The 144,179-nt window shown below is 41.9% G+C and overlaps 4 protein-coding genes and 1 pseudogene across 8 annotated transcripts in view; 4 read left to right on the forward strand and 1 right to left on the reverse strand.

Annotated features, from left to right (window-relative positions):
* The first annotated feature begins 1,086 nt into the window (after nt 1-1,086).
* POGLUT1 (protein O-glucosyltransferase 1) lies at nt 1,087-29,610 on the forward strand. Its single transcript, XM_049877164.1, has 11 exons — nt 1,087-1,238; nt 1,937-2,027; nt 6,401-6,544; nt 16,350-16,485; nt 18,645-18,766; nt 20,990-21,049; nt 22,446-22,545; nt 25,363-25,421; nt 26,773-26,940; nt 27,586-27,642; nt 28,076-29,610. Exons 1-11 carry the CDS (start codon nt 1,154-1,156, stop codon nt 28,230-28,232), a joined length of 1,179 nt encoding a protein of 392 aa, XP_049733121.1. The 5' UTR covers nt 1,087-1,153; the 3' UTR covers nt 28,233-29,610.
* Nucleotides 7,175-12,553, forward strand: LOC126057169 (E3 ubiquitin-protein ligase RING2-like; annotated as a pseudogene).
* A 4,713-nt stretch (nt 29,611-34,323) lies between the features above and the next one.
* On the forward strand, nt 34,324-65,405 carry TIMMDC1 (translocase of inner mitochondrial membrane domain containing 1). The gene is made up of 7 exons (XM_049877177.1): nt 34,324-34,670; nt 37,045-37,207; nt 41,213-41,301; nt 41,810-41,877; nt 53,816-53,894; nt 57,471-57,581; nt 64,784-65,405. Exons 1-7 carry the CDS (start codon nt 34,480-34,482, stop codon nt 64,932-64,934), a joined length of 852 nt encoding a protein of 283 aa, XP_049733134.1. The 5' UTR covers nt 34,324-34,479; the 3' UTR covers nt 64,935-65,405.
* A 2,028-nt stretch (nt 65,406-67,433) lies between these two features.
* On the reverse strand, nt 67,434-112,440 carry CD80 (CD80 molecule). 4 transcript variants are annotated; one of them, XM_049877202.1, is made up of 7 exons: nt 112,175-112,440; nt 110,513-110,623; nt 78,670-78,987; nt 72,766-73,047; nt 72,367-72,474; nt 70,941-70,992; nt 67,434-68,804 (listed from the first exon to the last, which is right to left on the reverse strand). In XM_049877202.1, the coding sequence occupies exons 2-6, from the start codon at nt 110,610-110,612 to the stop codon at nt 70,943-70,945; spliced, it is 858 nt and encodes a 285-aa protein (XP_049733159.1). In that variant the 5' UTR covers nt 110,613-110,623; nt 112,175-112,440; the 3' UTR covers nt 67,434-68,804; nt 70,941-70,942. The 4 variants fall into 4 exon arrangements, with proteins under 4 accessions (XP_049733159.1, XP_049733168.1, XP_049733148.1 ...); XM_049877211.1 differs by lacking the exon at nt 70,941-70,992; XM_049877191.1 differs by lacking the exons at nt 67,434-68,804; nt 70,941-70,992 and having other exon boundaries at nt 71,021-72,474.
* Nucleotides 112,441-139,198: 26,758 nt separating this feature from the next.
* ADPRH (ADP-ribosylarginine hydrolase) overlaps nt 139,199-144,179 on the forward strand; it is a 14,561-nt gene continuing 9,580 nt past the window's right edge. The window contains exons 1-3 of one of the 2 annotated variants that reach the window (XM_049877260.1): nt 139,199-139,965; nt 140,766-140,859; nt 142,869-143,214. In XM_049877260.1, the coding sequence (XP_049733217.1) occupies nt 142,902-143,214 (313 nt within the window). In that variant the 5' untranslated portion in view covers nt 139,199-139,965; nt 140,766-140,859; nt 142,869-142,901. The other variant, XM_049877270.1, reaches the window with a different exon arrangement.

Consider the following 144,179-nt stretch of genomic DNA (forward strand, 5'->3'; position numbering starts at 1 on the left):
TTGACAACTTCAGTATTTTCTCTGTCATGAAAACCTTATGGATATGGTATATGCTATATCATACTAGGTACCTATACTGTCCAGCATTATGTTGTCACCTCAACTATTACCAATTCTTATTACCAGTAGGCCTGTGCTATATGCTTCTTTGCAGCCTCCTCGGGGTATACCAGTGTTGTATGCATCGAAGTGCTCAACAAATCTATGGTACCTACTAAGCTGTTTGATGCTGTGGAAAGAATAATCTAACCTACCCTCTCTATCCCAAGCCTTGGTTGTGCCACTAACTGTGAAATTGTGGGGAAGCTTCATTTTTTCTGGCTGCAGAAAATAGTGTGTTTTTAATAATAACAACTACTAGACGTATTTTCCCAGGGATGCCAAGAAGATAGCGAGCTGCTCCATTTCTTCATTCCCTCCTGTACTCGAATTTTATGTCACTCCACCAAAGAGAGGAGAGGAGACAGTTTGAACCCCTCAAACTGCACTTCGACATGAAGTAATTTACCATATTAAAAAAAAAAAAAAACGTTGCCGTGGAGTCGATTTACTCATAGCAATCCTATAGGACAGAGTAGAACTGCCCCATGGAGTTTCCATGGAGCGCCTGGTGGATTCGAACTGCGGACCTTTTGGTTAGCAACTGTAGCACTTAACAACTACACCACAATTGCTTCCAATTTACCATCTAGCCTGGCTTTAAACAAGCACAAGTACCGGCTCCCCGCCTGCACGAAGCTCGCTTTCTTTTCGCTACCGCAGAGCCCCAGCCGCTCTGCGCTGGGTTCCCCGGAAAACTCCTACGCAGACCGGAAGGCGGGGAGGGAGACGCAGCGCGCGACGACGCCATCTTTGTGCGGGGCGGCCGGCGGCCCATCCGTGCGGCGTCCACGGCCATCTTTGTGCGGGGCGGCCGGCTGTCCACTCTGTGCGGCGCCCACGGCCATTTTTGTGCGGGGCGGCCGGATGCCCACTCCGTGCGGCTCCAGCGGCCATCTTTGTGCGGGCGGCCGGGGGCCCATCGGTGCGGCGCCTACGGCCATCTTTGTGCGGGGCGGCCGGCTGCCCACTCCTGCGGCGCCTACGGCCATCTTTGTGCGGGGCCGCGTTTCCGCCGGCGCCGCTGCGGGGAGTCTGCAGCGGGTCTACAGCCATGGGACCCTGGAGGCGCGCACCGTTCTCCGTGTGGCTGCCCTTGCTGCTCTTGTCCCCAGCGGTGGGCCGCCAGAAGGAGTCAGGTGGGCTCCGGGCAGGGCCGGGTCGGCCGCTCGGCTGTAGGTCTGGCTGGGCTCCGCGGTTGCTCTGCGGCTCTCTGTCCCCGGTGTGGCCGGCGCCTGGCTGGATGCTGTGGCTGCGGTAGCGCAGAGCTGGGCGGAAGGCACCGGGCGCCTTGGCGCGGGGAGCGAGGGCGTCGGGCATCTGGCGCTGTCTCCCCTGTCCAGAAGCCTGGAGAGTAACCCATCCTCTGGTTATGGGGCGGTGGCTGGAGAGGAGAGAGAATTCCCCTGCTCACGAGCTGCAGGGGATATTGCCCTGCTTGGTTGCTCTGTTGTCTCCTTAAAACGCACTGGGGACTTATTTTGTGTGCGTGTGGTTTTTAAGGTATCGCCAGAAGAGGGGAAAGGAGGGTTAATGTCTGTGGCTGTTAACTGATACTCTTTATGGGCCTCTGTTTGATTAATAGAAGGTGAGAATCCGTCATCTGTCTGGTTACTCTATAGCTTTCTGAGTGCCAGGTATTCATCCTGGGAATTTTCCTTGGTCACCCGATGCCTCCGCTGAGGAGCCAGCTTGACATAAGGGCTAGAGAGGGGAAGAATCCTTCCTGGTGTTTCGTTTCCATCAGTGGGATAGGAAGGGGGGTGTCTGTCTACTGCTATCAAGTAGGAACGTTTATGGGTATTTTGTTGACTCTCATTTACCTCACTTTTTGCAGGTTCAAAATGGAGAGTACTTATTGACCAGATTAACAGGTCTTTGGAGAATTACGAACCATGTTCAAGTCAAAACTGCAGCTGCTACCATGGGTGAGTTTTTCCTTTGATGAAACCAAAAACAAATCTGTTGCCGTCGAGTTGATTCTGACTCATAATGGCCCTATACGACAGAGGAGAACTGACCCACAAGGTTTCCAGGGAACACCTGGTGGACTCGAACTGCCGACCTTTTGGGTAGCAGCCTAGCATAAATGCCGTTGCCATCAGGGTTTCCTTCCTTTGATTGTTGTTGTTAGGTACCATCAAGTAGGTTCCGACTCATAGTGACCTTATGTACCACAGAACAAAACACTGCCTGGTCCTGTGCCATGCTCACAATTGTTATGCTTGAGCCCATTGTTGCAGCCACTAGGTCAGTCCGCCTCACTGAAGGTCTTCCTCTCTTTTGCTGACCCTCTACTTTACCAAGCATGATGTCCTTCTCTAGGGACTGATCCTTCCTGACAAAATGTCCAAAGTATGTGAGACTCAGTCTCACCGTCCATGCTTCTAAGAAGCATTCTATTTGTACTTCTTCCAAGACAGATTTGTTTGTTCTTTTGGCAGTCCATGGTATATTCAGTATTCTTCACCAACACCACAATTCAAAGACATCAGTTCTTCTTCGGTCTTCCTTATTTTTTGTCCGGTTTTTGCATGCATATGATGCAATTGAAAATACCATGGCTAAGATCAGGCGCACCTTAGTCTTCAAGGTGACATCTTCACTCTTCAACACTTTAAAGAGATCTTTTGCAGAAGATTTACCTAATGCAGTGCATCTTTTGATTTCTTGACTGCTGCTTCCATGGCTGTTGATTGTGGGTCCAAGTAAAATGAAATCCTTGACAACTTCAGTCTTTCCCGCATTTATCATGATGTTGCTTACTGGTCCAGTTGTGAGGATTTTTGCCATCTTTGTGTTGAGGTGCCGTCCGTACTGAAGGCTGGGGTCTTTGATCTTCATCAGTAAGTGCTTCAAGTCCTCTTCACTTTCAGCAAGCAAGGTTGTGTCATCTGCATAACACAGGTTGTTAATGAGTCTTCCTCCAGTCCTGATGCCCCATTCTTCTTCATATAGTCCGGCTTCTCGGACTATTTGCTCAGCATACAGGTTGAATAGGTACGGTGAGATATACAACCCTGACACACACCTTTCCTGACTTTAAACCACGTGGTATCTCCTTGTTGTGTCTGCACAACTGCCTCTCGATCTATGTACAGGTTCCTCATGAGCACAATAAAGTGTTCTGAATTCCCATTCTTCAAAATGTTACCCATTATTTGTTTTGATCCACATAGTCGAATCCTTTGCGTGGTCAGTAAAACACAGATAAACAACTTTCTGGTATTCTCTGCTTTCAGCCATCAGTGACATCAGTGATATCCCTGGTTCCACCTCCTCTTTTGAATTGAGCCTGAATTTCTGGTAGTTGCCTGTTGATTTACTGTTGCAACCACTTTTGAGTGATCTTCAGCAAAATTTTACTTGCGTGTGATATTAATGATGATGTTCAATAATTTCCACATTCGGTTGGATCACCTTTCTTGGGAATAGGCATAAATACGCATCTCTTCCAGTAGGTTGGCCAGGTAGCTGTCGTCCAGATTTCTTGGCATAGACAAGTGAGCACCTCCAGCGCTGCATCCATTTGTTGAAACATCTCAATTGATAGTCCATCGATTTCTGAAGCCTTGTTTTTCACCAATGCCTTCAGTGCACCTTGGACTTCTTCCTTCAGTACCATCAGTTCCTGATCATATGCCACCCCTTGAGATGGTTAAACGTCCACCAATTCTTTTTGGTATAATGATTCCGTGTATTCCTTCCATCTTCTTCTCATGTTTCTTGCATCGTTTAATATGTTCCCCATAGAATCCTTCACTATTGCAACTGAGGCTTGAATATTCTTTTCATTTCTTCCAGCTTGAGAAATGCCGAGTGTGTTCTTTTGATTTTCTATCTCCAGCTCTTTGCACATGTCATTATAATACTTTACTTTGTCTTCTTGAGCCACCCTTTGAAATTTTTTGTTCAGGTCTTTTACTTTATCATTTTTCCCTTTTGCTTGAGGTGCTTGACATTCAAGAGCAAGTTTCAGAGTCTCTTCTGACATCCATTTTGGTCTTTTCTTTCTGTCTTTTTAATGACCTCTTGCTTTCTTCGGGTACGATGTCCTTGATGCCTTTCCACAACTCATCTAGTGTTCGGTTATTAGTGTTCAACACATCAAATCTATTCTTGAGATGGCCTCTAAATTCAGGTGGGATATATTCAGGGTCATACTTTGGCTCAACTTGAACTTCAATTTTAACTTGAACTTCTATATGAGCAATTGATGGTCTGTCCCACAGTCAGCCCCTGGCCTTGTTCTAACTGATGATATTGAGTTTTTCCATCATCTCTTTCCACAAATGTAGTCAATATGATTCCTGTGTATTCCATCTGGTGAGGTCCATGTGTGTAGTTGCCATTCGTGTTGGTGAAAAAGGTATTTGCAATGAAGCAGTCATTGGTCTTCCAAAATTCTGTCATTTGATTTCTGTCATCGTTTCTATCACCAACGCCTTATATTCCAACTACCAATCCTTTTTTGTTTCCATCTTTCGCATTCCAATCACCGGTAATTATCAATGCATCCTGATCGCATGTTCTGTCAGTTTTAGACTGCAGAAGCTGGCCTTAGTGGTTGGTGCGTAAATTTGAATAATAATCGTATTAACTGGTTTTCCTTGTAGGCATGTGGATATTATCCTACCGCTGACATTGCCATACATCAGGATAAGTACTGAGATGTTCTTTTTGACGGTGAAGGCAATGCCGTTCCTCTTCAAGTTGTCATTCCCGGCATAGTAGAGCATGTCATATGATTGTCTGATTCAAAATGGCCAACACCAGTCCATTTCAGCTCACTAATGCCTAGAATATCAATGTTTATGTGTCCCATTTCATTTTTGACGATTTCCGATTTTCCTAGGTTCATACACTGTATATTCCACGTTCCAATTATTGATGGATGTCTTCAGCTGTTCCTTCTCGTTTTGAGTCGTGCCACATCAGCAAATGAAGGTCTTGAAAGCTTTACTCCCTCCACGTCATTAGGGTCGACTCTACTTTGAGGAGGCAGCTCTTCCCCAGTCATCTTTTGAGTGCCTTCCAACCTGGGAGGCTCATCTTCCAGCACTATATCAGATAATGTTCCGCTGCTATTCATAAGGTTTTCACTGGCTAACGCTTTTCAGAAGTAGACTGCTGGGTGCTTCTTCCTAGTCTGTCTTAGTCTGGAAGCTCAGCTGAAACCTGTCCACCATGGCTGACCCTGCTGGTATTTGAATACTGGTGGCGTAGCTTCCAGCATTATAGCAACGCACAAGCTCCCACAGTACGACAAACCGACAGACAACGTGGGGGATTCCTTTGATTAGTCTTTGAGAATTTAGTTCTTGTCAGGAGGAAGTAGCTTAAGATCCAGGAGAGACCTTATTTACAGTGGTGAGAGAGCCAAGCATCTTTTGAGAGCAGAAAAACATGCTTGAGGTGGTTGTCCTATTTTTAAGGAACAAAAATGCCATGGGAGAGGGAAGGCCGAGGTGGTCTCAGCATTTATGCTAACTCCTAGTAGGATTGAGTTCATTTAGTTGTCTCTTTTCCCTACTAGACTGAAAGCTTCTTGAGGTCAGGGTCTGCATCGTATTCACTGTTGTATTCCCCAGTACTAGCCCTCAGTAAGTACTCAGTAGATATTGCCGAATGAACATATTCATAAATGAATATAATAATAAATTTCTGTTGGTTATTTTTGAAGTGTGCAAACTAGGGAGGCAGCCTTAGGGAGGGAGCGTGGTGTGGTAGAAAGATATCTTTACAGGCTGTCAGGAGGCTTGGGTTGTAGTCCCAGGTCTCCCAATGGTTAGCCCTGTGGCAAGCCACTTAACTTACTACATACTGAGCATTAAAAGTCATATGGAAGAGTTAAGTTCTGGTTGTTGCTCTCAGCCTGATAGAGTACACGGGGATGGGTGTGGGCCAGACAGACCAGAACAAGTGAGTCAGACAGCGTTAGACCGTATGGCATAAACCATATCTTCTGTGGGATTCAGAGAAGGGGAGGCCAGTGGGGACGGCAGTGACTGGGCAGACGTGGGTGTGGCATGGGTGGCATGGAGGAGGAGTATGGATCAGGTAAGGAAGGGGTAATCCAGATGGAGGGAGGGAGAAGAGAAAGTGACTTTTTACTTCTTGTGGCTTTGCTGTCGATGTTTTAGATCACCTATGGTGCTCCTGGGAAAAAGTGATCATTCTTGCCTTCTTCGTCTCCACTTACTGTGCTGTCTAATACTAAACCAAAATGCACAGATAGGAAGATGGTGAACGGTATCACTCCCTTGGCCTGCTTTCCTTGATGATCTCCTTTCTTTGCCAGCGTCATAGAACAGGATCTGACTCCTTTCCGAGGAGGCATCTCCAAGAAGATGATGGCAGAGGTGGTCGGTCGGAAGCTAGGGACTCACTATCAGATCATTAAGAACAGATTATACAGGGAAAACGATTGCATGTTTCCTTCAAGGTAAGAATAATGAGGAACGTATGTCTTCTGACCTTATTATATATGGGTTTACTTGATACTGTTCTCACAGAGAGACCATTTCGGGGACTGACAAGTGAATCCTCCCTCATATTTCAGAGGTACTATAAAATAATGACAAGCTCTTCTCGCCCTGGTATTTTTCTTGTGAACCTCTGCCGCCTTTCTCCTCTGTCACTGCCTTAGTTTGCTATACCCAGCACAGACTTTTTGAGATTTGTTCGCTGACCTGGCTGAGAGAATCTTTTGTGTTGTATGAGGGAAATGGTCCTAAGCTCTTCCCTCGGGCTCATCTTTAGCGAGGTCATCCCATGCAGCTGAGGGAACGCCTGTTTCCTCTCCTGGTGAGGCTTGGGCACATCACTCTGGGTGACGGCTGGGGTTCTGCCCCTTCTCTTCCCCTCCTGGATATAGTGGCTCTGCCCCTTCTCTTCCTCACCCGGGTGTAGTTGCTGCAGAACACAGGCTGACGAGACTCGGCGGGAGCGAGCTGAGCTGAAGGAGGAGATGAAGCATAGGTCTTTATTGGGTGCCTGTCGTGGTCTTAGTATTGTTGTACACACTAGTTGAGGAAAGGTGGCAGAGAGTTGAGTGGAGGCGCTGAGGCTACAGATGGCACAGGTGCCACTAGCCACAACTTCAGGGGTGAGACGTGAGGCAACACGTCCATGGACTGGGGGCCGAGGAGGGGGAGCAAGGAGGGTCACAGGCTGAGCCTACAATTGGGGTTTAGGCAGCATTACATACAACAAATGATAAACCCCTTTTAGGAGTTTTTTTTTTTTTTTGACTCAAATTTTTATTAAATTAACCCAAAAAAGCTTGTTGCCTTCAAGTCAATTCTGACTCATATCAACTCTATAGAACTGCCCCATAGGGTTTCCAAGGCTGTAATCTTTAGGGAAGCAAACGGCCACATGTTTCTCCCACGGAGTGGCTGTGGGTTCAAACTGCTGACCTTTTGGTTAGCAGCCGAGCACTTAACCACCGTGCCACCAGAGCTCATCTTTATAAATTAAAAAAAAAAAATTAGAAGATATAAAATCCAGAGGGCATGGTATTTTCTTACCTAAGAGCCTCTTTCTTTTCTAAATGATTCCTATTCTGTCATTAAAAGTAAAGTAAGCGTATATTGTGTGGCGGCGATCGCAGCCGCAGAGGCTTGTACCCGAGTCTCGCTCAGGCCGCAGCCTGCGGAGCCCCAGGCCGGGGCAGGAGCCGCAACGTCTCAGGTTGTGCAGACGGATGGAGCTCAACCGTTAAGCAAAACGTGGGGACTTAGTTTGTGTGAATTACAGCAAACACCTCAGAAGGCAATGACAGATGGTCTGGAAACCGTGGTTCCACCTCGAAGTCTACGCGGTGAACTGGTGGGCCCAGTTCGTTGGGATATGTCGAAGAACGCCATGACGACAAGGGAGTGTTTACATCGTTTTTGTGTAGACTTCATTATCACAGAAGTTGCCACAAAGTGGCAACAAAGAATGTCCTACCTGTCGGGAAAAGTTAGTTTCCAAAAGATCACTAAGGCCAGACCCGAACTTTGATGCCCTCATCCGCAAAATTTATCCAAGTCGGTGATGAGTACGAAGGGCACCAGGAGATAGTATCAGCCAGGATCAGCAAACACAACAATCAGCAAGCACTCAGTCACAGCACTGAGGAAGGACTGAAGTTACAGGCCATGAACAGACTACAGCCAGGCAAGAAACAGCAGATTGAAAATGGCGGTGGAGCCGGAGATAGCGGTGACACTTGACACCGTAGCAACGCGTGCACACGGCAATCAGGAAGCAGGACCTGGTAACAGTCGGCCCGAAACATCTGATGATCCTGGGCTTCAGCTTGACAATGACAACGCAGCAGTGGCAATCGGTCCAGTCATGGCTGGTGCTGGTGAAACTGAGTTAGGATTCAGGCCTCATCCCACGCTTACGGAAGAAAGACGACAGTGCACGGACAAGGCGCGTAATGGCTTCAGGTAATGCCGCTGTAGATCACTTATCCCAGTATCTGGCTGTGAGGCCAGCGTTAGAGGAGCTTCAAAGCAGAGGGGAATCAAACCAGGTGAACCTTGATACAGCTCGTGAGAAGCAGCATACCATTTATACAGCAGCAGCTTTTGGCTGGTTCATCGTATTAAATGGCTCTTTTTCTTTGACATTGGTCAGTGAGAAATACTGGAAGGTGAACAAACCCATGGAACTTTATTATGCACCCACAAAAGAGCACAAATGAGCTTTTACTAAAAACAATTCTGAGAATGAACTTTTTAGCAGCCTAGTTCTTTAATAGTAAACATGTACCATCTTTACATTTATAGACAGACTCTTGGTTACGCTGTTCAATTTTCTTTCTGAGCCAGACCAGTTTACACTATTAGAATCTTTCCCCCTTAGTTTAAGATTTCCTATTTGAAAGGGACTGCAGTTATTCAGTACTTTTTCTTTACTTTAAAAAATCTGAGTTGTTTTTTTTTCCCACAAAGTGTGGTTCCATTTCAAGGACTCTTTTGACCCAGGAATTTTTCATAGTTGCGTATTCTAAAGTGGTAATTCAGTTGGCCATCCTTCTCCTTCTGCCCCAGAGGTCTACAGGATGTTAAATAATATGTATTCTGACTTTTTTTTCCCTCCCCAGAGTCTTGTATATTTATACTTTTTTATATATAGTATTTTCACGAAGACCAAGACTCAAATTTACTGTGCTTAAAAAACAATTCTCATAGGATTATTATTTTCATGGTATTTCCTTCCATAATATCTTATTTTAAAAAGAGGTTCTTTATGAACTTAGTGTCCATTGTCATGTGATGTTGTTTTTTTTCCATTTTATCTTGTAATAATTTTGGAACCTCTGATCCTGGGAAAATGAATCAAACAAAATCTCAGGTTCTGTGAGAACTTGACTCACACAGATTTCACTGAAGAAAGGAAAATTAGATTGGTCATACGTAGTCTTCAAATGTATATTTAAAAAGGTCTTTTTTTTTTTTTGTATTAGTTCTCTTGTCACTTGAATTTCTTTATTATGTGTGTTTGATATTTTTGCCTCTTGAGATACCAGAGAGATAGGGAGCTATTTTGCACTTTAGCCTGATGAAAAGTACAAGATACGTTCAAAGTTTCCCTAGTTCTTTTCTTACTGGTAGCCACATAAGTTCCAAGAATAACATGGCACGTAGAACTAACAATGGAAAAAAAAAGTTTGCTTCTGTATGAAAAATGTGTTTAACATTTTGGGTTACTATGTCAGTTTATAAATTTGGTACTCTACTAATTACACACTAGAGAAGGAGGTTCACAGAGCTTGAGCCCTGCCTTGGTGTGTAGTGAAAAATGATGTTGTAGAAGAATGCCCGCTAGTAACGTTGCTCTCCTCCTGTTGATTTACTTTAATATTGGGGGACAGTGTTAGGTGTTTGGGAGCTAGAAGGCTTTATGTGGACAGGTCACAAATAAGATGGACTTGTATATTATTTTTCATCCCTGTCCTGATTATCTGTATGTTTCCAAGTTTGTGTTCTCACAGTATTTACAAAGACATGGTTGCACTGAGAAATTAACCCCCAAAGCGTTTTTTGATAGGAGGAAGTAGTCCTCCAGTACCATTGTAACCAAAGCCTGTCTAGTCCTTGTAAATATTTATCTGTCAATTTTGACACATCGGGGCCAGCTTGATGTTTTAAATCTTTAGCCCCAGTGTGAAAACTTCAAAGGCTTATTCAGTTTTTTACCATTTTATTGAAGATATTTAAAATCCGTTTTTACAGTTTTTTTGGTAATCTATACCGTGAAATTTCAAAATCATGGGAAATTTTGTATTCGGTTCCTTTTTTGGTGTAATGTTAAATTGTATAGATTATTAATGCATGTCCACTGACTATAATCCTGGTTTTGTGATATAACTGCTTACATTTTATTGGTGACATATTAGACTAGTGATTGCATTAAATAACAAATTCCCATTGTGGTTATTAATTGAAGTTTTGTCTTTAAACAAAAAATTATTTGTGGATATAAGCTTTGTGCTTAGAGCGTATATGTGTGCTTATCTCTCAGTATGGGAGGATAAAAACTCTTTGTATCATTAGTGAATTCATTGGATACGTACTCCTTTGCAAAGTATAATTATAGGTATTTCATAGAAAAAAAAGTAAAATAAGCAAACAGTGTTACAGAAAATATTCCTCCTTTTTAATATCAGGATTTATATTATTTATTTTTAATAACGTTTGTCATAAATTAATACATATTCCCTGCAAAAATATGTAAAAACAACAAAAAAAGAAAATGAAGATCACTGTTAGGGATTGAATTGTGCCCTCCAAAAATATGTGTTGTAAAACTTAACCTACAGGGTCATTATAAATTGGAATTGACTCAATGGCAACGGGTTTGGTTTTTTTTTGTTGTTTTATGTCTGTAATGATCCCATTTGGGAGTGGGCCGTCTCTGTTACGTTAATGAGGCAGGATTAGTGTAGGGTGTATTTTGAGTCAATCTCTTTTGAGATATAAAAGAGATTAAACAAGCAAGCGAGTAAGCACAGATGGGGAAGAGAGATGCTAAGCCATATGAAGGTCTTCCATGAGCAGAAGCTCAGGGAGACAAGGACCTTCCTCCAGAGCTGACAGAGAGAGAAAGCCTTCCCCTAGAGCCGGCACCCTGAATTCAGACTTCTAGTCTCCTAAACTGTGAGAAAATAAATTTCTGTTTGTTAAAGCCACCCACTTGTGGTATTTCTGTTATAGCTAACTAAGACAATCACTTAATACGCTTCTACCCTGAGGAAATCAGTTAGATTTTGATTATCAAGTATCAACGGGAAATAAAGTGGTAGTGGAGAAAATCACTGAGGTATTTTAAATAGACACTTGTTTCATTATTTGGGAGAATAATAGAGAATTTAAGTACAAAGTATGAGCATAGGGAGATTTTTAATTTCCACAAATGAGAGAAAATACAAATATAGACACTGTTGGATTTTGAAAGCTTACTCCGTGTTCAGTAGCTAGCTGAACAATTTCCAGGTGAAATTTATTACTTTCAGAGTTTCTCAAAGGCATGTATCTGCATATTCCGTTCCTCAGAGCGTTTTGGTCAGAATCACAAGGTCCTAGAAATGTCCTAAGGAAGTACAGTCCTTTATTCCGTTGACAGTAATCTAGTCTATGGTATTTCTACTATTACACCGCCTACTTTGTGTTACTAATGACACTGACGTTACCTACCCCAGCTACATACGGAAGTAAGGAAAACAGAGGCTATAATTGAAATAGAAGGAAATATTCAGAACCAGAGTCCTTAATGAAGTGGGCACAGTTATATAATTCCCATCTGGCTACAGATAGTATCTTTCTAGATCTAGATACTTTTAGTTTCCCAATTTCAGAAATTTGTATGACATTTTAAAAATTCATCGTTTTGAGCACATTAGAATATGAACTTCGCATTTTAAGGAAGAACTGAGAGGTTTTGCTGAGGAACCAAAGGACTATCTAACTAACATAAAGAAATTTCAGATATGGAGAGTAATGGTGTTTTTTATGACAGCTTTATTGAGGTATGACTGACATAAAATGGACTGGAAACATTTAAGGTGTACGATTTGGTAAATTTTGACATAACAAAACAAACAAAACCAAACTTGATGCTGTCAAGTTGACCTTGACTAATAGTAATCTATTGAACAGAGTGGAAGTGTCCCTATAGGGTTTCCAAGGCTGCAAATCTTTATGGAAGCAGACTGCTGCATCTTTCTCCCACAGAGCGGCTGGTGAGTTCTAACCACCGACCTTTCGATGAGCAGCTGAGTGCTTAAGCACTGTGCCACCCGGGCTGCTTGTTTTGACATACACCAAAATGGTGAAAATACTCATCGCTCCCAAAAGCTTCCTTGTGCCTCTTGTGCCTGTATAATCCCTCCCTCTCACCTTTCCCTTCTCCCCTCTGGCATCCATTGGTCTATGTTCTCTCATTATAGATTATTTTCTAGGCTTTTATATAAATGAAATCATACAATATATTTAAAAGCCAAAGGTGAGAGAGAATAAGTATTTTAGCTGTCACGTTAAAGTGTACTGCAACAATAATTTAAAAAAAACTCTAAGTCAGGTTTTATTTTCATATCAAAAGATTATTATATAAACATGGAAAATAGTTGGACAACTCAAAAAGATACACAGTGCTAAGGAAGCTTCTCTACCCCCTTAGACTCCAAACCTCTAGCCTCTGAGTTCTCTTCTCAAGAGACCACCATGATTATAAGTTTCTTGTATATCCTTCCGGAAATAGCTTTTCTCTCTCTATATACAAGCATCTAGACTCATCGACAAATTAGAACATCTGTATCTTCTGCAAGTTCCTCTTCTTTTGCGTTTAACAGTGGATTAGAGGTTGTTTCATGAGTACACATAGAGCCATGTCACTCTTTCATGGGTGCATAGTCATTGTATGGACTTCTTTATTCAGGCCTCTTATCAATGAACATTTGAATAATTCTGAACCATTCTCCTTTCTTTTTCGGTTAATACAAATGATTTAGCAGTGATCATCCTTATACTACACCTTTGAGCATAAATGTACTTGCAGATTAAATTCTTAGAGGTGGAATAACTAGGCCAATTAGTGTGTTTTCTAAATCTTGATAAGTAGAAGCAAATTGCCCTCCAAAGCGGTTGCACCTCTTTACACTTCCCCCGGCCTTATACTGCGTGCTCAGAAGAGATCACACACCCTCACCAGCACTGTGTATTTTCGGACTTTTTGTTTTCTGCCAGTCTCATTGGCAATAACCAGCGTCTCGCTTCCATTGGCATTTCTTTATCATTAACACAGTTGAGCATATTTCCCTATGCTTAAACCATTTTTTTTTTTTAATCTCTCTATATTTAAAACAAGATTTTAAATCAGTCATCTCCATGCTGCCAGAAAATTCTGGTCATGTGTTGGAATGCTGCCCTGATGTAGTGGGGGTCAGGACCTCAAAGAATGGGCCAGAAGCAAGCTAAGCTGTTAGTGTCGTCTCTCTTTCTTTCAAGAAACCCCCTGAGGTTTCCTGGGGAGGCTAGTCAGAAAGCTCTCTTTTTCTGGCTGCCAAAAGTGATTTTGATAGGGTTTTGTATTCAAGTTAAACGTGATGAGAGGTTTTCTATCCTTCCCCATAAATTATAAGACAATTATGGCGAGAATAAAAATGGTGCCTTTCCAATGGAACAGAATTGAGAATTCAGACATAAATCCATCCACATATGAGCAGTTGATATTTGACAAAGGTCCCAAAACAGTTAAATGGGGAAAAGACAGTCTTTTTAACAAATGGTGCTGGCATAACTGGATATCCATTTGCAAAAAACTGAAATAAGACCCCTACCTCACTCCATGCACAAAAACGAGCTCAAAATGGATCAAAGACCTAAATATAAAATCTAAAATGATAAAGATTATGGAAGAAAAAATAGGGACAACGTTAGGAGTTCTAACACATGGCATAAACACTACACAAAACATTATTAAGAATGCAGAAGAAAAACTAGATAATTGGGAGCTCCTAAAAATCAAACACCTAAGGTCATCCAAAGACTTCACCAAAAACGTAAAAAGACTACCTACAGACCGGGAAAAAGTTTTTAGCTATGACATTTCCGATCAGCACCTGATCTCTAAAATCTACATGATACTGCAAAAACTCAACTACAAAAAGACAAATAACCCAATTAAAAAATGGACAAAAGATATGAACAGACACTGCACTAAAGAAGACATTCAGGCAGCTAACAGATACATGAGGAAATGTTCACGATCATTAGCCATTAGAGAACTGCAAATCAAAACTACACTGAGATTTCATCTCACTCTAACAAGGCCGGCATTAATCCAAAAAACACAAAATAATGTTGGAGAGGCTGTGGAGAGATTGGAACACTTATACACTGCTGGTGGGAATGTCAAATGATAGAACCACTTTGGAAATCGATTTGGTGCTTCCTTAAAAAGCTAGAAATAGAACTATCATACGACCCAGCAATCCCACTCCTCAGAATATATCATAGAGAAATAAGAGTCTTTACACGAACAGATATATATACACCCATGTTCATTGCAGCACTGTTTGCAATAGCAAAAAGATGGAAGCAACCAAGGTTCCCATCAGTGGATGAATGGATAAATAAATTATGGTATATTCACACAGTGGAATACTACGCATCGATAAAGAACAGTGAGGAATCTGTGAAACATTTTATAACATGGAGGATCCTGGAAAGCATTAAGCTGAGTGAAATTAGTTGCAAAAGGACAAATATTGTATAAGACCACTATTATAAGAACTTGAGAAATAGTTTAAACTGAGAAGAAAACACCCTTTGTGGTTAGGAGAGGGGGGAGGGAGGGAGGGTGGGAAAGGGGTATTCGCTAATTAGATAGTAGATAAGAACTACTTTAGGTGAAGGGAAGGACAACACACAATACAGAGGAGGTCAGCACAACGGGACTAAACCGAAAGCAAAGAAGTTTCCTGAAGAAACTGAATGTTTTGAAGGCCAGCGTAGCAGGGGCAGGGGTTTGGGGACCATGGTTTCAGGGGACATCTAAGTCAATTGGCATAATAAAATCTGTTAACAAAACATTCTGCATCCCACTTTGAAGAGCGGTGTCTGGGGTCTTAAATGCTAGCAAGCAGCCGTCTAAGATGCATCAATGAGTCTGAACCCACCTGGATTAAAGGAGAATGAAGAACACCAAGGACACAAGACGATTATGAGCCCAAGAGATAGAAAAGGCCACATGAACCAGAGACTACATCATCCTGAGACCAGAAGAACTAGATGGTGCCCGGCTACAACTGATGACTGCCCTGACAGGGAACACGACAGAGAACCCCTGAGGGAGCAGGAGAGCAGTGGGATGCAGACCCCAAATTCTCATAAAAAGACCAGACTTAATGGTCTGACTGAGACTAGAAGGACCCTGGTAGTCATGGCCCCCAGACCTTCTGTTGGCCCAGGACAGAAACCATTTCTGAAGCCAACTCTTCAGACATGGATTGGACTGGACAATGGGTTGGAGAGGGATGCTGGTGAGGAGTGAGCTTCTTGAATCAGATGGACACTTGAGACTGTGTTGGTATCTCCTGCCTGGAGGGGAGATGAGAGGGTAGAGGGGGTTAGGAGCTGACAAATTGGATATGAAAAGAGAGAGTGGAGGGAGGGAGCGGGCTGTATCATTTGGGGGAGAGTAATTGGGAGTATGTAGCAAGGTGTATATAAGTTTTTGTGTGGGAGACTGACTTGATTTGTAAACTTTTTTCACTTAAAGCACAATAAAAATTATTTAAAAAAAAAAAAAAACTGTCTTTGTGAGAAACAAAGCCCAAGGGACACAATTCGAAATTATCTTTTCCAGTTCCTATCAGAATTTGTATTTTGCTTACTAAAAAAAACCTTCTGTAAAAGTGAAATAAAAACAGAATGGAGGAGAAGGAGTGGTAGGAGTAGCAATGATACCCCCTTCAAACCTATGATAAATTATGTGGAAAATCTTACCAAGTGTTGTAAGCTGCAACATCTTAGCTAGGAAAGATAAAAAAAAAAAAATTTTTTTTTTTTTATAGCTTGCGCAAAATAAAAAAGTGGGACAGCCCCTTTAGAGACATTGCTTTCGGGAAACTTTGCAGTTTGCTGATGATCTGAACATTGGCTTGCCTTACTTTAAACGAGTGGGTGGGATCCTGTCTTGTCATGGAGAAGGCAGTGCTGTGGTGACTATGCGGCCTTTCTGGTTGGCAGGTGTAGTGGTGTTGAACACTTTATTTTGGAGGTGATTGGGCGCCTCCCTGACATGGAGATGGTGATCAATGTACGAGATTACCCTCAGGTTCCTAAGTGGATGGAGCCTGCCATTCCAGTCTTCTCCTTCAGTAAGGTAAGAACAGGAAGAGCCTACATGAAGGGGTGGTGGGGCGGCGGGGGTGGTCTTCCAGGGTATTAGCAGGAGGTCCCGTGGCAGAATCTAATCTATAACGGGGAGGCCCGGGAGTGGGTCCGTGTCCCTGTTAGTCTCACAGTGATGGAGCATTAAGACTGAGGAGTTGGAGCTGAGGACCTGTGAGGAGTGTAAGATTGCTTGAGTGTCTGTAGGGCTGGGAACGGGGTAGCGAGTGAAGAGCCAGAGGAACTTAGAGGAGATTGGCAGTGGGGCTCAGAGACGCTATAGAGCGTTGAAGAGAGGGCCTCAAGAAAGTTCACGGGCTTGGAGTTAGAGAACACTTTGTCAAAAAATATTTGTTGAGCTCCTACAAGGTATGTGTATATCAGCCATAGTGTTGGGTATCATCTGTCCTGTCTCTCACTGTACCCCAGAAGCCCAGATGACTGATAGTGAACCCAAAAATATCAGATAGCTCCACACAGTTTGTGTCCAAGCAATAGACTGAGTGCGATAGGCCTGGGTATTGAAGAGGGAAATGTGAGGGGGTGATGTCGAGATGTGGGCTAGCTGGGACAGACGTGAGGGCTTGGAGAACCCGGGGCAGTTGGTATCTTCTCACTGCTCAGGTTCATGTCAATGATGCGCTGACAGGAGTGAGACTGGGTTCCCTAGAGACTAGGCATGAAACATTTGGTGCAGGGGTGCGGAAGGGCAGAGAGGCTAGATGACAGTGGAATAGAAGAGGCTATGCCAGAAAACCGCACGGACTTTGGGAAAAGAACACCATCTCTTATCTCCTTTCTCTAACACAGAGGGACCATTTATCCCCACTTACCCTTTATCACAGTTTACTTTCTCTATAGACTTGTTTATTTCCTGTATTTGGAAGTGGGCTGAGGCCACATTTGTGTTGCATTTCCCATGATTTAGCCTCATTTCTCAAAAGTGCTTGGTCTCGTTGTTTGTAGTGAAACTCTCACAGAAGAACAGATAACGCTCCCATGTAAGTCAGTAAGGGCATTTATGTTCGTTACGTGTTTGTGTTGATAATCAAGTATGAACATCAGTGTACTAACTTTCTTTTCATCTTCCTATTGTGTATTAAAATCAGTGACTCCTAGTTTCCAAGGGAGGGATTTTAGTCTGACAGCTTTGTAGTTAACTGTGCAGCTGTCATGTACGAGGTGCTTGATGAATCTGTCGTTTTTCAAGGACTTGAGAGAAGGCAAACAGCATATTGTATGTGTGATTCCAATGGAAGAAACAGTAGAAGCAGAGGTTTGTAAGTGTGCAAAGTTTTAACAGGAGTAACTATAAAAAGAGAATAAACTGGTTTTAAACCATTTTTAAAACATGTGGGGTAACACCCCTACCCCTCATTCTGCCCATGGGTCCTTCTGACCCTGATCAGTGAATAACCAAGAATTTATCAACCAACTAATGTGAGCATAACAGTGCCAGAGTGACCAAGAGCGGATAATACGAGCTAACACTTACTGAGTACTTACTATTTGCCAGGCACTGTACTTGGTGTTTTATATCTGTTAACTCATTTAATAGTCAAACCAAACCCATTAGGTAGGTATTATTGTTGGTGTTTTTATTTCCACCATTACAAAGATAAGGAGACTGAGGTACAGAAAATTTTAGAAACTACCCAGATTGGGAAGAGAGAATCGGCATTCAAATTCATATGATCTGTTTCCAGAGCCCGTGCTCTTAACTACTAGTTCTTTCTCTCATGAGACCATCTAGGAAATAACTAAGAAACTGGGTAAGGCAGTATGAACTCCAAGTGTAATAGGAGTTAAAAAATGAGTGAGTTATTTCATCATTTGGAATTGGGTATATTATTCCCTTAAACAAAAAACCCTAATTGTGTGTGTATCCTCTAGAAAAGTAGAACTTCGGAGAACTGAAAAGGTTGACATTTACCATGATTTATTTTGGGATTTAGTGAGCCCGTGCATTCTAACCCATGGTCACTTTTACCTTTTAATGTTCAGTCTAGACTTTACAGACTAGGGAAAATAGATCTTTGGCAAGATGAAACTAGAACAAGGCCTTTGTCCAGATCTGGTGGCATGAATGCACTTGATTATTCTCGCCCCGTTCCAAGACTGATTTCAGTTGACCTTTTGTTTCTGTTGAAGACATCAGAGTATCATGACATCATGTATCCTGCTTGGACATTTTGGGAAGGGGGACCGGCTGTTTGGCCAATTTATCCTACAGGTCTTGGACGGTGGGATCTCTTCAGAGAAGATCTGGCAAGGTAAGTCCTCTAGAGAATTTTGTTTTTCCCTCCTTGTAGGTTTTCTTGAAATAAGCAGTAGAATAATAAAAAAAAAAAACTTAAAAATGATTAACTTTCAAATTTAAAAAAGGCTGTTTATAGTGTAAGCAGTTTCATATGTGTGTAAAAATATTTACATATCCATAGACAAAAAGCAGAAGAACCTACCGTAGAGTATCAGCAGTACCTTTGTGGGCAGAAGTATTGGAGCCTTTTGTTTGCTTCCTTAACTTTTTCTGTGCTTTTATGATTCTCTAAATAAGAATGAATTACTTTCATAATTAGAAAACATGAATGACCATGTTGTGGGAGGGTAGAAAATTACCTGGAAGAACATAAATGTACTTGATAAATTAGAGCTGAGTTCATTGGGAGGAGATGTTGTTGTTGTTGTTACGTGCTGTTGAGTTGATTCCGACTCATAGCGACCCCATGTGACAGTAGAAGTACCCCATAGGGTTTTCTTGGCTGTAATCATCACAGAAGCAGATTGCCAGGTCTTTCTCCCACAGAGCTGCTGGGTAGGTGCCAACCACCAGTTTTTCAGTTAGCAGCTGAGTGCTTGACTGTTGCAACACCAGGGCTCCTTTGGGTGGGGATACCAAACCAAAACCAAACCCCCTGCCGTTGAGTCGATTCCGATTCATAGCAACCTTATAGGTCAGAGTAGACCTGCCCCATGAGGTTTCCAAGTCTGTAAATCTTCACGGAAGCAGATTGTCACACCTTTCTCCTGTGGAGCCCCTGGGGGGTTCAAACCACTGACCTTTTGGTTAGCAGCTGAGTGCTTTGACCACTGTACCACCAGGGCTCCTTTGGGCAGGGATAACCCAGTGCCGTCGATTCACAGGGGATAGGAGCACATAAATGTCCTCTTAGCTATCTCAAGTACAGAGCTTTTTCCAGATCCTCACAGGACTGGATATACCTTCACCTCTTGACTCCATCCTGCCATTATATGAGATTTCACGTTGTCTAGGTCATCCCTGGTGGCGCAGTGGTTCTTAACTACAATTGCTAACCAAAATGTCGGCAGTTCAGATCCACCAGCTGCTCCTTGGAAACCCCATGGGGCATTTCTGTTCTGTCCTATAGGGTCACTATGAGCTGGGATTGACTCGACGGCAACGGGTTTTTCTTTAGGCCATCCAAGCCGTAGGTGTTTCTTAACCTAGTTACATTTTACATTAACCTAGTTACATTTTACATTAATGATTCAAACGACATTGACATTTACTTAGAGAACTTCTAGAAACACAATCTTTATAGGTCTTCTCTCAGATACAAGGAAAGCAGTAATTTAATTCCACTTGTATTGCCACAAATATATATCACCGGCAATCCAGATTATTGGCTAGCACCTCTAGCGGGATAAAGTGATAACAAAAGGGAACAGAATCTAAGGCACAACAATTGTTCTGTACGTACCTGGAGCAACAGAGGAAGGAGGAGAGTCAGGAACAGGAGGAGATGGATGTGTGGCTCATTGCCTCCGTGAATAGCTGCCTCCTTTGCCGTGAGACAAGAGAAACTGGATGATGCCTGGCTACCATTATTGATTATTTTGATCCATGAGTCTATAAAAGTATCCTGATCAAAAGGGGGAAAATGCAGAACAGAATTTCAAATTCTCATAGACTTCAGACTTCCTGGAGCCATGGAAACTGGATGAACTCCTGAAACTATTGCCCTGAGATAATCTGTAAACCTTAAACCCAAAATGTCCCCTGAAGTCTTATAAAACTAAATAATAATTTAGCTTAACTAGTAAAAAAAGTCTCCCTTGATCATTATGCTCTTTTACGAACTATCTACATGGGATCAAATTGACAACAGTAACTCAGAAGATTAGATAGGACACTTAGGGGACAGTGAGTTTACGTTAGTGGAGGAGGAAAAATTCAGAAAAGGAGGGTGAGAATGGTCGCACAGTTTGAAGAATAATCAACGTCACTGAATTGTACATGTAGAAATTGTTAAATTGGTGTATGTTTTGTATATTCTCAACAACAACAAAATAAATAGAATTAAAAAGCAGGGGGGCCATAATATCATTCAGACCTTTTTCTTTTGAGTAGAAAAGTAGCCTTCACCAGCTTATTATGAAATGTAAAGTTCTGGCCTCAGAAATGGTTAAAACACATCCCATATAGTTAACAGCAACAACAAAACATAGAAACTAATCAAAATCCATTGTTTTAGGTCAGCAGCCCAGTGGCCATGGAAAAAGAAAAATTCTACAGCGTATTTCCGAGGATCAAGGTAATTATATTTTCTGACATTTTTACAAAGATATTGTTGCACTTAATGTGTAAAATATACGCAACTGTGAGGGTGTGAAGAACTGTGTGGCTCAAAAAGAAGCTAAGTAATAGACATAGAATCACAGAATTCTCGATTAGAGGAGAACTCAAATTATTTGCCTGTATCACTCTATTTGAACTTAAGTTCAAAGAAGTAAAGTCCATCCATTCAGTCATTCAGCAAACACAGAGTGCCACGAGTGTGTTGAGCGTTGACTGTACAACATGGAACGGAACAGATGGGTTGTCTGCTTGCCTGAGAGCTGACGGTTGCCTAGGAGTAACTTACGATGTTGTTCATTATCATCTTGCCGGTTAGTAGCAGAGCAGGTATCATCTAGATCTCCTCGTTGCCTTTTTCATCAGACCATGTGACAAGCAAATCATGGCTACCACAGAGTGAGACTGGTGAAAATGGAGAGGGAAGGGGGCAGGGGGCAGAGAGAAAGAGGAAAATGGAAAAGATTAGGGATGGGGAAGGACCCTGTCTGTTTTGTTGAGTTCTATACCTCCAGCACCTAGAACAACCCCTAGCATGTAGATACACAATAAGTATTTGTTGAACAGATGAATAGAAAAGAGACTGTGAAGGTATGAGAGTTTTGTAGTTTTTGCGTCAAATCCACGTCTGAGGTTACACCCTCTATTTGCCCTCTGATTTACGTAGACGATGGACTTCAAGAAGCAGATGGGCTGCCCAGCCACAACTTATCAACTTCTCTGATTCTCAAATCTTGAGATCACAGATTCTTAACTTGGGGTCCATGTCTGGGCTCCCTGAGTTTTAGAACTTCCTTGAAATGCTTTGGGGTATGTACATTTTTCTAGGGAAAGGGTCCACAGTTCTCATCAGATCCACAGAAGGTCCATGACCCCCGCAAAAGTCAAGACTAGGATTTTTTCCACATATGGTGTTCAGGTTTCTAAGCCCTGTAGGTTTTTTAAACTGTGTGTGCAGGGCGTGCACAACAGAGGTCCTGTAGCTATTTCAGTGAGCGGTGATGACCTAGTCACACAGCTGGAAGTACCAGTGATTTTAGACCCCATATGAACCCTCCTAAAGAGGAAATGATTCCCTGGCTATTGTGACCAGAACAACATACCCTTAAAGACCAGACAAAAGCAAAGAAGGACCAAACACTGTCATCCCTGATGGGTAAAGGGGGGAACAGCAGAGGACCATCTAGATGCTACAGTTCCCGGTATCCTCCACCTCTGCTGTTAATATAACCAGTGAATGGTCCATCTCTGTGTGCAGTCATTGCAGTGGGTCCTAGTACCGCTTGCCTTTCAGCGACTGGGAATGGTATTGTGGTGTAGACCACATAGATTTATGTCATGTGTTTTTTTTATAGGACAAGTCCAGAACGAGATCCTCTCATTCTTCTCTCTCGGAAAAATCCAAAACTTGTTGATGCAGAATACACCAAAAACCAAGCCTGGAAATCTATGAAAGTAATCACCAGTCATCTGAGTAGAACTACAGCAGTGAACATTCTCACTCAAAGAACACTGCCACTTGGGAGAATTTCTTACTAAGTTTCCTTTCAGTGGTGGGATGAATTTTAGAGAAAGTTCTGTGGATCAGTATTAGCACATACGTAAATTCTTCTTTTTCAAACTCATCTTGCTTCTCTGGCCCATGTCATGACTAGAGTATTATGCTACTTTGAAGGTTTAAACCAGAGGTCAGCAGACTTTTTCTGGAAAGGGCCAGATAGAGGTATGTCTTAGTCATGTAGTGCTGCTATAACAGAAATACCACAAGTGGGTGGCTTTAACAAAGAGATTTTCTTACAGTCTTGTGGGCTAGAAGTCCAAATTCAGGGTGTCAGCTTCAGAGGAAGGCTTTCTCTCTCTGTTGGCTCTGGAGAAAAGTCCTTGTCATCCATCTTCCCTTGGTCTGGGAGTATCTGAGCACAGAAACCTCAGGTCCAAACGATGCGCTCTGCTCCAGGCGCTGTTTTCTTGGTGGTATGAGGTCCCCAAATCTCTGCTTGCTTCCCTTTCCTTTTATCTCTTGTAAGATAAAAGGTGGTACAGGCCATACCCCAGGGAAACTGCCTTTACGTTGGATCAGGGATGTGACCTGAGCCAGAGTGTTACATCCCACCCTAAGCCTTTTTACTCACAGGCAGAAATTATAATTTATAACACATAGGAAAATCAAAAAATGGAGGACAACCACACGTGGCCTAACCAAGTTGACACCTATTTTGGGGGGACACGATTCAACCCATTACAAGGAATAAATATTTTAAGATTTGTGGGTCATATGAACTCATTGCAGTTCCTCAGCTCTGCCGTCACAGTGCGAAAGCAGCCAGAGGCAACATGTCAGCAAACGGGCCTGGCTGTGATCTAACAAAATTTCATTTCTGGGCACTGAAATTTTAATTTCATATAATTCTCACATGTCACGACATTTTCTTCTTTTGATTTTTTTTTTCAAACTTGTAAAAATATTCTTAGTTCAGAGGCTATGCAAAAACAGGCAGAGGGCCAGATTTGGCCCGTAGGCTGTAGTTCGCCAACCCCTGGCTTAAACCCCTGGTTCTCAACCTTGGCTGCACAATACAACCAGAGAGCTTAAAAAAAAAAATGAATTAAATGAATCATAATCTTTGGGAATGGGGCCCAGGTATCTTCATTTATTTAAAGCTCCCCAAATGACTAAAGTGGAGGCGTAAACGAGGACCTTGGGTTTAGATTCCATCTCAGTCCTCTTAACTCTAAGACTTCTTGCCCTAATCAAAGAACTTTAAGGCCTAACTTTCCTCATCTGAAATTTCCATATATCATATTAAGAATGCTGTGAGAAAAAGCTCTGAATTCTTGGGGGAAAAACCTAAGTATATCTGAGATGCATGAATTATTTGATACGGTTTTAATAAAACATGCGCAGGTGAAGTTTAAGAGACTTCATAAGTTTAATGAAAATACGGAAAAATATAAAATACTTTTGTATTTCATATTTTAATGAAAATATTTTAAAATATAAAATTAAGAATATTCAACAGACAAGTTGTTTACGTTTGCAACTGGAGGCTACAAAGGCAACCAAATTCATTTTTTTTCAGGGCTTCAAACCAGTTCTTCTAGTTCAGTGATGGCCAAGGAAGCGACCCAAGAACAGACATGAATTTTTAAATTTGGGTGAACTGGAAGCATAACTGAAATGGGAAAAAACTACAGGTCAAAGCCCTGGTAGAAACTGAATCTCCCTGTTGGAAAACAAGGGCAGTATATGCGTTGCATAGCAACCAAATGTCTTGCACATTGGATTCTGCGTAGAGTCGGAAACAGCGGTGTCCAGCTCAAAGATGGTAGCCGACCATGCCGCTTTGAATGCGTGTTGCTCTCCTCAGTCCTGACAAAAACCCAGTCTCACTTATCAGGCTCCTGAAAGGGTTCACTATGCCTCTTCTGAGTCTCCTGTCCTACAGCTCCGAGCCATAATTTTTCCCATTCTGGTTATGGTTCTGGATCACCCAAATTTTAAAAATCCAGGTCTCTTCCAGTTTTGCATCCTTGGCCATGACCTAACTGCTTCGAATCGGTTCAAAGCCCTGTTTTTTTTTAGGGCTTGTTTCTCTCATTGGGGAGTTTACCGGATGAATGGATGAAATGTATATGGGGGTCTCAAACTCAGGTGCCCCAGGGACTAGCAGTTGATGTAAAGCAGTGAGCAGAACCCTCTCGAGGGCACTAAGAGTTCCAGTGGATTGCTGCCAGGTGGGAATGGGAGCCCAGTTTGGCAGATCTTCCATTTTTTCAAGGAAAGTTGGAAATCTGGATTTTTGCAAGAAATCTCCTGCCACTTAAGATGTTGGCAGTGGTTTGAATATTTCGTTTTAAGTACTTTGCATGTCCAACCAAATTTGTGTAGGGGCTACTCCTCTAAGCCCGCCAGCCACCACTTGTAGCCTCCTGTGTAAATAATTGATGTAGAATGGAATGCTCAGTAAACCATAGCTTTGGATTCAAAAGAGGGCCACATGGCCTTATAGATCATGGCCTTAGGGGACCTTAAACTTTAAAGTTGGACAGATCCAGGTCAAAACCCTATTTCTTCTGCTTGGGGCCATATAACCCTGGGCAAGTGTCCCAACTTCTTGTAGCTTTGGCTTCCTCGTCTGTAAAATGGGGATAGTAATGCCTTCTGAGTATGTTTACTGTGAGGCTTAAATGTGGTAATGCTGGTGAAATGTTTAACACAATGTTTGCTTTTATTACTAATACTACTGATAAAAACATCCTTTTCATTTAAAGGATACCTTGGGCAAGCCGGCTGCTAAGGATGTCCATCTTGTGGATCACTGCAAATACAAGTAAGGGTTCTAGGACTCCTGACTCCCTTGATTTCCATATCGCTTTTGAGTTAGCTTCATTTGGGGTGAGAGCTTTAATGCTGGGGCCAAGCTGGAGTTATGAAAACCAAACCAAACCTGTTGCTGTCGAGTTGATTCTGACTCATAGCGACCCTATAGGACAGAGTAGAACTGCCCCATAGGGTTTCCAAGGAGTGACTGGTGGATTTGAACTGCCGACCTTTTGGTTAGCAGCTGAGTTCTTAACCACTGTACCGCTAGTCACTTTAATTCACTTAGCTGTAATTTACTGAGGGCCTACTGTGCACGAGGCTGGAACCTGAGCTCTGTGGGGGCTGCAGAGATAGATGAACTTGGTCTCTGCTTCCAGAGAGCTTGTGTGTTGATAATCAAAGTGATGGCATTGCTTCTCTCCACACTCTTTCCACCCAGCAGTTGAAGCTACATTACATATTTATCAGGTTAATAAAATAGCTCATGGCTCACCATGAATAAATGATAAATTATTATAAAAAAAGTTGCAGTTGAGCCAATTCTGAATCACAGTGATGGTGCAAGTGGTTTGTGATTGGCTGCTAACCTAAAGGTTGGCATTTCAAACCCATCCAGCCAATTCATGGAAGACAGACCTGGTGAGCTGCTTTTGTAAAGACTATAGCCAAGAAAATCCTATGGAGCAGTTGAGTAAAGTGTATATGCTTAAAATGTTATAATTAAATGGCAGGACCAAGAAGTAGATAAACAAGTAAAACCAGGTCAGGAGGTAGGCAGTGGGAGAATTCATAGAGGTGAACGCTGATTACCCTGGACAGTGTGAGGGGCCATTGGGTAAAAGTGACCCTGGAGGCAAGAGTGCATACCTGTTAACACAAATGCTGAGAAGAAGATCTTGTTCTTTTCCAGGGCATTTCTTTGGAGATTGCTCAGACGTGCCAGGTCCTGTCCTGACCTTAGGAGATGTGCGGGGAGCAGGGGGATGCATTTGACCAGATGGGATGCCCTAGAAAAGAAAGGCTTTGGGTGGCCATAGAAAAGCTTGTAGAAAACGAGATCCATCTGAGCCTTGTATCCTCTCTCCCAGCACCAGCTCCTGACCCCGTCAGTTCTGCCTGAAGAAAGTACCCCTTTCCCTCTCACCCTGACTTTCCTTTCTGAGAATAACCTGTAGTCCCAGCCTGGGAAAGCAAGGAGTTTGTGGAAACCCCAAAGGGGCATACCGATGTGTTCTTCAAGGCTGAAAATGGAAAGAGAGGGGAGAGGAGGCATAAAACAGAAGGGAGGGGGGAATAAAAAGGCCATACCTGTGGCAACAGGCATGTATTTCAAGTGCGTTTTGTTCTTTCATTCCCAGGTATCTGTTTAATTTTCGGGGTGTAGCTGCCAGTTTCCGGTTCAAACACCTCTTCCTGTGTGGTTCACTTGTTTTCCATGTTGGTGAAGAGTGGCTAGAATTCTTCTATCCACAACTGAAGCCGTGGGTTCACTACATCCCAGTCAAAACGGACCTCTCCAACGTCCAGTAAGCAGCTCTACCCTGTGCTGCTACATCCCCAGACGTTTAAGTCATTTAGTCCTGATGAGTTTTTTTCATTGAAAGCTTTTCTTGTCTTTTTGCTTCAAATATGTAGCGTTGCGTTATTATTCACGTAGACTCTCAAGTGAGATTTAATTTGAAGAAGTGCTCAATGTTGGTACCAAACGTAATGTTCAGACTGCGTGAGTTGAGAAAGCTCTCGTCCCTCAAAGAGTAAACATAGGTGTATTTGATCTAGTCACGTTGTCAAGGAGACTTTCAGATCTAGCATCAGCACTCATCACAGTGAGGCAGAGCACATTTCCTCTCATAGTGGGGGATCCAGAGAAGAGGTGCGGGAGAGGCCCAGGTTTCCTCTTCTGTGGGCCACTGCAGGAATCTGGAGAGGAGGGACATTTTTTTCTTCCCTCCCCTTCGCTGTTGATGCCTGTCCTTGAACATTTCTGGCAAATCTGCAGCAGATTGCTTCAGTCTGTGCGTGGAACTTGTTGTCTTGGTCCTGTGAGGACCCTGGTAGTGCACCATCTGCACAGCTGGAGATTAACTGTAGACTTCAACCTGTGGTCTTTCTGCTCTAGTATTAACGAGCTTGGTCCATAGTTCAGAGACTCAGAGCTCTTTCCATTTTAGGGAGCTGCTGCAGTTTGTAAAAGCAAACGATGATGTAGCCCAAGAAATTGCCGAGAGGTAAGTGCTGTTCCCTTTTCCTTTTCCGCTTTCTCATCCTTGTTTTGCCTCAGCTAAAGTTACCTTAATGTTATTACCATGGTGATATCCAGATTTCACCCTCATTATACAAAGATCATTCTGGAAGAGGAAAAATGTATGCATATATTCGCATATGCCCCATGTTCACCCTTTATAGAAGTACATCGAAATCTTTGAGGTAACTGAACAACCACCTTTTCTGAGCATTGGCTGTTTGTTTTTAAGAAAAAAAAAAAGTTCTGTTGCTAAATGCATGTGTGTGAATATGATGGCTGTAGGGTCAGTTGTGAGGATCAAATGAATTAATTCATATAAAGTACTCTGGATAGTGCTTGATGCAAGGTGAGCACTCAGATATAGGCTGTTAATATTAAATGCTGTTGTAAAATGTCTGTGTTTACCTTGCTTCTAGGGGAAACCAGTTTATTATCAACCACTTGCAGATGGATGATGTCACCTGTTACTGGGAGAACCTGTTGACTGAATACTCAAAATTCTTGTCTTACAATGTCACAAGAAGAAAAGGCTATGATCAGATTATCCCCAAAGTTTTGAAAACTGAACTCTAGTCGGCATCTTAGGTCTGTAGTCTTTGCTACGGCAGCAGGACCTCACGTACGCTGTGGTGGGGAGCTTGCCACGAACATGGTACCTGTACCTTGAATACCTTGTAACAAACCATGCTGCACCCAGAGCAACTCTCCAGAAAGGTCCAAAACATGTGTAATACAGATAAGAAGCAGCTCAACTCAGGGGGAATAAGAACCAGAAGTCAGAAGATGGGGGTTTGGAACCCAGTTCTACTTTTCATTCTCTTAGGACCAATCACAGCTTGTGCCTCAGATCATCCACACGTGTATGTCTATCACTGTGAAACTGACTGTCCACCTGATGATGGCCTTTGTCCCATGATTCGGAGCAGAAAAATTCAGCACTTGGGACTCACAGAACTCATTCCCACAATTCTGCAGTTATTCTAGGTTTGATCTCCGTTGCTACATTTTAATGTAGGAAGCCCATGGGGTTTGTGAAAAGTACTTGGAGGTGGTTTCCTGAAAGGTCTAAGGAAGCAGTGGCAGTGCCACGCAGTGATCTAGTTCTCTTTTGTAAAAGCGTGAGCTCTCAGTCTCAGGAGGTTTCTATAATGCCACATAGGAAGGGGCCAGTTGCATGAGTAATTATTGCAGTTGGATTTCAAGATTCCTTTTTGTGCCTTCATACCCTTCTTTTTATTGCCTCTCTAAAGAGGAAAAAAAAACTCTGTAAATTCAGGAAGCAGTCTTTACCCTTTAAGGAACCGTGAGTACGACAACAGTTCTTCCCCATCCTTTGTGCGCCCTTAGTACTTTTCCTTCTTAAATTGGCAGCAGTAGGTTGTCCACACACTCAGTGTCTTGCAGAGACTTTAAGGAATCCTCAGATGCGAACTTGTCATTAAGTTGGGAACTTAGAGTGTTCAACTTCAGCACTGACTGGCAGAGGAGATACTTGTTTTCACGCAAATCCGAGTTGGAGCGCCTCCTATTTTTACCCTTTAAAAGAAAGACATTTGGGTAGTAATTCTGTCTTTCACTATGCCTCTCCTTAACATAGTCAAAATGAAGGAAAATGTTTAGGTTAAAACCCATGTAGTGGTCTGATGACTTAGAACCATCCTTGTCTGTTAGGCCCAATGTTTCCACAGAGAAATCAACTGTTTCCTTTGCCTCTTAAGATTTGGTACGAACTGGTTTCTAAATTTGTAAATTAAGTAGAAATTTACTCAATTAGTAGCAATTTATTGAATGAATAGATTCAGTCACCTAAAATCAGGGATTTGATTCCATTTGTCAGAAATGTATGTGGACTTTTTATCTGCTTTCCACAAAATCTTAAGTTTAAGGACGTTCTTAGAGGGGTTGAATGTCCTAGGCAAGGTCAGTGTATGGAATAAAGCAGATGTTTAAAGTTGGATTTTTTTTTTTTCAGTATTAAAAATTCACAGGGATTGTGTCCTTAGGTGCTATAAGTCTGTGGATAGGCACTGTGTATTTCTGAGCTGTACTGTACTGTGGTTTTGCCTTGTCGCTATGAGGCCCTAGTAGGTGTTCTCATTGTCTCTGTATTTTCAGTTTCCTCTCGCTAAAATAGTAGCAAAGTTTGCCGTTCTTTGGATTAGGAGTGAAACAGCATTGCTCTGGAGGTATTTCCCATTTTGCTTCAAGTTCCAGCCCAAACAACACTTCCTCTCTAAAGCCCTTCTTTTACTCCTCTAGGCAGTTAGGGATTACCAGAATATTTAGCTCATGCCTATATAATATGATATCACATTGTGCTATAGTTACTTGACTTCTTGATGCATAGGAATCATGTTGTAGTTATCTTGATGTCTCCATTGTCCAGCACAATGCCTCACACAGTAGATACTAAAGAACCTTTGGATGGGTAGAGGGATGGATGGATGCATGGAGATGGCTGGCTTAACTAGATCCCTGTTTACTAATTGCCCGGCCATTGGCTCTAGGGGGGGTTGGACAACACTGTAAGAATTGGATCAATGCAAATCCTGACCTTCCCTATGACGAGTCAGTAAGGGTGTCTTTGTATTTAAATGCAGAAAATATTATTCATATTTTTTACTTGTTTATCTGTTTACCTCAGTGTAGATGGTATAAGGATGGTGTGTAAAATACGTAAAATACATGTTTTTGGAAATAATTTGTATCCCCATAACTCTTGAGAGCTTTTTTGTTGTTGTCGTTAATACTAGCTGTGTCCCAGACATACCCTTTCTTCCCCAAAGAGCTGAAGGCCACATTTTTCTTTGAAGAAAGAATAATTTGGTGTATTTGAATGAAGTGGGATGCTTGGGTAACACAGTTAATGCTTTTCCTTTATTTTGGGGGCATCGTTTCTGTGATGTTGTCTACTGTGTTAGGTCAGGTCCTCCTAGTTGCCAAGAACAGAAGCTGCCTCCAGCTAGTTTAAGCAAAGAACTTACTAGAAGGATATGAAGGCATCTTGGAGACTCTAAATACATTTCATGCCATCGAAAGGGTAGATGAGGGCAATCCAGGAATCGCAACAAGAGTCTTGGACAGTCTCTCGAGGGCTGTTCTACTGAAGTTTCATAGAGCGCCGGGCTCTGTCACTCAGCCCAAAATTCCCAAGACAAAAAAAAGCTAACAGACTAACTTACTCTGCCCCAGGCTGATTATAAACAAGAGCACACACAAATACATAAAATCTATCTTCCTATGCATCTGAAGATGCCTTCACCTAAAATAATCCTACTACATTGAGAGGTAAGGTGATCGGGGTGGGGCAGAGGGGTACAATTACAAATCACTCATTCAATAGTTGTCAGAGAATTCATGAACTTCTACTGTGCACCAACAGTGGGATATAAGAAGTTTATAACAAGCTCTCTAACCTCAAGGGACTCTGTAGTTGAGGTAGAGTAAATAACAATGTGAGAGTATCATAAGCTGAATGTGATTAAGGGGACATGAGGACCAATGATTTATAAATACAATACGGATTTGAAGTTTAGAGGAAATTTCCAACTGGGGCAGATGGGAAACTTCATGGAGGTAAAAATTGAGTTACACTTTGAAGGATGGGTAAATGAAGTGTCCGTGGAACCCTCAAAGTTCATTCTCTCTACCTGTGGATATAATTTATATCACATACAATACAAGAAAATATGTACAGCAAGGCCTGTACCTGGAGAACCTGGCAGAGAAAGGGGAAATGCTAGCCCCTGGGAGAAAATTTACTATGGAGAAGCCGTTGACAGTTCTCTGAGTAGGACTGAGCAACAGGTGCTGAGGATAAAAAAAACAGCAGTGGTTCCAGGTACAGTGTGGTGTATTAAAAACAAAAAGTTTCTGTAAAATAAGAGTTACTCAGACTCAAAGATTTGCAAATAGAGAAGGGCCAAAATGAAATTTCAAAACGGCGTTTCCGAAAAGTGAGCACAAGTACAGGTTCTTCATACTCAATTTTGCAGAACTCTGTACAGAGTTGGGAAAGGGTACGGTGTACATTAGACTGGTTGACATTAAACATACTCCATGAGACTAATTTACCAAGAGTTCCTATTGGCTGGGGTACTCAGCCTCTGTTTCCTGCACTCCAGAGCTGGTTCCTGCAACAATCTGGGGGGGTGGGGGGAGGGACCTCAGAACGTTGCAGAGCAAATTATCTTGGTCAAGAGTGTGGTCATGCGTCAGGGCACTCTAAAAAGCAGATGCACGGGCTAGGGCAAAATGGAGTCTGATTCAGACCTGTGTCAGCCATTTTAGTGACGTCAAGTGCCTCCGTTTTAGAGTCCTCTTTCACGGGTGACTGTACTGAAATTCTTCCCTGTCGCAGTTTCTCTGCTGGTAAATGCACACCCTGCGAAAGAGAGAGCTGTATGTGAAACACAGAATGGCCCGGCTAAACCCCATAGTACCTTTTGGCTTAAATAGTTTTGCCGTGATACCCTTCAAAGGAGTCCTGGTAGTGCAGTGGTTCAGAACTGGGCTGCAAACCAAATGTTGGCAGTTCAAATCCACCAGTCGCTCCTTGGAAACTCTACGGGGCAGTTGTACTCTGGCCTATTGAGTCACTATGAGTTGCAATTGGCTTAACAGCAATGGGTACCCTTCAGAAAGAGCAGACCACGGAGGAAAGGTAGTATTTCCCTAGTGGTAGAAGCCGCTTCCCTAGAGGCTTAGAGAAGCTGGAGAGTTGGAAAGTGATAAAGTGATAAGCCTTTGCATGGCCACCCGGCAGAGCTAAGCTGCCATTTCCCCGTCCATCAGGGCCCCAGGGCAGCGTCTCCGACTTGATGACTAGGCATCATTACAGGAGCTGTCCACCAATCTTGATGGACCACGCCCCTGAACACACCCTGAAGAAAAGCCTACCCCTGATGTGTTTCCTCCCCATATATACAACCCCCCCCCCCTCCCCGTGCATGCTCATCAGGGAGTCATCTTGGCAACACAGGTCCTGGTGAGCTCCTTTGCTTGGCCAACCAAATGAGGTTCTTTTTCCTTCGCTATTGTCTTACTCATGCCTCAGTGTTGTGACGAGGAGACCTGGAGGTCCTGTAACGGTGACGAGGAAGTGACAGTCAAAGTGCTGAGGTGGAACAGCAACAGTGTGAGCAGTAGCCAAGAGCCCGGGGACTTTCTTGAGGTACAAAATGGCAAAGAGAACCTTTGAAGTAAGTCTCCAGTCACTAACTCCAGAAGGCAGCGATGGCGTTAGTGAAATTTGCCTGTTACCACGGCCTCACCTACAGGCTAGTGAATACCGGGGAATTTTATAACTTATTTCATTAGTGTCTGCTCTGCTCTTCCCCCTTCCCCAATTCAGGTCCTCCCTCACCCCCGAGTGATTCTGAGGTCATCTTAAGCATACGTTTTTCTGCATGTAGGCTAGAAAGATTGCACAGCCATTTTGGGGGGCTTTCAGGCCTTGGGATTTATCCTTGTGCCTACCCCTGCAGCATCCTGGAGCCAGGGCCACGAGTAGGGGATCTGAATTCTTCACTGAACCTCCACGTGCCAGACACCGTGCTAGGTAGGTCCTGGAGAGACCGAGATGAATAAACGTGTCTCTGACCTAAAAATAAGTCTACTAAGATCAGGAAATAAACGTGATGCAGTGTAGTAAGCGCTATGATGGGTACTGAGTCTAATCCTGTCTCCCTGACACCAGAGAAATCTTGGTGGCTCTGGCACTCATTTAGCCCCATAATCCTGAATCATCACGTCTCTGGGCCTCATCTATAGAATTTCCGGTTATCAAGTTCCAGAATTTGATTTACTGCAGTTCTACTCTGTCCTATACGGTCGCTATGAGTCGGAATCGACTCGACGGCAGTGGGTTTGGTTTTTTTTTTGTTTGTTTTACTAAGGAACGGGGCAATTTATCCACTCTGGTGGCACGTGTTTGCATCCTATCTAAAAAAGAGTATGTTTGATGCCAAGCAAGGATTCAATGAAATTACACAAACCAGTTTGAGATTATTTTAAATGCATGCATATGGATAAAAACGATACTTTGAAACCTAAGTTAGCAGAGACTGTAGTGACAGGCAGTTACTGCTGGGCTATGAAACGCCTGATAGGAACTCCAGAGAACATGCTGCCTTTGGAAAAGCGGCAAGCAGATAAACTAAGGGAAGTGAAATCCACCCTGTGAAGAATTGCCAAAAACTGATTCTTCAAAAGAAAAACGTGTTTTGGAAATGCCGGTGTAACGGCCACCGTGAGCCGCCTTCGATGCCGCCCCCGTTTCCGGAAACCGGAACTGACAGAACACAGACGGACGGGCCCGCCTCCCGGAAGGATTCCCGCGTTGTACCAGCGTCCTTCTCTCCCCGTACTGCACTTGCATTGCCTATTGCACTTCTTAACCTTCCTGAGATTTCTGGCGTTTTAAGTACGCTGAACTACTTCAGCCTATGGTCACGCCTCGCCGACTAGAACCCGCCCTAGACCCGGTTTCCGCAGGCCCAGGCGGGGCCTGACGGCGTGGGCGCTCCAGCTGGCACCGCCCATTCACTTCCGGGGGAGAGCCTGGGAAGGCTACGAGCCCCGCCCGCCTCCACCAGGAGGTGCTTTCAATTCGGGCTCCGCCTTTGCCCCGCCCCTTGACCTTTGCCATGGTGGGGGCAGGACTTCCTGTCTCGTGTTCCAAGGACTTCCGAAGTCAGGTCGGGCTTTTGAGCACCGAGCCGTGGAGCTCTGTGGCGGTTCGCCCTCCTCCCGAGGCGCCTGCGGGCGACCTTGGGGTCCTGAAACCCCGGTGTGTCTGTCCGCCGGTCCGGAGAGGGCTATGGAGGAGCCTCCGATGGCGCCACAGAGCTGTCTCTGCAGGGCGTTCGGTCTTTTCCCCCGGGTCTTTGCTGCCGGAGCTGGGGTCCCCGACTCCGAGGCTCCCGCAGAGGGACAGCTGTCTCCTTACTTCCCAGAACCCCATGGCCCGGAATCTGGATGGGACCGCCTCCGGAAGCTGTTTGTTAAAGAGTAAAAGTGCCTAGGGTCTGTGGGGAGGGGACGCGAAGGAGGCGTGTTTTAGCCTGGGTAACCCCGGGACAGGGACCCCCGGGTAACCCTGGGACAGGGACCCCCGGGTGGTGTGGTTTGTATTATTGAATGGGTTTGAGGTTCTGATATTTGAACCCTGAGCGTGTGTTCTGACATTGCCATTCGGAGGTGGACAAACAGACCGATTTTCAAATAGTAAGGGTCAGACGCGTTAAAAGTAAGACCTTTTGGTGTAGTCTCCTCCTTTTACAGACTGGAAAAGTTGTGCCAAGCTAGTTAGTGGCAGAGTTGACCCTGGAACCCGCCCCTTCCAGTATTATTTCTTGCATTTCAGTTGATCGCAAACTGAGGTTATTTATTGACCTGTAACCGCTCCCCCCCCCCAAAATGAATGTTGGGAAGGGAACAGAGAGGGTGTCAAATTTTTATTTTGCAAATAAGGAATAAAAAATAGTGGCAACTATTCTCGTCATTTTATTAAAAAAAAATTAACTGAATTAAAAAATAAGGATATGATTTAAAAATAAAAGATAACCCAATAAATTGAATTAATTCATTTTATCTAATAAAAAACTCAGAATAGTTCATTCATTCATTCATTCATGTATTCATTCATTACTTACTGGTGAGAACTGTGCTCTGGACCAGCGTTCATAAAGTACTTTACCGTACTACTCAGTTTTCTCAATTGACTAGATTAAAACTGAAGCTTTATTAACGTTGCTGAGATAGTTGAGGACAGGGAAGCTGGTGGTGTTTCGTTCAATTACTTTAGGTATTTAAGTTTCATCTTTATTTTAAACATAACGAGGCAGCATTTCTCTGGTCTTTCCAATATCTGCGATGCTTGCGAAAGACCTTGTGTAGTATGTAACCAATGACAGTTATTTTGATCATATGTATAAACCACGGAAGTTGGAGCTTAAAGAAACAAAAGATAATCTAGTGTACCTTCATGCTTTCCTCTATATCGTAGATTAGGAAACCAGGGTCCAGAGAGATTCTGATCCTGGCTGCATGTCACTTAGCAGTGGAGTGACAGAACCAGGGCTACCACCTTATTTTATAGTCTAGATTGTAGCCTAGACTCCATTGCTATGCTGCCTTTTTTTTTCTCCACCATTCACTAGTTGTTTGGACCAACCATGTAACTTCTTAAAGCCTCTTTCTTCATCTGTAAAGTGGAGGTAAATAATTGTTCAGAGGGTGAAAAAGAGGCAAAGTACATACATCTTCTGGTCTATTAAATCTTAAACTTTACATTTGTGAGCCCTACCATCGGTAACAGTTTTAATGTAAATATACTGTCTTATTCATTATATAAAATAGTTCAAATTATAGCTGTTTTTCCTATTGATGTAACTATAAAAATTAGTTTTCTAAGAGATTTTATTTAAATTTCTCTTGTTGCAGAAACTGTACAGACTGATTCTTGTTTCAGAGGTTTTGTGGTTATTGACAATGAGACATAAATAAGCACTTGTACAGTTCTCTGAAGAAAGCAAATTAGTAATTACAAGTAACATTTAGTACTTTACTTACCTAGGAAAGCCATGATTTATAGTAACTTAACACTTAAAATGTAGTGATTTTTTTTTTTTAGAGCAATTCTAAGGATATCTTCGGTTCTATTTTCTTATGCTTTTGGGAGCAATAAATTGAATTCAGATTTTTAAACAGCAGCGTTTCCTTGTTTTAAATTGCTCTGTGTTGCCCACTGCGTAGTGAGATTTCTTAATGCTTTTTTACTGCAAACGCTTTTTTTTAAATACCAGGTTTTTATTCTTGCAGACATTGTCCTAAAATCCCATGAATCTGTGGAATTTCTAAAAGTTAGTTTGACATTCAAGAAGGAAAATATTGGTCTCTACATCCAACTCACAAATTCTTCCTGTTTCTAGGGGTGTGGTCTAGGGGTAATAGTCAACAAAGAAGAGCAACTTTTCAAAAATGTTTTTGTTGGAATGTAGTATGCATTTAGAAAAATGTACATACCAGTACTAATCAATGAATTTTCACAGACTGAAAATCGTGTATAGCCAATACCCAGAAACAAATAAGACTATTACTGGCCTACCAGAAGCTCCCCTTTTCACCCTCCCAGTCACTACCTACCCAAGACTAACCACTCTCCTAGTTTCTAACAGCATAGACTAGTTTTGCCTTAAATTTGAGCTACCTTTAATATAACTGCACTATTGAATTCATCAGAGGGTTTAATAAATTCAACCCGTGATAAAAAAGATATTTATGTGGTGGTGTTAGCATTCGGGATAACAACTGATCATTGTGTGTTTTGGAGAGGAATATCCATAAACTAACCCCAAACAACATTGTCTTTTTGGTGTTTTAGTGAATGGCGGAGAGCTGAAGAACTTCAGAGTATTTATAGGGCAGCGATTTCAGCAGGCATCATTGGCTTTGCATATGGGGGAATTCCAGGTTTTATTCATGCTAGACGACGCTACGTTGAGCAGAGCCAAGCAGAAATTTATCATAACCAGCTTGATGCTGTGGTATGTACTGGTAGTTTAATAGTATTTTGGGAACACGGTAATTTAGTTAGCACTTAGCATTTAGTTAGGTCATGGGGTTGAGAGGGCTTGTGTCAGAGTAATAACAATGCAAGTACTAATGCTAAAATGTGTACCTGTGGCTGGGATCCTTTCCATGTCTTTAGAATGGGGCATGTTTGGGATCACCACTATGTCTCTTCTGTGAAATCTATTTCTACTCCCCTCAAAAATCATCAGGGCTCAGCTGTAGCATATTTACCTCGTTCACAAAGCATCCATGGACTATGCTAAACCAAACAAACCAAACCTATTGTTGTTGAGTCGATTTCAACTCATGGCGACCCCCTGTGTTACAGAGTAGAACTGCTCCATTGGGTTTTCTTGGCTGTAATCATTACAGGTCTTTCTTTTTCAGTGCCACTGGGTGGGTTTGAACCACCAACTTTTTGGTTAGTCCAAAAACCCAAAACCAAACCCAGTGCCGTCGAGTTGATTCTGACTCATAGCGACCCTATAGGACAGGGTAGAACTGCCCTGTAGAGTTTCCAAGGAGAGTGCCTGGTGAATTCGGACTGCTGACCTGTTGATTAGCAGCGGTAGCACTTAACAACCATGCCACCAGGGTTTCCTTTTGGTTAGTAGTAGAGGACAAACTTTGTGTCACCCTAGCTCTCACTAAAACACTAGTTAGCGTTTATGTAAAAATCAGTCTTAAATACAACTGGAGTGCTCCTTAGAAGTGCGAACAGTGAGACTATTTTGCTTACTCTGAACATGTTATCAAGAAAGATGAGTCACTAGGGGAGGACATTGTGTTTGGTAATGTAGAGGGTCAGTGAAAATGAGGAAAACTTTCAATGAGATGTATTGACACAGTAGCCTCAACAGTGGGCTCAAACTTATCAAAGATCACGGAGATGGCGAGGGACTGGGTAACTTCATTCTGTTATACATCAGGTCACCGTAAGTCGGAGCTGACTCAGTGGTAACTAATAACAACAACAAGTAGAACTTTATAGTTTATAGATTGCTAACTCATTTGTTATCCAGTCAGACCTGCACATCAACTGTGTTGTATAGGTGAGAAAATCAAAGCTCAGAAGTTGTTTTTTTAATTTTTTCTTTTGAAATTATTTCAAACTTACAGAAAAGTTGCAAGAACAGTAGAAAGAATTCCTATATACCTTTCACTCAAATGATGTGCCGCCAGCTCCCTTGCCTCCAACTATCTCAGCAATATAATAAAGTTTCAATTTTAGGTCTTCGGGTTTAACCACTTGATAACGTTTTACCACGTCTGCTTCATCATTCTCCCTCTGTATAATATACACTTATTTTTTCTGAACTGCTCAAGAGTAAGTTGATGCAATATTTCAATGTGTATTTCTTAAAACTAGGACATTCGCTTACATAAGCCCAATATAATTGTTAAAAGCAGGAAATTAAACTGATATAGTACTATTAGCTATAGACCTTATGTAAATTTTGCTAGTTGTCCTACTAATATCATTTATAAAAGAGAAAAATAACTTTTTTTCTGGTCTAGGATCTACTGGACCCCACATTGCATTTGGCTGCTACGACTCCTTAAGCTTAATCTGAAACTGTTGCTATCTCTTTTTTGTCTTTATGACCTTGATATTTTTGAAGAGTGTGGGCCATTTACTTTGTAGAATGTTCTTTAATTTGGGTTTCTCTGATGTTTCTTCATGATTAGTTTCATGTTATTTATTTGGCAGCAGTATGATAGAATTGCCGTTGGGTCCTTCTGAGGTCATCATGTCAGGAAACACGTCCTTTTATTGGTGATATTTACTTTAATCACTTGGCTAAGATGGTCTCTGCCAGGTTTATCTGCTGTAAAGTTATTATTTTCTTCCTTTGTAGTTAATCTTACAGGGAGATACTTTGAAAGTATGTAAATATCCTGTTTTTTCCACCAGATTTCTTTCATCTAGTTTTGGCATTCAGTAATGATTCTTGCTTGAAACAGTTATTACCGTAATGTTGTCAAATGTTCATTTTCTAATTCTGTCATTCTTTCTACAGTTGTTGGTTGTATTTACTGTAAAACCAAAACCAAACCCGTTACTGTCAAGTCAATTCCAACTCATAGTGACCCGGTAGGACAGAGTAGAACTGCCCCACAGGGTTTCGAAGAAGCAACTGGTGGATTCGACTTGCCAGTCCTTTGGCTAGCAGCCGAATTCTTAACCACCATGCCACCAGGGCTTCTTATTCTGCTATAAGGAAGAATTTTTCCTTTTCATTTATTTAATATTAGTATGGACTCGTGGATTCTTATTTTATTTTGAGAGTTATAATCCTTTACTATCATTGTTTATTTTGATACTGAAATTGTTCTACATTTGGACGGTTGAAGCCCCTTCAAGTTAGCACCTGTGTCCTTTTGATATGTCCTCATTAATTCTTTGAGCATGTCTTTACTTTCTGGCCCAGCAAGATGTTCCTGGCAAATCTTTTACTTTTCCAGCCTCAGTCCTGAAATTAGCCATTCCTCCAGGGAGCTCTAGTTTTTTAGTGGAGAATGGTATTTGGAAACTAAGACCTGGGTGCTAGACATGCTTATTGCTCCTGAAGTATCCCTGCTTCCAGGACCGAGGCAGACATAGTTAGGAAATGTGTGTGTGTGATGTGTTCATTCATACACATGTCTGTTTATATATCTATCTATTAAAAACCGTGAGTCCATACTGATTCCTCTCAGAGAAGTTTTAACTTGCCCAAGATGCCTAGGTATTCTCTTAGATTCTTTAAAAATCCAGAATTTGCCTTATAATATACCAAACTTGCCTCATGATGGTCTAGTGAAAATGGGCTGTGGAGGCAAACAGACCTACCTTTCAATTCTGACTTTATTCCTTACTGGTTGGGTAATGGTGGTTAGAAATGTCCTCTCTAAGCTTTGGTTAAAACCTGCCTTAAGAGAATGTTGTAAAATTAGATGACATAGTATATAGAGGAGCCTGGTGGTACAGTGGTTAAGAGCTTTTCTGCAAACCAAAAAGTCGGCGGTTCAAATCTAGCAGTTGCTCTTTGGAAACCCTATGGGGCAGTTCTGCTATAAGTCAGTGTCAGCTCAGTGGCAGTGGTTTTTTTGCTTGTTTGTTTTAGTATATCAAAATGCCTTTAAAGTAGAAGTTACCAAAAAAATACCAAACCTGTTGCCATTGAGTTGATTCTGACTCATTGTGACCATGTAGGGCAGAGTAGAACTGCCCCATAGGGTTTCCAAGGCTGTAATCTTTATGGAAGCAGACTGCCACATCTTTTCTCTCTTGGAATGGCTGATGGGTTTGAATCACCAACCTTTTGGTTAGTGACCAAGCACTTAATCACTGTGTCACCAAGGCTCCTTCAGTAAACATTAGTTCCTTTTTCTCAGTTCCTTTCCTGCACATCTATATCACTTTAATCCTTAGCTTTTAATTTAGTACTTAACTAGTTGTTCGTCTTTATTTTATGTTGTTCTCTCTTCCTTCAGTAAATATTAGTTCCTTTTTCTCGGTTCCTTTCCTGCACACCTGTATCCCTTTAATCCTTAGCTTTTAGTTTAGTACTTAACTAGTTGTTTGTCTTTATTTTATGTTGTTCTCTCTTCCCCAGGATTTCTTGGCTATAGAAGGCATGTCTGATACTGGTTTTATATCTGTAATGGTGGTTGGCACATAGATTCTTAATAAATACTTATGAGAATTCTCATAAATTCTCAATAAATACTTTAATTGATGGTTACTTGGTTCCTTTTCTAGCTCCTGGTAGAATTGGATGCACATGGTACTACTGGCTGAGCCTCAATTCTTAAAGAAGGCTATTTCTAGGGATTTCTTTAGTATGCTTGTTATTTCTATCTGTTCGGGTATACCTGCCTAATCCATAGCTGACATTCTGCCTAATCCATAACCGACATTTCTCCACCACAGTTTAAGAATAAGAAAACTGTCATGCTGTGGTGGAATCTCACAGTCTTTTTATTTCCTTTAGCAATCTGCCCATCGTGCTGCCACACGAGGCTTCATTCGGTATGGCTGGCGCTGGAGTTGGAGAACTACAATGTTTGTGACTATATTCAAGTGAGTTTTCTTTGACTCCTGAGAGAGGGTCCTCATTTTCTTTTAGGAGCACATCTTTTGAGCAAGTGGGATTATAAAAATTGAGCACCCACATTAAAGTGATTCATAACGCCTCTTTCACAGGAACTTTTGTCTATCTATATGGAAGACTATTCAGTTGTAGTTTGGCATCTATTATGGTGATTTACCAGTTAGTCGTTTTTTTGATACAAGGCGTCTAAGTAAGAAAAATTTTGCGAAACTCTTCTTTGCATTTCTATTTCTAAGTGGATATTTATTCCAGAAATTTTATTATTCTTTGGTCCATTCTTCAGCAGAAGGTCTGCCTAGAAAACCCAGAGGCGTATTAGCAATCTGGAGCACATTGAAGGGGCTTAGACTTAGACCAGAGGTTGACCTAGTAGGCTGTTCTAAATTAGTACCTATCACTTTCATGAAAACAGCAGTCAGGAAGATAAGTAGGTTATGCTTTAAATCTTATGGTCTCCTCCTTCTCCCTTCTTCCCAGCGCAGTGAACACTGGTCTAAACGTCTACCGAAATAAAAATGCCCTAAGCCATTTTGTCGTTGCAGGAGGTAAGATTGATTTGTTCCTGTTTACATTTTTAATGTTTTTAAGTAGAGTTTAGTAAATACATAAGGACTTATAAATCAGAGCAACTAAACTCTTTGGTTGGTTTCTCATTACCCTTTATTCAACATTCTTGTAAAATGTATGTATGGAGAGTATTGTGCTTGGCCCTGGGTGTTCATGGTGAGCAAAATAGAGATGGCCCCTGCCTTCGTAGAATTTTATGGGCAGGGTGAATGGGAAAAACAGGTTACTGTGGTAGAAAGTAACAAATAGATGGGGCAATGGGATCTAAAGTAGACAGAGTGGTCAGTGAAGGCTTTCCTAGGAAGTAACATTTAAGCTGATACCTGAAGGATGGGAAGGTACCTGAAATCTTGCAAAGACTGGCCCAGACAGAGGGAACATCAAGGATGAAGACACTAAGGCAACAAAGTCCCTCCAAAGCAGATTAGTATGACTGGAACATAGTGAGTGAGGGGAAGGGTGGCTTGAGATGAGACTGATGAGGTGAGGTAGGAAGGAGCCAGATTTTTCTTTGTTAAGAGTTTGGATTTTTTTTTTTAAAGTTACCTGCCTCTGGTAGATATGTCGTCTTTAAAATGAGCATTGAATTATTTCTGAAAATGTAAATGAAGTTAACGGCCGTAGACACTCAGTCACTCTCTTAACTCATGTATATTCTCTCACGCACAAAAGCACACATACACATGCCAAACATAACATTTTTTAAAACTTTTTATTTGGAAATAATTTCAACCTTACAAAACGTTGCAAAAATAAAAATAATGCAAGGAGCACCATTTGCCCTTTATATACGAAGACTCAGCTGTTAATACTTTACCCCGTTTGCATTAGCACTCGTGCAGTCTTGTTCTTTGGTACGCTCTCTATTTCTCTACGCATATGCATACACACGCAGGCAAACACATACATGTACATAGTTGGAACTTAACATTTTAATAAAAACATTAAAAAATATAAACTACAAATAGGCAATAACAGCCTTGGGGGGGAAGAAAACCAGTTGCTGTCGAGTCAATTTCAACTCATGGTGACCCGACGTATTTCAGGGTAGAACTGCCCGCCGTAGGGTTTTCGTAGCTGTGACCTTTTGGAAACATTACCAAGTCTTTCTTCCATGATGACTCTGGGTGGGTTTGAACTACCAACCTTTTACTAGTAGCCCAACACTTAACCGTTTGTGCCAGCCACCCAAGGAGCCTCTGATTTTTAACAGCATTGGAGCAGCTAGAATTTGCCTTTTTCTAATTTGCAAACATTTTTACATGGGTATTTCATAGGCTCGGCTGCCTTTATCCAAACCAAACTTTTGTCTGCTTTCTCCTGTCTCCATACTGTCTCCTGCTGTTACGTTCTCAATCAGCTACCTTGCTAAGTGCTAAAACCACAAACTGGGGAATGATATGGCTCTTTCCAAATTCCTAGTCCTATCAATTCTACTTCTTAAATATACATGGAATCTCCTGTCTCCTCGTGATTCCTACTGCGACCACCAGGTCATCCCTGCGTCTACCCTTGGCCTGCTCCATCTCCACTGTTGCCTTAGTTGCTTCTTTGAAAAATGGATATGATTATACCACTTCTCTGCTTGAAATTCTTTAGTAGGTACCCGTCCCTCCGAAGTCAGGTTTTTTTGTGCTTTAGGTGGAAGTTTCAGTTCATGTTAGTTTCTCATGCAAAAATTAATACACACATTGTTATTTGACCCTAGTTGCTCTGCCTAAGATGTGACAGCCCATGCCTCCTTTCCACCCTGTATTTCCCGTGTCCCTTCAGCCAGCTCCTGTCCCTCCCTGCCTTCTCATCTCGCCTCCAGACAGGAGCTGCCCATTTAGTCTCACGTTATTTATTTGAGCTAAGAAGCACACTCTCCCCAAGTATCTTTTAATGTCTTATAGTCTAGTCTGGTCTTTGTCTGAAGAGTTGGCTTCAGGAATGGTTTTAGTTTTGGGTTAACAGAGAGCCCGGGGGCCATGTCTTCAGGCATCCTTCCGGTCCCAGTCAGACCGTTAAGTCTGGTCTTTTTACTAGAATTTGAGTTCTGCACACCACTTTTCTCCTGTTCCAGCAGGGACTCTGTTGTAATCCCTTACAGGGCGGACATTGGTGGTAACCAGGCACCATCTAGTTCTTCTGGTCTTAGGCTGATAAAGTCTCTGGTTTATGTGGCCCTTTCTGTCTCCTGGGCTCATATGTTCCTTGTATCTTTGGTGTTCTTCATTCTCCTTTGCTCCAGGTAGGTAGGGACCGGTTGATGCATCTTAGATGGCCACTTGCTAGCTTTTAAGACCCCAGGTGCCACTCACCAAAGTGGGATGCAGAACATTTTCTTAATACACTTTGTTATGCCAGTTGACCTAGATGTCCCCTGAAACCATGGTCCCCGCCTCTGCTACTCTATTCCTCTAAGTGTTTGATTGTATTCAGGAAACTTCTTAGCTTTTGTTTTAGTCCAGTTGTGCTGACCTCCCCTGTATTGTGTGTTGTTCTTCCCTTCACCTAAGATAATTCTTGTCTATTATCTAGGTAGTAAATTCCCCTCTCCCTCCCTCCTCACCCTCTTAACCATCAAAGAATGTTTTTTACTGTGTTTAAACCTTAACTTGAATTCTTATAACAGTGGTCTCATAGAATATTTGTCCTTTTGCAACTGACCAATTTCACTCAGCATAATGCCTTCCACATTCATCCATGTTATGAGATGTTGTGCGGATTCATTGTTGTTCTTTATCGTTGCATAGTATTCCATTGTGTGAATATACCATAATTTGTTTATCCATTCATCTGTTGATGGGCACCTAGGTTGTTTCTGTCTTTATGCTATTGTGAACAGTGTTGCAGTGAACATGGGCCTGCATATATGTATTCGTCTGAGGGCTCTTATTTCTCTAGGATATATTTCAAGGAGTGGAATTGCTGGAACGTATGGTACTTCTATTTCTAGCTTTTTAAGGAGGCACCAAATTGATTTCCAAAGTGGTTGTGCCATTTTGCATTCCTACCAGCAGTGCATAAGTGTTCCAGGCTCTCCACAACCTCTCCAACGTTTATCATTTTGTGTTTTTTGGATTAATGCTAGCCTTGTTGGGGTGAGATGGTATCTCGTTGTAGTTTTGATTTTCACTGCTCTAATGGCTAATGGTCGTGAGCATTTCCTCATGTATCTTAGTGACCTGGATGTCTTCTTTGGTGAAATGCCTGTTTATATTCTTTGCCCATTTTTTAATTGGGTTGTCTTTTTGTTGTTGAGGTTTTGCAGTATCTTGTAGATTTTAGAGATTAGACACTGATTGGATTTGTAGTAGCCAAAAATTTTTTCCCAGTTTGTAGGTTGTCTTTTTACTCTTTTGGTTATCTAGTTTCTCTTCTGGTATTTGTGCATTGTTATTTATGGTTTGTATTCTGTTTATGCCAAGTATTAGGACTCCTAGCATTGTCCCTATTTTTTCTTCCAGGATCTTTAATTGTTTTAGATTTTATATTTAGGTCTTTGATCCATTTTATTTATTATGGTTATATCCTCCTGGTATATTGTCCCTTTAATCATTAGTGTGCTTCCTTATCCTTTGTGGTGGATTTTCCTTTAAAATCTATTTTGTCAGAAATTAATATTGCTGCTCCTGTTCTTTTTTGATTGTTGTTTGCACAATATATATTTTTTCCATCCTTTGAGTTTTTGTGTTTTTAAGCCTAACGTGTGTCTCCTGTAGGCAGCATATAGAGAGATTGTGTTTTTTAATCCATTCTTCCACTCTCTGTCTCTTTACTGGTGCATTTACTCCACTTACATTCAACGTAATATGTACAGGTATGAGTTTAGTGCTGTCATTTTTATGTCTTTTTTTGTGTGTTATTGACAGTTTCTTTGTTCCACTTCATTTTCTGTGCTGAGTCGTTATTCTTTTTGTATTTCCTTTTCATCATTTTCATTCTTGTTGATTTTGTATATGCTGAGTCTTTATGTTTTTTGTGTTTTTTATTTTGGTGTATAGGATTGTTAGTTTCTTTTGTGGTTACCTTAATATTTACCCCTGTTTTTCTAAGTTTAAAAAATCTTTTATTTCTTTGTATCACCTTGACTTCGTCTCCATATGAAAGATCTGTGACTACATTTTTTATTCCCTGTTTTTTGTTTTAATGTTGTCATCTTTTACATAATGACATCTCTGTTTCCCTATTTTCAGTGTTTTAAGCTTTGATTTATTTTTGCAACTTCCCTATGTGGGTTGCTATCTGGTTGCTCTGTACTGTGTTCTAGTCTTGGGTTGTTATCTGATATTAATGGATTTTCTAACCAGAGGACTCCCTTTAGTATTTCTTAAAATTTTAGTTTGGTTTTTGCAAATTCCCTAAACTTCTCTTTATCTAGAAATGCCCTAATTTCACCATCATATTTGAGAGACAGTTTTGCTGGATATATAAGTTTTGGCTGGCATTATTTTCCTTCAAGGCTTTATATATATGTCATCCATTGCCTTCTTGCCTGCATGGTTCCTGCTGAGTAGTCTGAGTTGAGTCTTATTGACTTTCTTTTGTAGGTGATGTTTCGTTTATCCCTAGCTGCTCTTAAAATTCTCTCTTTATCTTTGGTTTTGGCAAGTTTATCATACTATGTCTTAGTGACTTTCTTTTGAGATCTACCTTATATGGAGTTCGATGAGTGTCTTAGGTAGATATCTTCTTATCTTTCACGATATCAGGGAAGTTTTCTGCCAACAAATCTTCAACAATTCTCACTGTATTTTCTATTATCCCCCCTGTTCTGGTACTTCAGTCACTTGTAGGTTATTCCTCTTGATAGAGTCCCACATAATTTTTAGGGTTTCATCACTTTTTAAAATTCTTTGACCTGATTTTTTCCTCAAATAAGTTGGTATCAAATGCTTTATCTTCAGTCTCAGTAATTCTGACTTCCATTGCTTTGGTTCTGCTCCTGTGACTTTCTATTGAGTTGTCTAATTCTGAAATTTTATTGTTAATCTTCTGGATTTCTGTTTGCTGTCTCTCTATGGATTCTTGCAGTCTGCTAAATTTGTCATTGTGCTCTTCTGTAATCTTCTTAAGTTCCTCTGCTGCTTTGTCTGTGTGTTGCTTGGCTCGTTCTGCATTTTGCCTAATCTCCTTCCCGAGCTCTTGAAGAGTTCTGTATATTAATCTTTTGTATTCTACCGTTGGCAATTCCAGGAAATTTTCTTCCTCTGGAAGATTTCTTGATTCTGTGTTCTGGGAGCCTCCTGAAGCCGTCATGGTCTGCCTCTTTATGTGATTTATTATTGGCTGTTGTCTCCAAGCCATCAATAAGTTATATTTATTTATTTCATGTTTGCTTACTGTGTCCTAGTTTCTTGTTTTGTTTTGATATGCCCAAATAGGCTGCTCATGAGAGCTAGTTTGATTACGGGCACCTTTGAAGCTCTAACGTCCTATCACCTGGTGGTTAGACCTGTTACTAGGTATGTGAACCCAGGAGTCCATTTGCTTTTCTAGTATGGTTGCAGCTCAGGTACCCAGACTGTCGGTCACTAAGTGTGTGGTACAGGCTGTCACCTACAGCCCTAGATGAGCAAGGGTGTTTGGTGTAGGCACAGGTATGGGGCTGCAGTAGAGGGTCACGTGTTGAGCAAGGCAGGGGGCTGACAGCAGCCCCTGAGTGTCTGGGAGGAAAGCGTGTCCCTGTTCCCTACGGTGCGTAGGTGGGTGGGTTTTGCAGCCAGACTATGGGCACCCAACGCTGTTGGCTGTAAGGACTGGGAGGCACCACTTATTCTTGGACCCATGTCATGGGTGGCTAGGTGTCATACGTGGAGCCACCAGTCCTCAGCCCCCTGATGTTGGTAGGTGAGGACTCTTCTTAATAGGCAGAGCAGTGTCAAATATCATGAACTTGCCTCTCTGCCATATAGGTGATACAGTTGAAGTCAGGCTTCAGGTATATACCATGTTGTACTGTGCTAAAGAGGGCCTACGCTGTTGAAATGGGCCCACACAGGTCTATGCAGGGGTGAAAGGCATTCAACGTCCATGAACCCCTTTTGCCTGTGCCTAGGCAAAGGAGCTGTGCCTGCCCTGAGTTCCTGGCTTAGGGGAGCCGGCAGATTATTTTTTCCTGTTTGTTAATTTGTTCTCTCTCTAAGGCTGGGAGAGTGGCTCAGGATGTGTGATAAGTCCTACTTCCGGCCCAGGGGACACAGCAATCTGTGGAGCTGGCTCGAGACCCAGTGTAGAGTGGGGAGGGGTCAGGTAAATGGGAAAGAGGTTTTTCTGAAAGGGGTGTGTTTTGATCTGCATGGTAGGTTAGACACATGTGCTTTTGCTGATTGGGCACTGCTTTTCACTGGTTCTGGAGGCGCGAGGAGACTGTACCACTCAGTCTCCTCTGACGTGGAAAACTCGCCCCAAGCACCACTGCTTGCCTCACCGCACACAGCTGATCTGGCCTACAGGGCGCTGCTTGTTGCTTCTGAACCGTCTCTCCGTCCGCCTGCCGCTCAGTCCAGTTCTTCAACTTTGCCTTTGATGTTCAGGGATCCTAGATTGTCAAATGTAATCGGTTCGCTTGTTTTTTTGGGTCTTTGTTGTAAGAGGGACCGCAGGAAGTGTCTGATTACTCTGCCATCTTGGCCCTGCCTCTGAAGTCAGTTGCTGATCTGGCCCCAGTGTACCTCTCTTTCACTCCAGCCTTAGGAGTCTGCTTGTATTTCCTAAAGTCATCATATTCTTGCTTCCTGTATACTGGTCCCTCTTATTGGACCCACCGTCCCACTCGTGCAAGTAGTTTTGTTTAACTCCGTCTTTATCATTCAAGGTTCAGATCATTTGTCAGCCTCAGCTTCTGCAAGGGGTCCTCCTTAGCCTCCATTTTCCTATCTTTAGGTCTGCTTAAGTGTCTCTCCCCTGTGTTTCCATAAAGGACTATAGTTTTACCAAAACATTCGTAACACTGTATCGCAGTTGTTCACCTGTTTTACTTCCCCACTAGATGACTTTTCTGAATTCAGAAAAAAATGTTTGTTGTTTATATCCCAGGCACTTGGTACATAATAGAGTAGAATAAATGTTTCTTGGTAGAATGTAAAAATAATTAGTAAAATAAGAATAAAAAATATATTGATGCATTATAATTTTTAACTTGAATCCACATCACTTAATGGCGTAACACTAATTTCCCCTGAAGTCAGAATCAGGTCAAGATGTCACCCCTTACCATTATCATTTGGCATTGGTCCGACATTCGTAAAAATATATTCAGTGCCTGAAATGGCTGAATGAAGAGCTTGACAAGTTCTCCCCCGCCCCCTCAAAAAAAAAACTGGACAGAGTTATCAGTAACAACTGTCTAAAGATGCTGGAAATTGACCAGAAGCATACACCAAATTGAGAAGCATTTATTCAGGAGTATCTGCTGAATCTTGGTGAGAGCAGTGGTAGTCTGTGGAGTTTTGGCCTGGGGCTTTTCTTACCCTCTAGCCCCCAGGTCCATGGTGCAAAGTGCCACAAGGGCAGGGCAGGCCAGGAGGGCCAGCAGTTCTGCTACTGGAGTGGACTTTATTTAGAGCAAAGCACAGAAAATTCCACGTCTAGAGGTGTTACTGGAAGCAGCTAACCTGAGGTTTTAGATGCACAGTGCTTAAGAGGTATGGCTGCTAACCAAAAGGTTGACAGTTTGAATGCACCAGCCACTCCTTGGAAAGCCTGTGGGGCAGTTCTGCCCCGTTTCATAGGGTTGCTCTGAGTCAGAATCAACACAATGGCAATGGGATTTTGGGGGCAAGTAATAAACCGACAGACAAAGCAGAAATGTATCAGGGTATCCAGGTAAGAAAACAGCCAGAGGGGACTTTAATAAGATCCTACCTATCCCTGGCGCTCTGGAAGGCTGTGACATGTGTAAGTATTCACACACACTCAAAAAAGACTGGTGAGGGCCTTAGTGAGCTACTTGTCTTTGGCTGAATGTGAGACCTTGCCAGTGCAGAAAATAAAAGCAAGGGAAGACTTGTAAACTGCATGAACTTTGAATGCATTCCCTGAGCCACAGACAGATACACTGGCAAAGGGTGGGAAACCTTACTGGCTTAAGATGTTTAAGCACAATCTCTGATGAATCATTGGCTGATTACTAAGCTAGGACAGTTCTGGGAAGCCAAACATAAAAATAAAAACTGAGTAGAGAGGATTTGCCCGGGCAAATCACTACATAAACAAAACCACAACCACACTGCTGAGGGTTGCAGGGAGGTTGCAACGTCAAAGTTGCTACAGTGTACTATCTAAAACATCCAGTTTTTAACAACAACGGTAACAAAAATTACAAGACATGCAAAAACAGAAAAAAAGCAGTCAGTGGGAACTGTCTTGGAGGGGGCCCATCTATTGGACATAGCAGACAAAAGACTTCCGAACAGGAAACGATGTGTAAAGATGACAATGACTAAATAGAGAATATTGATATCTTTTTTTTTTTAGTTGTACTTTAAATGAAAACTTACAGTTCAAGTTAGTTTCTCATACAAAAATTTATACACACATTGTTATGTGACCATAGTTGCTCTCCCTGTAATGTGACAGCGTGCTTCTCCTTTCCACCCTGGATTTCTCATGTCCCACCTGGGATTCAACCAGCTCCTGTCCCTTTTTGCCTTCTCATTTCATTTCCAGATAGGAGTTGCCCACTTAGTCTCATGTATCTATTTGAGCTAAGAAGCACTGTCTTCATGAATATCAGTTTATGTCTTATGGTCCACTCTAATCTTTGAAGAATTGACTTTGGGAATGGTTTCAGTTCTGGGGCAACACAGTCCAGGGGCCATGCCTTCTGGGGCCCCTCCAGGCTGAGTCAGACCATTAAGTCTGGGCTTTTTATGTGAATTTGAGCTCTGCACCCCACTTTTCTCCTGCTCAGTTAGGGACTCACTGTTGTGTTCCACGTCAGGGTAGTCATTGGTGGTAGCTGGGCACTATCTAGTTCTTCTGGTCTCAGGCTGATGAAGTCTCTGGTTTATGTGGCCCTTTCTGTCTCTTGGGTTAATATTTTCATTTTGTCTTTGGTGTTCTTCATTCTTCTTTGCTCCAGGTGGGCTGGGACCAATTGATGCATCTTAGATATCCGCTCCCTAGGTTTTAAGACCCCAGACACCACTCACCAAAGTGGGATGCAGAACGTTTTCTTAATTAACTTCGTTATGGCCGTTGACCCAGATGTCGCCTGAAACCATGGTCCCCACCCCTGCTACTCTGTCCCTCTAAGTGTTTGGTTGTATTCAGGAAACTTCTTAACTTTTCTTTTAGTCCAGTTGGGCTGACTTCCCCTGTATTGTGTGTTGTCCTTCCCCTCATCTAAAATAGTTCTTGTGTCTACTATCTAGTTAGTGAGTTCCCCTACCCTCGTAACCATCGAAGAATGTTTTCTTCTGTTAGACGACACATTTCTAAATAACCCATAAGTCGAAGAAGAAATCACAAGGAAAACTAGAAAAGTTTTGAGTTGAATTAATATGAAAGCACAGCATATCCAGATTTATAAATGCAGCCAAAGCAGTACTTCCAAAACAAAAAAACACAAACCCACTGCCATCATGTCAAATCCAGCTCAAAATGACGCTACACGACAGAGTAGAACTGCCCCATGGGGCTTCCGAGACTGTAAATCTTCATGGAGGCAGACTGCCACATCTTTCTCCCTGGAGCAGCTGGTGGACTTGAACATGTCAACCTTCTGGTTAGCAGCTGAGGGCTCAGCTACTGCACCACCAGAGCCCCTTAATCAGTACTTGGAAATTATGGTAAATTATGGTTATAAACCCTTAGAAAAGAAGAAAGATCTCAAACGAGTAATGCACACTTCCACCTTAACAAACTAGACAGTGAAGAGTAAACTAAACCCAAAGCTAGCAGAAGGAAGGAGGTAATAAAATTAGAGTGGAAAGAGACCATGAAGAGGGCACTTGTTCATAGTATGAGACCTGCAGTGTCCCTTTATGAGACCAGAGTGTCCCTGTAGTCAGCCTCAGCTGGGAATGTGTACATCAGGCGACTCGAATTTTTCGCTGCTCTGTGCGTGTCTACGAGTGACGAGGGAAGTGCGCCAAGTATTGATTGTGGGGTTACAGATTTTGGGGAGCAAGTGAGTTCACGAATAATGAGTCTGAATAATGGGACCTACTGTAAGTGAACGCGTAAGTGATCTCTGGGTAGAAAGATATAAATAGATAATATTTTTAAAGTATAAAACTAAACCATAGAGGAAATGGTTAACAGACTTGACTGCATGAAATTTTTAAACTTATCCACGTCATGAATACCATGTCGTTGTTGTTGTTCGTTGCCCTTGAGTTGATTATGACTCTACACCATTGGAGACACTAAACAATAAGCAACAGAGAAGTAATAATGTGTGCAGGTAACGTGTAAAGTTCCTCACACGTTAGAAAGAGAGGACCCCTCACCTGAACAGTGGACAAAGGACATGAGTTTGTAACTCACAGAAGTGACACAGCTGAGGCTTAAACCTAAAAAACTGCATTTCTGTGCTGATTTAGAGAAATGAAAGTTAAAACTTGATCCCATTTTTGGCCTCTCTAAACAGGAGAGAGAAAATGAGAGGATACAGAAGAACAGGCACTCACATGCTCTCCACGGGCAGCGAGATTTGTCCGCCCTTTTTGGATAGCAGTTCAGTAACAAGTCAAAAGCCTTAAGAGTGTTTATATCCTTTGACCTAGAAATTCCACTTTTATGAGTTCGTCCTAAGGAAACACATTTATAAAAAGATTATATACAGGAATTACCATCACACCCTTACTGAAAACAACCTCAAATACAAAAACCTAAGTGTTGGTCAAAAATTGTGATATATGCATGCAGTGGATCTGTAGGAAAAAGTTTTATGATATGGAATTTAATAACGTGTTTGGTTAAGATAAAAATTCATTATTTACAGCATGGCCCTGATTTGATTTTTAAAAATAATACGTTTGGAAAAAGATGAGATATATCCTCAAAATATATTCCTATCTCTAGGTAATGGGATTAAAGATGATTTTTATTGTGATTTTAGAAAGTTAAAAAAATTAATATATGGTATTTTTCATAATAAAAAAACGCAGGCATTATTTTAGAAGATGTTTCCACCTGAGACGGCATTGGTTGCCTTGTATTTGGGTGTAGGAGAAGAGGGTAACTAATGAACGTGAATGCGTGCCCAGTCCCAGTGGGAAGAAAAGAGGGTCTGTGCACCGGCCGCCAGGTGGCAGTGTAGGCCACATGGTACCAGCTGCAGGCCTGCCTGAGAGGTGTAGCGTTGAGCAGTACAGAAAGTGAGAGGCTGGGGGAAGGCCTCGTGAAGATTTTCTTTTTTCATTTAGGGAAAGGCTTTCCTGAAGGAAAGAAAGAGGCGGAAGGGAAGAAATTGCAGATTTTTAAGGAACGTGAGCAAAAACGAAGCCAGATGAGAAGATACTGGATCCATAGAATGTACTGAGGATTTAGCTTTGTAAAAAGGAGCCCTGGTAGCACAGTAGTTAAACACTTGACTGCTAACCGAAAGGTCGGAGCCTGGAACCCGCCAGCTGCTCTGCAGGAGAAAGATGTGGCAGCCTGCCTCCATAAAGAGTACAGCCTGGTAACTGGATGGGGCAGTTCCACTCTGTCCTGTAGGGTCCCTGTGCACAGGAATGAACACGATGACAGTGGGTAGCTTCGTAAAGGAGTGTTTCTTCGTTTAAGCCTGCAGAGTGAAGGAGAAGCTGGCTGTATGGGCATTTTAGATTCAGGAAATTCAGGTCGTGCTGGCGTGTTAATATCAGGTCCAGAAAGCTGACTTAAGGGTTTTGTCCTTTTTTAGAAGGAATTTTTAAAAATGGAATGCTAGTATTTAAAGATGACTTAATAAGTTAGCTTTTTTGGTTTGTTTTTAAATAGCTGTCACAGGAAGTCTTTTCAGAATAAACTTAGGCCTGCGTGGCCTGGTGGCTGGTGGTATAATTGGAGCCTTGCTGGGGTAAGTATTAACGTGGTTTGATTCTAAATTGACACAACTTCCTTAGAGTCTACAAAAATTCTCTAGGCTGGGAAACCCTACGGGGCAGTTCTACTCTGTCCTGTAGGGTCGCTGTAAGTTGGGCTCGACTAGATGGCAACGGTTTTTGTTTTTTTTAAGCCTGGGGTGGCTGTAGCTTTGATTGTCCAATTCTAATTCTACCGCAGTTGTTTATTTTACTTCCAGTTTTCACTGGGTAAAAACTGTTTAAATATCATTAATACCAGGAGCTATTCATAGTGTGAACAAAGGTGTTTAAAGGGAGTAGGGAAAAGGAATAAGAAACAGTTAACAAGCACATTCTGCTAAAAAAACTTTTAAATGAGATTTTGTTTATCTCATTAGCTTTTTAAATTTTTTGTTTTTGTGTTTAGTTTCCCAACTTTTTATTTTGAAAAAATTCAAGCCTACAGAAAAGTTGAGTGAATTAGTACATTGAACACCCACACGCCCGTCAACTAGGTTCACCGGTTGCTACCGTTTTGCCGTGCTTGTTGTAGATCTTTCTGTACATGTGTGTTATGTGTATATAAAGCCCCAGTGCCCTTCTTCCTTTTCCTTTTCCTTTCGGCTGAACCACTTAAGAACTTCTAACACTACCTCTAGATGCATCGGCGTGAATCTCTCTGGATGAAGAACGTTCTCCAGTGAAATCACACTGCAGTTACCATGATAAATAATTCAACAGTGATTCAGTACAGCTGTCTGATATACAGAAGCCCTGGTGGTACAGTGGTTAAAGCACTCGGCTGCTAACCAAAAGGCCAGCAGTTCGGACCCACCAGCCACTCTGTGGTAGAAAGATGAGGCAGTCAGCTTGCTAAAGATTTAAGCCATTACCCCGTTGCTGTCAAGTCGATTCTGACTCACAGTGACCCTATAGGACAGAGTAGAACTGCCGCATACCGTTTCCAAGGAGCTCCTGGTGGATTCGAACTGCCGACCTCTTGGTTAGCAGCTGTAGCTCTTAACCACTACACCACCAGGGTTTACCATAAAGATTGACAGCCTGGGAAACCCTATGCATCAGTTCTACTCTGTCCTGTACGGTTGCTAGAAGTCGGAATTGACTCTACAGCAGTTAGTTTTTGGTTTATGTAATATATGGTCCATGGTGAAATTTCCTCAGTTATCATGATACTGCCCTTTATCGCATTTTTTTCCTTTATCCAGGATCCAATCGAGTATTTTACGTTGCAATTCGTTGTGATATTTCTTAAGATTCATTTAAGCTAATTAGCCTTTTTCCCCCCAGAATGTTCCTCAGTTTTGTCTGATTATCCCTTCATGATTAGTTTCAGGTTAAATGTTTTTGGCAAGAATACAACACCAGTGAAGTTATAGTTCTTCTCCGTGTACAGCATCAAGAGACATGTCACCCATTCTAAGTGATGTTAAGTTTGATTAGTTGGTGTTTTTGTTTCCATGGCTGTGTGAGGAATTACTGAAGATTTAGCAGCGTAAAGCAACACTCAGTTATTACCTCACAGTTCTCTGTAGATTTGAAGTCCAGGTGGACTCAGATGGGTTCTCTGCTCAGGGTTTCACAAGACCAAAAGCAGGATGTTGGCCAGACTGGGATCTTCTCTAAAGGATCTGGGGAAGAATCTGCTTCCAGCTTTATTCAGGTTATTGACAAAATCCAGTTCTTTGAGGCCGTAGATCTGAGGTCCCATTTCCTTACTGGTGTCGGCCAGGGACCACGCTTTGGTCCTGGAGGCCACTTGCGTTCCTCCCTGTCCACTTCCATCTTCAGATGAGCAACGGCACATCAACTCCTTCTCATACTTCGAATTTCTCTGGCTTCCCTGCTGCCACTGGCTACAGAAAACTCTGTTGATAAAGGTCTTACCCAGATAATCTCTTCTTTGATTAACTCAAATTCAGCTGATTGGTAACTTTAATTATATCTGCAGTATCCTTTTTGCTTGTAACATAATCACAGGCATAGTAGCCCATCATATTCATAGTTGGAAGGTTAGGGCAGGAAATTTTAGGGGGCCATTTTAGAATTATGTGCTTGTCATGGATTGAATTACATCCCCCAAAAATACGTATATCACTTGGCTAGGCCATGATTCCCCATATTGTGTGATTGTCCACCATTTTGTCCTCTGATGTGGTTTTCCCATATGTTGTAAATCCTATCACTGTGATGTAATGAGGTGGATTAGTGGCAGCTCTGTTGATGACATCTGCAAGATTAGATTGTGTCTTAAGCCAATCTCTTTTGAGATATAAAAGAGAGAAGTGAGCAGAGAGACAGAGGGACCTCATACCACCAAGAAAGCAGTGCCGGGAGCAGAGCGTGTCCTTTGGATGTGGGGTTCCTGCGCTAAGAAGCTCCCTGTCCAGGGAAAGGTTGAGGACAAGGACCTTCCTCCAGAATTGACAGAGAAGGCCTTCTCCTGGAGCTGACACCCTGAATTTGGACTTGTGGTATTTGTTATAGCAGCACTAGATGACCAACACATGCCAATTACACTTGATGAAGGTAGTGTTTATCCAGTTTCTCCATTACAAAGATATCTTTTCCCCATTTTAATTAACAAGTAATCTGTACAGCAGGTGTGCAAATATCCTGCTCCGCAGCTATCTTTCACCTAGTAATTTTAGCATTCATCGATGACCCATGCTGCAGGTAGTTTTTAAAAGGTGGTTGTAAAATGTTGATTTGCTCCTTCTGTCTTTCCTTCTGTTTTTATCAATTGTCAATGTTTTAAGTAGAAGAGCTTTCCTCTCCCCTCCAACTACCCACCCCCCCCTTTTTTTTTGGCGGGGCACCTATGTATAGCCTTACAGATTCTCTCTCTTTTTTTTAATTCAGCAGGTCATATCCATTGCTGACATTATTTTTGTTGTCATATACCAGCAGGATTTGAAGAGAAAAGCTGAAGTTAGCAGCAAAAGTAATCTTTAAAATGAGGCTGCTTTAGTTGTAGCTGAGGGAATTGACATTATATCAGATTCAGGAGTTTGTTCCCTTTGAGAAAACACTGACCAAATCCTCTGCAACACTATAACAACTGTAATCTAAATGAATGTCTCAGTGGGTGACTATTGGCATTTTGGGCACCAGACTGTTGAATTTTAATATTTTGGTGGCCCCACTCCCCAAAATCAGTAGTATCCCTTCCTCGCAAATTAAAAATGCCCTCTACCTTTCCAGCTCCTACCATTCTAAACCATTAATCTCATTTCTGAGAAACCTGCAGTATAGAGCTACTCACTAGAACTTGACATAAATATACGTATTTCCCTTCTCGTCCTTATTTATTTATCATTCATGACTTAAAAAAAAAAAAAAGAGGCCAATTTATAGATCTGTTGTTTATACCAGTTAACTTTAGAGATTTGCAGTGATTGTTGTTCAGACCAGGAGAGAAATTGCCTCAGCGTTTTTTCTTTATTTGACAAGGACGCTTTAATTGTCAAATGTTGGCGTAGCTGTTTATGAACAAGTGGCTCAGTGGAGTTGATTGTGCCTTAGCTGGTCTCGTGGCTTTTTTCCTAAGCTTTCCCCTGCGTTCCCCTCAGCACTCCCATAGGAAGCCTGTTGATGGCATTTCAGAAGCACCATGGAGAGAGTGTTCAGGAGAGAAGACAGAAGGACCGACAGGCACTCCACACGCTGAAACTGGATGAGTGGTAAGGGGCATGCTAAGCCTGGGGAATCTGACTGTTTTGGCCTCATATGGTGATGGTCTGTTAACCACAAGTACTTTTAACTGCCACTCATTCAAAGAAGAGTTTATTTTCACCAAGACCTTAAACGGACTTTTTTTGTTGTTTTTAATTGTGCTTTACGTAAAAGTTTACAGCTCAAGTTAATTTTTCATACAAAAATTTACACACACATTGTTATGTGGCACTAGTTGCAATCCCTGTAATGTAACAACACACTCCCCCTTGCCACCCCGGGTTTCCCATGTGCATCCAACCAGCTCCTGTCCCTTCTTGCCTTCTCATCCTGCCCCCTGACGTGAGCTGCCCATTTGGTCTCGTGTATCTGCATGAACTAAGATGCATACTCTTAACGAGTATTATTTTATGTTTTATAATCTAGTCTAATCTTTGACTGAAGAGTGGGCTTCGGGAATGGTTTTAGTTCTAGGTTAACAGAGCATCCAGCCATGCCTTCTGGGGTTCCTCCAATCTCAGTCAGACCATTAAGTCTGGTCTTTTTACATGAATTTGAGTTCTGCACCCCACATTTCTCCTGCTCCATCAGGGTCTCTCTGTGTGTTCCCTGTCAGGGCGGTCATCGGTTGTAGCCAGGCACCATCTAGTTCTTCTGGTCTCAGGATGACGTAGTCTCTGATTTGTGTGGCCCTTTCTGTCTCTTGGGCTCGTAATCACCTTGTGTCCTTGGTGTTCTTCATTCTCCTTTGCTCCAGGTGTGTTGAGAACAATCGATGCAGCTTAGATGGCTGCTTGCTAGCGTTTAAGACCCCAGATGCACTGGCAAGCTTTTAAGCCCCCAAATGCCACTCACTAGAGTGGGATGCAGAACATTTTCTTAATAAACTTTATTATGCCAATTGACCTAGATGTCCTCCATTTTTTTTTTTAATAGACTTTATTTTTTAGAGCAGTTTTACAGAGTTCCTCCCACACACAGTTTCTCCTATTACCAACATATTATCGTGGTACATTTATTATAATTGATGAGCCAGTATTGAGACACTGTTACTGTTGATTCAACTTCTTTAATAGATAACAGACCTATAAAACCAAAAAACAAAACCCATTGCCGTCGAGTGAATTCTGACTCATAGCGACCGTATACGACAGAGTAGAACTGCCCCATAGAGTTTCCAAGGAGCACCTGGTGGATTTGATCTGCTGACCTCTTGGTTAGCAGCCGTAGCACTTAACCACTATGTCACCAGGGTTTCCATAGACCTATAGGTTTTTTTTTTATATATATAGATTATGTATTTATACTTGTATGAATTTTGTAAGATAGGTCCATTTCATCTAAGTTATCAAATTTGTGGGCATGTTGTTGTTAGGTGCTGTTGAGTCAGTTCTGACTCAGTTTGTGGGCATAGAGTTGTTCATAATATTCCTTAATTTTCCTTTTAACATTCATGGGATCAATTGTGATAGCCCCTCTTTCATTTCTGATGTTAATAAATTGTGTCTTCTCTCTTATTTTCCTTGGTTAAATTTTATCGATCTTTTCAAAGAGCCAGTTTTGGTTTTGTTGATTTTCTCTATTAATTTCTCGTTTTCAGTTTAATTGATTTCTCCTCTAGTGTTTTTTTTTTTTTTAAACTCCGCTTTGTTTGAATTTAATTTGCTCTTCTTTTTCTAGTTTCCTAAGGTAGAAGCTTAGATTATTGGTTTTAGATCTTTCTTTTTTTCTGATATGTGCATTTAATGCTATAAATTTCCCTCTAAGCATTGCTTTTGCTGCTTCTTACAAATTTTTGTAAGTTGTATTTTTGTTTTCATTTAGTTCAAAATGGTTTTTAGTCTCTAGAATTCTTCTTTGACCTGTAAGTTATCTAGAAGTATGTTTAGTCTCTAAATGCTTGGGGATTTCTATATTTCTGTTATTGATTTCTAGTTTAATTCTATTGTGTTTTGAGAGCATACTTTGTAAGATTTTATTCTTTTACATTTGTTAAGGTTTGTATTATGGCTCAGGACGCAGTCTGTCTTAGTGAATGTTCCCTGTGAGCTTGAGGAGAGTGTGTATCCTGCTGCTGTTGGACGCAGTATTCTGTATGTGTCAGTTAGATCACATTCATTGATGGTGCTCTTCAGTCCAGCTGTATCCTCACTGGTTTCTACCTGCTCTATCTGTCAAGTGCTGACAGACAGAGGGGTGCTGACGACTCCAGCCATAGTGGTGGACTTATCTGTTTCTTCTTGCGATTCTTTCAGTTTTTACCTCATGTATTTTGATGCTCTGTTGTTGTTAGGTGTGGAAACTCTGGTGGCGTAGTGGTTAAGTGCTACGGCTGCTAACCAAGAGGCCAGCGGTTCGAATCTGCCAGGCGCTCCTTGGAAACTCTGTGGTGCAGTTCTACTCTGTCCCACAGAGTTGCTATGAGTCGGAATCGACTTGATGGCAGTGGGTTTCATTTTTTTTTTTGGTCGTTAGGTGTATGCACATTCAGGATTGTTATGTCTTTTTGGAGAATTGACCCTATAATCATTATTCGTTCTCCCCCTTTTTCTCTGATGATTTTCCTTGCTTTGAAACCTGCTTTGTCTGAAATTAAAATAGTTATTCCTGCTTTCTTTTGATTAGTGTTAGCATAGTGTATCTTTCTTCGTTCCTTTATTTTCAGTTTATCAGTGTCTATATTTAAAGTGGGTTTCTTGTAGACAACATGTAGTCAGGTTTTATTTTTTATCCACTCTGATAGTCTCTGTTCTGTAATTGATATATTTCGGCCATTCAGATTTAAAGTGATTGTTGATACAGCTGCATTAACATCTACTGTATTTCTCAAAGGGCCCTGGTGCTGCAGTGGTTAGTGTTTGGCTGCTAATCAAAAGGTCAGCAGTTCGAATCCACCAGCCACTCCTTCAAGACCCTATGGGGCAGTTCTACTCTGTCAGACAGAATCGACTCTACAGCAGTGGGTTTCTATTTTTAACTGTTTTCTGTTTGTTGCACTTGTTCTTTCTTTTCATTTGGCTTTCACTCTTTTCTGCCTTCTCTGGTTTTAACTGAGCCTTTTATATGATTCTGGGAACCCTGGTGGCACAGTGCTTAAGAGCTGTGGCTGCTGACTGAAAAGGCCATCAGTTTGAATCTGACAGGTGCTCCTTGGAAGCCACGTGGGGCATTTCTGCTCTGTTCTGTAGGGTCACTATGAGTCAGAATTGACTCGATGGCAACGAGTTTGTTTTTTTTTTTCCTTTATGTAGACCCAGCGTTTAAGCGCTAGGCTACAAACCAGGAGGTTACCGGTTTGAACCTACCAGCTGCTCCCCAAGAGACAGATGTGGCAATCTGCTCCTGTAAAGATTTACAGCCTTGGAAACCCCGTGAGGCAGTTGTAGTCTCTGACCTATATTACTTTCCTTCTTTCTGAGGAACTTCTTTTAACAATTCTTGAAGGGCAAGTCTGCTGGCAACGAATTTCTTCAACTTTTATTTGTCTGAGACGGTGTTTCACTTTCATTTTGAAGGATAATTTTGTTGGATACAGAATAGGCTGGTGGGTATTTTCCTGCAGCACTTTAAATATTTTGCTTCACTCTCTTCTTCTTGCTCTTCTATAGGTATGGTGTTTTTTTCCTTCTGATATGTTAGAAGATTTTCTATTTTTGATTTTCCACAGTTTGAATATGATTTGCCTACATGTAGATTTTTAAAAATATGTGTCTTGCTTGGTGTCTTCTGAGCTTCCTGGATCTATGGTTTCGTATCTGTCAACAGTTCTGGAAAATTCTCAGTCATTCTTACTTCAAATATTTTTGCTGTTCCTTTCTTCTTTCTTACAGTATTTCTATTATGCATAGGTCACACGTTTTGTAATTGCCCCGTGGTTCTTGGCTATTCTCTTTAGCTTTTTCATTGTTTTTTTTTTCCTTTTCAGTTGGGGAAGTTTCTATTGACATATCTTCAAGTTCACTGATTCTTCTCTGGGCAGTGTCCAATCTAGTGATGGGCCCATTAAAGGCATTCATCATTTCTGCTGCAGTGTTTTTGATTTCTGACTTTTTCTTTTGATTCTTTCTTAGAGTTTCCTTCTCTTTGTTTACATTACTTGTCTGTTCTTGCATGTTGTTTACTTTTTTTAATTCGAACCCTTAGCATAATTAATAATAGTTATTTTAAATTCCTAGCCTGGAAATTCATTTATCTCCATCATACCTGAGTCTGGTTCTAGTGCTTGCCTTCTTGTCACACTGTATTTTTTTGCCCTTTAGTATGCCTTGTAATTTTTTTTCTTGAAAGCAGGGCATGTTTTTTACTTGTCGCTTTTTTTTTTTTTTTGCCTGAGCTAAATAGGCCTCTGGTGTGAAGTTTTATGTTTATCTACCTAGAAGTTAGGTTGTATCTTTTGTTTGCTGTAGCCATCAGAGGCTAAAGTTTCCTCTGGTATTCTTGTTTTTGTCTCCCCTGTTGTCCTGTAGAGCCCTGGTGGCACAGAGGTTAGGAGCTTGATTGCTAACCAAAAAGTCGGCCATTCGACTGGTGGCAGCCATTCCTTGGAAACCTTATGGTAGCAGTTCTACTGTGTCCTGTAGGGTCACTATGAGTCAGAATCGACTTGATGGCAGTGGGTTTGGTGGTTTTTTTTATTGTCTTTGGGTTTCCCCAGGGATGACTTTTTAAGTAAGACCTGAATCTCACAGTTCTCTCAGTTGTAATCCTGTTATGCAGGATCCCTGTTGATGTGGGAGTAAGGCATGGAGGGTCGGAAGACTATAATCCTGTGACGAGGGTTCAGCTCTTGGCGAGCCGCAGTCCCTGGGGTGTGGTCTTCATAGTGCTTCTAAGCTTTTATTTAATCACTCCTTAGGTGTGAGACAAAGGCTGGAGAGGACAGGAATCGGTATTTCCCTTCCCTCGCATTAATGGGTAGATGGGACTGAGCTGGGTATTTCCCTTCCCCCATTCCCCCATGTCAGTTTGGTTCTGGTAAAACCCAGGTTGATCAGACTCTGGTAAAATAGCCATTGTTAAGGAGAACAGAGTGGTCTGGGCATTTCAAAATGATTACTTTTCCCCTCTCATTGCCGAAATAAGGGGATTTTTCTCAGATCTTCAGAGCCTGGTGGGGTGCCAGCAGATGACATCTGCTGCCGCCTTGGTAGTTAAATTGATGAGCAGTCATTTTTTCCAGCGTTTTTATCTGAAATGTCCACTTGTGCTAAACACACACACACACACTCTCTCTCAGGAAATTCCTTAGTGTCTGTAGGCCTGCTGTCCAAGGACCCAAGGTCTACAGGAGAAAGAGCATTGATTTTGGAGCAAATGACGCCTTAAAATTTGGCTTTAAATCCCAGCTATGCTATTAATTCTCTGACCTTAGATATTTTCCTTAACTTTAAACTTTCCGTTTTCTTAGCCACTCTAAGGGAAACACTGGTGGTGTAGTGGCTAAGTGCTATGGCTGTTAGCCAAAGGTTTGGCAGTTCGAGTCCGCCAGGCACTCCTTGGAACTCTATGGTGCAGTTCTACTCTGTCCTACAGGGTCGCTATGAGTTGGAATCGACTCGATGACAATGGGTTTGGTTTGTTTTTGTTTGCCACTCTAAGGGCAGAATGGTACCGCAGCACTCAATGTATGCTTGTTTCATTCTTCATCTTCTGCATGGTCAGAGGGTAAGTGGGGTATGCAGATATCTAGATTGTAGGATGAAGCACTTAAAACTCTTAATGCCAGCATAAATTTGTTATTATGGAGAATTCAGTGCATGAAGGCATTAGCATATTCCTGGTTCTCCGGGTGACGTAAGAGACTTTTTTAAAAAGGAAGTTTTGAGAAAGGGCTTGGAAGAATACAGAAAACATACTGGATATTTGAATGTGATGTAGGAAGTAAAGGAAGAATTAGCATTTGGGAAAATACAAGTAATAACTGTATTTCAGTTAAAAAGAATAGGAAGTCAGAAAAACTAAAAAAGCTGATCAGTTATTTAGAAATGGAAAACCTTGAGAATGGGCAAGAACAATAACTTGAATTATAATAATGAAAGAATACTTTGGTTGGCAGAAGGAAATAGTGTCGGGAATGTAATATGTGTGTGTGTGTCTGTGTGATATTGCTGAGGTTAGTTAATTCAATAATTAGTAATTCTATGTCTGCTTCTTTGCTTAGGAATAACTAAGGAAATCAAACAAAACGAGAGTCTTAAAAATTGCCTCATTGAGTAGAAAATATAGAGAACTAGCAGTAGAGATATAGAAGAAGAAACGTCAAATCTAGTTGTGAGGAATTGAGAAGAAAGTTATATATGACCCCTTTTAAAGAAACCAAACCCGTTGCCGTTGAGTTGATTACGATTCTTCGTGACCCTATAGGATAGAGTAGAACTGCCCCATGGGTTTTCCAAGGAGCAGCTGGTGGATTCCAACTGTCGACCTTTTGGTTAGTACCTTTAGCTCTTAACCACTGTGCCACAAATGCTAATACTGTAGAAAAAGAACCGATCTATTATTTGGAGGGACCAGTCCCTGGAAAAGGACATCATGCTTGGTGACATAAAGCATCTGCGAAAAAGAGGAAGACCCTCAACGAGATGGATTGACATAGTGGCTGCAACAATATGATCAAACATAGCAATGATTATGAGGACAACGTAGGACTAGGCAGTGTTTCATTCTGTTGCACGTAGGGTCACTATGAGTCAGAGCCGACTTGACCGCACCTAACAACATTAGGTTGTCAGCAACATTATTTGGAATTATATTTTAACTCTTCATTAATACAGTATACATCTGTACTGCTGTCCTGTTTATCTCTTTCCTACCTATATTACCATTTTTATAGCCTTTGTCCAGTTCCTACAAGGACTGGCAACAGAAAGTTTTACAGAGAGGCAGTGTGGTCACATTCCCCTGGCTCTGAGGCAAGAGAAAACCAGGCAGTGAGGCTCACACCTCAGTGCAGGGTGCTTTAGCTCCCTCACATCACTCATAACTCTAGGACCCAGCATTCTGGGGTATCTTAGGGATCAGAGCTAGAACAGGTTAGGAGAGAGAAGAAAGTCAAGTTTTTAAAGTACAGATAGCAGTGTTTACTTCTGAGTTCTCCTACCGAAGCAGGGAGAGTAACAGTACTGTTTTTTTGTTTCTTTTTTTAAATCTCTGTGGGAACTAAAGAAATGGAATGGTACTTGATAATATCCTTTTTATCCTTTGATTACAGGAAAACCAGACTACAAATGACTGAGTTCATCCCTGAAGAGATTGAAAGTAGCTTACAGAAAAATCGATCTGAGGATGATGCTAAGAAAATTGAAGCACTGTTAAACCTTCCTAGAAACCCTTCATCAACAGATAGAGAAGACAAGGCCTAAAAACGTTCTGGACTTGAAAGCCACTGGAGAGTTGAAGGGAACTGTGTTCTCCTGTCCGCTGGCACCAGTGGTCGGGCCGCGACCCTGTCTAGTAAACGCTGGTACCTGTAGCAGCAGTGACTTAACTTTTTTTTTTCAACCAAGAATTGGGCTGTTGTACCCTCACTTTACTTAGCCTTAAATTTAAATACATATTTATATCTAACCAATAGGGATGTAAATATGTATCTAAATTTAAGGCTAAATAAAGTGAGGGTAATATATATTAATACGTATGTTAGTGTATGCCTCTTTTCAGTGGATTTTACAAAAGTAAATAAAACATTTCCCAAAATATCCAAGTTGAATTGTGCATGAATATATTTATCCATGTTGCCCTTTAAATGGTGCTCTGGGAGTCCCTAGGAGGAGGAGAGGAAAGAGGCAGGTAAGGCAAACGACCTGCGAAACCCTTTTGACCTTGAGACCTGAAAACAGTGTACGCTAAATGTATAACAGTGTTCAATTTCGTTTTATTAGAAATCGAAGATGCTTCCTGTGCCATTTGAAATAAAATACAAAGTTAACAAAAAGGAGGTAGATAAGCATTATTAAAGAAACAGCAGGACTTTGTTTCCTCTTAGTTAATTTATTATTAATATGGCTGACCAGCCATCTACCCTGTAGTATGCAGGAGTTACTTAGAAGAGATACACAGCCTCTACACTCCAGGAGCTTGCTGCATAAGAAGGAAGCTGTCCTGCAGATTGTAACTTTTACTAAAAGGGAAGAAAAAAAATTATCGAACTAAAATAAGTGTATCGAGTAGGAGAAAACTGCTAGTATTTTGTTTTGGTGTTAGAGTCTGTGGTGGTTAAGGTTGTGTGTCAATTTGGCTGGGCCATGATCTTTAGTGGCTTGGCAGTTATGATGTGGTTCGTCAGCTTTTTAATGACGTAATTAATCACCTCCATGATGAAATCTGTTGTGAACAGCCAATCAGTCGGAAGGGAGCTTCCTTGGGGATGTGGCATGCATCCGATATAGGTGGACTTTCCACCAAGGCTAGCTGGCTTTTGCTTGCTCTGGATCGTGCAGCTGGCTCCTGTTCATTTGACCTCCAGTTCTTGGAACTTGAGCTAACAGCTTACCTGCGTCTTACTGCCGATCTTGGGATTCATCGGCCTACACTGCCTGTGAGCCAGAGACCTCTTGTCTGACCTTCTGATCTTGGATTCATCAGCCCCTGTGGCTACATGAGTCAAGAAAAACCTCCAGCCTGACCCAGGAGCTTGGGACTTTCCAGCCACTACAACTGCGTGAGCCATTTCCTTGATACAAATCTCTCTCTATATGTATTTATACACTGCATTGCTTTTGCTTCCCTGGAGAACCCAGCCTGAGACAGACCCCTTTGTTCCTACTCAGAGGATACCGTTGTTCCACAGCAGCAAGATTTGTGAAGCAGCGTAGTGTAATGGCTAAAACTAGGGCTCTGGAGATAAACTAGGGGCTGTAGTTGCAGCCGTGTGGCTTAGTCACCATGTGACCTATGGCAAAGCCATTTTCCTTTAAGTGTCAGTTTTCTCACCTGTGAAGTGAAGTAGTACCTGCCTCTGAGTGGGTATTAAATGAAATGATGTATTTAAAGCCTTGAGCACAATGCCCTGGCACACAGGAAAACAGTTAATAAATATTGGTGGTTATAAGGATTTGGGAACCTCTGCACTAGGATATTGTCATGATTTGCACGTTACCACCACACTGCATAGGTATGTTTTTCTTAATTATAGTATTCAATTCATAAATTGCTGACAAATTAGCCTGCTCATTGTTTTATTTACACCCATATGTAGCTTAAATCCTTCAATTAGAAATAAAATTAGATGGTTACTTTTCAGAATTGTTTTCATAAAAACAGTTTATCAGAAAATAAAAGTAAAATATAACTTTTTAGAAAAGTAGTATTAACACATTTATCAAATATGATAAGCAGTAATTTCATGTAAGCCACCTAAAATTTGAGACGTGATTAGGTTGTTCCCTAAGTTTGTCCTCTTTGGTGGCGATTTACTTGGTGAAGTCTTTTTTGGATCATGTCTTGAGGATTATGAATCTTAACTAAATGCATCAATTCCTATTATCTTGTTTGTTTATTTAGGGCTTTAGAGCCCGCTACTGTTATTATTTCCAGTGGGTTTAGTGCTGGGGACAACTGTTCACGACCATGTTTCTGCTCCTCAGACTGTATGGCTGAATCTGCCCTTTTACAGCAGCCAAAATTAAACATTTTAAATTGAGCCACATTGGAGAAACTTGGTCAGCTCTTGATGTCTAACTCTAAATTTTCAGATGAAAATGTCTGATCGGCCCAGCTTAAGTCAGATCAACTCCTGTTCCAATGAAGTGTGAAGAGCAGCTTCAGAGAGGGAGGAGTCATGAGGAACATTGTAGGAACAACGGTTGGCCACTTCTTTCTTTTTAATTCTCTGCCGATGTCAGAAGGATTCAGAAATGCCAAAGAAGAAAAGCACTTTGGGGATGAAAGGAAGCCATATGGAATCCTATTGTCAGTTTTCTATAAACAGAGTTGTCTTAGTTATCTAACAGTGCTATAATAGAAATACTACAAGTGGAGGGCTTTAAAAAAACAGAAATTTATTCCCTCACAGTTTAGGAGGCTAGAAGTCTGAATTCAGGGTACAGCTCTAGGGGAAGATTTTCTCCCTCTGTCAGCCCTGGAGGAAGGTCCTCATCTCTTCTGAGCTTCTGCTCCCGGACAGTGACGTGGCTTGGCATGTCTCTTCCCCTATCTTGGCTTCCTAGCTTACTTACTTAATCTTTTTATATCTCAAAAGAGGTTGACTCAGGATACACCCTGCACTAATGCTGCCTCAATACCAGAACAAAGGCAGCCCATTGCCAAATAAGGTTATAGCCACTGGCATAGAAGTTAAGAATGACTTATTTTGGGGGAAACTGTTCAATCTATAGGAATAGTTTACTGTTTAGTACCTACACAGTAAAAACAGTCTCATTTTAAATGAGAACTTTCTCATAAAAATATTTTAAAAATAAGTTTAAACTAGCATAAAGCTATTCAAAGAGATTATCAGTCCAATATGAACCAGTAGAGTGTGAATCTTTAAACCAAACTATCCCTCTCCAACCTACTGCTTTGAGATGCATATATAAGTTGTTCACTGTACGTGTCAGAGGAAATCAGGTTTGGATAGCTCTACTTTCTTATGAACCTAATGGAGAAGTGGGAGAGCAAAGAGGGGAACACGATGAAAAAATGAAATATGGCTAAATGCCAGTAATATTCCATTATCCTCTTATATAGGTGTACATACCAACACACTTCCCATACATTAGGCTCATTTTAAAGGCAACACGACATATCTTTCCAGCATCGTATCAGGAAATCAAATCAAGTCTCTAAAGTTGACCTGATACTGGACAAATTCTATTTCCAGAAGCACGCAGAAAGTTTGGCGGTTCAAACTCAACCAATGGCTTCTCGGGAGAAGACTTGGTGATCTGCTCCCATAAGGATTACAGCCTTGAACACCAGAGCCAGGAGATCTGGGCTCTGACTCTGGCTCTGGCCTTCACAAGTCAGGTCACCTCCCTAGGCCTTGGTGTCCTCGTTATTAATGAGACTAGTATTCGCTAATATCCCTCCCAGGACTGAATAACTATATTCCTAAACCCATTTGATCAAGGTCACCAGAGCTACTTCTGTTCCTCCCGTACTCCTCTAGTCACTTCCTGAAATACTGCTGAAGTGAAGAGACTTCTAGAGAGCAGTTATATGAAAGGCCAGGTGGGCAGTCCTGCCATTTGAGGAAGCTCCAAGAAGAGGTCAATCACAGATGCAGGTGGGACCTGAGGAAACAAACAAGTACTTCAAAACCCTAAATTCACAAGGGAGGACAACATTTAAAAATTTTATATTTTCTATCTCAAGATCAAGAGTTTCCCCAATTTGAGGTAACATTGTAGATGTTAATCTTGATGACTAAAGAATATAAAAACCCACTGCCATTGAGCCGATTCTGACTGAGAAGGAGCCCTCGTCGTGCAGTGGTTAAGCACTCAGCTGCTAACTGAAAGGTTGGCGGTTGGAACCCACCAGCCACCCTGTGGGAGAAAGATGTGGCAGTTTGTTTACGTAAAGATTACAGCTTTGGGAACCCTATTGGGCAATTCTACTCTGTCCTACGGGGCCACTAGGGTCAAAATCAACTCGAGGGCAATGGGTTTTTTTTTTTTTTAAATTATGGGAGAACTTGGAACTACCCACATAGTTTTTACTAGATGAAATCTCTATCAAACAAAGTTTATTAAGGATGTGCTCTCAGAAAATAATCAAACATTATTTATTCAGGCACTCTTCGACATGTGTGAGACAAACAATAACGTATAAGGCACGGTTGCTCTTCCCAATAAGCCTGCCATATCATAAAGAATGTAAGACATGACACATGAAAATAAACTCAGGGTGGTATGTGGTGTGGTAGAGAGAGTATATGCTACTGAAACGAGGAGGTCAAAGTGCTTGAACTGGATAAGATGGCCACAGAGGCTTCATGTAGAAGGCTGGAGATGTGGCTTCATTGTGTAGTATCGGCAGAATGAACAGAAGAACTTTTGGAGGGAAATTCCAGGTAATCACAGAACTCAGGGAGACATCCTAGGAAGGGAGTGCTGAGGAGTAATAAAGTTGAAATGAAAAAAGCAGGACAGGAAGTTGGGAGATTGTTTCGAGGAACATATGTATAGGCTGCTGTGGTGGAACGAGTGGGTGTCCTGAGCTTGATGTCCAGCTTGAGTCCTGTTTGGCTCCTTATCTGCATGACCTCAAGCAAATCCCTCAACCTCTGGGAGCCTCAGGTTTCTCTCCTATAAAATGGAGATAGGAAGATCTTGCTCATAGATTATAAGATTAAAATAGATAATGCTTTTGTAAAATGTAAACTGTTGCGTAAATCTTAGGTATTATTTTTTTCCTTTTCCTTCGTATTTAAAGGCAGCTATGCTCGTTCTGGTGTCACCCCAACCTTCAAAAGTCAGAACTGAACCCTTTATGGAGGCGACAACCACCCTGGGCCTCTCATCAGTTTCTTGGATTCCAATGTTTCAGTGCTTCTCTTATGTGGAAGCACCTGGTGATTTTAGAACACAAAGTTGATATAAGTTAACAGTATGGTTATGACGAAAGCTAATGCTATGTAAGGCTGCTTTAACAGAAAGAACATTCTAGATCCCAGGAAGTAGTTATGCCTTTGTTTGCTGAGTCAGACCAAATCTAAAGCCTTGGACTCCAGTTTGTTGACATCTAGTGTGTTTATATGTGACATCTGGCAACCAGGCCATGTGAAGAACAATTAAAGAACTGAGGATGTTTAGACTGAAGAGATGAGCTGGAATGTGGAAAGTTACAGCTTGAAAAATTTTCCTGTAGGCATTACAGTCCCTTCTGAGTTTTTGAGTGGAAAAATGACATGACAAATGTAATACTCTGTGAAATTTGACTCTGGGTTTGGGATGGTAGGATGACTCTGTGGGCAGGAAGTAGAGAGACTGAGAAGGATGTTACAGTGTTAGTACCCAGTGACCCATAAGCAACCATAATCTGTCCCCATCAGTCCCGGGGGATACACAGAAAAAGAAACGATTGGATAAGGAGTTAGCCTTGGAAGATTCCTTCAAGATGAACTCAGAGTTTTATGGATAATGAAAGACACTGAACTGGCTGACAAGAGGAGAACATTTCAAGATGGCAGAATGGCACAGCAAAGGAAGAGATTGCAATAAGCAAATTGTATGTGGGGAGAAAGGAGAGGAATACCAAGCACCGTGTATCTGTTTGGAGTAATCTGAACGAGGTTTTTTGAGAAGGTGGGGTAGGGGGTCAAAGTTTTAAATTTGGTACTGAAAGGAAGAGAAGATTGTGCCTCAGGCTCCACACAATCCCACTTATCTTTCACATTGATAGACAAGGAGGCGGGAGGAGACTACCTTCAGATGCTCCCTCTACGTCTTGTGGCAGGTCTTCTGAGATAAACGCAAACTAAAATAAAAATGATAGGTGAGTTTTCTTTAAATCATGCCCATATATTTCAGCAAGCCTTTAGACTGGCTTAGAATAGGTTAAAATCTAGAATTAGAGGTTTAATTCGGGGCGATTTACCCCCAGGGAACATTTAACAATAGGGCCCTAGTGGCGCAGTGGCTAAGCTGTTGGCTGCTGACCAAAAGGTTGGCAGTTCGAATCCACCAACTGCTCCTTGGAAACCCTATGGGGCAGTTCTACTCTGTCCTATAGGGTCGCTATGAGTCCAAGTTGACTCGACAGCAACAAGTTTGGTTTTTTGATTTGGTTTGGAGAGACATTTTCGATTATCACAACTGGGACAGGGTGCTACTGACATTCAGTGGGTAGAAGCTAAAAAAAAAAAAATTTTTTTTTTTTTTTTGCTGCAAAACATCCTACAATGCACAGAACAGCTCCCTAAAATGAAGAGTTACTCTGCTCAAAATGTCAATAGTGCTAAGGTTGAGAAACCCAGAACTAGAGGGTCAAGGCTGGACAGTCCGAATTAGAAACATCTTTGAGCCCACCAAACCCCTTCATCCTACCACGAAGGTGAATTGTTCACAGCAAAGTGTCTCTAGTGCCTTCACTGAGCTTTGATTTTTTGTTTGCTGAAGGTTGAGGAGTTACAGATGTTGGTCTCCCATTTTCATTTGCTCAGTGTATGTGATTTCTACTCCAAGAAGGGTTGGTGTACCTTCACAGCGATTTTGGCCTTACCTCTGGCCTAGCAGTTCTACTTCCACTTTAATTGCAGAAATCGAAGTTAGCATACGTCCGAGTCCACGGATTTAAATTCATAAGGAAAGACATCCTACAAATCTCTCCTCTCCTCAACCACTGCTGATCTCTCATTCAAAGAAATGAGAAAACCATGTAGTTTCTCAACTTCATTAGTGCATCTTAGTCCCTTCAAATAAAATCATTCTTGCTCTCCATACCTTGTCATTCTATCTTTTTTCCAACCCCAAATCAAAGGTTAGAATATCTCTTAGCATCGGAAATGTCTTCAAATCAGTTAGTAATGCTCAGTGTCTCCAGGAAAATATTATAAAGCTAGGGGAATATAAATCGACGAAACTAGAATGTGTCTCGAGGGTAGTGATGCCCCATCTTTGCGACTCCAGTGCCTAGTAGAGGGCCAGGCACGTAGCAGGTGTCCAAGAAAGGTTTGTTCAGTGAACGAACAGAGCCTGCTGAGACGAGTGAAGGGAGACACTAAAGTTTCCATAGACGTTGCTTCAAACATGAGAACAGAATCGGCTAAAACTGCAGAGAGAGGCTGAACTATAGTGATAGGAGTTTGGCTTCCAGAACGTGAGATTGTGGTCATAGCACAATAGTACTTACTGTGGTTCCGGCAGCACATGATTGATACAATGATCCCACAAATCCCAATGATTGTGATGAGGATAATGACCCAGAGTGGGAATGGTTCAACAGGAGGAGAAGGCGTGGCTGTGGAGGGAAAAGAATAGTGTCAGCTCTCATGTGTTTCCGACTGCCTGATACCCATTCTGTGCTGTAGCTCTTAACCACTATGCCACCAAGGTTTCCACAGTAAAGTTAGTCTAGTAATATTATAGCCACGCCTTTGTACAGTGACCTTAATAAGACTCAACAGCACTTTAGTATCATTTTATTTGGGGGTCTAAAAATGCTATCAGAGTCAATGCACACAAGTCTAAAATCTATCTGGCTAAGTTAGTTTCTTCTTAGATTCTATACAGTAGAAACTTTGTCACTTACGTATTATCCAGGGGAAGGTCTGTGATACTTCTTGGTCTCCATACTTGATAAGACAAACAAAGGTATGGTTTCTTGTCAGATTGAAATGAAGTTCACTGCTGATAGCATAGAGTTCAGTTTCGGGATCTTGGGAAACTGTAAGGTTGATCCCATTTAATTCTTCTCCATTTTCTAACCAGCAGAGGTGAGGCTCTGGAAAACCTCCAGAGGTTGAACAAAGTATCTTTTTAATGCCAGCAGATGGGCTTCCCAAGTCAGTTATAATAGGATCGTGGAAGTCGGCTGAAGAAAGAACAAGAATATTTAACAAGAATATAATTATGAACGTATAGTTGCATATCTGTGTGTACATATACCTACTCCTCACTTATCAACTATCTCATTATCAGACATTTTGCATTTATGACAATAACAAAAAAACTACTATCCAACTATTTTGCACATTAACAATGTACGTCTGGCAGTAACAAATGCCAAGGTTCAAGGCAAGAGTAACGCTGGCTGTGGTGGTTAAGGTTATGTGTTGACGTGGCTGGGCCATGTTTCTCAGTGGTTTGGCAGTTATATAATGATGTTATTTGGTAGTTATGTAATGGTGTAATTTGGTGGTTATGTAATGATGTAGTCATCCTCTGTTTTGTGATCTGATGTGGTCATCCACTATTTCCTTATAACACTGATTTTCGTATAATGACCTGGTCTTTGGAATCCAGCCATGTTGCTAAGTGAGGAGTGGGTGTACACACATCTAAACACACACACACATATTTGGGTTCATATTTGTAATAACTTATCTGATAAGAATGATAAAACGAGATATAATTTTCATTTCCCCAGAAGTCATTAGTGTTGTTGTTGTTAGGTACCATCAAATTGGTTCCAACTCATAGCGACCCTGTGTACAACAGAACGAAACACTGCCTGGTCCTGTGCTATCCTCACAGTTGTTGCTATGTTTGAGTTCCTTGTTGCAGCCACTGTGTGAATCCATCTCGTTGAGAGACTTCCTCTTTTTGATTCTCCTTTACCAAGCATGATGTCCTTCTCCAGAGACTGTCCTTCCTGATAATGTGTCCAGAGTACATGAGACGGAGTTTTGCCATCCTCCCTTCTAAGGAGCATTCTAGCTGTACTTCTTCCAAGACAGATTTGTTCTTCTTGCAGTCCATGGTACGTTCAGTATTCTTTACCAACATCGTAATACAAGTGCATCAATTCTTCTTTGGTCTTCCTTACTCATTGTCCAGCTTTTGTATGCATATGAGATGATTGAAAATACCATGGCTTGGGTCAGGCACACCTTAGTCCTTGTCTTAGTTATCTAGTGCTGCTATAACAGAAATACCACAAGTAGATGGCTTTAACAGACAGAAATTTATTCTCTCACAGTTTAGGACCCTAGAGTCCAAATTCAGGGTGCCAGCTCTAGGGAAAGGCTTTCTCTCTCTGTAGGCTCTGGGGGAAAGCGCTTGTCTCTTTTCTTCATCTGTGGGCCCGGCATTCCTTGGAGATCTCCATATGTCTTGGCATCAGTTTTCCCCAGGGTCTAGAAGGGTTTCAGCTCAGGACACGAAGTACGCTCCAGGCTATTTCTTCCCTGGTGGTAGGAGATCCCTCCATCTTTGCTTGATTTTCTCTCCATTTATCTCTTGTAAGATAAAAGGCGATGCAGGCCACATTCCAGGGGAACTCCCCTTACACCAGATTAGGACTGTGACTTGAATAAGGGTGGTGACTTAAGTAAGGTCGATGCATCCCACCCTAATGCTGCTTCATTAGCATAACAAACATAACCTGATCCTCTCTAAGTACCTCATCCTGCCTCATTGAAGGGCAGAGGTTAGGGTTTACAGCACATCACAAGATGGAGGATAATCACACAATACTGGAAATCTTGGCCATGACGCATATTTTGGGGAGACACGATTCGATCCATGACAATCCTCAAGGTGATATCTTTGCTTTTTAACACTTTAAAGAGGTCTTTTGCAGTAGATCTGCCAAATGCAATAGTCGTTTGATTTCTTGACTGCTGCTTCCAGGGGTGTTGATTGTGGATCCAAGTAAAATGAAATCCGTGACAACTTCAATATTTTCTCCATTTATCATGATGTTGCTTATTGGTCTAGTTGGGAGGATTTTTGTTTTCTTTCTGTTGAGGTGTAATCCGTACTGAAGGCTATAGTCTCTGATTTTCATCAGTAAGTCCTTTAAGTCCTCTTCACTTTCAGCAAGCAAGATTGTATCATCTGCATATTGCAGGTTGTTAATGAGTCTTCCTCTAATCTTGATGCTACCTTCTTCATATAGTCCAGCTTCTCAAATTATTTGCTCAGCATACAGATTGAAGAAGTATGGTGAAAGGATACAACCCTCATACACACCTTTCTTGATTTTAAGCCATGCAGTATCCCCTTGTTTCTTGTTCTGTTTGAACGACTGTCTCTTGGTCTATGTGCAGGTTCCACATGAGCACAATTTAGTGTTCTGGAATTTCCATTCTTCACAATGTTATCCGTAATTTCTTATGATCCACACAGTTGAATGCCTTTGCATGGTCAATAAAACATAGGTAAGCATCTTTCTGGTATTGTCTGCTTTCAGCCAGGAATCACCTGACGTCAGCAATGATATCCCTCATTCCATGTCTTCTTCTGAATCCAACTTGAATTTCTGGCAGTTCTCTGTTGATATACAGCTGCAACCATTTTTCAATTATCTTCGGCATACTTTTACTTGCATGTGATATTAATGATATTGTTTGACAATTTCTGCATTCTGTTGGATCGCCTTTCTTTGGTATAGGCACATGTATGGATCTCTTCCAGCCAGTTAGCCAGGTAGCTTTCTTCCAAATTTCTTAGCATAGATGAGTGAACACTTCTAGCATTTCATCAATTTGTTGAAACATCTCAAGTGGTATTACATCATTCCTGAAGGCTTATTTTTCGTCAGTGCCTTCAGTGCAGCTTGATCAATTTCAGACTGCAGAAGTTGGTAAAAATCTTCAATTTCTTCATCTTCATTGGCCCTTGAGCACATGCTACCTCCTAAAATGGCTGAACATCGACCAGTTCTTTTCTGTACAGTGACTCTGTGTACTCCTTACATCTTGTATCTTCTTTTGATGCTTCCTACATCATTCTATTTTTTGCCCGTAGAATCCTTCAGTATTTCAACTGAAAGCTTGAATTTTTTCTTCAGTTCTTTTAGCTTGAGAAATGCTGAGCATTTTCTTCCCTTTTGGTTTTCTAACTCCAGGTCTTTGCACATTTCATTATGGTACTTTGTCTTCTCAAGCTACCCTTTGAAATCTCCTGTTCAGCTTTTACTTCATCAGTTCTCCCTTTTGCTTGGCTACTCTAAGTTCAAGGGCAAATTTCAGAGTCTCTTCTGACATTTGTTTTGGTACTTTTTTTTCTTTTCTGTCTTTCTAATGACCGTTTGCTTTCTTCATGTATGGCGTCCTTAATGCCATCCCACAACTCGTCTGCTCTTCTGTCTTTAGTGTTAAATGTATCAAATCTATTCTTAAGATGGTCTCTAAATCCACGTGGAATATACTCAAGGTCGTACTTTGGCTCTCATGGACTTGTTTTAATTTTCTTCAGCTTCTGCTTGAACTTGCATATGAGCAATTGATGGACTGTTCTTTGGTTTTCTCCTGGCCTTGTTCTGACTGATGATATACCCACTCTTCACTTATCAATATGGTTAATTTCCAAAAACCAGGTCGTTATGAGAAAATCAGCATTATGAGGAAATAGAGGGTGACCACATCAGATCACAAAATGGAAGATGACTATACTATTACACAACTGCCGAATTCCATCGGTATATAACAGCCAAACCACTGAGAATCATGGCCCAGTCAGTTGACACATAACCTTAACCATCACAGCCAGCGTTACTCTCACCTTGCACCTTGGTGTTCGTTACTGCCAGACGTGTGTTTTTAACCAGCAAAAGAGTTGGATAGTGGATTTTTTACTATTGTCTTAAATATGAAATGTTGGATAACCAGAGAGTTGATAAGTGAGGGCTAGGTATATTGAGCTTCTCCAATTTCCATAGATTTAGTCAATTTGATTCCTGTGTATTCCATCCAGTGGGGTCCACGTGTACAGTCACTGTTTATGTTATTGAAAAATGGTATTTCCAATGAAGAAGTCGTTGGTATTGCACAATTCTATCATGCAATCTCCCGTGTCATTTCTATCGCCAAGGCCCTGTTTTCCAACTACTGATTCTTCTTTTTTGTTCCCAACTTTCCCGTTCCAATCACCAATGCTGTATTTTTATGCAAGTAATGCACCCCTTCTACATTTGTTTGCCAACTTCACCCTCTCCCTTCAAAGTATTTTCATAAGCGTGCTGTGCTAAATTTTTTTTACACCAACATGTAAAAAAAAAAAAATGGCATAGTGGCTCTTACAAAAATACCTCACGTGGGAGGGTGCAGTTGGCAAACAAACATAGAAGGCACGTGTTATTTTTGTAAAAATATGGTAATAATCAATGCTCCCTGATTGCATGTTTGATCAATTTCAGACTGCAGAAACTGGTAAAAATCTTCAATTTCTTCATCTTTGGCATTAGTGGTTGGTGTGTAAATTTGAATAATAGTTATATTCAGTGGTATTCCTCGTAGGCGTATGGATATTATCCTATCACTGACAGTGTTATACTTAAGGATAGATCTCGAAATGTTCTTTTTAACAATGAATGTGATGCCGTTCATCTTCAATTTATCTTTCTTGGTACGGTAGACCATATGATTGTTTGATTCAAAATGGCTGGTACCAGTCCATTTCAGCTCACTAATGCCTAGGATATCCATCTTCAAGTGTTCCGTTTCATTTTTGACAACTAACAGTTTTCCTTGGTTCATACTTCATACCTTCCACATTCTGATTATTAATGGATGTTTGCAGCTGTATTCTACTCTGTCCTATAGGGTCCTTATGAGTCAGAATCGACTCGACGGCACTGGGTTTGTTTTTTTTTTACAGCTATATTTCTTATTAATACTAATTTACAGTACAGAGACTAACGAATTTACAGTACAAAGACTAAATGTAAATGGGTTATGTAAATCTCTTCCCACTTTTGATGGAGATAAGAGGGCCACCTTTTACAGAAAGCTGAAGAAGTAGGTTCATGAGAATAAATGTTGGCATATACTTGCATTTGTAAGTGGTAGAAAGAAAAATAATAGGTAACATTTATTGAGCTCTTTCTATCTGTTAGGCCTGGATGTTACCTCATTTATCTTCACAGCAATCCTAGGAGGTAGGCTGTGGATCGAAAAAGGTCAAATATCCTTCCTACCTACAGTTAGAAAGACTTGCCCAAATGGGGCTTTGAGTCATGAATTTTTTTTCTTCCTTGGGGCAGGCATAAATTATGCAGCCAGTTCTGACAGGTGAAAGCTGCAAATATACAATAAATTATCAATTTGAAAATATCAGAATATAGTAATACAGTAGCCATAGTAACAGGCAGTCAAATACTATTTGGGAAGTATTTATGCCTGCATTTCTCTTATCCCTTTCAACCTACTTTCACAGGAATCTATTACTAGATCATATGTAGTTGATAGTCCAGCTGCATCAAGTCAGATGTGTCCTCTTGTGATTCAGAAGGCACTTCAGGGCATTACAGCGCCTCAGCATGATCATCACGGACTTGGACTGTCAAAGTGCAAGAAATGTGCAATAACATACTTCCAGGGTATTTGGAGAAATCAATTCGGGCTTACGTGAAACTAGAATCTTACTCACCCTAGAAAATGAATTGCAATACGTTGCTCTTTGGTAAAATTTCCACCCAATTCAATGGGAACATGTCTTTAAGGGCATTAAGAGTCTGCCAACCTAGAATAAATCAAAACGCTTCACCAACCTCTGATGGATAACTTCACCAAAGCTAGATGTTCCCGCCTGTAAACGCCATTGTCAGTCTTCTGAACGATGCAGGTGTACGTGCCCTTGTCCGACAGGCGCAGAGCCAGGATGACGACGGAAAGGTTATTGGAGATGTCCACCAAGGTCCGGTTCTTGTACTTGGGCCACACCGATACCTTCCCGGATATGATAGTAAGTACCACTTCATTATTCTTTTGCCAGTAAATTCGAAAATTCGTCAGCTGAGGAGTGGGAATGTTGTAATCACAAGACAGCACTGCCATTTCCTTCACTGCCTTGGTCACCTGGCTGTCACCTAAGGGGAGGCAAATAGGACAAGGTTTCATACAGAACTCAGAACCTTGTGCCTAGGGACTACACATGATAAGAGCATCCAGTCTTCTCAGTTCCTAGTGCTTTTTAAATGTTTTAGAAGTCATCTTTTAGAAAACTGAATATGATTGCTGAAAAGTAAATTTGCTTTCTCAAATAATTAAGACACATTGCTAAAAACACACTCATGGACCAATAAGTATACTGTAACCCATGTACTTCCTTTTTCTTGAGGATTTTCCAAAGACATACGGGATTTGGAATCAGTATGAGCCCCCCTCACACAAGGTAATTTTTAGGCCTATTACTTCATATTCGACTCGACGGCACTGGGTTTATTACTCCATATTTCCTTTACCCAATATAACACCACCTCCAAGAGAAGTCAGCTCTGACCAGGATGCTGGGGAGCGTTATGGTGGAGGAGAAGGCATTCCTGCCCATCTCTGTCAGGAACTCCTATGTTGAATCACCCTTCATACTGTCTGTTCATCACTTGCTTCGTTTTTCTTCCTCTGTGTCTCTTCTCGGGATTCCAGAGTGTCACATATTGTTAAGTGCTTGACTACTAGCCAAAAGGTTGGTGATTTGAACCCACCCAGGGGCACCATGAAAGACAGGCCTGGCAATCTGCTTCTGAAAGATCGCAGCCTTGAAAACCCAACGGAGCAGTTCTGCTGTGCACACATGGGGTTGCCATGAGTCAAAATCGACTCGATGGCAACTAACAACAACAACATGGCTCCTCTACGGAGGAGAACAGTACTATTTCATTTAATCTCCCTTTAATAGCCGTATGAGATACATATAAGCATCCCATTTTACAGATGAGGCAACCGAGGCTCTGAGAGGTTCAGGAAGCCTAGGACAGGGCAGGTAAGTCTAAGATTACTTGTGCCTGTGAACAGGTTCATTTTAAATGCACAACTGCCTTTAACTGTGGGAGAAGCTGGGGGTAGATTTTTGGTGGAGTAAACCAAAACCGAACTCTTCGCTGTTATGTTGATTCTGACTCATAGTGGCTCCACCTGTTACAGACTAGAACTGCTCCACAGGGTTTTCTTGGCTGTAATACTAACAGAAGCAGATTGCCAGGCCTTTCTTCTGTGACACTGCTGGGTGGGTTCAAACTGCCAACCTTTAGGTTCGTAGTTGGGTGTAAACTGTTTGCTAAAAACACTCAGCCTCATGCGACTTCAATGGCTTGGCACAGGAGTAAAGTCTGACCTGTTTCGTTAACATACACCCTGATTCACCCTCCTTTCACTTGTCTGACGTAGAATTTGTAAGTTCTGAGGACTGGGTAATATCTTCTTTTTCTTTTTACTGTGCTTTAGGTGAAAGTTTACACCTCAAGTTAATGTCTCATTCAAAAATTTATACGCATATCATTTTGTGACATTGGTAGCAGTTCTCACCATGTGACAGCACACTCCTTTCCACCCAAGGTTCCCTGTTTCCATTCAACCAGTTCCTGTCCCTTCCTGCCTTCTCATCCTGCTTTTAGACGGGAGGTGCCCATTTGGTCTCAGATATACTGATTGAACTAAGAAGCACACTCCTCACGTGTATTATTTTTTATTTTGTAGTCCTGTCTAATCTTTGTCTGAAGGGAACGGTTTCAGTTCTTGGTTAACAGTGCATCTGGGAGTCCTAGTTTCCTGGGAACCTCCAGTCTCTGTCAGGCCATTAAGCCTGGTCTTTTTACGTGAACTTGACTTCTGTTCTACATTTTTATCCTGTTCTGCCCGGACTGTCTGTTGTGTTCCCTGTTAGGGAGGTCATTGGTGGTAGCAGGGCACCATCTTTCTTCTGGTCTCAGGCTGGTGGAGTCTCTGGTTCACTTGGTTCTTTTGTCCTTTGGGCTAGTATTTTCCTTGTGTCTTTGTTTTTTTTTCATTCTCCTTTGCTCCAACTTGGATGGGACCAGTTGATGTATCTTAGATGGACACTTTTTTTTTTTTTTTTAAGGTGGCCACTTGCATGCTTCTGAGGCCACAGGCCAAAGTGAGATCAGAACATTTTCTTTATAAGCTATATTATGCCAGTTGACCTAGATGTCCCCTGAAACTATGGTCCCCAGGCCCCAGCCTCAGCTACTTTGTCCCTCAAAGTGTTTGGATGTGTCCAGGAAATTTCTTAGCTTTTGCTTTGGTCCATTGTGCTGACTTCCCCTGTATTGTGTGTCGTCCTTCCCTTCACGGAAGTTGATCCTTGGCTACTATCTAGTTGGTGATTTCCTGTCCCTCTCCCTGCATTGAAGAATGTTTTTTTCTGTGTTTAACCCTTTTCTTGAGTTCTTATAATAGCAGTCTCATACAATATTTGTCCCTTTGTGACTGACTTATTTCACTCAGCATAATGCCCTCCAGATTCATCCATGTTGTGAGACGTTTTGCAGATTCAGCGTTGTTCTTTATAATTGCATAGTGTTCCATTGTGTGTAGGTACCATAATTTGTTTATCCATCTGTGATGATGGGCATTTAGGTTGTTTTCATCTTTTTGCTATAGTGCTGCAATGAACATGGGTGTGCGTATTTATTCTTGTGACGGCTCTTATTTCTCTCAGGGTTGTTCCTAGGAGCGGGAATTCTGTATTGTACAGTACTTCTATTTCTAGCTTTTTAAAGAAGTGCCATATCGTTTTCCAAAGTCATTTTTACAATCCCACCAGGAGTCCTTAAGAATTCCAGTCTCTCCACAACCTCTCCAACATTTGTTATTTTGTGTTTTTTGGATTAGTGCCAGCCTTGCTGGGGTGAGATGGTATCTCAATGTAGTTTTGACGTGGCATTTCTCTGATGGCTAATGATCATAGGCATTTCCTCATGTATCTATTAGCCACCTGAATGTCTCCTTTGTTGAAGTGCCTGTTCATATCCTTTGTCCATTTTTTAAACTGGATTATTTGTCTTTTTGTTTTTGAAGTGTTGCAGCATTTGTAGATTTTAGAGATTAGACCCTTATCGATGTATCGTAGCCAAAATTTTTTTCCTGGACTGTAGTCTCTCTTTTCACTTTTTTGGTGAAGTCTTTTGATGAACGTAAGTGTTCGATTTTTAGAAGCTCCCAGTTACCTAGTTTCCCTTCTGGTATTTGTGCATTGTCAGTTATGGTTTGAATATTGTTTATGCCATGTATTAGGGCCCCTAGTTTTTTTTTTTTAGTGTTATACCTATTTTTTTTAATAATCTTTATCATTTTAGATTTTATATTTAGGTCTTTGATCCAATTTGAGTTAGTTTTTGAGTATTGTGTGAGATATGGGTCCTGTTTCATTTTTTTACAGATGGATATCCACCATTTGTTAAAGAGACTGTCTTTTCCCCATATAATGAACTTTGGGCCTTTGTCAAATATCAGCTGCTAGTAGATTTACACCTGGGTTCTCTATTCTGTCCCATTAGTCTATGAGTCTGTTGTTGTACTAGTACCACACTTTTTTGACTACTGTGGAGGTATAATAGGTTCTAAAATCAGGTAGTGTGAGGCCTCCCACTTTGTTCTTCTTCAGTAATGCTTTACTTACCTGGGGCCTCTTCCTTTTCCATATGAAGTTGGTGATTTGTTTCTCCATCTTGTTAAAAAATGCCTTTGGGATTTGAATCAGGGTTGCATTTAGATTGCTTTGGGTATAATTCACATTTTCACAATGTTGAGGCTTCCTATCCATGAGCATGATATGTTTTTCCACCGATGTAGGTCTCTTGGTTTCTTGCAGTAGTATTTTGTAGTTTTCTTTGTGTAGGTCTTTTACGTCTCTGGTTAGATTTATTTCTAAGTACTTTATCTTCTTGGGGGCTGTTGTAAAGAGTATTGCTTTGGCGATTTCCTTTTCAAAGTTCTCTTTGTTGGCGTAGAGGAATCCAACTGATTTTTGTATGTTTTTCTGATACCCTGATACTCTGCTGAACTCTTCTATTAGTTTCAGTAGTTTTCTTGAGGATTCTTTAGGGTTTTCTGTGTATAAGATCATGCCGTCTGCAAATAGAGATACTTTTACTTCTTCCTTACCAATCTGGATGCACTTTATTTCTTTTTCTTGCCTTATTGCTCTGGCTAGGACCTCCTGCACATGTTGAATAAGAGTGGTGATAAAGGGCATCCTTGTCTGGTTCCCGTTCTCCAGGGGAATACTTTCAGTCTCTCTCCACTTAGAATGATGTTGGCTATTGGCTTTGTATAAATGCCCTTTATTATGTCGAGGAATTTCCACTCTATTGCTATTTTGCTGAGAGTTTTTATCATGAATGGGTGTTGGACTTTGTCAAATGCCTTTTTTGCATTGATTAATAGGATCATGTGGTTCTTATATTTGCTTTATTTATGTGATGGATTATGTTGATTGAATTTCTAATGTTAAACCATCCCTGCATACCTGGTGTGAATTCCAGTTGGTCGTGATGAATTATTTTTTTGATATGCTGTTGAATTCTACTGGCTACAATTTTGTCAAGGGTTTTTGTGTTCATGTTCATGAGGAATATTGGTCAGCAATTTTCTTTTTTTGTGGTGTCTTTGCCTGGTTTTGATATCAGGGTTATGCTGGCTTCATAGAATGAGCTTGGGAGTACTGCTTCCTTTTCTAAGCTCTGAAATATATTTAGTAGTACTGGTGTTAACTCTTCTCTGAAAGTTTGGTTGAATTCTCTAGTGAAGCCGTCTGGGCCAGGGCTTTTTTTGTTGGGAGTTTTTTTTTTTTTATCACCTCTTCAATCTCTTCCTTTGTTATGGCCTTATTTAGTTGTCCTACCTCAGTTTGCATTAGTCTAGGTAGGTAGTGTGTTTCTAGAAAATTTTCCATTTCCTCTAGGTTTTCAAATTTGTTGGAGAACAATTTTTCGTAGTATTCTGTTATGATCCCTTTTATTTCAGTTGGGTCTGTTGTGATATCACCCGTTTCATTTCATATTGGGGTTATTTGCTTCCTCTCCTGTTTTTCATTTGTCAGTTTGGCCAGTGGTTTGTCGATTTTATCGTTTCAAGGAAACAACTTTTGGTCTTGTTGACTCTATTAATTGTTTTCTATTCTCTATTTCATTTATTTCTGCTCTAATCTTTATTATTTCCTTTCTTCTGTTGTCTAAGGGCTTCTTTTGCAGTTCTCTTCCTATTTGTTCCGGTTGTAAGGTTAATGTTTTGATTTTGGCCCTTTCTTCTTTTTGGATATATGCATTTATTGCTTTAAATTGACCTCTAAGCACTGCTTTTGCTGTGTCCCAAAGGTTTTGTAAGATGTGTTTTCATTTGCATTTGATTCTATGAATTTCTTTATTCCATCCTTGATTTCTTCCATAACCTGTTAGCTTTTGAGCAAGGCATTGCTCAGTTTCTGTGTATTTGATTTTTCTTCCTTGCTGTTTATGTTATTGATTTCTATCTTTATGACTTTACAGTCAGAAAAGATGCTTTGTAATATTTCTATGTTTTGGAGTCCGTTAAGGCTTGCTTTGTGGCCTAAAATGTGGTCTGTTCTGAAGAATGTTCCATGTGCTTTGGAAAAGCAAGTATACTTTTCTGCTGTTGGGTGGAGTGTTCTGTATATGTCTTTGAGGTCAGGTTGATTCATTGTGGCATTTAGATTTTCCGTATCTTTATTGAGTTTCTTTCTAGATGTTTGGTACTTAACCGAAAATGGTGTGTTGAAGTCTCCTACTATTATTGTGGAGCTATTTCTCTTTTCAGTGCTGTTAGAGTTTTTTTTTTTTTTTTAATGTATTTTGGAGTCCTGTCATTGGGTGTGTATATATTTATTATGGTTATGTCCTCCTGGTGTGTTGACCCTTTAATCATTATATAGTGTCTCCTTATCCTTTTTTGTGGATTTTGCTTTAAAGTCTGTTTTATCAGAGATTGATATTGCTACTCCTGCTCTTTTTTTGATTGCTGTTTGCTTGATATATTTTTTTCCATCCTTTGAGTTTTAGTTTGTTAGTGTTTTTATGTCTAAGGTGTGTCTCTCGTAGACAGCATATAGATGGATTGTGGTTTTTTTTACCCATTCTGCCACTCTCTGTCTCTTTTTTGGTTAATTCAGTCCATTTACCTTCAGTCTAATTATTGGTAGGTATGAATTTACTGCTGTCATTTTGAGTTTTTTTTTTTAGTGGTGGTGACAGTTTTTGTTCCACTTAATTTTCTGTGCTGAATCCTTCTTCTTTTCATCTTTTTCATTATTGTTGATTTTGTGTTTGCTGAGTCTTCATGTTTTTCTTCTTTTTTACTTTGATGGGTAGGTTTGTTAACTTCCTTTGCGGTTACCTTGAAATTTATCTCTATTTTTCTAAGTTTAAACCAATCTTTTATTTCTTGATATCCCCTTAGCTTCCTCTCTGTATGGAAGTTCTATGAATACACTGTTTATTCTTTCTTCTTTGTTTTGATATTGTCATCTTTTACATATTGAAGTCTCTGGTTCTCTGTTTTCAGTCTTTTAGTTTTGATTCGTTTTTGTGAATCTTCTATCTGGGTTGATAACTGGTTGATCTGTCCTGTTCTAGTGTTGGATTGTTGTCTGATATTGTTGGTTCTTTAGCCAGAGGACTCCCTTTAATATTTCTTGTAATTTTAGCTTGGTTTCTACAAATTTCCTTAACTTCTTTTTACCTGGGAATGACCTAATTTCTCCATCGTATTTGAGAAACAGTTTTGCTGGATGTATAATTCTTGGCTGGCAATTTTTTTTTCCTTCAAGCCTTTTTATGTATCATCCCATTGCCTTCTTGCCTCATTGTTTCTGCTGAGGAGTGAGAGCTTAATCTTATTGGTTCTCCTTTGTAGGTGACTTTTTGTTTATCCTTAGCCACTCTCAGGATTCTTTGTCTTTGGTTTCGTCAAGTCTGGTTATGATATATCTTGGTGACTTTCTTTTGTGGTCTGCCTTGTACAGGCTTCGTTGAGCTTCTTGCGTAGATATCGTCTCACCTTTCATGATCTCAGGGAAGTTTTCTGCCTTGAAATCTTGAACAATTCTCTCTGTGTTTTCTGTTACCCCCTCATGTTTTGGTACTCCAGTCACACTTAAGTTTTTTCTCTTGGTAGTGCCCTATATAATTCTTAGGCTCTCTTCATTTTTTTAATTCTTTTTTTCTGATTTTTCCTCAAATAAATTGGTGTCAAAGGATTTATCATCAGTCTCACTAATTCTGACTTCCATTTTCTCAATTCTGCTCCTATGACCTTCTATTTCTGAAATTTTATTGTTAATCTTTTGGATTTCTAGTTGCTTTCTCTGTGTGGTTTTTATCAGCCTGTAAATTTTTTTTTACTGTGCTTTAGTTGAAAGTTTACAGCGCAAGTTAATTTCTCATAGAAAACTTTATGCACATGTTGTTATGTGACATTAGTTGCATTCCCTACAATGTGACAGCACACTCCCCTTTTCTACCCCAGATTTGTTGTATCCATTCAACCAGTTCCTGTCCCTTCCTGTGTTCTCATTCTGCCTTTGGACAGGAGCCACCCATTTGGTTTCATGTATCTGATTGAACTAAGAAGCACAATCCTCACATGTATTTTGTTTTATAGTTCTGGGTTATCAGAGCATCTGGGTGCCATCGTCTTGGAGGTTCCTCCAGTCTCTGAAAGACCCTTAAGCCTGGTCTTTTTATGTGAATTTGAGTTCTGCTCTGTACTTTTCTCCTGTTTCATCTGGGATGCCCTTTTATGTTCTCTATCGGGGTGATCATTGGTGCTAGTCAGGCACCATCTAGTTCTTCTGGCCTCAGGCTGGTGGAGTCTCTGGTTTATGTGGACCTTTTATCTCTTGGGCTAATATTTTCCTCGTGTCTTTGGTTTTCTTTAACCTCCTTTGCTCCAAGTGGGTTGAGACCAATTGATACATCTTAGATGGCTGCTCGCAAGCTTTTAATACCCCAGATGCTACTCACCGAAGTGGAATGTAGAACATTTTCTTAATAGACTTTGTCACGCCAGTTGACCTAGCTGTCCCCTGAAACTATGGTCCGCAGGCCCCAACCCGGTTACTCTGTCCCTTAAACTGTTTGGGTGTATTCAGGAAACTTCTTAGCTTTTGCTTTAGTCCAGTTGTGCTGACTTACCCTGTGTTGTGTGTTGTCCTTCCTTTCATCAGCCTGTTAATTTTGTCATTCTCATACTGTTTTCATGAATTCCTCTATTGCTTTTCCTGTGTGTTCCTTGGCTTGGTCTGAATTTTCCCTGATCTCTTGGAGGAATCCATGGCTTGGTCTGAATTTTCCCTGATCTCTTGGAGGAATCCATATATTAGTTTCTTTAATTCTTTCTCAGGTAGTTCCATTACCTTATCTTCTTCTGGAAGGCTTCCTGGTTCTTTATTTTGGTCGCTTACTACTTCTTTATGTGATTTGATACTGTTGTTTCCCAGGCTTCAATGTTGTTGTTGTTGTTAGGGGCCTTCGAGTCAGTTCTGAGTCATAGTGACCCTATGTACCACAGGATGAAACACTACCCAGCCCTGTGCCATCCTCACAATCATCATTATGCTTAAGCCCATTGTTGCAGCCACTGTGTCAATCCATCTTGTTGAGCAGGTCTTCCTCTTTTTGGCTGACCCTCTACTTTACCAAGCGTGATGTCCTTCTGCAGGGACTGATCCCTCCTGATAACATGTCCAAAGTATTTGAGACATAGTCTCACCATCCTTGCTTCTAAGGAGCATTCTGGTCATACTTCTTCTGAGACAGATTTGTTTGTTCTTCTGGCAGTCCACGGTATATTCAACATTATTTGTCAACACCACAATTCAAAGGCACCAATTCTTCTTCAGCCTTCCTTATTCATCATCCAGCTTTCACATGCATAGGAGGCAATCGAAAACACCATGGCTTGGGTCAGACGCACCATAGTTTTCAAACTAACATCTTTGCCTTTCAACACTTTAAAGAAGCCTTTTGCAGCAGATTTGCCCAATGCATTGTGTCTTGATTTCTTGACTGCTCCTTCCATGGGTGTTAATTATGGATCCAGGTAAAATGAAATCCTGACAACTTCAATATTTTCCCCATTTATCATGGTGTTGCTTCTTGGTCCAGTTGTGAGGATTTTTGTTTTCTTTATGTTGAGGTGTAATCCATACTGGAGGATATGGTTTTTGATCTTCATCAGTAAGTGCTTCAAGTCCTTTTCACTTCCAGTAAGTGGGGTTGTGTCATCTGCATAACGCAGGTTGTTAATGAGTCTTCCTCCAATCCTGATGCTCCATTCTTCTTCAGTAGTTCAGTTTAGCAGATTATTTGCTCAGCATACAGATCAAATAGGTATGGTGAAAGGATACAACCCTGACGTATATCTTTCCCGACTTTAAACCACACAGTCTCCCCTTGTTCTGTTTGAACCACTGCCTCTTGATCTATGTACAGGTTCATCATGCATACAATTAAGTGTTCTGAATTTCCCATTCTTCACAATGTTATCCATAATTTGTTATGATCCACACAGTTAGTTGCCTTCACATAGTCAAAACACAGGTAAACATCTTTCTGGTATTCCCTGCTTTCAGCCAGGATCCATCTGACATCAGCGATGATATCCCTCGTTCCACATCCTCTTCTGAATCCAGCTTGAATTTCTGGCAGCTCCCTCTTGTTATACTGCTGCAACCACTTTTTAATTATCTTCAGCAAAATTTTACTTGCATGTGATATTAATAATATTGTTCGATAATTTCCGCATTCTGTTGGATCACCTTTCTTGGGAATAGGCATGAATATGGATCTCTTCCAGTTGGTTGGCCTGGTAGTTGTATTCAAATTTCCTGACGTAGATGAGTGAGCACTTCCAGCATTTCATCCATTTCTTGAAACATCCCAATTGATATTCTGTCAATTCCTGGAGCCTAGTTTTTTGCCAGCATCTCAATGCAGCTTGGATTTCTTCCTTCAGTACCATCAGTTCCTGATCGTATGCTACCTCCTGAAATGGCTGAACATCAACCAATTCTTTTTGGTATAGTAACTCTGTGTATTCCTTCTATCTTCTTTTGATGCTTCCTGTGTCATTTAATTTTTTCCTCGTAGAATCCTTCGATATTGTAGCTCTAGGCTTGAATTTTTTCTTCAGCTGTTTCAGCTTGAGAAATGCTGAGAGTGTTCTTGCCTTCTGGTTTTCTATCTCCAGGTCTTTGCACATGTCATTATAATACTTTACTTTGTTTTCTCAAGCCACCCTTTGAAATCTTCTGTTCAGACCTTTTATCATTTCTTCCTTTTGCTTTTGCCACTTGATGTTGAAAAACAAGTTCCAGAGTCTCTTCTGACATCCATTTTTGTCCTTTCTTTCCTGTCTTTTTATGACCTCTTGTTTTCATCACATATGATGTCCTTGATGTCATTCCACAGCTTGCCTGCTCTTCGGTCATGAGTGCCCAGTGTGTCAAACCTATTCTTAAGATGGTTCTAAATTCAGGTGGAATATACTCAAAGTTGTACTTTGGCTCCCATGGACTTGTTCTAATTTTCTTCAATTTCAACTTGAACATGCACGTCCATGCATCTGTCAGTTTCTTATACTGTGGGGGCTTTTGTGCTGTTGTGATGCTAGAAGCCATGCCACCAGTATTCAAACACCAGCAGGGTCACCCAGACTAAGACAGACTAGGACGAAGGACCAGGCAGTCTACTTCTGAAAAGAATTAGCCAGTGAAAACCTTATGGACAGCAGCGGAACATTGTCTGATATAGTGCTGGAAGATGAGCCCCTCAGGTTGGAAGGCACTCAGAATATGACTGGGCAAGAGCTGCCTCCTCAGAGTAGAGTCGACCTTAATGATGTGGATGGAGTCAAGCTTCTGGGACCTTCATTTGTTGCTGTGGCACGACTCAAAATGAGAAAAACAGCTGCAAATACACATTAATAACCAGAACATGGAAGGTACAAAGAATGAATCTAGGAAAATTGGAAATTGTCAAAAATGCAATGGAATGCATAAACATCGATATCCTAGGCGTTAGTGAGCTGAAATGAACGGTTATTGGCCATTTTGAATTGGATAATCATGTGGTCTACTATGTCAGGAATGACAAATTGAAGACGAGTGGTGTTACGTTTATCATCAAAAAGAACATTTCAAGGTCTATCCTGAAGTATAACGCTGTCAGCAATAGGATAATATCCATACGCCTACAAGGAAGATCAGCTAATACAACTATTTTTCAAATTTACACACCAACCACTAATGCCACAGATGAAGAAATTGAAGATTTTTACCAACTTCTGTAGTCTGAAATTGGTCAAACATGCAATCAAGAAGCATTGAATTACTTTGGTTGTTGGCATCTTTGAAGCTCTCACTTCTTGTTTCCAGGTGGACCGAGCAGCTAGTAGGATTGTGAGCCCAGGAGTCTGTTCATCTTTCTTGTAGGGGTGCGGCACAGGTGTCCAGGTTGTTGGTCACTGAGTATGTGGTGTAGACTCTCACCTACAGTCCTAGATGGACAAGGCTGCACAGGGGTGTTCGGAGCAGGCACAGGTATTTGGCTGCGGTAGGGGGCTATGTGTGGGGCAAGGCCAGGGGCTGATGGCTGCCCCTCGGTGCTTGCGTGGAGGAGGCGTCCCTGTCCCCTAGAGTGTGTAGTGGTGGGAGGTATTACAGCTGGCCCTTGGACACCCAGTGCTGTTGGCTGGAGGGACTGGGAGGCACCACCTATTCCCAGCCCCCTGTCATAGGCGACTAGATGGAGTAGGTGGGTGGGTGAAGCCCCTGTTTTAGGGGCAGGGTGGTGTCAAATGTCACAAATATGCAGCTCCCCCTTGGCTGCTGCAGTTGAAAATGGGCTTCAGGTGTATGTCCTGCTGTCTTATGCTAATGAGGCCCTGCGGCATTAGACTGGCCTGCACAGGCCTGTGCAGGGATGAAGGGCACTGCAAGTTCGTGGACCCCTTATGCCAGTGGTAAGTGAAGTGGCCGTGAGACTGATGTGGAAGCAGAGAGCCCTGAGTTCAGGAATGGGTAATAAAGAGAATAAGGAGTGAGTGCCCTCTGCTAACACCCTTGCCTAGAGGGCACTTGTTGGTGTGGAAAGAACATGGGCTTTTTAAAGTTTAGTAAACTTCACAGTAGCTGTGTGACCTTAAGCAAATTGCTTAACTTCTCTGAACCCCAGTCTTCTCACTGGTTCTTAATGAAGATTGAATGAGAGGATTTATGGCAAGCATGTAATTCAGTACCTAGGCACTCACCAAATATGAGTCCCATTCACCTTTCTCCAAGGGAGGAGGAATTCACTAACTTCTAAGGCTGTGAATTCCATCTTTGGACTGTTTGATTTAAGAAGCTTGGCTTTGAGTTGAAGTCTGTTTTCCTCTGGCTTCTACATGCGAGGGCCTTTTAGAACACATTGTGTCCTTTTTACATAGCAAGACCTGCAGACACTTGAGGACAGTGATATCCTCACTCAGATTGCTCTCGTGTAGTTTCCACCACCTGTCCCTAACTGACTGGCCTTTGAGTACTCTCATTTTCTTAGTCACACAATTTAGTTTGTGTATATTCCTTCGAGGTCCACGGGTGGCACAGACAGTTTACATGCAACTGCTAACCTAAAGGTTGGCGATTCGAACCCACCCAGTCGTGCTGCGGAAGAAAGACCTGGTGATCTGCTTTCATTAAGATTACAGCCAAGGAAACCCTAGGGAGCAGTTTGACTCTAACATACGGGGTCGCCATGAGTTGGAATTAATGTGATGGCAACTAACAACAACAACATATCACTTTGCAAGAGCAAAGCCAACTAAATCTAACATTCCAGACATGTGACTGGCTCAGAGCAGAGCTGGGTTGTCACCTCCTCCTTTATCTAAAGCTGCTATATACGCAGCCTGAAGTCGAATTCAATGCTTCAGCAGCCACCTTACACCTTTGATACCTTTTAACTGTGTTAACAACTGAAACCCTTTATTTTTCTACCCATACATGCCACTAAACCCTACCCCCATGTCCAGTCCAACACGCCACTGAATGGCTGAATCGTTCCCCGTGATGTCACCTACAAAGAATTATCCAGCCTCTTTCTCTTCCCTGCAGTTCCATGTGATGGCACGTCTGAGCATTCAGGAATATAGAAAGGCACTTGTCTTATTTACGTAGCCAGAAACCTATGGGCCAGAAGTCAGGGGCAGAGACAGGGATACCCAGTGAGGGAGAAGGTCCACTAGTCCCACAAGAAGGTAGACGATGGATTAAACAGAAAACTCAAGGGACATGAAGTGGCAGTTAAAGAATGTGAAATCTGGAAGGAACCTCCATGATCATTCATTTTGGTGGCCTAATTTTACAGGTGAGGAACCTGGGCTGAGGAAAGTAACCTGCCCACATTTTGCAGTTTTTCTTTCTGACCCAGGCTTTTAGGGCCACTTTTCTTGTTTTCTAAAGCCCCGCTACCCCACCAAAAAAAAAAAAAAAAGTCCACACCCATTGCCACCGAGTCAGTTTCCATCTATGGCAACCCCACATGTGATAGAGTATAATTGCTCCATAGGGTCTTCTCGGCTGTAATCTTTAAGGAAGCAGGTAGCCAGGCCTTTCTTCTGTGGAGTGGCTGAGTAGGTTTCAACCACCAACTTTTTGGTTGTCAAGCACAAACTATTTGTGCCGTCCAGGAATCTCCTTGTTTACTAGTTCCTCCAATTTTAGGCCACTTCTGTAGACTGGGATCCCTGGTTTGGCAGTGTTGTTAAGAGCTTGGCCTCTAACCAAAAGATCGGCACTGCGAATCCACCAGCTACCCCTTGAAAACCCTATGGGGTAGTCCTACTCTGTCCTATAGGGTCACTGTGAGTTGGAATTGACTCAATGGCAACAGGTTATTTATTTTCCAGGTTATGGATTGAATTGTGTCTCCCAAAAATGTGTGTCAAGGCTAGGCCATGATTCCTAGTGTTGTGTGGCTGTCTTCCATTTTGTGATCTGATGTAATTTTCCTATGTGTTGTAAATCCTAACCTCTATAATACTAATAAGGCAGGATTAGAGACAGTGATATTAACAAGGCAGGGCACTATCTAGAGGATTAGGTATCTTGAGTCAATCTCTTTTGAGATATAAAAGACAGAAGCAGGCAGAGAGAGAGAGGGACCTCATTACAACCAAGAAAGAAGAGCTAGGAGCAGAGTGCATCCTTTGGACCCAGGGTCCCTGTGCTGAGCAGCTCCTACTTAGACCAGGGGAAGACTGATGGTAAAGACTTTCCCCCAGAGCCGATAGAGAGAGAGAAAGGCTTCCCCTAGAGGTGGCACCCTCAATTTGGACTTCTAGCCTACTAAACTGTGAGAGGATAAATTTCCGTTTGTTGAAGCCATCTACTTGCGGTATTTCTGCTATAGCAGTGCTAGATAACTAAGACAGAATTGAATTTGGTGCTGAGAGTGGGGTGCTGTTCTAACAGATACCTACAACATGGAAATGGTTTTGGAATTGAATAATGGGTAGAGGCTGGAAGTTTTTTTTTTTTTTAATTGTCGTTTAAGTGAAAGTTTACAGCTCAAGTTAGTTTCTCATACAAAAATTTATACACACGTTATTACATGACCCAGTTGCTATCTCTGCAATGTGACAGCACACTCCTCCTTTCCACCCCGGATTTCCTGTGTCCATTCAACCAGCTCCCATCCCTTTCTACTTTCTCATCTTGCCTCCAGACAGGAGCTGCACATTTAATCTCATATATCTAATTGATCTAAGAAGCACACTCTTCATGAGTATTATTTTATGTCTTATAGTACCATCTAATCTTTGTCTGAGGAGTTGGTTTTGGGAACGGTTTTAGTTTTGGGTTAACAGAGTCCAGGGGCCATGTCTTCTGGGGTCCCTCCAGTCTCAGTCAGACCATTAACTCTGGTCTTTTTATGTGAATTTGAGTTCGGCACCCCACTTTTCTCCTGCTCTGTCAGGGACTCTCTGTTGTGTTCCCTGTCAGGGCCGTCATGTCATTGGTGGTAGCCAGGCACCATATAGTTCTTCTGGTCTCAGGCTGATGGAGTCTCTGGTTTATGTGGCCCTTTTTGTCTCTTGGGCTAATATTTCCTTGTGTCTTTGGTGTTCTTCATTCTCATTTACTTCAGAGGCTGGAAGTGTTAAAATGCCTAATAGTAAAAGCCTAGATTGCCTTGAAGAGACTGTTGGTAGAATTATGGACATCGAAGGGAATTCTGGTGAGGGTTCAGACTGAAGTAAGGAGAGCTGTTACACTGGCACGCAGACAGAAGCAGCAGCAGAGAAACAACAGCAGCAGAACCAGAAGAGTGCAGGAGCTGACCGACAGAGCAAGAGAGCTGAGTGCCTTCAGGAAGGAGGTTTCCTTGTGAACTGGGGTACCTCTGTGCACTTATCGGTGGATCTAGGCTTGCTGACCCACAGATCAAGAAAGCTGAGTGCCTTCCAGGCGAGGTTTACTGGCAGAGTAGGGTGCCTCCATGCACTCATCAGTGGAGCTAAAGAGCTTTGTAACACTTGCTAGAGCAGGGCATACACTGCTCCGGCCTGGGTGGAACCAGGAAGCAGAAGCTGAAGAGACAATGAGCACAGAAAGCAGAGCTGCCTTGGTTTCAAAGAGTAGGCCCATGACCTCTGGGGCCTCAAAGGGTGGGTGGAACCACGGTGTGCTGGGTCTCAGAGAGTAGGGCCATGGCCTCCTAGGTTTCAAAGAGTCCAATCTTTACCAACTCAGTTCTGGAGTGTAGGGCTGCCATTCACAAGTGCCAGTGGGATGGGGCCAGATCCACTGCCCAAAGCTAAGGGGATGGGTCTTCTCTGCCCCAGGGACAGAAGAACAGGGCCTGCCTGGGCAGAGGGTGTAGGGTCACCATTCGGATTAGAAGAATAGGGCCATCCAAACACGAAGGAGCAGAGTTGCCATCCCAGTAGGCCTGGAAGACTGAGCTGAAGCCCAGGGCTGAGAGGCCTCCACCCAGAATCTGGAGAATGTGGCCAACACACAGAGTCTAGAGGGCAGGGGCATTGCCTAAATAGTTTCAGAGAACAGAGGATTGTTTTCAAGGCTTTAGAGCTAATGTAATGTGTTCTGCTGACTTGCTCGGTGCCTGTTATCCCTTTTCCTCTAATTTCTCCCATTTATAATGAGAATGTTCGCCTTGTGTCTGTTCCACCATTGTACTTTGGAAGCTTGTATTCTAGATTTTGCAACTTGTATTCTAGATTTCACGGATGAGAAGAAATTTTGCCCCAGGATGGAATTTGAACTCGGACTTGATTTAGGACTTTTGGGATGATATGATGGAGTGGCTGTGTTTTACATGTGGCAAAGACATGAATTTTGGGGGGCCAAAGGGTGGAATGTTATGGATTGAATTGTGTCCCCCAAAATGTTTGTTAACTTGGTTAGGCTATGATTCCCAGTATTGTGTGGTTGTCCTCCATCTTGTAATCTGGTGTAATTTTTCTATGTGTTGTAAATCCTAACCTCTATGATGGAACCCTGTGACATAGTGGTTAAGAGTTTGGCTGCTAACCAAAAGGCCAGCAGTTTGAATCTACCAGCTATTCCTTGGAAACCCTATGGGAGAGTTCTGCTCTGTCCAATAGGGCAGCTATGAGTAGGAATTGACTCCACAGCAACAGGTTTGGTTTTGGCTTTCGATATGATGTTAATGAGGCAGGATTACAGGCAGTTTTATTAATGAGGCAGACACAATCTGCAAGATTAGGTATCTGGAGTCAATCTCTTTGGAGATATAAAAGAGAAAAGTGAGCAGAGAGAGAGAGTGGGAACTCATTACCACAAGAAAGAAGAGCCCGGAGCGGAGTGTGTCCTTTGGACCTGGAGTCCTTGTGCTGAGTTGTTCCTAGGCCAGGGGAAGACTGATGACAAGGACCTTCCCCCAGAGCTGACAGAAAAAGTCTTCCCCTAGAGGTGGCAACCTGAATTTGGACTTCTAGCTTCCTAAACTGTGAGAGAATAAATTTCTTTTTGTTAAAGTCATCCACTTGTGGTATCTCTGTTATAGCAGCACTAGATGGCTAAGACATCCACTCTTCTAGGATAAGTACCCCAACACTGACCCTACCCCATTCCAGCCCCACTTCTGAACTCCTTTGCTTTGAGAAATAGAGTCCTTTTCTGTCCAGGCCTGGATTAACTCCATGGCTTCAGGCTGAAATGACTGTCCTTACTTCCACCCAGACAAGGCCTTGGTAGCATCCCTGGACTACCCAGCTACCCAAATGGATCCTACATCCCAGCTTCTGTATCTTTCCTGTCCACCTGTAATCCAAGCACACAGTTGCCCTATAGCCTGGGTTTGCTAAGAGGGACCCCATTTAGAACATTCTGCCAATTTGCCATCAGCACATCCTAGGAATATCAACATTCCAGCTTCCAAACTCCATCTCCTTGTTAGGGTCTAGCACCCATAAATAGCACCACCATCCCTTGTCAGACTCTGTTTTCTGATTTTTTTTTTTGTCCAGAAGGCACTCTTCCTATGCAGTGCTAGACCTAAAAACTGTGTCTCTCTAAGACCCAAGCTCTTTCACAACTGGGTACCCCTCACTGAGTGCTACCAACTTGAGTCCTTCACACCCTGTATCCTGGAGCCACACAGACCCTCTTGGGGAGGCCCATGTCTAGGGATCTCATTTCTGGATCCTCACTCTTCATGGATGACAGGATTATGGGGCACTAGCATTTCTCCATTCTCACAGGCCATTCTTCAGGACTCAATCAGACTGAATAAAGCCCCATAAGAGAACTTAGGAAGAGGGTTTTGTGATGGTTGATCTTTTCATAGCAGGGTGAGGTGACTCACAACAATCGTAGGAACCCCTTTTGGCAATTGTGCTGAACATTGCCAGTCTCTACTTTAGGGAATATGACTGAAAAGGGGGAAGAAATGAAAAGATAGACTGGACCTGATCTGAACTTCCTTTAAAAAGAGATACAACAAAAGCCAAGTTATATGTGAAAGGATCATGGATGATAGATTCCCACTGACTTGGATTCTAGTCCCAGCTTGGCCACTTGCTGATCAATTTCAGTTTGCTTATCTGTAAAATGGGTATGTTACCTACTCCTCAGGATTATTGTGAAATTAAAATTGATTAAATGATAAAAATAGAAAAACTCTCTAGTATACAGCAGGTCTTCTGTAAAAGTTTCCTTTTCTCTTCTCCCTCCTCCTGCCCCACCGCTACCTCCCTGGGGCCTTCCATTTCACTCAGGGGGTTTGTTGGGTATATAGGACTGTGGTCTTGCTATGAGCCAAACAGATAATATGAGAGAAAATAGCTCAGTCATCCAGGATTTCTAATTGATTTTGACATGTGGTGCCATGTCAAAAAGAAATCATAACTGAAAGTTAAGCAATCTAATTTCAGTGATGATTCCTAAGGAGTTTTTGTCCAGACATCTAGGGAGAAGTGTAGGTGTCTCTCTAAAGGTCAGTTGTGACACACGATTCAATGGGCTGCTTGAGGCTTCTGTCTGAGGCCGCCTCACAAATATGCTGATGGTGAGGAAGAACCAAACTGAAAAGAGGAACCAAAAATCTTCTAGTTGATTTGGAAATTCCCACTGGGACTCAGCTTCCATACTCAGGGACCCCATAACATGCAGACAGTAATAAAAATAACAGTTGAAAATCTTCAGAAGACTATTGTTCGCTTCAGTGACTTTGGGGAAGAGGGGGGCAGTTGGATTCATGAAATCTCAGCATTACCACTTAAGACCACTACCTGCCTATCAGTTTGTTATACTGTGGTGGCTTGCATGTTGCTATGATGCTGGAATCTATACCACCAGCATTGCAAATGCCTGCAGGGTCATCCATGGTAGACAGGTTCAGTGGAGCTTCCAGACTCAGATAGACTACAAAGAAAGGCCTTTTCAGACTCTCCCTGAACAGCACCATCCTCCATGATCCCATCCTTCCTTCTACTCTTTATTCCCATATTCTAATATATTTCTCTTCAAGACACTTGTCTCTAGCTGATGTATATTTATATATCTAGTTACTTATTGAGCCCTAAGAGCAGGGGCTTTGTCTATTTTCTTCACTGCCATAACCACAGTATCTAGAAGAGTACCTGGCCCGTAGTAGGTGCTCAATAAATACTTGCTGAATACAAGTTTGTGTATATTCACAGCAGGCAAAGGACTTGAATAGGTAGTTCACCAGAGAGGATATACAAATGGCCGGTGAGCACATGAAAAGATGCTCAGTATCATTAGCCATTAGGGAAATGCATGGTTAGACATTAGGAAGTGAGGTCTGGTCCTACCCACAGCATTTTAGAAGCACAAACTTGAACCAGTTGGTTAACCTCTTTGGGCCTCAGGTTCTGTTTCTGTAATGGATATGATAAGACATCCCCTGCTTACTTCACATAATTACCATGGGAAACTCAGATGGGAAAGTGCTTTCTTAACTGAAATGCTATTCAGATTAAGGTGTTATTTTTAAACAAGGCTGTTCCTGTCATTCTCAGCAGCCTGACTTGTTGAACCACGCCCTGGATGGCATGGGCATACGCACAGTAACTGGTGGACGTTTGGACTGAGTTGAGTGCCCACAAGTGGGTGAAATGCCCATCAGCCACCTCTACCCAGCAGCAGTCAGGAAGGGACAGAGGCTATGAGAGGGGAGAAGGAGGGAAGACAAGATAGATAGGGAAGGCAACTCTGCTCACCTCTCGTGGTGGAGGTCTGTGATCTGCCCCACTGGTATGGTACATTGGGGACCCCCAACAGTGCTAACCCCCAGCCCTGCCTTTCCTCACTGTTTTGCCACCTTGCTGCCCAGACCACTTCAATTCCCCAACACAGCTCATTAGGAGGAGAAGCTATTTGCCAACAAGTGTGGAGGCCACTATTTTTACACAAACGATGCACCTCTCATGAACTCAATCTGCATCATAAATATTCCATAAGAAAGAATGAAGTACTGATACATGCTACAACATGGATGAAATCTGAAAACATGCTAAGTGAAAGAACCCAAATACAAAAGGCCATATATTGTGTTAATCCATTTATTTGAAAAGTCCAGAATAGGCAAATCCATAGATACAGAAAGTAGATTTGTGGTTGCCAGGGACTGTGGAGGGGAGAGAATAGGGTGTGGCTGCTAATGAATATGGGGTTTCTTTTTGAGGTGATAGAAATTTTCTGTAATTAGACAGTTGTGATGGTTGTGCAACACTGTGAATATACTAAAAACCACTGAAGTGTCCACTTAAAATGGTGAATTTTATGTATTGCAAACAATGCAGAGAAAATTGGGAGGTATAGATAAGTAAATAATAAAATTTCATGAATAACTTAAAACTCAGACTAGAAAGATGAGTTGTCGTTGTTGTTATCTGCCATTAAGTCGATTCCAACTCACGGCAACTCAATGTGTGCAGAGTAGAGCTGCTCCATCGAGTTTTCAAGGCTGTGATCCTTCAGAAGCAGACATGTCTACCAAGGCACCTCTGTTGCTATTGTTAGGTCCCATCAAGTCATTTCTGACTCATAGTGACCGTATGTACAACAGAATGAAACACTCTTGATTGTGCACCGTCCTTACAATCCTTGTCATGCTTGAGCCCATTGTTGCAGCCACTGTGTCAATCCATCTTGAGAAGGATCTTTCTTTTTTTTCACTGACCTTCTACTTTACCAAACATGATGTCATTATCCAGGGACTGATCCCTCCTGATAACATGCCGGAAGTGTGTGAGACAAAGTCTCACCATCCTTACTTATAAGGAGCGCTCTGGCTGTACTTCTTCCAAGACAGGTTTGTTCGTTCTCCTGGCAGTCCATGGTATATTCAGTACTCTTTTCCAACACCATAATTCAAAGGCATAGATTTTTCTTTGGTCTTCCTTATTCATTGTCCAGCTTTCACATGATCACGAGGCGATTGAAAATACCATGGCGTGGGTTGGGCATACTTTAGTCCTCAAAGTGACATCTTTTCTTTTGAACACATTAAAGAAGAGGTCTTTTGCAGCAAATTTGCCCAATGCAGTATGTCATTTGATTTCTTGACTACTGCTTTCATGGGCATTGATTGTGAATCCAAGTAAAATGAAAGCCTTGACAACCTCAATCTTTTCTTCATTTATCAGGATGTTGCTTATTGGTCCAGTTGTGCGGATTTTTGTTTTATGTTAAGGCATACACCATACTGAAGGCTGTAGTCTTTGATGTTCATCGTTAAGTGCTTCAAGTCCTCTTTACTTTCAGCATGCAAGGTTGAGTTATCTGCATATCACAGGTTGTTAATGAGTCTTCCTCCAATCCTGATGCTGTATTCTTCATACAGTCAAGCTTCTCAGGTTATTTGCTCAGCATACAGATTGAATAAGTATGGTGAAAGAGTATGATCCAAAAGCACACCTTTCCTGATTTTAAACCACACGATGTCCCTTTGTTCTGTCCAAATGATTGCCTCTTGGTCTATGTACATGTTCTCCGTGAGCACAGTTACGTGTTCTGGAATTCCCATTCTTCCCAATGTTATTCATAATTTGCTATGATCCACACAGTCAAATGCCTTTACATAGTCAATAAAACACAGGTAAACATCTTTCTGGTATTCCATGCTTTCAGCTAAGGTCCATCTGACATCAACAATGATATCCCTTGTTCCACGTCCTCTTCTGAATCTGGCTTGAATTTCTGGCAGTTCTCTGTCAATGTACTGCTGCAGCTCTTTTTTTCATTATCTTCAGCAAAGTTTTACTTGCATGTGATATTAATGGTATCGTTCAATAATTTCCACATTCTGTTGGATCACCTTTCTTTGCACTGGGCATGAATACGGATCTCTTCCAGTCAGTTGGCCAGGTAGCTCTCTTCCAAACTTCTTAGCATAGATGATTAAGTGCTTCCAGTGTTGTATCCGTTGGTTGCAACATCTCAATTGATATTCCATCAGTTCCTGGAGCCTAGTTTTTCACCAATGCCTTCAGTGCAGCTGGGACTTCTTCCTTCAGTACCATTGGTTCTTGATCATGTGCTACCTCCTGAGATGGTTGAATGTCAACAAATTCTTTTTGATTCAGTGACTCTGTGTATCCCCTCCATCTTCTTTTGATGCTTCCTGAATCGTTCAATATTCTACTCATAGAGTCCTACAAAATTGCATCTTGAGGCTTGAATTTTTTCTTCAGTTCTTTCAGCTTGAGAAGTGCTGAGTGTGTTCTTCCTTTTTGGTTTTCTAACTCTTTGCACATTTCATTATAATACTTTACTTTGTCTTCTAGAGCTACCCTTTGAAATCTTCTGTTCATCTATTTTACTTCATCATTTCTTCCATTCACTTTGGCTGCTCTATGTTCAAGAGAAAGTTTTAGAGTCTCTTCTGACATCCATTTTTGTTTTTTTCTTTCTTGTCTTTTTAATGACCTTTTGCTTTCTTCATGTATGATGTCCTTGATGTCATCCCACAACTCAACTGGTCTTTGGTCATTACTGTTCAGTCTGTCAACTCTATTCTTGAGATGGTCTCTAAATTCAGGTGGAATATACTCAAGGTTGTACTTTGGCTCTTGTGGATGTGTTTTAATTTTCTTCAGCTTAAACTTGAACTTGCATATGAGCAACTGATGGTCTGTACTGCAGTCGGCTCCAGGCCTGTTCTGAGTGATGATATGGGGCTTCTCTATCATATCTTCAGAAACTCTAGTGGTGTAGTGGTTACGTGCTACAGCTGCTAACTACAAGTATGCCAGTTCAGATCCACCAGGCGGTCCTTGGAAACTCTATGGGGCAGTTCTACTCTGACCTATAGGATCGCTATGAGTCAACATCGACTCGACGGCAACAGGTTTGGTTTGTCTTGTTTATCATATCTTTTCACAGATGTAGTATGTTTGATTCCTGTGTATCCCATCCAGTGAGGTCCACGTGTATAGTTGCTGTTTATGTTGAAAAAGTTATTTCCAGTGGCTAGTTCGTTGGTCTTGTAAAGTTCTATTATGTGATCTCTGGCATTGTTTCTTTCACTAAGGCCATATTTTCCAAATACTTATCCTTCTTTTTTGTTTCCAAATTTGCATTCCAGTTATCAGTAATTATCAGCATATCTTGATTGCATATTTGATCAATTTCAGATTGCAGGAATCAGTAAAAGTCTTTAATTTTTTCGTCTTTGGCAGTAGTGGTTGATGGGTAAATTTGAATAATAGTTGTATTAACTAGTCTTCCGTGTGGTCATGTGGTTATTATCCTATCACTGACAGTGTTATATTTCAGGATAGATCTTGAAATGTTCATTTTGACAGTGAATGTGACGCCATTCCTCTTCAAGTTGTCATTCCCGGCATGGTAGACCATATGATTGTTTGATTCAAAATGGCCAATACCAGTCCATTTCACCTCACTAATGCCTAGGATATCAATCTTCAAGTGTTCCATTTCATTCTTGACAACGTCTAATTTTTCTTGATTCTTACTCTGTAGATGCCATGTTCCTGTTATTAATGGATGTTTTTAGCTGTTTCTTTTCATTTTGAGTCATGCCACATCAGCAAATGAAGGTCCCATAAATTTTACTCCATCCACATCATTAAGTTTGACTCTACTTTGAGGAGGCAGCTCTTCCGCAGTCATATTTTAAGTGCCTTCCAACCTGAGGGGCTCATTTTCAGGTGGTATATCAGACAATGTTTCACTGCCATCCAGAAGGTTTTCACTGACCAATTTTTTCAAAAGTAGATCCCTAGGTCCTCTTCCAAGTCTGCCTTAGTCTGGAAACTCTGCTGAAGTCTGTCCACCATGGGTGACCCTGCTGGTATCTGAATACCAGTGGCATAGCTTCCAGCATCACAGCAACATGTAAGCTGCCACAGTAGGAAAAATTGATAGATGAGTGGTAGAAGGCACCTTTAGATAGGTTCAGACCTCCAACCTTTCAGCTAGCAGTTGAGCGCTTAACTGTTTCACCATGCAGGAATTCTTTGGGAAGATGAAAATTTTCCCTAACCCATCCATGCAAGAGAGATTCCACGTGGCCCAGCAGCCTGGCCACCAGTTTCCTTTCAGTGAGTTTAGCCAGAGAAGCTGCTCTGACAGCAAAGGTCCTCAGGGGCAGATGTGGACACTGCGTCACCACTTCTCCTAATGGAAAAGAGAAGGAAGTAGCTGGGCACTGCATTTTAAAATGCGTGCAGCGCCGTGACGTACATTATCTTGCTTAGCGCTTAAGTGTGCTTTTGAAATACTTTTCCTGACTTTAAGCCACATTCATTTTAGAAAGAGTGGAAAATACAGAAAAGCATAAAAAGGCACCTATAATCTCACCGTCCAGAGATTTTGCTGTTAGTGGTTTGCACATGTCCTTTCAACGGAAGTGTCTTTTTCGGACACCTTTCTAAGTGCCTTTGATGTAGTGAGGAGGCCTTGGGTAGTGCAAACAGTTAATGTGCTCTGCCTCAGACCTAAAGGTTAGCAGTTCGAGTCCACACAGAGATACCTCAGAAAAACGCCTGGCGATCTACTTCCAAAAAATCAACCATTAAAAACTCTAAGCAGCATAGTTCTACTCTGACACACATGGAATCGCCATGAGTCAGCATTGATTTGATGGCAACTAGTGGTTTTTTTTTGTTTTGTTTTATTTTCCAATTGTGCTTTAGGTGAAAGTTTATAGTGAAAATTAGTTTCTCATTAAACAATACACAGATTGTTTTATGATATTGGTTGCCAACCCCACAATGTGTCAACACTCTTTCTTTATTGACCTAGGATTCCCCATTTCCATTTGTCCAGTTTTCCCATCCCTTCCTGCCTTCTCCTCTTTGCTTTTGGTCTGGTGTGTCCATTTAGTCTCCTATCCGTGGTTGAATTATGTATGTTATTGTTTGTTTTATGGGCCTGTGTAATCTTTGGCTGAAAGGTGAACTTCACGTGTGACTTCAGTACTGAGTTAAAAGGGCATCTGGGGGCCATACTCTTGGGGTTTCTTATGGTTTTTTGGGTCTTGATGCAATGAACTAGCATTGAGAGGACATGTGCCGGAGCTGGGCTGGGTGCTGGGAACATGAAAGGATGAGACATCCGCCCTTCAGCAGCTCAGACTTGTCTCCTGAGGAAGTCAGACCCGTTTTTACATTGCTCCTGACTTTCTTTCCCTTGAGACCCAGCCTGTACACTCTGTAAATCTGACCCTTACGTTGTGTATGTGTGTGTCTCTAAACAGTGTTTATACCTTAAAAATGCTTATGGACTTGAAGAGTTGATGTCAGGGTGGTAATAACAAAACCGTCACTCATGGGACCCCTTGGCTAACAGCCTTCTGGCAGTCACACTGGGGCTTCTGGTGGTGGCCCTGTTAATGGTGGCACTTTGGGGGTGTTTACTTTTTTCCTAGTTCAGTGGCCCTTATGCCATAGTCTTATTTACCAGTCAAGTCGATTCCTATTCATAGTGACCCCACTTGTGTCAGAGTAGAACTGTGCTCCATAGGGTTTTCAGTGGCTAATTTTTCAGAAGCAGATTGTTAGGCCTTTCTTTTGAGGTGCCTCTGGGTAAACGTGAACCTCCAATCTTTTGGTTAGCAACCAAGCACATTAATTAACCTTTTTTTTTTTTTTCTTTTTTTTGCCATATAGGCCAATACTTTTCCTGCATCCCTGGCCCACTCCTGCAATAGGCCTATCCCCTCCCTTACCGCTGTACCTTCCTCAAAGAACCCCAGCTCTGAAGGAGCTGCCCATCTTGGCCCCTCTAGGAGCTGCCCTGTTAGACCCCCTAGCCTTACAGCCACAAGTTTCTGAAGAACCCAAGTCAGGTATTTCTGCCTCCATGGAGAGTGCCTACCAAACCAGGGGTGGAGAGAAGCTCAGCTGGTCCCCCGGTCCAAGAAGAGAGGGGTCACCTGCCCTGGGCAGCAATGGCTGGGGAGGTGGAGAGGGTGAGCACTTCTGCCAAAGGTTCAAGGCTTCCTGACCCAGGCAGAAGAAGAAGGTCTAATATGTAAATCCTCTGCTGTGAATGAAAACCAAAACCAAAACCCAAACCCACTGCCGTTGAGTCGTAGTGCATTTTAGTATGTTCATAGCGTTGTCCTACCATCGTCACTATCTAATTTCAGAAAATTCTGACTCACAGTGACCCTACTGGACAGGGTAGAACTGCCCCATATGGTCTCTAAGACTGTAGTCTTTACAGAAGCAGATTGCCATGTCTTTCTCCCGCAGAGCAGCTGGTGGGTTCAAACTGCTGAACTGTTGGTTTGCGGCTGAATTCTTAACCACTGCACCACCAGGGCTTCTCCCCTGAATCAAAAGCCAAAAAAAAAAAAAAACAAAACCCCAAAACAAACAAACAAAACCAACCAAACCCATTGCTGTTAAGTCAATTCCTACTCATAGCGACCCTGTAGGACACAGTAGAACTGCATCATAGGGTTTCCAAGAAGAAGTTGGTGGATTTGAACTGCTGACCTCTTGGTTAGGAGCCGAGCTCTTAAGCACTGTGCCACCAGGGCTCCTACTCCTCTCTATTCACTCAGGCTTGTCTCCCACTGAGACAATGTGGTAGCAACTCACATCTTCGCTCCACACTGGCAAAGCCACACCATCATACACATCCATCCAGTCTATCCATTTCCCTCCAGCTCCATTCTTTTAATCAAAGCTGCCTCATGTACAGTCCCTGGGTGGTGAAAATGGTTAACATGCTTGGCTGCTAACTGAAGTGTCAGCAGTTTGAGTCCACTCACAAGAAACTTAGAAGAAAGGCCTGGTGATTGACTTGCAAAAAATCAGCCATTGAAAAACTTATGGGGAGTCACCCACCAGGAGACGGAATTGACTCCACAGCTATTGGGTGTTTTGTTTTGTTTTATCCTCCTGTCATGTAAGCTACTCAAATTGCCTCCTATAGGTTTTGACAACCACCCTGGCTGCCATAAAAGCCACTCTTTACACTTCAGCAACACCGGGTCTTTTAAATTGTCCTTTAGAGCTTTACTATTCAAGGAAAAGCATGGGCATCACCTGGGAGCTTGTTAAAAAGGCAGACTCTTAGCCCACATCCCAGACCCACCCAAGCGGAATCTGGATTTTTAATGGGACCCCCAGGTGATTCATATGTATAATGAAAGTGTGAGGAGCACCGCTGGAGTTTCTGTCACTGCCTTCTCCCGGTGGTTTCCAGGGCTCTCTGAATAAAACCCAAACCCTAGCTGTGGCCCAGAAGCCCTGTGGGATCTGGTTCCTGCCTCCCTCTGCAGTCTCAACCTGGCCGGCCTCCGTTTCTGGATCACTCTGTGTCTCCTTGCATGTTGTCCCTTCCACTCCTCTCCTGTTCACTCTCATCCTTTCCTCCTGCCTCCTCACAGAGCCCAGGTACCTTTCCTTCCAAGCATTTCCCTCTGTTTCTTGAGCATACATTCATTTGAGTGATTATTTGATTAATTTTCATGACTATAAATCCCATAAAAAAAAAAATTTTTTTTTTTTTTTTATAAATCCCATGAGGGCAAAAACCATGACAATTTTGCTCACAATTTGTCCCTAGGATCTAGAAAAGTACCTTGTATGTGGGAGATGCCCAGTGTTTGCTGAATTAGTAAATGATTAACCAAATGAATGAATGTTTGAGCCGGACTCACCCCCATCTCTGTGGCTTTGTCCATGCTGAGCCGTGCCCAGTTCTCTCTCTCCCACCTGTCCTCTGCCAAAGGGGCTGCTCCAGCCCACTAAGGAGGGTCCTTCCCCCCCAGATCCTGGACTCCTATGGTCAGACCCAGGCACTTCACCATTCTTCCTTGTTTCGTGTGAGTTGGTTTTACCTTCCCCAACTAGCATACTCAAACCTCGCTGAAGGCAGGAATCAGCCGTTATGGCCCACCCAGCGCATAGTAGGTGCTCAGACATAAGAAACCTGTGAATTGGTTTGTTGACTCAGTGATGAAAACAAACAAACAAAAACAAATGGTTGCCATTGAGTCAATTCTGACTCATACCGACCCCATAGGACAGATTAGAACTGCCCCCAGGGTTTCCAAGGAGGGGCTGGTGGATTCGAACTGCTGACCGTTTCTGTATGTAGCTGTAGACCGAGGTGCTTTCCTGAACCTCCTTTCTTTAGCTGAAAGGTCACCTCCTTCCACATACCTCTGATTCTTATTTTCTTGGTGCAATTGCTGAAGACTTGGTTTTATTTTTTGTTTTCTCCTTTTCTCTCTCTCTCGTTTTGTTTCATTTCTAGGAAGCCTGTATACATTTCCTTCTAAATATTTTTAACTTATTCACATTCCCCAGAGAACTCTAATTTGGGAGCCCCTCTCCAACTTCCCAGAAGAAAATTATAACTGTTGGAAATGTAATTGTCAAGTACATACAAAATCTGACATGTAAACTGTGAGACTTAAGTCATGGTTCTCTTGGTTCTGCAGTGGAGTAAAATAGCAAATTTAACAATTCAGGATAGGAAATTAAAAAAAAAAACAAAACCTGCCGTCATTGAAGTCCCCAACCCCCATCCCCACTCCTCTTCCCTTCCCTCAATTCCCCTCCCCCACACCCCGGTCATTCCGGGCCATGCCTGTGGCTCAGTCATGTTTAAAGTAAGCAGCGTTTAAGACAAGGACTGTTGCTAGTTGGGTCTTTGCAGACTGGCAAACCCGTGCAGGAGTCAAAGGCCCCCTCTTTATTTTGAGGAAACCTGGAGTCATGCAGCTGTATAGAATCAGACCTTTTGCTTTCCCGACATTAAAAAAGAATACCAGCCTACCTCAGGGGGCAGTGAGTTTATGTTAATGGAAGGGTGAAAATGGTTGCACAATGCAAAGAATGTAATCAATGTCACTGAATTTTATATGGAGAAACCATTGGAAGGGTGTATGTTTTGCTGTGTATATCCTCAACAATTTCAGATTCTCAACAATAGCAACAACAAAATAAACAAAATTTAATAATAATAAAAAAAGAACACCATCCTGCCAGCAAGGCGCCCCACCCTCCCTGAGAGTCCACTAAGTCCAGCACCCTTAAGACTACCAGAGCTGGAACAGAAGCCTCTAGAAGGGAAGGTGTTCTTTGCAGGACACACCCGAATTACCCATGTAATAAATTAAAAATCACTGGAAATAGAGTTTTGTGCTCCATCTGATACCACTTGATGTCAGAAGCCAGTACTGACAAAGGATATCAGCAACCAAAGCATAGGAGCAAATATTAAGAGAAAAGCTTAACATGAAAAAAATTATATTCAGAAAGCACTGTGACTAAATGCTAATAACTAGCGCATCTGGGTGAAGTTTCACGGACTATTCTTTCAACTTCACTGTTGGTTTGAAATTTTTCGAAATAAAAATTTGAGAGTGATAGCTAAAAAAAAAAAATTGTATTCCACAGTTACTCTCTTTTTTCCTTCAATTTAGAAAGAAGACCATCATTGTTCAATGTTACAGGCAGAACACTCTAGCTGAGCTGCTCCATAGATACAATTTGAGAATCATAGAGCCCTAGACCTACACACTTGTCGTGTGCCCTAGAGTTGATTGCGACCCATAGGCTTTCCAAGGCTGCTTCTTTACGGAAGCAGACTGCCACAACTTTCTCTCACGGAGTGGCTGGTGGGTTCAAACCACCAATCTTTCAGTAAGTGGCCAAGCACTTAACCACTATATCACCAACGCCCTTAGCACATTGCAAATATAAGTGAGCACCTAGTTTCCCCAGAAGAAAGCACAACTTTCTGCTGACTTCTGTATCCATTTTATGAGTTTGTTAAAAATAACATTGGCCTGACCTGTCTTTAAGATCTGGGTTCTTGGACTAATTTGGCCTCTAACTTGCTGTGCAACCACGAACAGGTACTGTAGCCTCCCTGGGCCTCAAATTTCTCATCCTTAAATTGGACTAGAAACACTATGAAGACAGTGATATCACTAGGGTTGGTGGTACCCAGTGAGGTAACTCATGGCATCAGCCCGCCTCCTCCGTGGACCTCCTCCCGTACCAGACCATACAGAATCCTTAATAATGCTTTTTGTACTAATATTAGTCATAAATCATAATTCCCAGATATCACTGAATGTAATGACAGCATGAGTGACACAAACAACTACCTGTTAAAACCTGTTGCCATCGAGTCAATTTTGAGTCATGAACAGCTAGCAAAGTTACAATTATGCCTTTAAATCACAGTATCATAGAAAAATCATACAGCTTAAATGTATTTACATTTACATACTTTCATGTCATTAAAGTGAAAATTCAGTAAGAAAACAATAGATTTGGAGTAAAAATGTTTAAGAATTACATCAAAATTGTGTTTGTTTTAACGTTAAGCTTTACCATCACATGAAATACATTAATGAATTAGGCTTGCATAATCAATAATGGCCCAAATAATGTAGAAGTTGTAGACAAATGCAAATGGAAATATATTCATAAGTGAAATAATACCATAAACTAAACAGGAACAAACATACAAGCATTTCTGCACTTAGTAAACGTCTCCACTAAGTCAGCACTTTTCTCTCCTGGCCTTCAAAGCTGCCAACCTGTGAATGACTTCATGAAAATCAATGCCTTTGCCAACTCATTCTTTAAAGTGTCGCTATTTTTGTAAACCATAATTCAAACTTAAACCCTGAAAATTTCATTGAAGTCAGATATACATTTGCAAGATGTTTTTAAAGAAAATTTTAAGGAGACTAAAATTTTTAAAAAACTGAATATTTAACTTATATTTCTAAACATGTATCAAGAAACAGCGTTTCTCCCACCTCATGTTTTAAACTGTTTTTTTTCTAGTTATCAAAGAGTTACATAATCAATAGTTGTTATACATGTGTTTGTTATCAACTTTAATCATAGAATAATAGGTGGTAGAGTTATAAATTGCTTAAATGTAATATTTCTTAGATGAAGACTAACAACGAAACTGTTTTATAAAATCTACACTGAATTACATACAACGTTATTAGTAACTGAATGGAAACCTTTTTTGATTTTTCTCCTTGTTTTCCTGTAATTGCCACTGTATTCTCAAAAAAGTTATAGATATAAGTTCCCAAATACTAATTACCACAATATTGTAGATAAAACACCAGAAAATTGGACAAAATCAGAGACTATAAAAACAGTGGCAGCAACAGAAACAAAGCTTGCTTGTAGTGTGTGCAGACAAAACCACGTGCTTCAAAGCGTCATTGTAATTGAGTAATGAAAACAGCTCTGACCAGATTGTATTAGAAGGTTCAAAAGCAAATGAGCGTAGGGTTTTAGCCTTGTAGGTAGATTGATACATATAAGCTGGGCTTAAGAAAAAAATTTGTTATAATTAACTACAGGGATATTCCAATAAAAAAATAATAAATTTCTGCTGAAACACTGCACAAAAATTTAATAGGTGGTCATTGTGGTGTCACCCCCTCTGACAGTGTCATCAGGTGTGGTTTGCATCTCCCACCCCTCTAGTGACACCTCTGCCTCAAGATCCCTTTCAGCTCATAGGGTGACAGAAGCAGGCGGCACACGGAACTCCAGCTCCTTTCTCTTAGCCCCTTCACAGTGGACTCAGGTAAATTCCTGAAAGTTGCTTACCTAAACAGAAGTGAAAAAGGCCAGTCAACACTAAGAGCCAAAAGAGCTTGAACTGTGGCCACTGGGCTGGTGGTGTTCCTCGCATCAGTGTGTGACCCATGGCTTCAGTTGCTTAGGAGAGAAAGGAAAGCAAATCAATTAGAGTCGAATAAGACCTGGGCACCTTCTACGCCTCCCACCCCAGGGAGGGGCAGAAGAAAACTCAATTTTCTCCTATCAAAGGTTCTCCAGTGATGTTTGAAAAATACACAGATTAGTGGTTGGATGGTGTATCTGAGTCTCCAAACTCCTCCATATAAAAGGTTGTGGATTTTTTTTTAATACCCGAGACAGAAAGAGGAAAAAAAAAAAGTATATATGTATACATGTATAAAAGCCCCCAGGAAGGAAAGTCTGCCAACCAAAGGTTGTATATCTCCCTAGTTGCCTTCCTGAAATGAGTAGGTGACCTTAACCTGAGAGACCATGAAACCAGAATATGACAATGAGGGAAAAGCAAAGATGGGCTAAACTCTTTGGGAGGTAGCCCTGCCTTGTGGCATTGGGAGAACCAGCGACAACTCTTCCATGGAATGTCTTTCGTTCGAGTTCAGATCCTCTTTAGAACAAACAGAGAAGCACAGAGCAACCGGGGTGGACATATTCAGTACAAGATAGGGCTTAAGTGACAAAACAACTTCTTTTTTAACATATTAACATAGGAAGTCAAGTGTCTCAATTCTTAAATGGCACTTAGCATCTTAAACATAGACAATCTCAATCAACAGAAAAAGCGTATCGGTAAAAGGAGAAGAAAAGGACACACTCTGCGAAATTACTTATTTATATTATGTTCTATAATGTGAGGTAGCTGATTTTTTTTTCCAGAAAATATATGAAAATTTAGAAAGAAAACGATTCCTCCAAAATGGTTCTGTCTGGCTGCTACTACAGATTTAGTCCCATGGTGCTGCCCAGAAAGTGTTCTCAGCGTTTCTTTGGGAACCCCCTTCCCCGAGAGCTACTTGTCCAGCCACACCAAATTACTTTATTAGTCAGACGCTCTTATAACTAAGATTAACTTGACCACACTTTTTCACCAGAACTTTAGTGGCTTAAAAAAACTCAAATTCAAAGTACAAAATGAATATCTGTCAGCATCTAGGAAATTTGAAAGGATGAGTCACAACTCTAATAGTGATTCTTCAAATGTTTTGGGAAGCTGTAACCTCCCTAGAAATAAGAGACCCTGGGAAGACTCCTTTCAGGGCAAGTATTTGTCTGGGGGTAGGGGAAGGGGGGCAGTGGCTGGCTCAGTGGTAGAATTCTCACCCTCCATGCAGGAGACCTGAGTTTGATTCCTGGCCAACACATCTCATGCACGGCCACCACCCATCTGTCAGTGGAGGCTTCCATGTTGCTATGATGCTGGGAACAGGTTTCAGTGGACCTTCCAGACTAAGATGAACTAGGGAGAAGGCCTGGTGATCTACTTTTGAAAAATCAGCCAATTAACACTCTATGAATCACAATGGTCCGATTTGTTGTGCGTGAGGTGGCAGCTAACAACAACATGCCTCTCAGAGGTAGTAGTGAAGATATGCTACTTTAAAAAGCAGTCAGCTTATTGGTAACAAGTTATGCCAAGTTGTCTGATATTAAAATAATAGTAGATGTACTTACGGTACTTGCTGAAGAAAAATTTCTTTTTTTCTTTTGTGGTAAAAACCAAAGGGTGAGGCCTCTCTTCTGAGATGTTCCTTTCTTGCTGTCTCCAAAATAATGCAAACCACTCAGATTTTCAGGGACTAATATGTCATGGAGGTGTCATTTCCCCTTCCAACTTCCTTTTTATTTGATAGAGGATCTGAGTCTTCTTCACCCAGAAAATACATAAGTCAAAGCAGGGTGGCCTTGGTGTTTTAAGTGTGTGGCTTGAGGAAGCTCCCTCTGCCTACCCATTTCTGTCAGTCACCTCCTTAGAGGGTGTGGTCTGTGGAAACCACACCTGCATTCCTCCCTCATCACCATGCATGAACAAGCAAACATCACAGGCAGTCCGCATTGGGCAGCAGAGAGGGAGGGCAGAACGGTGCCTCAGAAGTGGGAGGTGCAGCTTCATTGGCTATGCCTGGGGTTAGTATGTAAGCTTTACATTTCCAGCCGGCTTTTTCGGTGTTGGTTTCCTTTTGTTTTAGCACCAGAGTTACTCTCCTTCGTCATGTTCCTCCACTACCGGAGTAGACCATAGATCCCACAGGGAGTGGGCACTTTTTGGAGACTGCTCAGCTCACAAGGACACCCTTACCTGCACTCTCCACTTCTCCACCCCTACCACCTTCACAGGGTGGGCTCCTGGCAGCAATGCTGGGCATGTGTCCCAGTCACCCTAACCACAGAAGAGTGGACCCCAGGTGAGCACAATGATAGCGCCAAGGGGTGGGGTTGGGAAAATTGTATTCCCCTCACTCCATAATCTCCATCACATACCTCCAAGCCACTACAGTCAAACACAGGTCTAAAATAAATCCTCTCGTCCTCTATCCCCCACATTCCCGACCAGCCCACCATCCCTGTGCCCCTCCTGTATAGAACAATTCTGAGTACCCCATGGGTGAGCACTGACACAAGCTGGACCAGTCGACCAGTTTTGCACAGGTGTGCAAAACAGGTGTGGCCCCAGGGTTGCTCTGTTGCCTTGGCATGAGATCCACTTGGAAGCACTGAAGGATGTGCGACCTGGACATGTGGGGAAGTTAATGCCCATGGGGCTACCCTTGGCTAACTTGTCCGGAAGTTGATGCAAGAATCTTTTTTCTCCCAGGGAGAGAGTTCTGAGACACATTTCACAATTTTCTCCCCCTAATGAAAAAAAAAAAAAGGTCCAGTGGGATCAAGTACCAGTTCTCTTTAGCAGTGGCCAACTTGTTTAGATGTCCTTGTATTGGTCTTCCCCCCTTCCCTGTTTCACAACCCCTGCCCTGCACCCTTGGATTCACATTCTCAAATAACCTATTTCACTCACGATTTTGTCTCTGTCTCTGCTTTACAGGGAATCCTGGCCTAATACCAGGGATAATCAATGTAGTAGGCATACAATAGTTTTCATTTTGAAATAAATTTGTAGAAGTAGAAAGGTGAGTCAATTAAGAGGGAAAAAAATAATCGACTTGGTGTATGAGTGTGGCAAACACTGTGTCTATGGCATAGAAAAGTCTGCAATATTGGTTTATGGCTATTAGAAAGTAGACTTTCCCAGCAAAGATCTACTTTAAACTGCTCTGCAACCAAGACACTGAGATCTCTTTAAGTAAGAAGCTGAGGAGGCCAAGAGAGCAGAATAGTCACACACTACCTGTGGTCTCTCTTACAACAAAGACCCGAAAAAAAAAAAAAAAAAACCAAGTGAATCAATTATACATGACAATCTAGGAGCCCTGAACATCAAAGACAAAGTCGAGGAGTCAGACTGAGTGGGAGGGGAGGGAGAAACCGTTCAGAAGTAGCGAAGATTTCCCAGACCTGACCTGGTCGGCACCCTGCAGGCTGGATCAGCTGGCCCATGTGGGCTGAGACAAGAAGTAGTGCTTGGGACACATTTTCCACATCAGGAGAAACCAAGCGGTGAAGAGTCTGCGCAAGCCTCCAGAGCCAGGGGGAAGCAGCACTGGATTTGTGAAAGTTAAGTGCAAGTGTCTAACCCACCATGCAGGATCAAAATAACACTTCCCCCTCTGGAAAGTGCCTCTTTTCCCCTCACCTGCCCCTCCCTGCTCTGCTCTGGTTCCAGTACAGCTTCAGTGATTCCTGTATCCCCTAGGTCAGAAGTGGTACTCTTTGCATGCCCAAGGTAGTCTCCTGGCTTTGGAGAGGGAACAAATGAACAAACAGGAAAAAAGAATCTTCCAGATCCCCTAAGCTGGGACTTCAGGGCAGGCACTGCCTCTTTGCCTAGGCACAGACCTAAGGGGTCCATGGGCTTTGAATGCCTTTAACTCCTGCCTAGACCTGTGTGGGCCCATTTCAACAGTGTAGGCCCTCATTAAAGTAGTAGAACAGGGTATATACTTGAAGCCTATTTTCAACTGCAACAGCTAAGAGGCAGTGGCAGATTCGTGACATTTGACACTGCCCTGCCCATTAAACAGAGTTCTCACCTACCCATATCAGGAGCCTGAGGACTGGTGGCTCCACCCACTCCACCTCACCACCCAAGACAGGGTTCTGAGAATAAGCGGTGCCTCCCAGTCCTTACAGCCAACAGCATTGAGTGCCTAAAGTCCAGCTGCAAAACCCACTCAGCTATGTGCTCTAGGGAACACAGACATGCCTTCCAATGGGGCACTCAGGGGCAGATATCAGCCCCCTACCTTGCTTAACACATAAACCCCTACTGCAGCCAGATACCTGTGCCTGCTCCAATCACCCCTACATAACCCTGCCCATCTAGGACTGTAGGTAAGAGCCTGCACCACACACTCAGTGACTGATAACCTGGACACCTGAGCTGAATCCACACAAGGAAAGTAAACAGACTTCTGGGCTCACATACCTTGTAGCAGCTATAACCACCTGGCGCAGGATGTGAGAGCTTCAAAGACACCAGTAATCAAAGTAGCTCACATGACCAACCTATTTGGGCATATCAAAACAAAAGAATAAGCTAGGACACAGCAAACATAAAGTAAATAAATATAATAACTTATTGATGGCTCAGAGACAACAATCAATATCAAATAGCATAAAGAGGCAGACCATGATGGCTCTGGCAAGTGACCAAAACAAAGAACCAGGAAACTTCCTGGAGGAAGAGAAGATCTTAGAATAACTGGAGGTAGAATTCAAAAGATTAAAATACAGAGCTCTTCAAGAGATCAGCAAGGAGATCAGGCAAAACACACACCAAGCCAGGGAGCACATAGACAAATCAATAGAGGAATTTAGGGAGGCTATACTAGAGCAAAATGACAAATTTAACAGGCTGCTATAATCCATAGACAAACAGAAAATAGAAATCCAAAAGATTAACAACAAAATTTCAAAATTAGATGACTCAATAGAAAGTCATAGGAGCAGAACTGAGGCAATAAAAGTCAGAATTAGTGAGATTGAAGATAAAGCACTTGACACCAATTTATTTGTAGACAAATCAGATAAAAGAATTTTAAAAAATGAAGAAACTCTAAGAATTACATGAGACTCTATCAAAAGGAATAACCTACAAGTGATTGGAGTATCAGGACAGTGGGTGGATAATAAAAAATACAGAGAGAATTGTTGAAGATTTGTTGGCAGAAAACTTCCCTGGTATCATGAAAGACAAAAAGCTATCTATCTGAGAAGCTCATTGAGCCCCACACAGGATAGATCCCAAAAGAAAGTCACCAAGACATATTATGATTAAACTTGCCAAAACCAGATAAAGAGAGAATTTTAAGAGTGGCTAGGGAAAAAACAAAAAATCACTGACAAAGGAGAGTGGGTAAGACTACACTGGGACTACTCGGTAGAAACCATGCAGGCAAGAAGGCAATGGGATGACATATATAAAGCCCTGAAGGAAAAAAATTGCCAGCCAAGAATTATATATCCAGCCAAACTGTCACTCAAATATGAAGGTGAAATTAGAGCATTTCCAGATAAACAGAAATTAAAGGAATTTGTGAAAACCAAACCAAAACTACAAGAAATACCAAACGGAGCCCTCCAGTTAGAGAATCAATAATATTAGATAACAACCTAAGAGTAGAACCCAGGACAGAACAACCAGATGTCAACTGAGATAGGGAAGTTGCAAAAATAAGTCAAAGCTAAAACTCTGAAAATAGGGAAACAGAGAGGTCAATATGTAAAAGATGACATTAAAAAAAAAGAGGGACTAAATAGTGTAGTCATAGAACTTCCACATGGAGAGGAAGTTAAGACAATATCAAGAAATAAAAGATTGGTTTAAACTTGAAAAACAGAGGTGAATTCTAAGGTAACCACAAAGGAAACTAGCAAACTTATACATCAAAATAAAAAAGAAGAAAAACGTAAAGACTCAGCAAATACAAAATCAACAATGAAAAAGATTAAAAGAAAATACATAAAAACGACTCAGCACAGAAAATTAAATACAACAAAGAACCTGCCAACACAACAACAACAACAAAATACATCAAAATGACAGCACTAAACTCATACCTATCAATAACTATGCTGAATGTAAATGGACTAAATGCACCAATAAAGTGACAGAAAGTGGCAGAATGGGTAAAAAAACAAAAAACATGATCTGGCTATATGCTGCCTACAAGAGACAAACCTTAGATTAAACTCAAAAATACAAACAAACTAAAACTCAAAGGATGGAAAAAAAATATATCAAGCAAACAACAATCAAAAAAGAGCAGGAGTGGTAATATTAATCTCCGACAAAATAGATTTTAAAGCAAAATTCACCACAAAGGATAAGGAAGGATACTATATAATGATTAAAGGGTCATTGCACCAGGACAATATAACCATAAGAAATATTTATGCACCCAACAACAGGGCCCCAAAATACATTAAAAAACTCTAACAACATTGAAAAAAGAAATACACAGTTCCACAATAGCAGTAGGAGACTTCAACACACCACTTTCGGTGAAGGGCAGAACAACTAGAAAGAAGCTCAATAAAGACACGGACGATCTGAATGCCACAATTAACCAACTTGATCTCATAGACATATGAAGAACACTCGACCCAACAGCAGCCAAGTATACTTTCTTTTCCAATGCACATGGAATATTCTTCAGAAGAGACCACATATTAGGCCACAAAGCAAGCCTTAACAGAATCTAAAACATCGAAATATTACAAGGCACTTTTTCTGACCATAAAAGTAGAAATCAATAACATAAACAGTAAGGAAAAAAATCAAATACATGGAAACTGAACAACACCTTGCTCAAAAACTACTGGGTTACAGAAGAAATCAAGGACAGAATAAAGAAATTCATAGAATCAGAGAAGAATGAAAACACATCCTATCAGAATCTTTGGGACACAGCAAAAGCAGTTCTCACAGGTGAATTTATAGCAATAAAAGCACACATCTAAAAAGAAGAAAGGGCCAAAATCAAAATATTAACTCTACAACTCACACAAATAGAAAGAGAGCATCAAAAGGAGTCCCTGGGCACCAGAAGAAAGCAAATAATAAAAAATTACAGCAGAAATAAATGAAATAGAGAATAGAAAAACAATTGAAAGAGTTGACAAGACCAAAAGCTGTTTTTTTGAAAAGATAAACAAAATCGATAAACCATTGGCCAAACAGACAAAAGAAAAACAGGAGAGGAAGTAAATAAACCGAGTAAGAAATGAGACAGGCGATATCACCATAGATCCAACTGAATTAAAAGAATCATAACTGAATACTATGAAAAATTGTACTCCAACAGATTTGAAAACCTAGAGGGGATGGAAAAATTTCTAGAAACACACTACTTACCTAAACTAACACAAACAGAGGTAGAACAACTAAATAAACCCACAACAAAAGAAGAGATTGAAGAGGTAATAAAAAAACAAAAACTCCCAACAAAAAAAAAGAAGTCCTGGCCCGAATGGCTTCACCAGAGAATTCTACCAAACTTTCAGAGAATAGTTAACACCAGTACTACTAAATGTATTTCAGAGCATAGAAAAGGGTAGAATGCTTTAGAACTCATTCTATGAAGCCAGCACAACCCTGATACCAAAACCACGTAAAGGTACCGCAAAGAAAGAAAATTACTGACCAATATCTCTTAAGAACATGGACATGAAAATCCTCAACAAAATTCTAGCCAATAGAATTCAACAACATATCAAAAAAATAATTCACCAAGACCCAAGTGGGATTCATGCCAGGTATGCAGGGATGGGAAACCCTGGTGGCGTAGTGATTAAGTGCTACAGCTGCTAACCAAAGGGTCAGCAGTTCAAATCCACCAGGTGTGCCTTGGAAACTCTATGGGGCAGTTCTACTCTGTCCTATAGGGTCGCTATGAGTCGGAATCGACGGCACTGGGTTTGGTTTTTTGGGGTATGCAGGGATGGTTCCACATTAGAATTAACAATCAAAATAATCCATCATATAAATAAAACAAAAGACAAGAACCGCATAATCTTATCAATTGATGCAGAAAGGCTTTTGACAAAGCCTAACACCCATTCACGACAAAAACTCTCAGCAAAATGGGAATAGAAGGGAAATTCCTTGACATAATAAAGGACACTTATACAAAGCCAACAGCCAACATCATCCTAAATGGAGAGAGTCTGAAAGCATTCCCCTTGAGATCGGGAACCAGACAAGGATGCCCTTTATCACCACTCTTAATTCAACATTGCCAGAGCAATTAGGCAAGTAAAAGAAATAAAGGGCATCCGAACTGGTAAGGAAGAAGTAAAATTGTCCCTATTTGCAGAAAACCACAAAGAATCCACAAGAAAACTACTGTCACTAATAGAAGATTTCAGCAAAATATCAAGATACAAGATGCTGTTGTTATTAGATGCCATCAAGTTGGTTCTGATTCATAGTGACCCTGTGCACCACAGAACGAAATACTGCCCGGTCCTGGACCATGCTCATAATCATTGCTATGCCTGAGCCCATTGTTGCAGCTGCTGTGTCAATCCATCTCATTGAGAGTCTTCGTCTTTTCTGCTGACCTTCTACAAGATACAACATAAATGTTAAAAAATCAGATGGATTCCTCTACATCCACAAAGAGAATTTTAAAAAGGGAATCACCAAATCAATACCATTTACAATAGCCCCCAAGAAGATAAAATGTTTAGGAATAAATCTAACAAGAGGTATAAAAAACCTGTACAAAGAAAACTACAAGACACTACTGCAAGAAACCAAAAGAGAGATACTTAAGTGGAAAAACATACCTTGCTCATGGTTAGGACATTGTGAAATGTCAATTCTACTCAAAGCGATCTACGGATACAATGCAATCTCAATCCAAATTCCAATGACATCTTTTAATGAGCTGGAGAAACAAATCACCAACTTCATATGGAACGGGAAGAGGCTCCGGAAAAGTAAAACATTACTGAAAAAGAACGAAGTGGCAGGCTTCACACTACCTGATTTTACAGCCTATTATACAGCCATGGTAGTCAAAACAGCCTGGTACTGGTGCAAAAACAAATACATAGATCAATGGAACAGAATTGAGAATCCAGACGTAAATTCATCCACCTTTGAGCAGCTGATATTTAACAAAGGCCCAAAGTCCATTAAATGGGGAAAAGACAGTCTCTTTAACAAATGGTGCTGGTGTAACTGGATATCCATCTGCAAAAAAATGAAACAAGACCCATACCTCACACCATGTACAAAAACTAACTCAAAATAGATCGAAGACCTAAATATAAAATCTAAAGTGATAAAGATCATGGAAGAAAAAGTAGGGACAATGCTAGGAGCCCTAATACATGGCGTAAACAGAATACAAACCATAATTAACAATGCACAAACACCAGAAGAGAACCTATATAGTGGGAGCTCTTAAAAATCAAACACTTATGCTCATCCAAAGACTTCACCAAAAGAGTAAAAAGACAACCTACAGACTGGGAAAAAAAAATTTGGCTACAGCGTATCCTATCAGGGTCTAATCTCTAAAATCTACGAGATGCTGCAAAACCTCAACAACAAAAAGACAAATAACCCAATTAAAAAATGGGCAGAATTTGAACAGACACTTCACCAAAGAAGGCATTCACGTGGCTAACAGATACATGAGGAAATGCTCACAGTCATTAGCCATTAGACAAATGCAAATCAAGGCCACAATGAGATCCATGGTACACCAACAAGGCTGGCACTAATCCAAAAAACACAAAATAATAAATGTTGGAGCAATTGTGGAGAGACTGGAACACTTATACACTGCTAGTGGGAATGTAAAATGGTACAGCCACTTTGGAAATCGATTTGGCGCTTCCTTAAAAAGCTATATATAGAAATACCATATGATCCAGCAATTCCACTCCTTGGAATATATCCTAGAGAAATTAGAGCTGTCACAGAAATGGATATATGCACACCCATGTTCATTGCAGCACTGTTAACAATAGCAAAAAGATGGAAACAACCTAGGTGCCCATCAACACACTTATGGATAAACAAATTGTGGTACATACACACAATGGAATACTATGCAATGATAAAGAATGATGATGAATCTGCAAAACATCTCACAACATGGATGAACCTGGATGGCATTATGCTGAGTAAAGGTAGTCACAAAAGGACCACTATTATAAGAACTGAAGAAAAGGTTTAAATACAGAAGAAAACATTCTTTCATGATTACAAGGGTGGAGAGGGAGGGAGGGGGAATTCACTAGGTAGTAGACAAGAATCATCTTAGGTGAAGGGAAGGATAACACACAACACAGGGGAAGTCAGCACAACAGGAGGAAACCAAAGGTAAGAAGTTTCCTGAACACAGCTAAACACTTTGCGAGGCAGAGTAGCAGGGGCTGGGGTCTGGGGACCACGTTTTGGGGAGACATATAGGTCAATTGCCGTAATAAATTTTATTAAGAAAACGTTCTGCATTCTACTTTCGTGAGTGGCATCTGGGGTCTTAAAAACTTGCGATCAGCCATCTAAGATGTATCAGTTGGTCCCAACCTACTTGGAGCAAAGGAGAATGAACACAAAGACACAAGGAAAATATTAGCCCAAGAGACAAAAGAACCATATAAACCAGAGACTCCATCATCCTGACAGCAGAAGAGTAGGTGGTGCCCAGCTACAACCAGTGACCTCCCTGACAGGGAGCACAATAGAGAGTCCCTGACGGAGCTGGAGAAAAGTGTGGTGTACCACTCAAATTCAGGTAAAAAGACCAGACTTAATGGTCTGACTGAGATCGGAAGAACACTTGAAGCCATGCCCCTCACCCTCACGCTGTTAACTCAGAACTAAAATCATTCCTGAAGCCCACTCTTCAGACAAAGAGAAGACAAAGTAAATTATTATAATGACATGTGCAAAGTGCTGGAGATAGAAAACCAAAACAGAAGAACACTTTGGGCATTTATGAAGCTGAAAGAACTAAAGAAAAAATGCAAGCCTCGAGTTACTACCTTGAAGGATTTTATGGGGAAAATATTAAACAATGCAGGAAGCGTCAAAAGAAGATGGAAGTAATACACAGAGTCACTATAGCAAAAAGAACTGTTGGTTGACGTCCAACCATTTCAAAAGGTAGCATATGATCAGGAACTGATGATATTGAAGGAAGAAAGGCATTGGCAAAAAACAAGGCTCCAGGAATTGACAGAATATCAACTGAGATGTTTCAACAAACAGATGCAGCACTGGAGGTGCTCACTTGTTTATACCAACAAATTTGGAAGACAGCTACCTGGCCAACTGACTGAAAGAGATCCATATTTATGTCTATTCCCAAGGGAGGTGATCCAACTGAATGTGGAAATTATTGAACAATATCACACGCAAGTAAATTTTTGCTGAAGATCGTTCAAAAGCGGCTGCAGCAGTATATCGACTGGGCACTGCCTGGATTCAGAAGAGGATGTGGAACCAGGGATGTCATTGCTGATGTCAGATGAATCCTGGCTGAGAGCAGAGAATACCAGAAAGATACTTACCTGTGTTTTATTGACTATGCAAAGGTATTAGACTGTGTGGATCATAATAAATTATGGATAATATTTCGAAGAATGGGAATTCCAGAACACTTAAGTGTGCTCATAAGGAGCCTGTACATAGGTCAAGAGACAGTTGTTCGGATACAACAAGAAGATAACTGCATGGTTTAAAGTCAGAAAAGGTGTGCCTCAGGGTTGTATCCTCTCACCATACTTAGTCAATCTGTATGCTGAGCAAATAGTTGGAGAAGCTGGACTACATGAAGAAGAACACAGTTATCGGGATTGGAGGAAGATTCATTAACAACCTGTGTTACGCAGATGACACAACATTGCTTGCTGAAAGTGAAGAGGACCTGAAGCACTTACTGTTGAAGATCGAAGACCACAGCCTTCAGTATGGATTACACTTCAATATAAAGAAAACAAAAATCCCCACAACTGAACCAATAAGCAACATGATGTTAAATGGGGAAAAGATTGAAGTTGTCAAGGATTTCATTTTATTTGGATCCACAATCAACACCCATGGAAGCAATGTGTCAAAAGACACATTGCACTGGGCAAATCTGCTGCAAAAGACCTGTGTTTAAAGTATTGAAAAGTGAGGATGTCACCTTGAAGACTAAGGAGCGCCTGAAGTAAGCCATGGTGTTTTCAATCGCATTATATGCGTGGAAAAGCTGAACAATGAATAAGGAAGACCAAAGAAGAATTGATGCCTTTGAATTGTGGTGTGGGCGAAGACTATTGAATGAACAAATCTGTCTTGGAAGAAGTACAACCAGGATGTTCCTTAGAAGCAAGGATGGTGAGACTGCGTCTTACTACTTTGGACATGTTATCAGGAGGGATCAGTCCTTGGAGAAGGAGAACATGCTTAAAGTAGAGGGTCAGCAAAAAAAGGGAAGAGCCTCAATGAGATGGATTGACACAGTGGCTGCAACAATGGGCTCAAGCATAACAAAGATTGTGAGCATGGCGCAGGAGCCGGCAGTGTTTTGTTCTGTGGTACATAGGGTTGCTATGAGTCAGAACGAACTCAACGGCACCTAACAACAACAACATAAAACATAAAATAACACGAAGAGTGTGCTTCTTAGTTCAAGCAGATACAGGAGATCAAATGGGGGACTCCTGTCCAGAGGCAAGATGAGAAGGTAGGAAGGGACAGGAACTGGTTGGACTGACACGGGAAATGAGGGGTGGAAAGGGAGAGTGTGCTGTCACATTATAGGGATTCCAACTAGGGTCACATAACAATATGTGTAGAAATTTTTGTATGAAAAATTCACTTGAGCTGCAAACTTTCACCAAAAGCACAATAAAAAAAAAACTAGTAGGGAAGGATGACAGTATGAGTCCTGTGGTCATCCCAGGGTGGGGAGAAATGAAAGAGAGGAAGGCATAAGGGTTTTTCTTATTGCATGATTTTGCTTATGCTGTGATCAGGCCTGTAGTATGTCAGACACAGGCCAGGGCCCTTACTAGAGGGAATATGCCCCAAAGGTCAGCCAATTCTGCCTCAGAAAATCCTTGAATGCATTTGAGACACGTTTATGGTCAGAGTTAGTGAGTGGCAGTGCCCACTCCTAGGATACTGCTCCTACTAGCATCCCACAATGCTTTCACTTCCCCACCAGAAGAGGCATTTATTTGGGCTAATGTGGGGTCTTCAAACTGAGGTACCTGTACCCCCAACAGCACCTGAAGAATTTCTAAGGGCATGTGGGCACTTACAGTTTTAAGAGAATTAATTTTCAGATCTTCAGTTCCTAAAACTTACCAGCAGTGAGAAGGATCTTGCCTTCCTCCATATTTAAAAAGAAAGGCTTGCCTCTCCCCTAACCTAAATCTTACTGTGGTTCAGTGTTCTAGAAAGTAAAAAAGCTTCAGGCTGCCAAGTGAAGAGACAATTTGAAAGAAAAGTTCTTTGATCAAGGTTGCCGCCTTAAATCAAGACAATAAGCCCAACTTAGTGCTTTGCACACTTCTTGTTTTAGACACATTTCTATTAAAATAGAAATGTGGCATAAGGGCTGGGTGGGGGGTGGGGTGGCAGGAGTGATGATAGTTTTTCAGTAATGAACTTTGCCTCTTCTAAATCCTGTCTATGGTCAAACCCACCATCTCTCCTAAGGCAGAGTCGAGGAAAGAGGGCGAAGGGAGTATAGGTGAGAAATACGACAGGCAGCCGCACAGTGCTTCATTCCAGAAGCAAGGTCATGGCAGGGCTCCGTGGGGGACTTCTCTGTCCATCTTAGATTTACAATCACTGAGCTTTGTAAAGCATGCCAGGAAAGACTTGGTGCGACAGGAGCCCTTTCCATTTGCATCATTCTGAATTACGAGAACGAGCTTGGTGAGTGCTCTCTGGTCTAGGTCTCAGATGCATATTTTGAATATTTGCAAGAAGAAGGATGTGACAACTTCCACTTTTACCACTATTAGATCAACATTATACTTTCAAGTAAAAGGGCCAGACATCAGCGGTAAGTTCATGTTTTATGTCTTCTTGAACATTTACTTAGATTTTAGGAGGAATCTTTTCACTGATTTTTGCTAGTGGGTTATTGGATGCTGTCAATTCACATTAATTACTTACTTGGGCCCAAGGTTCCTGCTTCCGCCACTCTTCAGCCACTTGTTTGCTCATTAATTCATGTCTTCTGGGTGTATGACTATATTTAGATTAACCTAATGGGGATGTGTGGTAGACTCTACTGTAAATAGTACATTTAACAAAAATTAGAATTCCATCCTTAGTAGTTAAAAAAGGTGATCTCCAATGTCATTTCTATGACCAAGGCCATGTTTTCCAACTACTGATCCTTCTTCTTTGTTTCCAACTTGTGCACTCCAATCACCAGTAGTTATCAGTGCATCTTGATTGCATGTTTCATCAATTTTAGACTGCATAAGTTGATAAAAAAAATCTTTAAAATGAGGAGAAACATCTGCAAACACCCATTAATGATCAGAATGTGGAATGTACAACATATGAATTTAGAAAAGTGTTAGAATTTTGCATGACCAACAACTTATTCATTGGAAATACCTTTTTTCAATAATATAAATGGCGACTATTCATGTGGACCTCACCAGATGGAATACAAACCTGTGGAAAGAGACAATGGATACGCTCAATATCATCACTCAGAACACTGCCAGGGGCCAACTGCAGAACAGACCATCAATTGTACCTATGCAAGTTCAAGTTGAAGCTAAAGAAAATTAAAACACATCCGCAAGAGCCAAACTACCACCTTGAGTATATCCCATCTGAATTTAGAGACCATTTCAAGAATAAATTTGATACATTGAACAGTAATGATCGAAGGCCAAATGAGTTCCGAGATGACATCAAAGACATCATACATGAAGGAAGTAAAAGGTTATTAAAAAGACAGGAAAGAAAGAAAAGATCAAAGTGGATGTCGGAAGAGACTCTGAAACTTGCTCTTGAATGCAGAGCAGCCAAAGTGAATGGAAGAAATGATGAACTAAAAGAGCTAACCAGAAGATCTCAAAGGGTGGCTCGAGAACACAAAGTAAAGTATTATAATGAAATGTGCAAAGACCTTGACTTAGAAAACTAAAAGGGAAGAACACACTCAGCATTTCTCAAACTGAAAGAACTGAAGAAAAAATTCAAGCTTTGAGTTGCAATACTGAAGATTTCTATGGGCAAAAAATCAAATGATGGAGGAAGCATCAAAAGAAGATGGAAGGAATACACAGTAACTGTACCAAAAAGAAATGATCAGTGTTCAACCATTCCAGGAGGTAGCATATGATCAAGAACTGATGTTATTGAAGGAAGAAGTCCAAGCTGCAGTGAAGGCATTGGTGAAAAACAAGGCTCCAGGAATTTTGATGGAATACCACTTGAGATGTTTCAATAAATGGATGCAATGCTGGAAGTGCTCATTTGTGTATGCCAAGAAAATTGGAAGACAGCTACCTGGCCAACTGTCTGGAAGAGATCCATATTCCTGCCCATTCCAAGGAAAGGTGATCCAACAGAACACAGAAATTATCAAACAATATCATTAATATCACATGCAAGTAATATCTTGCTGAAGATAATTCAAAAATGATTGCATCAGTATAGAACTGTCAGAAATTCAAGTTGGATTCAGAAGAGGACATGGAATGAGGGATATCATTGCTGATGTCAGATGAATCTTGGGTGAAAGCAGAAAATACCAGAAAGATGTTTACCTGTGTTTTATTGACTATGCAAAGGCATTCGACTGTGCGAATCATAAAAAATCATGGATAACATTGTAAAAAAAAAAACAAAAAACATTGTGGAGAACGGAAATTCCTGAACACTTAATTGTGCTCATGTGGAACCTGTACATAGAGCAAGAGGCAGTTGTTTGAACAGAACAAGGGGATACTTTGGGCTTAAAATCAGGAAAGGTGTGTTTCTCAGGGTTGTATCCTTTCACTGCAAGAACGAACAAGTCTGTATTGGAAGACTGCTTAGAAGCGAGGATGGTGAGACTTGGTTTCTCATACTTTGGAATGTTATCAGGAGGGACCAGTCTCTGGAGAAAGACACCATGTTTGGTCAAATAGATGGTTAGTGAAAAAGAGGAAGACCCTCAAGGAAATGGATTGACACAGTGGCTTCAATGATGGGCTCAAATACAGCAGTGATAGTGAGGATGGCACAGGACCAGGCAGAGTTTCATTCTGTTGTACGTAAATAGGGTCACTGTGAGTTGGAACTGACTCAGCAACACCTAGCAACAGTAACAGATGTGTTTTCCCTTCTTTTTTCCTCAAACTCCATTGAAATAATAGCCAAATGTTTTATTTATTTATTTTTTTAAAGTATGCCCACGATTACAATGAAAATAGGAGAAGCACGATCTTCTGGAGTAAATTTCTGAAGACTCGAAAGTGAATGGAGGTGATTGATGAAATAGGACTGAAGAAGCCAATGCTAGAGAACTTTTATTACTGGAAGGAAATACCAATTAAAAGAGTTTAAAGGAGTTTAATCTGGGGAGGAAGCCAGGGTTGGAGAGGAAAAGAGCAGGGGGCTACAATTTCTTGGTGTAAGTTCTTCCGTGCAACTTGATTTTTTTTTTTTAATCCCAATATAGTTCTACTTTAATAAAAATGAAAGGATTTATTTTCAAAATTTATTTTTGTTGTTGGGAATATAGACAGCAAAACACATACACCAATTCAAGTTTCTACATGTACATTTCAGTGACCTCAATTACATTCTTTGAGTTGTGCAACCATTCTCACCCTCCTTTTTCCGAGTTGTTCATCCCCCATTAACATAAACTCACTGCCCCCAAAGTTTTCTTCCTAATCTTTCAAGTTGCTATAGTCAGTTTGGTCCCATATAGATAGTTCTTAAAAGAGCATAATCCTCAAGGCTGACATTTTTTATTAGTGAAGCTAAACTATGTTTGGAAAAGAATTTATTTTTAAAAGTCTTGTGTGATAAAGAAAAATCATAAACTTATTAAAGAATATTTTTATAATCTTAGAGTGAGGGAACAAGACACACAAATGGCAAGCCACAAAAGAAAAGATACACGGATTTGACTTCACACAAATTTAGAATATGTGTTCAATGAAAGGTGCCATAAATGAAATGAAAACACAAGAAATGAAAATGACAAGTCATTGAGGACCCTGTAGGAAAGTCTGAGTAGAGGAAAATGCAATCTTGATTCTCAGAAGCCATGTAGGACCAGGAGGCCTTGCAGTTTGCTTCGTTGTCTGAACAGGGTGATCTTTATGGAAAGGATGACTCAATCTTTCCTCTTTTGACCTTAGAGCTGTTTAACTCTGCTGCTTGGCTCAAACTTTCTCCCTTTCCTTCTTGAGCCCATAGGGGAGGTCTGGGCTGAACCGTGTCCTCAGATCCATGTAAATTTTGCTGTACATATTGAATTTGCAGAGTTCAGGGTGCTGGGGCAACGTGGGTACTGGGAAAACCCCTTTCCCACAGTGGGTTCACTCTTGCCTAGGAAAGAAAACCCACTACTGCATTGAAAAAAATTGTCAGGAAAGCTTTTTGTTTGTTCATTTGGAAGTTCATTTTTGGGTGGTCTCAGCAGAAAGAGTCACAAGAAGCTTTCTGACCTCTGTTCCAGGACAATTCTACAGGGCACCCCCCCGGCACCAGCAAGATGATTTCTGCAAGGGACTGTGGTCACAGTATCCTTTAGCCTCTCAGTGGAGGACCTGAAATCTTTCCCTGGCTCCTTTCCTTGCTTCGTCCAACCACATTTACAATGCCTGAACCACGCATAGCACAACTACACCTAGGCCCTAAGAGCATGGCATGTCCAAGTAGTGCCACAGTCTGTGAAAGCTGGTGGAAAATGTCATCGTTGTCAGAGTGGTCACCTCTTCCTTTTAGAAAGCTGTCACACTCTTTCTGGTTCTCTGAGGCAGAAATTACGGGAATGCTTAAAATGAAAAAAGAAGTGGATATTCAGAGCTAACCCTTGTCCAAATTGAGGGCCCTTTCCATACTATCCACTGCCTACCCTTCCTCCTACACCTGGCAATATACTCTCCATGCCTGCAAATCTTGGCAACTTCCTGGACTGTGTTTCCTCATCCTCTTGGCCCACTCAAAGATCATTCTTTCTTAAAGATCCAGAGACCAAATGCCACCCCCTCATCTGACTCTTCAGTCCGCCATCTGCTGTTTCCCTTCTCTGAGCTCCTAACACCTGTACCACTCATTTGGCATGCCAATTCAATTCCCCTCAAATTTGAGTGCTTACTATATGTCTGGGGATGCAAAGATGAATAGACCCGTAGAGGTAAGAATAAGGTTAAAAAAAAAAAAGAACCCCAAAAAACTAAACCTGTTGCTGTCGAGTTGATTCTGACTCATAGTATCCCTGTAGGACAGAGTAAACTGCTCCCTAGGGTTTCCAAGGCTGTAATCTTTACAGAAGCAGTCTGCCACATTTTTCTCTCACAGAGCAGCTGGTGGGTTAGAACCACTGACCTTTCATTCAGCAGTCGAGTGCTTAACCACTGTGCCACCAGATCTACCTCAAGACTTAAGTAAAACAAAAACTAAACCTGTTGCCATCAAGTTGATTCCAACCCATAACGTCTCTACAGGACAGAGGAGAACTGTCCCATAGGGTTTCCAAGGAGCACCTGGTGGATTCGAAATGGTGGCCTTTTTTGGTTAGCAGCCAAGCTCTTGGACCACTGTGCCACCAGGGCAGTAGGCCTTACAAAAAGGAAACAAGTCAAGGCTAGGTACAAAAAGACCAGGGCAACTCACTGAAAGTAAGTCTGCAGTACAATGAAAATGCCAACATGATATTGTGGGGTATGAATGGAAATATGATATACTATGACCAGGAATTATCTTACCGAATTCCTTCTACACAAGTCTTGGATCCTTGTTGAAATGTACACCTAGTTTCAAACTAAATGTAGAAAATGGAGAGGACCCAGGAAACAGTAACAAATAATAATAAAAAGGATGCAAAACTGGGCACCTTTGAGAAAAGAGAAAGGGAGAGCTGAGTTATGTATTTATTTTCTCCTGGCCTAGAAGTTTTAAAATCACCTCATAGGCATGTGAAAGCCAGACAACAAAAAAGGTAGATCAAAGGAGAATTGATGCACTTGAATTGTGGTGTTGGTGAGGAGTGTTGAATATACAGTGGACTACCAGAAGAGTGACCAAATCAGTCTTGGAGGAAGTACAGCCAGAATGCTCCTTAGACGTGATGATGGGAAGACTTCAGACATGTTACCAGGAGGGACCCATTCTGTTTGTAAAATCGAAGAGAAATTGCATATTTCACAAAACCTTCCCAGGTAGGGAAACACTGTAAACACACCTTCCATGCACACATTAAACTGCCATTTCAATAAAACAGTTTGAGGCCTCTACAGAAGGCCTGATTTATAAAAATACCACACCATTAAGAACAGAATTTCATAGAGTGAAGAACCTGAAAACACTCTCGAATTGAATCTCTTCTTGAGCCTTGCACTGGGATGTTGAGTGGCTTCCCAGTGGATCCAGACACTACTAGGAAAGCCACCTGAACAGGCCACCATTGTGAAATCATTGGTTGTCCTCCATTTAGATACCCCACCCAGATTTTATTTTTTTACGCAGAGTTGTAACTAAGGTATGGCAGGTGGAGCAACTGTGCTGGGTGCTGCTTGAGGAGGGGCACTAACGAGCAGTTTCTATTGGCCATAGCAGTTTCCATGGAGAGAGTATTAAGCAATTTAAAACGAATTGCCATAGGTGCTATTTTCAGTAGATAGGCCCCTGGCCCCACCCCAAGTTTCTGGAAGTCTCTTCAAAGAGCAATTTTAGGAATGAACATCCAAGACCACGGTAAGTGAGCTGACACCTCATCCAAGGGAGGAGAAGCCTGGAAAGGTGAGAGCAACTAAATACCCCCCAACTAGATTTTTCTTTACTGGAAGTCTCTAGGATTCATTTAGGAACAAATGAGAGCGGAGGTTTGCCCAAGTTGCCTCTAATAGAGGATTGTGGGGCAGAGATTGTGGCTGAGCAACTTAACCTCAGCAAGGCTCCCCAGGTTTTTGTTTAAGAAATAGTTACTTTGCATTTTCTGGAAGATGTATTTTCACCCGTGAGAGCTAAGTGAGCAGTGAAGTCTGTTTGGGTGGGGCTGAAGGCCCCGCCCACACCAGGGAAGGGGAGCTTGGGACTATACAGGGCAGCTGAGAAATCCCAGAAGACCAGAAGGAGGGGAGCAGTACGGGTCATTACTAGGAAATGTACCAGGTCAGATTTCAAAGTCTACTGGTGGATCCCCAGATCAAAGGTTGGGAACCCCTGACCTACAGAAGCAAGCTACTGCACTGGGGGGAGGAGGGCAGTAAGTCGTATTTCCCCCATGTTTCTTTCTGTTCTGCATAGAAGGCAAGAAGCAACTCCCAGTTTTTAAACACTAATTTTTTATACTTACCCTTTTAGTACCTCTTCATACAGTGTCCCCACCCTCACTTCCTGCCACATTTGATGGTTGCCTTTTTTTTTTTTTTTTAAGAATTATAGTACATACATTAGTTTTTTTTTTTTTTAAATACATTTACCCTGTTATCTAGTAGAGACTCAAGCCTCTTTTTGAAGGGCATAGAACATTTTGAAAATCAGACCCAGGAGGTTTATAACTTCAATGAAATCAGTGTTTAGTCTATCATGTCGTTTCAGATTTTTTCTAAGTGGCAACATAAAGAATGTCTTCGACTAGGAGTTCCAAACCATGGGTGTTTGTGTGACACTGAGTAATTTTCTTTACTTCATGGGGCCTCAGTTTCCTTGCTGTAAAACAAGCGGTTGTGCAGGTATCCTTTTTGGCACTAATATTTCATTATTTAAACTCTGCCTTTATGTACATATGTGTCCTATTAAAAATTTTTTACCTCAGGAAATGTGGCCAAAGAGTCCATTTTCTAAGTCTTTTTCTTAGTCTTCTTTTAAAGCCACCAGGAGGATCTTTGATTTCCATTGTGTAAATCTGTTATTCAGTCTTACAGCTGAGTAAACTTACAGACAGTAATCTTACAGATGAAAGGACTGAGTGAGAAAGGAAAGCAGAATGGCTATGCTCATAACTCCGTGAGCAGACTGGACTGGGAGTATGAACTCAGGCCTCATCACTGAGGTGGAGCTGAACAACTGTGCAGCGTTCAGGGAACAGATGCTAACCTAAGCCTGCAGCTTTGCTTTTTTTTTACTTTTTTGTTTCTTTTCTTTTGTTTCTCATGCCCAGTAGCTGTTTTGATTATTTCTGGGCTTCTGACAATTTTAGTTTCTCTGGGGTTGGCTCCTAATTGCTCTTCAAAAATCAACCTACAGTGTCACTGAACTGCACATGTAGAAGTGGTTGAGATGACATACATTTTGTTATGTTGTTATGTATATATACATACACAAAAAAATCAACCGGGATATGATTTTCTCCGAACACCATGCCTGAGTCAGTCATGTTGTCTCTCTCTCTCTTCGTTTGCCAACTCTGCACCTTGTGCCTTCTCCTCATAGTCTAATGTCACTGTGTTCCACAAAGTCTCCTCTGTTTGTGTGGTTTTTGCCTTACCTCTCTAACTGCCAGGAGCACCTAACAAAGTGCTTGGCACATTTTAGATGCTCAAAAAGTCTCCTTGAATTGAATCAGTGGAGCAAGGTGTATGAGCAGCTGCTTTTGTTTTCCTGGTTCTTCTAAAAAGCCTCTATCTCATTTTTCCCCCCACTTGATTTCATTTTAACAAATATATATTTAGGCCCCATTCTGTGGTATGTTTTCCTTTGAGCCTGTTTTTATGTTTGTGTCTGCTAGTAACAGAATCGACTCAATGACAGTTAACAACAACAGTGAGTCCAAGCGGCCCTGCCTATGAACCATTTTCTGTTAGCTATTCTTATTTAACCAGGTAGCTATGATGTTACACATTCAGGCCCATGGAGTGGCAGAGGTTTGTTTCAGCTCGTATTTTTCGATGATCTCTTTTCCTTGCATTAACCCAGATATTCAAGCTTAACCAAGGTGTGGTTGGAGAGCAACTGAGCCCCAAGAACCTGTATTTCTTTGTGTTGACCTGGAAAGGAGTTTATTCTAAGGGCATTACCTTATCTGCACTTTTGGAATTGATTATAGTAATAATACTGTTGAAGGTTGATTTGTGTCCCCCAAAAGTATGTGTTGTAAATCCTAACCCGTATACCAGTAGATGTAATCCCATAGACAAATAGGGTTTTCTTTGTTGGGTTAATGAGGTCATATCAGTGTGGGGTATGTTTTAAGCCAATCACTTTTGAGATATATAAAGAGCAGATGAGACACAGAAACAAGCAAGCATGAATGGGAGAAAGAGAAGTTCCACACGGAGATCTCAAAGTAACACTGAGAAGAACCCTGCAGAGGCTGAGACAAGAATTTCCCCTGAGTGGACAAAGAGAGGCTTCCCCTAAAGCTGGTGCCCTGAATTCAGACTTTGAGTCCCCTAAATGTGAGCAAATAAATTTCTGTTGATGAAAGCCACCCACTTGTGGTATTTCTGTTATAGCAGCACTAAAAACTAAAAAAAAAAAAAAAAATTAAAAAAAAAAGACTAAGGCAAATACTTATTATAAATAACAGAGAGAAATGTTTACTATGTAAAACTAAATGGTTAAATAAAAAAGGGCATAAAATTATATATACAAATGATCCAAATTTTTCAAAAAATATGTGCATAAAGACTGTAAGTGTATATAGTCTGACTGGTAGAATGTGTGTGGTTTCTAATTTTTTTCTGTGTTTTCTAAAATTTCTTTATACATACAATACATAAAAATTCTTATTGTAAAAGATTAAAAATTTCCTCTTATCTCTTTCCCTACTCCCAGCAAACCCTCCCTTTCCCCTTTGAGAGGTAATCATTATAATCATTAATAACCATTTGATGTGTGTCCTCCCAGCCATTTTATATGCATGTACTCACACACACAGCTTTCTCTCTTTTAACATAAATAAGACTGTATAATATTCATCATTCTAAACCGTGATTTTTTTACTTAACAAAATGTCTCCAAGCTCCTTCCATGTGAGCACATCCATGTCTACCTCATAGTTTTGCACAATTCCATTGTATGCCATAATTGAGGGGAAGGAAACTCATATTCCCTTTAGAGGGATATTCAGGTTATTTCCAATTTTCTGCTATTAGAAACAATTTTTCTAAGAACATCAAGGAACATTTGTCTTTCTGAACATTTATGGGTATTATTTCAGGAGCAATTCCTGGAAGCTTTCCTAACATTTCTACCAAATGGGCTTATTATTATCAAAAAAGACATGTAAACATTTTAAAATAAAACTAATATGAAAAGCCAGCAGCCTAACATGAGACCAGACTCAGCTGGGTCTACTCTGTGACCGCAGAGAGTATGTTAGGGCCTAGCATTTGCCAGGGGGTACACAACCAAAACCCATTGCCGTTGAGTCAATTCCAACTCATAGCAACCCTATAGGAAAGAGTAGAACTGCTGCATTGGGTTTCCAGGGAGCGGTTGGTGGATTCAAACTGCTAACCTTTTGGTTAGCAGCCTGAGCTCTTAACCATTGTGCCATCAGGTCTCCACTAGGTACAGAGTAGGTGTTTAATGTCTACTGAATAAATATAAATAATTTAATGCTTCATACATCATAGCATCTGTGTAAGAAAGTGATAATTATTCCCAATTTACAGGAGAGGTACCTGAGGCATCTCAGAGATCAGCTCTGAGCCCTGAGTTTGTTTCTCAATACGAGCCTCACTGTAAAAAGTGATATGTATTTATCATACATGAAGAAAGGAAAAGGTTATTAAAAAGACAGGAAAGAAAGAAAAGACCAAAATGGTTGTCAGTAGAGGTGTACTCTTGAAAGTACAGTAGCTAAAGGGAACGGAAGAAATGATGACATGAAAGAGCTGAGCAGAATGTTTCAAAAAGCAGCTCTAGAAGTAAAGTAAAATATTATAATGAAATGTGCAAAGACCTGGAGTTAGAAAACCAAAAGGGAAGAACACGCTCAGCGTTTCTCAAGCTGAAAGAACTGAAGAAAAAACTCAAGCCTCAAATTGCAATACTGAAGATTCCATGGGCAAAAAAGTGAAGGACACAGGAAGCATCAAAAGAAGATGGAAGGAATACACATAGTAACTGTACCAAAAAGAATTGGTCGATGTTCATCCATTTCAGGAGGTAGCATATGATCAAGAACCAAAGGTACTGAAGGAAGAAGTCCAAGCCACAGTGAATGCATTGGAGAAAAACAAGGCCCCAGAAATTGATGGAATACCAACTGAGATGTTTCAACAAATGAATGCAACACTGGAAGTGTTCACTCGTCTGTGCCAAGAAATTTGGAAGGCAGCTTCCTGGCCAACCAGCTGGAAGAGATTCATATTTCTGCCCATTCCAAAGAAAGGTGATCCAACAGAATGCAGAAATTATCAAACAATATCATTAATATCACATACAAGTTAAGTTTTGCTGAAGGTAATTAAAAAATGGTTGCAGCAGTGCATTGACAGAGAACTGTCAGAAATTCAAGCCAGATTCAGAGGAGGACGTGGAATGAGGGATATCATTGCTGATGTTGTTGCTGGGTGGAAACCCCAGGTTCTGGTAGGCGTGGGTTGTTACAGCCAATAAACAAGAGACCGAGGTGGGAGAGAAGAAAGTACCTTTATTTCGTTGTGCAAGGAAAGGAACAATTGGGGCTGTAGCCTCCAAGGCTGCTCGCAGGCAGCTTGGGGAAGTGGGCTTTCACAAAGAGCAGACAAGGAAATGCAAATTCATCATGAATATTCAGGACTGACCTTCACACAGGTGCTGAGGACTTGGGAATGACTATGCATTTTCTATAGACAAGGGTTCGATTCTCCAGGTTGGAGGAAGAGGTCAATTTTCCTTCCTTAGCATGTTAAGTGTCCCCCCAGAGGTGGGGTACTTGTATGCATTTTTCACTTAATGAGTTAATAGGTCACCTGCAGTATTAAAATGGCATAGAAAACCTGCTAAAACTCATACAGGTCCCCTATGCTATGGCTCGTCTTGTGGTTATCTTGTCAAGAATAATCTCAGAATAATGAGCAGTGTATTCTGCTCAGTATAGGAGGATAAGCCAGACCAGGTGTCTCTTAGAAGGGTTGAGCTCTGAGGCTGTCTGCTTCAATGTCAGATGGCTCTTGGCTAAAAGCAGAGAATACCAGAGAGATGTTTACCTGTGTCGTATTGACTAGGCAAAGGTACTCTGTTGTGCGAATCATAACAAATTACAGATAACATTGAGAATCATAACAAAATATAGATAACATTATAGATAACTTCTCAATGTTATCTATTCTAATGTTATCTAGAATTCCAGAACACTTAATTGTGCTCACGCAGAATCTGTACATAGAACAAGAGGCAGTCGTTCAACTAGAACAAGGGGATACTGCAGGTTTAAAATCAGGAAAGGTGTGTCTGGGTTGTGTTCTTTCACCACACTTATTAAATCTTTATGCTGAGGAAATAATCCAAGAAGCTGGACTATATGAAGAAGAACACAGCATCAGGATTGGAGGAAGACTCATTAACAGCTATGATATACAGATGACACAACCTTGTCTGCTGAAAGTGAAGAGAACTTGAAGCACTTCCTGATGAAGATCAAAGACCACAGCCTTCAACATAAAGAAAACAAAAATCTTCACAACCGAACCAATAAGCAACATCATGATAAGTGGTGAAAAGATTGAAGTTGTCAAGGATTTCATTTTATTTGGATCTACAGTCAGTGCCCACAGAAGCGGCAGTCAGGAAATCAAATGACATACTGCATTGAGCAAGTCTGCTGCAAAAAACCTCTTTAAAGGGTTAAAAAGCAAAGATGTCACTTTGAGGACTAAGGTGTGCCTGACCACACCATGGTATTTTCGTCTCATATGCCTTCGAAAGCTGGACAATAAATAAGGAAGATGGAAGAAGAATTGATGCCTTTTAATTATGGTGTTGGCAAAGAGTATTGAATATGCCATGGACTGCCAAATGAAGGAACAATATGTCTTGGAAGAAGTACAGCCAAAATGATCCTTAGACATGAGGATGGCGAGACTTTGTCTCACATACTTTGGACATGTTCTCAGGAAGGACCAGTCCCTGGAGAAGGACATCATGCTTGATAAATTAGAGGGTCAGCGAAAAAGAGGAAGATCCTCAATGAGACGGATTGACACAGTGGCTACAACAATGGGTTCAAGTGTAAAAAGAATAGTGAGGATGGTGAAAGACTGGACAGTGTTTCGTTCTGTTGTACATAGGGTCGCTATGAGTTGGAATGGACTTAATGGCACCCAACTACAACAACAACATTTGTGAGTAATGAACATGCCTGGTAAGCAATGAAAGTGTGCCTTCCTCAGTAAAATTGGGGGCAGGGAGTTAAGTCTTCATCGTTTTTGTGTTCCCAGCCTCTACACTAATCCCTAAGCTCTTGGCGTTGAGTTGACTCCAACTCAGGACACCCACATGTGTGTCAGAGTAGAACTGTGCTCCAAAGGGTTTTCAAGGGCCGATTTTTCGGAAGTAGGTCAGCAGGTCTTCTGAAGTGCCTCTGGGTGAACTTGAACCTCTAACCTTTTGGTTAGCAGCTGAGTGCATTAATCATTTACACCGATGGGGACTCATCATTAGTGCCTAGTACCTGATAAAATGCCAAACAAATATTTGTTCTTCTTGGCAGAACAACAAACCCATTGCTGTCAAGTTGATTCGGACTCGTAGTAACCCCGTAGAACAGAGTAATGTTTACGGAAGCAAATAGCCACATCTTTCTCCCACGTTGCAGCTAATGGGTTCAAACCACGGACCTTTCAGTTAGCAGGTGAGCGCTTAACCGCTGTGCCACCAGGACTCCTTTGGCTATGTCCCAGATGTCCCCAAAACAGTTTCCAATGTTTGTCCCAGTAGAAAGGATGTCATTGGCAGTTGCTATTGGGAAAAGAAGGTAGGACGGCTCGTGTGATAGTGAGAAGTGGGTATACAGGGAGATGCAGTAATAACTTTTATTGCCAATAAGCAAGAGATGAGTTATCTCATGCAATCCTCAGAACAACTCTATGAGGTAACTACGATTATTTTCCCTATTTTAGAAAAGTGGAAAATTAAGCTTAGCAAGGTGGAGCGACTTACCCAAGCTAGAATGTGCTGTTGCCGGAGATTGAAATCAGGTAGCGTGAATGAGGCAGGAGTCTATGCTGTTGACAGCAAGGTTCCTAAGCACCATTAAGTGAAAGCTAACTAATTTCCCCCCAGGTTATTCTTTACATTCAGGCCAAAGAAAAACTTCTTCCAAGGCTTCTTACAAAAAAGGGCCACTATGTGGTAAGAATGATCTCCTCAACAGACATCTTTAGCTGAAACAGTGATTTTATAAGGGTTGTTTATTATTTAAAATGTTCCTCACTAGAGAACTTTCTTTGACTATATTCACAGAGGTTGAAAATCTTTGAAGATGAACCTGATTTTTATAAACTCTCAAAAGTCACTTAGGCCAGGGCCAGGGATGGTGGTGGGAGATGAACTGGGCAAGGGCACCAGGGGATTTCCTGGAGTGGTGGAAACATTTTGTACGCATTGTGATGGTTGTAACCCAGGTGTACACATTTATCAAAAGGTACTGAACAGCACACAGAAAAGGTGCACTACATGTAACATGTAAATTATACCTCAATAAAGCTTTTTTTTTTTTTTTTTTTAAGCTCTTAGGTCAAGTATGGACCCCTGGTGCTCAGTGGTTAAGGGCTTGGCTGCTAACCAAAAGGTCGGCAGTTCAAATCCACCAGCTGCTCTTGGAAATCCTATGGGGCGTTTCTACTCTGTCCTATAGGGTTGCTGTGGGTCGGAATCCACTCTAGGGCAGTGAGTTTGGTTTGGTGGTTATGCCAAGTCTGGGTCATTACAGCATGAAAGATAGGTCTGTTGTTAGCTGCCGTCTAGCCAGCTCGGCCTCATAGAGACCTTACGTATAACAGAAAGATACCTGGTTCTGCGCCTTCCTCACCGTTATTGCTCTGCTCGAGCCCACAGTTGCAGCCATTTTTTTCTTATACAAAGTAAAAATTTGCACAAGTATATAGACTACATACATGTAGTAATTCTAATTCTCCTTAAAAGAGACATTATTCGTTGATTTAGGAAAAAAAAAAGTTCTTAGTTTTCCGTTGCTTTTATTTACAGCCAGCATGAAAAAATTCCCTACTGCTGCCAAATAAGTAGTGAGTTCAAATTAGTTCATTTAATTCTTACACCACCTAAGACTCCCACTAATAGCGATCCTATATGACTGAATAGAACCCTATAGGGTTTCCTAGGCTGAGATCTTCATCTGCTGGTAGGTTCCAATCTCCGACCTTTCCGTTAGCAGCCAAGCCAGCGCTTAATCCCTGCGCCACCAGGGCTCCGCCCTAAGAGGCAAGTACTATTTCTCTCCCGTTTGTATGGATGAGGGGCCCAGGATCCGGCAAAGGCCTCTCACTCAGCGCCCTCTTCCAGGAATCTGGGGACCCACTGGCTCGCTGTAGCCCAGGAAAGCTGGGCAGGAAGAATGGCCCAGGCGTCAGTCAGGAGCCAACATGAGTCACTGCCAGGCAGAGCCGGGGCCAACCCCAAGGCCGCGACCCCAGCGCCCTCCCGAGCCTCCGGTGACGAAATCCGGTCGGCCCCGCGGGGAGCAGAAGGGCGCGGCGCTGCGGAAAACCGCGCTAGAGGCCGGGCCCTCCGCGCCAGGGTGGGCCCAGCCGGAGATTCGGTCGCCGCCCCCCAGGCTCGCCAGGCCCGATCCCTCGCGCACCTGCCCCGCGGCATCCGCCCGCGCCCGCCGCAGACCCGGTGCAGCCAGGCCTCTCCCCGAGGATCCGCCCGCGCCCCCCGCAGACCCGGTGCAGCCAGGCCTCTCCCGGCCGTGTGCGCCCCGCGCCCTCCGCAGACCCGGTGCAGCCAGGCCTCTCCCCGAGGATCCGCCCGCGCCCCCCGCAGACCCGGTGCAGCCAGGCCTCCCCCGGCCGTGTGCGCCCTGCGCCTCCGCAGACCCGGTGCAGCCAGGCCTCTCCCGGCCGTGTGCGCCCTGCGCCTCCGCAGACCCGGTGCAGCCAGGCCTCTCCCGGCCGTGTGCGCCCTGCGCCTCCGCAGACCCGGTGCAGCCAGGCCTCTCCCGGCCGTGTGCGCCTTGGGCCCCGCAGACCCGGTGCAGCCAGGCCTCTCCCCGCTCCCGAGCTCCCGGTCCCGCGGCGACCAGGTAACTCCCCCTCCCTGCCCCGGAGCGTGGACCTGGGGAGGCTCCGCCGCCCAGGAGTTGCGGTGTCATCTACAGCCAGATCTACAGCCAGGCAAACGCTAACTCTCCAACGTTGTTTCAGTTTAAAAAAAAAAAAAAAGGCCCGCCATTCCCGGCGTGTCCTCAAAGTGACAGGGCCCCCAGGACTTCCTGGTGCGACGGCGAGCGGCACTGTTCTGCAAATTGTGTGTGTGAGTGTGTGCTGGTGTGGGTGCGTGGTGTACAGTTCGGGTGTGAGAATGTGAACTGAAGGTTGGGAGGAGTTGAAGGAACGCAAGAAAGCGCTCTGAAAGCGGGAGGTAGAGCGGTACTGGTGAAATGAAAAGGAATCTCTGATAGAAAAGATGTTGGTTAACCTACCCCCACCTCACTCCCTACCCTAGCCACCTGCAATAGACAAAACACACCCACGGGGTGGACTCAGAAGGAATTAGCAGAAAGAAAACCGAGGTGATGGTACAGTGGGCAACAAGTCATCAGAAACCAACTAAACTTGACCTCTGAAGATCTTGGCATAGGGACCTCAGGCAGTACCTCCTGATCTCCACTTTTACAAACCCCCCACCCCTGAATTTACAGGTGCTCCGGGATGGACGGCTTGTCCGTAGCATAGCTGGAACTCCAGTTCCTAGTCATCAGTTTTAGTTAATAAAATATGTACATAATGTTTTATAAATATCCTTTGTGAGCCAAGAAAGTCAGCATGACAGTAACTGGGTGTTGGTGTGTCCAGTCTTCATCGAGTCCTCCTCCCTGTCCAGGTGCTCCTGGAGTCTGCATTCCACAGGAGTGCAGCTGGAGAAGGGAGGACTTCTGCCGGGGCAGGACTTTAACTCAACTCTCAGCTACATTTAGGTAAGTGGGGGGGAGGGGGGACATCCTGTGTTGGTGAGGTAAGTTAGGTAAGTGGGGGGGGGGCATCCTGAGTGGGTGAGGTAAGTTAGGTAAGTGGGGGGGGGCATCCTGAGTGGGTAAGGTAAGTTAGGTAAGTGGGGGGAGGACATCCTGAGTGGGTGAGGTAAGTTAGGTAAGTGGGGGGGGGGCATCCTGAGTGGGTAAGGTAAGTTAGGTAAGTGGGGGGAGGACATCCTGGGTGGGTAAGGTAAGTTAGGTAAGTGCGGGGAGAGGGCATCCTTGGTGGGTAAGGTAAGTTAGGTAGGTGGGGGGAGGGCATCCTGGGTGTATAAGTTAGGTAAGTGGGGAGGGCATCCTGAGTGGGTAAGGTAAGTTAGGTAAGTGGGGGGAGAGGGCATCCTTGGTGGGTAAGGTAAGTTAGGTAGGTGGGGGGGAGGGCATCCTGGGTGGGCAAGGTAAGTTTAGGTAAGTGGAGGGGAGGGCATCCTTGGTGGGTAAGGTAAGTTAGGTAGGTGGGGGGAGGGCATCCTGGGTGGGTAAGGTAAGTTAGGTAGGTGGGGGGGAGGGCATCCTGGGTGGGGGAAGAAGTTGGGCTGACATGAGAATGAGCTTGTCCACCAGACCCCTAAAAGGGCCACAGCAATGGACTCAAACATACCAACCAAGGATCAGGAAGATGACATGGGACCTGGCAACGTTTCCTTCTGTTATACATAAGGTCATGTGTCATACATGTTATGTAACAGTCAGAGCCAACCTGATGGCAGCGGCAAAGCCAGTGCAGATGGGCTATATGGATAGAGGGGGGCAGGTGGATGCTTTGCACCTGGATGCCACAGGCAATAGGACACCAGTGGGAAATTGACTGAAGGAGGGGACATTTAGGAAATGCACCCGCCGAGAACCAATGCTGTAGCATGGGTTAAAATCATGGAGGATGGATTAGCTGAGCTCCCGGTACTCCAGAAGTTAATACTTTAGAAGAAAAACAAAATGTAAATATGGATACGGGAGGGAAGGTTATGGGGAGAAAGCATTCTAGTTCAATAAAGAGAAAATCTTTTTCCTCGGTTGTGTATGAATAATGAAAATAAAAGCAAAAAATAGTGCTTGCTACGTGCCAGGCACTGTTCTAAGGGTTTTACCCGAATGAACTCATTTACTCCCCACAGCAAATCCATGAGGTAGTTGCTGTTTTTATTATCACCCCATTAGAGATGTGGAGGCTGAGGCACAGAAGAGTTAAGTCCGTCTAGACTGAGATGGAGGGATCATGTCAAGCATCCTGGCCCAGAATCAGGAAATTTGGGTCCCAGTGCCTCCACTCCATGGTTGTGTGAACTTAGTCTATCTGAACCTCGGTTTTCTTATCATGGAATGCGTACTATAACCCCTCCCTACCAGGTGAGATGGTGAAGGTGCAGGTGCGTGGTCACCTGTGCATTGTGATACCAGTAGAAGGTATTATTGAAGTTAAGAAGGGATAACTTCCAAGGTTAAATGGAAAATGAAAAGAGCAAATGGCTAGCTTGATTTGACTTGCAGAGTTTAGTGGGCTTGCCCCTCACAAAGAGGCGAAAAGGAGTGGTAGTTAAAAGCTTGGGCTTTGGAATCAGATTGGTCTCAGTTTGAATCCCAGCCTGCCACTTACTGGCTGTGTGACCTGAGACAAGTCAGATAACATTTCTGGATGATTGCTGTGATTCCCAGTTTATTCCGATGTAAAATGGGCCTAATAATTTTTCATAGAGCAGCTGTCAGGATTAAATGAGAGAATGTATGTAAAGCACCCACTACAGAGTCCCTGGGTGGTATGAACCGTTAACGTGCTCAGTTACTAACCGAAAGGTTGGAAATTCAGGCCCCCCAGAGGCACCTCAGAAGAAAGGCCTAGCAGTGTACTTCTGGTTTTACAGAGCCTGCAAATAGTAAGTGCTCGATAAAATGTAGATGGGGCTATTATTTTTTTCTAACTCTTCTTCCTCTTCACCTTCCTTCATGTGCTGTAGTTTCTGCCCAGAGACAGCCTCTCAGAGCCTGCCATGTGTGGGAAGCTGATAGAGAGGTACGTGGCTGCCATGGTACTGAGTGCAGCTGGAGATACCCTGGGGTACTACAATGGAAAGTGGGAGTTCCTCCGGGATGGAGAAAAGATTCACCGGCAGCTGGCCCAGCTTGGGGGCTTGGACGCCATAGACGTGGAGAGGTGGAGAGTCAGCGATGACACGGTGATGCACCTGGCTACAGCGGAAGCCCTCATAGAGGCTGGGAAAGCTGGGGACTTGGCTCAACAGTATTCCCTCCTTGCTAAGCATTACCAAAACTGCATGGAAGATATGGACGGCCGAGCGCCAGGTAAGTGCCACCAGTGTAGGTCCTGGGAGGGCAGAAGGTAAAACAGGCGCGAGGGAATCACTAAGAATGTTGGTAGAGATTTATGTCCAGGAGACGGTACTGTTTGTAGTTAGGATAAAAATAGAAACAATCTTTGTCGTTGCTGTTAGTTGCCATCGAGTTGGTTCCGACTCATGGTGACCTTCTGTGTGCAGAGTAAAACTGCTCCACAGGATTTATAAGGGTGTGACCTTTCAAAAGCAGATTGCCAGGCTTATCTTTTGAGGCCTCTGGGTGGATTCGAATTGCCGACCTTTCAGCCAGTAGTGAGTGGAGTGCTGAACCCTTTGTGCCACCCAGGGACCTAGAAACAACCTAAATTCACCTCAGTAAATTATGGTGGCACACTTACTGCCATTCAAAATTATGCAAATGAATATTTCCTGTTATATTAAAAAAAAAACAAAACAATTCCTGTCAAGTCTGTTCTGACTCACGGCAACCCCATAGGTGTCAGAGAACTGCACTCCACTGGGCTTTCACTTCTTCTTTACTTTCACTGCCCTTGTGGGCAGTGATAATTGGTGGTGGTGGTGCTACTTGCCATCAAGCCGATTCTAACTCAGGGTGACCCCGTGTGTGCAGGGTAGAGCTGCTCCAGAAGGTTTTCAAGGCTGTGACCTTTTGGAAGCAGATAACCAGGCCTTACTCCCGAGGCACCTCTGGGTGGGTTTGGACTGCCAACCTTTTTTTTTTTTAATTTTTATTGAGCTTCAAGTGAACGTTTACAAATCAAGTCAGTCTGTCACATGTACGTTTATATACACCTTACTCCGTACTCCCACTTGCTCTCCCCCTAATGAATCAGCCCTTCCAGTCTCCCTTTTCGTGACAATTTTGCCAGCTTCCAACCCTCTCTACCCACCCATCCCCCCTCCAGACAGGAGATGCCAACACAGTCTCAAGTGTCCACCTGATACAAGTAG

Source organism: Elephas maximus, chromosome 1, assembly GCF_024166365.1.
Source record: "Elephas maximus indicus isolate mEleMax1 chromosome 1, mEleMax1 primary haplotype, whole genome shotgun sequence".
NCBI classification, from domain to species: Eukaryota; Metazoa; Chordata; class Mammalia; order Proboscidea; family Elephantidae; genus Elephas; species Elephas maximus.

What these genes read in the sequence shown, in the direction of transcription:
- CD80 (XM_049877191.1), bottom strand. Translation starts at nt 110,612, where the DNA reads ATGGGTCACACACTGATGCGAGGAACACCACCAGCCCAGTGGCCACAG. An exon ending in CCTTTTTCACTTCTGTTTAG is followed by an intron (nt 78,988 to 110,512) that starts GTAAGCAACTTT and finishes GCCTCCCCTTAG; the next exon opens with GTGACAGCCAGGTGACCAAG. An exon ending in GACCTTCCCCTGGATAATAC is followed by an intron (nt 72,475 to 72,765) that starts GTAAGTGACAAA and finishes TTCCCTCCACAG; the next exon opens with CCACGCCTTCTCCTCCTGTT.
- TIMMDC1 (XM_049877177.1), top strand. Translation starts at nt 34,480, where the DNA reads ATGGAGGAGCCTCCGATGGCGCCACAGAGCTGTCTCTGCAGGGCGTTC. An exon ending in CGGAAGCTGTTTGTTAAAGA is followed by an intron (nt 34,671 to 37,044) that starts GTAAAAGTGCCT and finishes TTGGTGTTTTAG; the next exon opens with TGAATGGCGGAGAGCTGAAG. An exon ending in ATAACCAGCTTGATGCTGTG is followed by an intron (nt 37,208 to 41,212) that starts GTATGTACTGGT and finishes TATTTCCTTTAG; the next exon opens with CAATCTGCCCATCGTGCTGC.
- POGLUT1 (XM_049877164.1), top strand. Translation starts at nt 1,154, where the DNA reads ATGGGACCCTGGAGGCGCGCACCGTTCTCCGTGTGGCTGCCCTTGCTG. An exon ending in AACTGCAGCTGCTACCATGG is followed by an intron (nt 2,028 to 6,400) that starts GTGAGTTTTTCC and finishes TTTCTTTGCCAG; the next exon opens with CGTCATAGAACAGGATCTGA. An exon ending in GCCCAAGAAATTGCCGAGAG is followed by an intron (nt 27,643 to 28,075) that starts GTAAGTGCTGTT and finishes CCTTGCTTCTAG; the next exon opens with GGGAAACCAGTTTATTATCA.